This window comes from Mytilus trossulus, chromosome 5 (genome assembly GCF_036588685.1).
Source record: "Mytilus trossulus isolate FHL-02 chromosome 5, PNRI_Mtr1.1.1.hap1, whole genome shotgun sequence".
NCBI lineage: Eukaryota > Metazoa > Mollusca > Bivalvia > Mytilida > Mytilidae > Mytilus > Mytilus trossulus.
In genome coordinates, this window is record NC_086377.1 from 13,226,793 (window position 1) to 13,370,971 (window position 144,179).

Sequence of the window (144,179 nt, forward strand, 5' to 3'; positions counted from 1 at the left end):
CTTGATTAATAAATTATATAATAAATACATAAAATAATATGTCGTTTGTTTGTGAGATAAACGCTATCATTTACTACTCGTGTTGAACAGGTTACCGTATTATAAACATTTTAATTTCTTTTTTTTAATTATTGGTATAAACAAACAAGTGATTCTGACAGATAGGCAGTTAATAATGCAAACATCGATAAACAAAAACATAAAAAATATGTATGTTTAACTTTCATTTTACCTGTTCTTTACAATCCAGAAGTCTTTGCTTCCTTCAGTTCCGTATCCGACGGCTAGTACTCCGTGGTCAAGTCTTTTGGGACTACATTTCTTCTCGGAGTATACACCACTTTTGTACATCTGGAATGATGGATGACTAGCATCCATGGCAACAGAGATTGGACCAATGGTAGCAACAGCTTGTTGAAGGTCTTCTTCACTTCCGGTCTTGACATTGGTAAATCCAGTGTCGGTTCCACCAACATTAGCTTTCTTGAATTCACATTTGCCATTCTAAAAGGATGAACGTTCATTAAAATGAGATCCGTTTGACATGTATGCGTGACACAATTAAAACGTATTGAAAATGGATACATTAATTTTATACATATTAATCTATGCACTAAATTGCACTAAATTGTAAAAAGCTCGTTGCGCATGTTTCAACTTTCAATTAATTGACTATATCTCAAGGCTAATTTCCGCTTAATGTTGGGTTTAACCTTTTACTATTGATTCCTTGACCGGATTTTGTATTCAGATATAAATTGATAAACTCCTAAGATTATGCAACAATATTAAGAAATCTATTCCTGTGGTCGAACATATGACCATATCCTCGATAAGTCATGTAAACAAAGTAGTTCGTATCTGGGCTTGGGATATTCTTGTCGAGGAAACCTCCATCAGCAGTGAGATTGACTCAGTAGTAAAGTTTACCAAACGGTATGGATTTTCTCATTGCTGAAGGCCGTGCGGCTACCTATAATTGCTTACATCAAATTCATTTGAACTTTGGTGGAAAGTTGTCTTATTGACAATCATACCATATCTCCTTATTTCTATATTATGATTGTGTACGCGCCATTTCTTACCTTTCCTTTGTATGGGTATGACATTTCTTACCTTTCCTTTGTATGGGTATGACATTTCTTACCTTTCCTTTGTATGGGTATGACATTTCTTACCTTTCCTTTGTATGGGTATGACATTTCTTACCTTTCCTTTGTATGGGTATGACATTTCTTACCTTTCCTTTGTATGGGTATGACATTTCTTACCTTTCCTTTGTATGGGTATGACATTTCTTACCTTTCCTTTGTATGGGTATGACATTTCAGTATCGATACCATCGTTAACTTTAATGTAGGTGAATGCATTGTTCATTAATCCACCTTGGCAACCTTTGTTTCCTGAAATAAGAAAAAAATGATGTATTGCATCAGTTTATACGATCAATATGTAAAATATTTAGACTTGAACCTGGAAAAGCTTTAATTGTCGAAAAACAATTCATACTAGCTAAACATAATGTTGAAATAGACGTTTAAAATGGAATGACGACAATTGCATACTCAACAATATAATTTGGTTACTTCACAGAGAAATATCAAAATTGAGAATGGGAATGGGAAATGTTGCATTTCAACTGTAACGTTGCGCACGATATTCCTACAACACGACGTTGTGTACATCACCACGACGCCAAAGAGAGTTTTTCTGAAATTTTTGACGTACATGTATTCAATTTGTAAGTTTCATTTGCTTTTTTTATGTTTTTGATTGATCCTAAATCTGTCTCTATTAATTTTGTGATGTCTTTTTACCATGATTTTATTTACCTCAAGTTGTGGAAATCGATTAATTTTTTTTTATCCTTAATTCACCTTAGAATGTTGTGATTGTCGTCAGTAATCATAGGAGTTGTAGGAACAGCGTGCGTGACGTTAGTACTTTCAAGCATCTTGTTTTATTTATATGACGTATATGATGTTTTTAAGCTGTACATACCTTGTTTCTTGGAACAATCTACCAGATTTTGTTCTGATAAAGATGGAAGTTTCTGTGTTTTCTTGAATGATTGACCTTCGAGAGATCCAGTAGCGGAGAAAGCCCAACAAGATCCACATTGTTTCTGAAAACATTCAATAAGATGGAAATTACAAACGAAAAAAAAACCTGTGAAATTGATTCAGGTTTGTTTAACTTTTAAATGTCGGAGCAGGCAAATTTGTATGTTTTAATTAAGGAATGACTTTAATATTTTTTCTGTTTATGCAGAAATAACATAAAAAACGTGGTGCATACTGAATAACACGCGTAGCGGGTTATTTAACAGTGTGCACCACATTTATTATGTTATTTCGAATAGACAGAAAAAATATTACAGTCATTTCCTAAAAATTAATTGAATTTTAATGCAATTCCATTTTAAACCGTAGAAAACCATGAAAAAACGTTGATGACGTCACGGTCACATGACTAAATTATGTCTATAGGCTCATAACAAAATAACGTCAGCCAATCAGAAGACGCGTTGATCCAAACTTAAATTATTTCAGTTTAATAGATATATGAGCAATTTAGTTCTTGCATATTCAATTTTATGCCACGTAACATGAGTGTTTGTATTTCATAAACTACATGCAGTTACTTAAACTTTCATTGTTATCAGTTTTGAAAGATACAAGCAAATATTTCTTATGCTAGTATGTTAAAGTTTTGCCACGACACAGGATTGCTATTACATTTGAATTTCATAAATTATAGTTACTTAAACTTTCATTGTTATTTTTTGCCTAATATTTTTTTTGAATAAAATTGAGAATGGAAATGGGAAATGTGCCAAAGAGACAACAACACGACCATGGAAAAAACAACAGCAGAAGGTCACCAACAGGTTTTGAATGTAGCGAGAAATTCCCGCACCCGGAGGCTTCCTTCAGCTGGCCCCGAAACAAATTAATATATACTAGTTCAGTGTTCCCCATTTACACCATGCATGTTACTCATAGTGGTGCTCCTAAGAAAGGTTGATTATACAGAGCATTAATAAGTTACCTACCTGGTTTTTAACTTCAGTAACGTATCCTTTAGTTCTCCAGTCGACAGATGCTGGGGGATCAGTCAAACCTTCAGTTGAAAACAGGTTACCTCCAGTTGTGTTTTGCATAACGAAACCATTCATCAAAGCATTGAACTCAGCATTGGTCTGTAATCAAAATGACTGTTTGAAACACACTAAGAAATTATGAAATTCGTATTAAGAGTTCTCTTATATTAATTGACTGCTGGAAACTAGTTTCTAGATATAAAAATTATTGTGTGTTAACATACGTCCATAAAAAATACAAAATATAGTCAAAAGATAATGATTTAAAAAAAAAGTACACCAATAAATTTCAGTGGAAGAACCGGAAATTTGTAGGAGAGGGGCCTATTTATAAGGGGCCCAACCCAATATCATGCTTCAGTGATTTCCTAAATCATCAACCGAATTTCACCCACAAAAGGGAAAACCCTCTAAATCAGCATCTGTATTTTAAGCTGTCCTTACAATGTAACAACGTATTCTTCTTATGGTCATTTGTTAGGTTTTACGGGTATCTTAATATTGAGCAATTATCGAATTGTTCAATCGAACATTAGTCAAACCTTACCATATCACAGTATTCGTTTTCTCCAAGGATGTACGTGTGTTCTCCTCTATCGGCCTCGATGTTGTGTTTCTGGATGTATCTCAGATTGCTTTCCCAAATTATACGCCTGAAATTATTATAAACTGTTTTACAATATATGTATTTGAAAATAAAAAAAAAGATACAGATAACATGTAGGTAACTTATAATCTTTTGGTTGTTCGGTGCTAGGAATTGTCTTTGTTTGAAAACTGTATGTATACTTTTTTTAATTGTGTCAAGAGTTCATTTTTTAACATGACGAAAACTCAAATAATAAGACTTATATCTCGAGACAACATGATGAAAACTATACACATATGTCAATAGTTCATTATCTGGTTAACATACTATTTACTTATTTGTTTTGTGTTAAACACCATTTTTAAAGCACTTAAAGTTAGTTTTTGGTGGTTGGTTTTTTTTTATTGGTGGTGGTTGTATAAGAATGCATAAAAATCGAAACAGTCTGTGACCGAAAAGAAAATAAGAATGTTTCCCGCCAATATTTACCTCATGAGATGCTCCTCTTCTCCATATTGTTTGCCATACAAGTCCTTGAAGCTTTCCCATTGGTCATCGAGTTCCCTGGTTACCAGGGATGATGCCAGGGCAACTGCAAGAACGGTAGCTATGACAGATAATCGAAGCATCTGAAAGAAATATAAATAAACTCATCATAGATACTAGGACTAAATTTTGTACATGTGTATATTCGGCAAACGCGCGTTTCTTCTACTGAAAAAAAGACTCATAGTTGACGCTCGAATCAACTTGAAAAAATGTTTAAAATTAAGGCCAAATAGAGTACGAAGTTGAAGAGCATTGAGGACCGAAAATTCCTAAAAGTTTTGCCAAATACAGCTAAGGTCATCTATTCCTGAGGTAGAAAAGCCTTAGATTTTCCAAAATTAGAAATATAGCATAAGATACGTTTTTGCATCATGTGTTGAATTTTATTGAGATATTTTTATATGAGTATTTTTTAACACTATTTTAGTTTAGGTCTTTTACATAGAAACTCTTCATAAACTATGATGTCGGATATTTTTTTTCTTATAGTCTTTCTTTATTCAGAATCATGCTATATCATGATCAGCATAGACAAATGAAATATCGACCAGTTTATGTTATGATTATTAATATAAAAAGATAAAACATAAAATTCACTTCCGTGCTGAAAATATTAAGGGTCTTAAAAAAACTTTAAAAATCTACGACCAACTGATGAACCGTTTGAATGGTTTTACACTTTATGTCTAGTAATTTTGGGGCCCTTTAAAGCTTGTTGTTCGGTGTTAGCCAAGGCTCCTTGTTGAAGGCCGTACTTTAACCTATAATGGTTTAATTTTTAAATTGTTATTTGGATGGAGAGTTGTCTCATTGGCACTCACACCACATCTTCCTATATCTAATAAGTTCCTTTTAATTTGTAAATATTTTCGAGAAAAACATGCTAGTTATCTACTCTATGGTCTATGGTCTGGTAAAACACAATAAGCCTTTTCTGAGTTTTAAGATTGGCATCGCAAAAATCGGTCGGTATTTCTTTTTTGTTTACAAATACCTCTGTTTATAATGTCTGACCGGTTTGTCTGACATATTTGATTAATCAAATCATGAACAACAATTTAATAACAGATGTGTTTGATTAAGATGGCTCACTTGTCGAGTTGCTGTATCTCTTTGACATTTACCTTAAGCTTGCATTTGTATTACTTACGGTAAAAAGCGATTATGAATCTCATAAAAAATAATGCATTAAAACAACAATTAAAACATTATTTGTTTTCATCTATGCGAGCAAATAAATATATTGCCTTCAAATAGTGAATTAAGCGATGGAAGATGTCTCACTTAAAGCAACTAAAAAAACAAAATATGAACTTTCAACAGCATTGTATCTAAATGGACGCATTTAAAACTTATGCAAAACATAATCTTTTTTGTTATATGAAAATTAGCTATATACATATACATATTTAATGCATTGATCTTTGTAATCCATTTTATTCTGTTGATATATGGAATACGAATACCTTTACAAGAATAAAGCAAGCTGACCTACCTTTAGTTAAAGAAATCAAAGTAAACTATAAATTCCATCTGTACCCTTATATACAGTTGGCCAGATGGTCCCAAGATAAAGCACGTGCTTGTGGTATGTGTTCTCACATGATAAATTGTACCTCAAACAACACTAAATTTGATTAAACTATCAGAATTTATCTGATCAAATATTTGCATAGATGATATAGTATTATGTGTATTACAAAACTTTAAAAGTTTGGTCTTATAATGATAGTTACAAAGGCATTCGTAACATATTTGTTTGTCGTTCACTACTTTGAACATAAAAGTAGCAGCTAGTTTTCTCGTTTGAGTTGTCTAACATTTTTCATTTCCAAGGGCGGATTTAGGCAGGGGCGTGGCGGGCGTGCGCCCCCCCCCTAAAATTTGCAAAGCATGGGTTGTCTTCAACTTTTTTAAGTATCACACGAGACCATTCCATCTTTTTAACATTCAAAGTAAATAAAACAGTCAGTTTAACAGGATAAGCGTGATTACAAAACTTACCTACGATTTATTTAAGTTCTATCAATATTGTATACCATAATGCTGAGACTGCTATATAACACATATAATAAATCAAATGAAATATAGGGGGAGGCCCTGTGGGTCATCCCACCCCTCCTGTTTGAGAACTTTAAAACAGTCGAGATCCCCCACCCCTAAACCATATATATTCATATGGGACTATATAACAAATCATATGAAATAGTAGTCTCAGTTCAATGGAATGTGTCAAACGCGGAGTTGCGTTTTATGACAAATATAATGTTTGGCTTTACAACGTTTTTTTATCTGAGCGTCACTGATGAGTCTTAACTTATGTAGACACATTGACGATGTGCAAAACAAGTTTTTTTTTTGTGGTGATCCTGTATTTCTTTATGTTACAACTACCCGCACCTTGTCTTTCAGGGTTTACAAAAAATGTAGTTAAGATATTACCCGATATTGCTATATAGACAATTTTACAACAAGTGCTGGTGTCTTGGTTGTAGATTGGTGTGCATAGGAACACAGAATCAAAATAAAATGTTCACATGATCTTCAGCTTCTGTTTTTTGGGCTGCAGCTTTATAAACTCATATATGCAATATGAATTCCTTAGTGGGTTTTAGGAGATTGTTGTAGATTTTTCCAATTTGTAGGATACCTTGCCATCACTGACTACTGGGACATATTGTTGTACCTCTTACCGTCCATCCGCCAGTCAGTCACTTGATATTTGGTACGGAGGAACCAATTGGACGTATACAAACCTAATAAAATCGTTATTGTTTCCCCTCTGAAGACATTCGATTGATTAATATGAATGTAACACAAGTTTTCCCAGCAACCATTGACATAACATCGCTATATTTTAATATGGAGAGCCAGCTTGTGTACTCCGGACTGAGCTCAGTCTCTATCCTTATTGTCTTCAGTCCCGTTTGCTGGGAAATATATGGGGGTAGTCTCAATGAATGGAACCTAAAAGATTTCTTGTTAAATATGGCGATTGTAAGTTGTTGTTACGGGAGGATTTATGCGGTTTTAGCTTGAAACTTTCATTTCTTCCTTGTTTTACCACACAATAGTTCAAGATATCTACATTGCACCCTCCTTAGAAAAATATTTCAATAATTTTACATCTAAAATTTTTTCGCCTCGATCCGCTCGGCGAATATACAAAAATTCAGCCCCCCATAACTTGAAATCCTGGATCCACCCCTGACTATGTGGTAGGGGCTCTGCTTATTGTTGAAGACCGTACGGTGACTTATAGTTGTTAAATTCTGTGTCATTTTGGTCTCTTGTGGAATGTTTTCTCGGTTTATTCCCGATTGTCCCACTTTTTAAAATTTTAGAGTTCTGATTGTCCCACATGAAAAGTTCTGATTGTCCCACATTATTTTATGTAGTAAAATTTTTCTTAGATAAACAAGGCAACTGTTGTTTTTTTTGCTAAATAAACAAGAATTAATTATTGCACATTTAATATTAATCTTATAAAAGTATAAAACAAATGTTTTTAAACATTAGATTGATGCACTTTTGATTAAAAAAATGACTTCTGATTTATGAAATACATCTTTTAAGATCTTGAATTAACTTTTTTTCTTAACCTGATTTTTGTGTCTATATATGACTCGAGAAAAATAATTGGTGACGAAAAAATCTTATGGTGGTGCACTTATTTTTGCTACGGCCATTTGAATGTACCCAATTCTGATGATTTTCCCAGTTAAGTTCTTCAAATTTTATTCATTTTTTGGCTATTATCATGAAAAAAATCAGTTTTTAACAATTATACTTTTTTTCTCCATACTTTCAATAAAGATAGAGTGGACCAATCTGAATATACCTAACTAAAAAATAAATAGAAGTAGGTGTTTATACAAGAAAGTTTTATAAAATTTTATTGCTTTTTTGGGTCAAATTGACCATTCGGTCAATTTTGAAATTTTTTCTTTTTTTAAAACACAAATCTTATTATTTCAACTTCTTGGTTATAAATGATTAAAAAAATACATATTTGAGAAATTTGAGAAAGAAAAAAATATATGGGACGCACATGCTTCTGGTAAAATCATTTTTTCTATCCCCTACTATTTTCTCTAAATTTGCTACTGTCTAGAATTTTTCCAGATCAGCCTTTCGAAGAATTACTATCAAAGGTTGTTTTTCCAATTTTCCCATTGTTTTTGCAGTCAACAGGACTCTTCATCATTAATAAAGAAGAGCCAGACATCCATAAGAAATAAAAAGATGTGGTATGATTGCCTATGAGACAACTCTCCCAAAGAGACCAAAATGACACAGAAATTAACAACTATAGGTCACCATACGGCCTTCAATAATGAGCAAATCCCATACCACATAGCTACAAAAGGCCCCAAAATGAATGTAAAACAATTCAAACAAAAAAACTTCTGGCATAATGTATGTACAAAATAATGAATGAAAAACAAATATGATACACGGCAACCAACTACAACCACTGACTTACAGGCTCCTGGCTAGGGACATCACCGGGACATCACCACAACAAAGACACTAAGTAGAGATCTGAACAGTACTGACCGCTAGTTCAAAGTCAATAAAAAATAATTTAAAAAAAATATGCATCTTAGACTAAATTTTTTGAATTTTTGAAAAGACTTCATATTATATTATATTATACTTCAATTGTACCTTCTATGAGCAAAATAAAATATGTAAATATTATAATTTGTTCTTATTTTGTTCATATTTTATAAGTTACAATGATTAGTAACCTTTGATCATGTTGATTAACTGCAACACGCTATAAAAACAAATTGATCACTAGAAAAACAGTTCCCAATTGTCCCACATTTAAACTTCCCAATTGTCCCACAAACATATTCCCGATTGTCCCACAAAATTTCATTACCTTTTTACCTGTAATTTCAAAAAGTGGGACAATCGGGAAGACACCGTTTTCTCATTAGCAATCATACCACTGTGACACATCTCTTTTTTGTATATTTAAAAAGGTATATTTTTGTCACTATACTCTATCCCATCGAAAATGTTCTTGTTAAACTCTTTCCAAACCGGCCAGGTTGTGCAGAGATAAATAATAAAAGTGACCCACTTAGACATATGAGTTGACACTAAACGCTAAAACATCGTTTATCAATCTTGATTTTGTTTGTGAAGAGCTTTGAGTGTCAAACGTGTTCAATATTAAGAATTCTTTATCTTTCTAAAATAAAATTCGGTACATGCATACCTGAGATCAAAGTCCACATTTCTGTCTTCAATCTATAAAATTTCAATTATAATGTGTTAGTACATGTACCCTTGTCACATATGAGAAAAAAATATGTTCTAATTAATGCCACCACGTTTCCGTCATCTTTTGTGCGATTGTTACATTCCGAAATAAAACTAAGCACCGAATATGTACTCACAATTGAGAATCGAAATGGGGAAAGTATCAAATAGACATCAACCCGACTAATTACTAAAATAAGAAGAAAGCCATTAATGGGTCTTCAACACCAGAACGCATGAAAATGTAGTAACCGGAGGGAGACTTCAACTGGCCCCTCAATAAAAATTTAAACTAGTAAAAATGTACGTCATATTAAACTCCAAAACATATAAATGAACTATAATTGAATAAAAAGCTAGCATCAGTAACACTGCATGTGACACTAGTTTAACAGGATATGCTTACATTTCTGAAACCGAGCTGATGTCACATCTTGTATTGTTCGTGTTCATGTTGGTGTTAAGCTTTTTAACTAGAGTTTTGTGAACGGGATACTTAAGTATGAGAGACAAGATTTATATATTTTTTGCAATAGGCTTTGAACTATGTTTTAGTTTGTGTGAGTACAGTATTTGTGTCCATTGTGTTTATGTTAGGTTTTATTCTGTTTGTGCCTCGTACCGATATTTTTAGTTAAGCCTATCGCAAATGGATTTCACAATGTGTTGTGCGGTTCTCCCACTGTTCCATTATGGCGGAGGAATCTGTTATCATAAACATATTTAACCCCGCCGCATTTGTGATGCGCCTGTTCCACATCAAAAGCCTATATATGATGTTCTATCTGTCATAAATGTGCTCTTACATTTTTTTTATCAATTAGCGCGTAAGTTTATTAGTTTTAATTATCTTTCATTTTCATGTCGCTGCCTTTTGTTGCCGACTATACGGTATTGGTCTATCTCGTTGTTGAAGGCCTTACGGTGGCCGATAATTGCTTACTACCAGTTCATATTTGTCTAGTTGGCAATCATTCCAAATCTTCTCGTTTTTGGATCATTTGTCTAGTGCTTTGCATGCTTGCTGTTGTATAATAAAATATAAACACAATATATTAAAGGTGTATGTAAGTTACATTTTCCTCACTGTGGATTAAATCAACATTCAAAGGACGGAAACTATTTCCGGGACCAATTGAGGTGGGTTGTACATGCTTATTATTTGCAATTATCTGCAATGAAATTAGGAAAAAATGAACGAATTGACAGTGCCAAAACGAATAATCTGATAAAAACACCTGTTTCTGTAGCTATATTGATTTATACACAAAAAGTGTGACCTCTGTTTCGTTTCTTTTCTTTCATTCTTCCAGCTCAATGATTGTGTGCATGATAGAATTGAAAATAAGTTAGACTGGCCTTGTTTTGTTAGAATTTAAACATGTTAAGTGTAAATCAAGTCACATGCTTTATGATTCGATGTTGAATGTTTTCCATTAAAAAATATAAGTCAGGGTTTTATACTAGAGGTGTTTATTCCCACAGCACAATACATTTCCCACCCTTTAAAATTTTCTCACTACAGATTCAGTTGACAAGTAATCAAAACAAGAACTTCACAAAAGATAAATTAATTTCAAAAACAATGTGTGCTTTCGATTGACTGTTGTCCCTAGTACAAATAGTAATAATTACATTAGATGGATGTTTCAACATAATACTTTATTCTGATTGGCTTACTGCACATCACGTGTTATTCCTAAAGCAATTGCATCACTTAATCAAACTTTTCATTCATGATAACACGTGGTCCCACAATAAAGTGCACAGGTGAATTAAATAAAACTAATAAAATTCGTGTTTTCATGATCATAGCTAAAAAATGTATTTATAAGTATATAACCGTTGACCGTGCGCACATTTTTAGTAAGAAGCGCTTCTGCGCTTCATACAAAATGTACTTCGTTTAACGCTTTTACACCCCAATAATATACAAAAAGAAGCATTCAATTCTTATATAAAACTTCTCCCTATCGAAAGCAAGTCATTTTTTTTTTATTAATATTTGGTTTGAATGTATAGAAAATGCATACTTGGGTATAATAATATTAAGGCGTTGTTCTTGATGCGGAAATGTAAGCAAACAATCTAATTGTGTATTCATATAAAATACAAAAGGAGTTTATTGTTACTGTGTATGCTTAAGACTGTTATGCATACAATATGTAATAGAATTAGTTTGCAGAATCTAGGCTAAATGCAATATACACATTATTTTTTTCAAACATTAAGTTAAATATTAACATCGACTAGTTGAAGGGACGTCGGCAAAAGGTCAGTGTGTCGGTGAAAATAAATTGCTGTATCCCTCACCACCACACTGATATAAACTTCCTAATACAGTCTAGTGGATAGTGGTCTAATTGTCAATTATACCAAATATCTTCTTTTTTTATATGGTTTGTATTTCGAACATAACTCGAAAAAAATTTGTAATGACATTGTCATTTTATCTTTTATGATTTTTGAATGTCCTTTGATATCAACAGTTAGATTTACAACGCAATTGAGATATCGGTAGATCGGTATGATCAGTAAAAGTAACTCAATCCAGTTATGTTGGACTTTAGTCATTTAAATCTGTTTAAACGGTATGTATACTTCACTAGATCATTCATTTTCCAGTTACTCTTTAAAAATTGTTCTACAAAATGTGTATGCTTTCAGTCCAGATCTCGTGGAGCTAAACTTACCCCTAAAAGAGTACGATATAGTTCAGATCAGACAGATACGCTCGAGACCAACATAATATAGCACATACGTAGTGAACGAATTAAATTATTACGCACATGATCTGAATACTCATATGGTTAGGAACATAAACACTTTAATTATGAGATATGAAAGTCAAGTAGTTTATGCATTTTCCTGAGTAGTTATAAAAATATTCAAACAAATTTACTTCAATGAAGGTTATCATTCATTAGCAATCATTATCCTATTGAGTTACAACTGTTGGTTATCTTAATAATTTAGAATTTTCATTGATGCTGGAGCACGAAAGTTATGTTAAAAAAGTTATGTTAATTGATTCGATTGATGTGCTATTTATATTTTTTTACCGAAGCCCTTCAGCGCTATCAATTAAAAACATTTATAAAAAAAGAAGATGTGGTATGATTGCCAATGAGAAAACTATCCACAAAATACCAAAATGACACAAACATTAACAATTATAGGTCACCGTACGGCCTTAGTCAAAATTTAACACTAGTGTAGTATCCGGGGGTTAGTTTTAGGTCATCAGACAGACCATCGAGAGATGTCCGTTGAACTACCCAGAAAGCATCCTCTTCCGGTTGAAACGATTAATGGCTATACAGCAGACGAATTCACTAGAAGAGCAATCGGCCGTTCCTGACTGCAGGAACGACCATCCAAGGTATATATTGATCTTGTATATACTCGGGATCACAACATTGGCGCTGCGAGCAATAAGCGGGTAGTTTTATTGCTTTCAGGGATATTTTTTTATGTTTTTGCCGTGCCGGTAGTGTACGGCAAAAAATAGTAAGGTAGGAGGGGAAAGGTGATTTGGTTTATTCCAGCGCGGGAATAAGTCATTTCAGGCAGGAGGGGAAAGGTGATTTGGTTTATTCCAGCGCCGGAATAAGTCATTTCAGGCAGGAGGGGAAAGGTGATTTGGTTTATTCCAGCGCGGGAATAAGTCATTTCAGGCACTCGTGGTGTATTTTGGGAGGAATACTTCACGGTTGTTTAGGATTGTGCAAGTGGACGTCAGGTTATCTTGCTGATCCTGAAGGGACAGCTGGGTACCAGTCACCGGTAACTGCAGACCAGAAGGGCGGGTTACCAGTCGACAAGTTATTGTTTTGTTTACTTCTGTTAACCGCAGACCAGAAGGACGGGTTACCAGTCGTATTGTTATTGTATTGTTTTGTTTGCCTCTGATAACTGCAGACCAGAAGGACGGGTTACCAGTAGTATTATTGTTCTGTTCTGTTTGCTTCCGCTACTAACCGCAGACCAGAAGGACGGGTTACCCTAAGCGGAAGTTTTGTTATTCAATAAAAATAAAATAAATTAAAAACATCTGTATTATTAAAAGAGTTGGTTGTTGTTGTTTATTGATCAATAAATAAACTTGGTTCAAAAACAGTGTTGATTGTTTACAGTTACAATGTCCATCATAAACATAAACACATGTAGCTTTCAAGAGTTACTTCAGCTCCCAGGAATAGGAATAAAAACTGGGGAGCAAATTATGGACAAAAGGGAGGGTAAGGGTTTTGTGACTGAGTCAGACCTAGCCACAATTTCCCATCTACGAGTGACAATGGCCCTCTTGTCTAGGCTAGACTGCAATCAAAATTGGGGTGGCCAAAATAATGGGCCACCACCTCAGGCCCAAGGCAGGCATGGCGAGATGTTAAACACATTTCCCCACAGGGCACACCATCCCAAGTACAATGCCAATCTGCATTTAAGCAAGAAGCATGGCACCAGGGGCAAAGTCCCGGGCCCTTGGAAGGGCCCAGCCAGATGAACTCTGCCTTCCTTGAATATAGTCCATATCTTGGAGATGCTAATTCAAGACCTGAACCCACAGTGAATTGGGATGGGGGTTACAGAAAACAGAAACAGAAAAAAGAGTGGAGTCACCATGATATTGGTGACCCAAACCAAGGTAGTACCCCTCACCACATGTACAGGGGTAGTGTTGGGAACGAGACGTATTGGCCAGGTAAAGACAGTGCGTGGGAAAAACTTACACCGAACTATTGGGGCGCACCTTCACATCCCATGGGTAACGCTTGCCACTATGCAGGTCAGGGGTCAGCACCCTGTACCCAACCAGCTTACACTGGTGGAGGACAGTATGCGATGGCCTGTAGTAAGTATGGCAAGAGACAAGACAATAGGGGTGCATACACAAGGCAGACCCCATCTCATGACTATGGGGATAGGCAACCTAATAACCAGTATAATCAAGGGTATACAGCGATGCCCCCACAAGGGGTCACCGCAGGGGTGAGCTATGGACAACAGGCCTACCAAGTACCATATAATGAGGACAGGCCTATACAAATCCCAAGGGCACCTGACAACAGAGATGTGGCACAAGGAACTTTAGGTGGCGTCTCTAAAGTTACCAGTGCCCCAAAAAATATTAAGTATGACGGAAAGGGTAACTGGCAGGCCTTTTTCACAAAATTTGCAAGGTACGCAGAGGTTTGTGAATGGGGTCCTCAGGAATGCAAGGACCAACTTTGCTGGTGCCTTGAGGGAAAGGCCAGCGGATATTTTGCCCTTATAACAGAAAGAGACAGGGAGGTGAGTTATAAGGAACTTGTGGAGAAGCTTCACAAGCGCTTTGGCTTCAAGTTACTCCCTGAGACTGCCCAGGTCAAGTTTAACAATGCCCGGCAAGCCCCTCAGGAGTCTCCTGAGGACTGGGCTGATCGGGTGTTGTCCTTGGCCACCAGGGCATTTAGAAACCTCCCTGATGACTATGTGTATGAGCAAGCTGTAATGCGGCTGTGCCTGGGTATTGAAAACAAACAGTTGGGAGTGCAAGTCTCCAACCTTCAGCCCCAAAGCATAGAGGAGGTCGTTGATAAAATACGGCTATTCCAACATAATACACAGGCAATATATGGGAAGCCAAATAGGCGTGAGGTTAGGCAGGTAACTGATGGGCAGTATGAAGACCACCATGAGGCCATCTGTGAGTATCAGGGGCCCCTTGAGAAGGCCCCAGCCAGTACATGGTAAGTGGAGTTAAAAAAGTCTAATAAGAAGTTTGAAAACAAACTTGGTAAAGTCAACGAAAAATTAGACGACATGATGGACCAATTCAAACAACTCCTCACCAGCCCCATAGCAGGAAGCTGCTCACCTGGCAGACAAACAGGGACAGAAAGTTGCCACCACTGTGGGGAGAGGGGCCATTCCAAAATGGAATGCCCAAACTATGGAGGTAAGTCTGTCTCAGGGAGTCCCTCCACTGATAGAGGGCCTCCATGGGAGGAAGTGTGCTACCATTGTTTTAAGCCTAGACAGGATAAGAAGGACTGTCTGGATTTACAGGGGAGGGATAGAACTGTCACCTCCACAAATCAACCAAACAGAACAGCAACAGGACCATCAAACTTAAACGGGACTACTCAGGAGGCCGGAGTGAGTCCCCGCAAATGAAGTTAGGCCTCTCAATAGGTGAGTATGTACCCTAAGCCAGAGTAGGGAAGGCAGCTATAGTGGGCCCAGTGGTAGGGCCAGTGACAGAGAGGGGATCAGAGAACCCAGTGTGTTGGTTAAGAATAGAGCAGAGATTGAGTCAGAGCAATGCTCCAATTCTGACAAGGAGGCAGCTCCTTCGGGCAGATTGGACTGCTACTTATTAAAGTGTCTCGTGAACATATTGAAGCATGGTGCACCGGAGTTGGACCACAGCCTTCTTCCAGGTGGGTATTTGTTGGTTGAGGAAATCCTTAAAAGGGACCCAGGCTTTGCCGGGTACTCCTTACCTGATATTCACAAACTGATCAAGGACGATGTGGACAGGAGGTTTACTCTAATAAAGGACCCAGACAGTGGTCGTTGGAAAATCAGGGCCAACCAGGGGTATTCATTGATGGTGGATACCCCGGCATTACCATTAGTAGAGAAATGTAAGGTGCACCGAGGCAACGTTACTCCAGCATTGCTCACAGGCGACCAGGAGGGTCAAGTAGCCAATATTTTGAGGAAACCCAAAGGAGCTAGTTTGTCAATTGAGAATAACAGTGGCATTCAAAAGGTTGCTGCCCCAACAAAGACAACTTTGGCAAGTGATGAGGAGTCCCAAGAAAGTTGGGACTCCATCTCAGACGTTGAGGCACATACCACTTTGGTAGAAGAGGTCAGTGACGAGAAGAAAGTCACAGTTTTCTCTACTCCTGTTGTTGACAGAGGAATGACTGATAATACTGAAAACAGTCATACATCCATCACTTTTGAGGACCCTTCCACAACGGGAGAAGCTCACAGAAAATCCGCAACAGAAAGTTACAGTCCCCTCAACAATGAAAAAGGTATACCTTTAAAATCTTCTGTCAACCAGGAATCTGTAAATGTCAATCCATCAAGCCCCCATTTGGGATTGGGGCTACTTTTCAAAACAGATAATGTTGGCACTAGATATTTCAATCAACAGGATCCGCCACCAGTAGACAGTGGGACGTCAGTCTTTTGTGTGAGCACAGTTAGATCGGGTCCCAACAGGAGACAGTGGGACCCTGGAATTCCCTTCCTAAACAAAGGTTCTAGTTTGTATAAAGATAGGGAAGAGTTGGCACACGATCCAGACAAGAACAATTCACAGTTGTCTGGGTTCCCAATTTGTTGGGAACCCATTGTACTAGCTTTTAGTTAATCAGTAGACCCATGGATACAAAGGGTCCGTTTGGGGGGATATATTTCATTCTTTTAAAAATTGTCAGGGGGATAGGGTATATACTTTTTTAGATTGATGCATATTTTCTCTAATTTGGTATTATTTCAGTATTTTATTGATTTTGGGCGAAAATCACAGGGCCCCCATCAGTAGAGGGGGCCTTATTAATAAAACTGGGGGGAGTGTAGTATCCGGGGGTTAGTTTTAGGTCATCAGACAGACCATCGAGAGATGTCCGAAGAACTACCCAGAAAGCATCCTCTTCCGGTTGAAACGATTAATGGCTATACAGCAGACGAATTCACTAGAAGAGCAATCGGCCGTTCCTGACTGTAGGAACGACCATCCAAGGTATATATTGATCTTGTATATACTCGGGATCACAACACTAGTATAAAGGTTTATCATAACAAATTGGCAAATACGACCTTATTATCACCTAAAAAACTACTGGTACAGACTGACATGTGCGGTTTGGGAAGTTTTTATGTTTTTATACGACCGCAAAAACTGAAAAATTTTTGGTCGTATATTGGTATCACGTTGGCGTCGTCGTCGTCGGCGTCCGAATACTTTTAGTTTTCGCACTCTAACTTTAGTAAAAAAGAATAGAAATCTATGAAATTTTAACACAAGGTGTATGACCACAAAAGAAAGGTTGGGATTGATTTTGGAAGTTTTGGTTCTAACCAGTTTAGGAATTAGGAGGCAAAAAGGGGCACAAATAAGCTTTTTTTTTTGTTTTTGCACAATAACTTTAGTTTAAGTAAATAGAAACCAATGAAATTTTAACACAAGGTTTATGACCATAACAGAAAGATTGGTATTGATTTTGGGAGTTTTGGTCTCAACAGTTTAGGAATAAGGGACCCAAAGGGTCCAAAACTAAACTTGGTTTGATTTCATCAAAAATTGAATAATTGGGGTTCTTTGATATGCCGAATCTAACTGTGTATGTTAATTCCTAATTTTTGGTCCCGTTTACAAATTGGTCTACATTAAGGTCCAAAGGGTCCAAAATTAAACTTAGTAATGAGTTTGATTTTAACAAAAATTGAATTTTTGGGGTTCTTTGATATGCTGAATCCAAACATGTATTAAGATTTTTGATTTTGGGCCCAGTTTTCAAGTTGGTCTAAATCAGGATTCAAAATTATTATATTAAGTATTGTGCAATAGCGAGAAATTTTCAATTGCACAGTACTCAGCAATAACAATAACAATAAATCTTCAATTGCACAGTACTATGCAATAGCAAGAAATTTTCAATTGCACAGTATTGTGCAATAGCAAGTATTTTCAATTGCACAGTATTGCGCAAAAGCAAGAAATATCTAATTGCACAATATTGTGCAACAGCAAGAAATTTCAATTGAAGTTATCTTTCTTTGTCCAGAATCAACTTAAATCATTGTTTTATACAATATATATACAATATATATTCACTTTTACTATCAACTGATAAATTAAAACAATTTTTACCATTCAGTGATAACAAGCACTTTTTTTACATTTTAATACTTTATGATGTTTTTAAATGAGTAATTTTTGTTGCAAACTCCATTAGAAATTTGAATTGAGATCGGTTTTGGAATAAAGGAAAGGGGGATGTGAAAATAAAATGGGGGAGGGGTTCAATTTTTCTTATTTGAAATTTCATAAATAAAAAGAAAATTTCTTCAAACCTTTTTTTGAGAGGATAAATATTCAACATCATAGTGAATTGCTCAAAGGCAAAACAAAAATTTTAAGTTCATTATACCACATTCATTCTGTGTCAGAAAACTTTGCTGTGTCAACTATTTAATCACAATCCAAATTTAGAGCTGAATCCAGCTTGAATGTTGTGTCCATACTTGCCCCAACCCTTCAGGGTTCCACCTCTGCTGTCGTTTAAAGCTGCGCCCTGCGGAGCATCTGGTTAGATATATAACAGTTAAATTTATTTTGCATATCTGAAAGATAAAATCATTTTTGGATTCAAAATATTTTTTTTTTAACAGATTTTTTATTCATGAATTTGGGGGAAAATACCATAACCCCTCATGCCTTTTCAAGCTCAGTGTTTGTTCCCTAAAAATTTTCCATCTGAAATCATAATTTTATTTTAGACATAACCAAATACATTAATGTAGCCTAGGACATTCGTTCGGAACATGCATGAAATATTTGCCACCAGACGTTAAACAACCAACAAACTAATCAATATATAGGACATTGTCTTAGTATAAAGCTAGCATTTAAGGAAGCGCCTTCCTCATATTAAAAAAACCCCAAAACCTTCAAAACGATATGTACATAAACCGCGTGTAACGTCATACTACGAGGTCCCGATCTTCAGAGCGGAATATGATGTTTAGAGGGGGAATATGATACTTAGAGGGGAATATGAAGCTTCGTACGACGTCACGTGTGATAGTTTTAACCAATCAAATGTTTATTTCACTATCAAAATCAACTTGCAGTGGAATAATATGATTTGTTTTATGCCATTCAATATACATGCTAATGGTCTTCTCATGTAGACATTTAAAAGGATAGTACGCATTCAATCATAAAAAACTAAATCATAGGTCAAGACCTATGATTCGGTGGATGTTGTTTGCTACTGTATTTGTTTTTCGTTTATTTTATTCTGAAATAAAAAGGCCGTTAGTTTTCTCGTTTGAATTGTTTTTCATTTGTGAATTCTGGGCCTTATATAGCCGATGATGCGGTGTGGGCTTTGATTCAAGAATAGGTACTGACATCTCTATGTTGTAAGCCAACTACTAAACTTGAGTCGTAATTCATGCATTAACATTGTAGCATATTGTAAGTTGATAAGATGGCGATATACAGATGTATTCATTTTTTTAACTCCCCTTTTATCCGTGTTTTCATCATCATTCTAAAAAGTGGTAGTATTTTCTTAATGAAAAAGACCTTCTACGTTTATCAATTTAGCTTTTTGTCTGTTTTTAGCGTGTATGTTTGACATTTAACCTTTCTTTATTTGTTTTAAATACACCTTTAAATGACTAAACATTTTCTTTTTTAAAGTTTTCCTTTTGAATAAAACGCGGAAGTGGCAAATTAAATTAACACATCTTTAACTGAATCAATAGTTTGAGGGGCGGAATTTATTGTTCTGACGATTTCAGAATAAATAATTGACCAGTCGTTGTACTATTCCATCTAAGGTTAGTAATTTGCAACATTTTTATAAAGATTGGGTTTTAATTTTACATACAAACATATGCAATAAGTTGTAAAATGAAAGTGATTAAAACAGGAAATAAATGCTGTCTAATTTTTTACTACAAATATTTCCGAATATTGTAAATAACTATTTCTTTGAGAGGTGGAAGATACTAGGGGAGGAATAAATCTTATAGGTCTGTATTTAAAAGCAAACACATGGCGAAAGACGGATAAATAAAGGCAACAGTAGTATACTTCTGTTCACAACTTGTAAATCTATGGACAAAATAAAATCGGGGTAACAAACTAAAACTGAGGGAAACGCATTAAATATAAGACGAGAACAACGACACAACACACACAGAAACGGACTAAGCATTTGACAAAATTCTATCAGAATAACAAATGTAACATTATAACCAAATACATGAATTTGGGATATAAAAGTAGCGTGACACGTCCTATAGCAATGTGAATTCACACTCAAATATAAGAGGAAATAAACGATACACCGGAAATACAGTGAAGATCACTTCTAACCTGTCAGGAGAACTGTTCTAGAACAGTACGTAGAACTGTCAGCCTGATACCTTTTAGTCAGTTCTAGGTTACAATGTAGAACTGTTCTAGCTAGAACTGATTTGGTCTGTTCTAACTAGAACTGATTTGGACAGTTCTACCTAGAACTGATTCTGACAGTTCTACCCTAGAACAGATTCAGACAGTTCTAGCTAGAACTGACCGAATATTTGGTCAGGTCTACTTCTAGAACAGTTCTACTGTTAGAATTGATTTCTAATTCTACGGCTAGAATTGATTTTTATTAATTCTACGGCCAGAATTGATTTATTAATTCTTCGGCTAAAATTGATTTATAAGTTCTAAGGCTAAAATTGATTTATGAATTCTACGGCTATAACTGATTTTTATAAATTCTACGGCCAGAATTGATTTATAATTTCTACGGCTAGAGTTGATTTATAAGTTTTAAGAACACTCTGCCTTTATATAAATGTTTGGGTAAAAACGCGATTAAATTATATAGAGTTTTTCTATTTTGCCGGTTTTATTTCAGATTTATAGTTAGTATTAGGGGGGGGAGCATTATTATTTGAATTGTTTTATATTTGTTATTCCGGGAGTCAGGATGGCTCGTTATCACGTAACAATATTATCGGACCTCAATAACCAATATAATATTTGTTTACGAGTAGTTTGTATACCTCGGACGACCTGTTTAACAAAAATCTTTTGACCGCATCAGTCTAAACTGTCATTATTTGCTTTTTCTTTCTGCAAATCTATATAGCTGCACAGTATTTCAGTTTTAATTTTAGGTCTAGAGGGACTGATATATATACAAGTAACAGCAATTTTGAAAAAAATAAAAATTGTTCACATCAATTCATAGTGCAAGCATTCCGGGGCAGATCTAGGCGGGGGGTCCAACTATAAGCTCCCATTCAAATGCAATGATTTAAAAAAAAATAGTAGGGTTCCAACCCCTGGCTCCCCTCTCCTTGATCCTCCAATGAGCATGTCCTCGTTTTATTCAACATATTGAATCATAAACAAATATCAGTAGTTTTTATACTTCAGACTGAGTCGCGTAATAAAATCTTTAGACTGCATCAACCAAAAGTTACCATATTTGCTTTTTATTATGTAAATATATATAGCTGCACAGCAATCCAGTCATATTTTTAGTTCGAGAGGGACTGTAGTATATAAATAACTGCAATATTGTAAATCAATGACCACACATTTTTTTTCGCATTAATTCAAAATATCGCATCAGAAACAAATATCAGTAGTTTTCATACCTCAGACTGACTCATGTAACAAAATTATTTGTTTGAATCAATCAAAACTGACCATATGTAACCACATCAACCAAAAACTGACCATATTTGCTCTTTTTTGTACAACTCTTATAGTCGCATAGTAAATCTGTAATATTTTTATGTAAGGATGGAGTGTATAATCATTATAATACAACTGATCTAAATTATAAGGTTATAAGATATAGGAAGATGTGGTGTGAGTGCCAATGAGACAACTCTCCATCCAAGTAACAATTAAAAAGGTAAACAATTATAGGTTAAAGTACGGCCTTCAACACGGAGCCTTGGCTCACACCGTACAACAAGCTATAAAGGGCATGAATATTGGAGAATATTGTTCCGAGTAGAATTTTATATTGCGCGAGTTATATTTATTCAAAATATTGAAATGTAAACAAATTTCAGTAGTTTCGATATATATGTATTAGACTTGAGTCGTTTTAACAAAATTATTTAACCACATCAACCAAAACTGAACTTATTTACACTTATCATGTAAATATATATGGCCTCATTGTAAACCAATAATATTTCTATGTCAGGACGGATCGTATGATAAAAATGACACCAACTTTGGAACACAATACACCTTTATTGCTAATCCTGGCTGACCCGGCCTCTTGAACTTTTGAAGCATACAACAATCACTTTTCCATTTTTGCGTCAGATATTTTGTTTTATGACCTAACATTTTTACGGGAACCTGTGTAATATCCAGTAATGGCAGACAAATAGCGATAAGGTCGATTTATACCATATCTAAAAATTTAGCGCGTTGTTATTTCCTCTCTGTATCCATAATAATGAACCGTCACTAAAGTGACTTTTTAAGTCAGTTTAAAGTTTGTGATGGGTTTTTTTTTAAACAAAACTATTTTACGGCATCATCCAACACTCACATGCCTGATTCATATACTTTATTTTAAAATAAAAAGTACATGTATGAGAAGTTATCTTATTGGAATAGTATACTGTTAATAAAATTTGAAGAAGGCAAAAAAAAATGCATGATTTTTTTTTGTAGCCGAACGTATATGAGTATATTTTTCTGGGTTCCATACTCCCAGATATCATTTATAATCGTTATGAATAAGTCTGGCTTAATTGACGAGATGGTGCCTTAAATGTATATAGATTTTTTACGTTATAATACAACACATTTTTCATTAGAATCATATTCAAAACAGTGAAGTCCTGGTCATTGATTGACGACCTAAATTATCTCATTGACTGGGACATATTAGGTGAACGTTTGTCTGTAACGACCATTGCTCACTTCTTACTTATTATAGAATTTAAACTGTGGGGTCACCAAAGGTTCTTAACACCTTTAATAATAAAATAATTCGAAAAATTATTCAGGAATAACCTTTATGTTTTGATTTATATTATTGATATAAATCAACACATCGTATTATTCCGGATTCGTTTTTCGAATTGCTTTATTTAAGTGAACCTTTTGTGACCCCACAGATTCAGTGTCTTTAACAAGTACATAGTGAGCAGTGATTGTTACCAACAAACGTTCACCTAATCTGTCCCAGTCAATGGGATAATTTAGGTCGTCAATCAATGGCCAGGACCACACTGTTTTGAATATGATTCTAATATCCTATAATTCATTCACTGTACAATTTTTCAAAACAGAATCTTTAATAAATGTAAATCTAAGGCAAACAAGGTAATTTACGATTTAAATTCCATGAATTAAATGCAGAGTTATATTTATGGAGAGACTGTTAAAAACGGGGAACGAAGAAACGTAAACAATGATATTTCCATTGCAATCTTATAAAAATATTTCTCCGATGAAGTGGATAACCTACTATTTACTTCGATATTTTTACATGTAACGTTTTATCAGTAAAAAATATAGAAAATCTGCTATTATAAAGCTAAGTAATTGGAAGTGATTTATTTCTTCTAAATTCTAAAGTGCCCTTAATGCAGTGACGTCATTTAGAACTGTTTTACCGTTCTGACTGATTTAGTCAGTTCTGCTGACAGTTCTATGGTTAGAACAGATTTGAACAGTTCTACCTAGAACTGATTTAGACAGTTCTACCTAGAACTGATTTAGACAGTTCTACACTAGAACTGATCCTGACAGTTCTACTTAGAACTGATTTAGACAGTTCTACCTAGAACTGATTCTGACAGTTCTACCTAGAACTGATTCTGACAGTTCTACTTAGAACAGTTCTAGGGTAGAACTGTTCTAGGACAGGTTAGAACAGTTCTATGACAGATATTTTGACAGTTCTAATGAGAGATTAGAAGTGATGTCCACTGTACAACGTTAAAATGTAACATACACAGAAACGAAATATAATATAACAATGGCCATATTCCGGACTTGGTTAAGGGCATTTTAAAAAACCAGGTTTTGTGGCATGTCAAACCTCGCACTTTAATGGCAATGTTAAATATAACGTTAAAATGACAACATAACATCACAGTACTACAATACACATAAATAGGAGAACACGACGATTAAGGTAACTGTCTACAAACACTAAATACAAAACTTTACGTTACCAAACAGAAGTCAATGGTATTGTCAGGTACTCTGAAACGGTTTTTTGTCGAGGTAGGTTTTGATGAAGTTAAGGTCAAATCAACTTGAATCTTAGTACACATGTTTCTTATGATATGATCTTTTAATTTTAATACCAAATTAGAAATAATTCCCCATTTTCACGGTCCATTTAACATAGAAAATGATAGTGCAGATTCTTGTTAAGTTACAGATAATATTAAAATTATCCACATAATTTTATTATAATAACACCTTAATCCGTATTTGGTTTAAAAATATTGAAAATGCGAAATAGTTATACACCTAGGGATAGGTGTATCTGGATAAGAAACCCGTCGGCTGGAGGCCGGAGTTTTTTTTCCCAGTCACAAAGTATCCCAAGATGTACAACTAACTTACACCCGATGCTTAACACTATATATGTTAACATTGATTTTGAACTGCAAAAGGACGAAAAACATATGTATTGACAATATCTAACCATTTATTCATTTACATGAAACCCCACTAGTAACCTTATTGTGTCTATCTTCGTACACTTTGATAAGTTAATAGTTAAAATTTACGAATGTAAAAGTTGCCCTTTAGCACATTCCCGTAAAATCAATGTGCTTATATGGACCAGCACGACAAGGTTGACCGTTTTATGCATTGTCATTACAAAAAAAAACCATTCTCCTTGTATGCTGTTGTCAATTGGACGGGTGTAAGACGAACGACATTTTGTGTCAAGTGTTGAAAATACTAGTAGAAGAGACTAAAGATTAAGACAATAATACACCCAAAGTGTGTATCTTAAGCAGTTAAATGAAGGCAATCATAAATGCGTACTTTTTATGTTGCAGTTTTATAATAAAAAAAAGCCCATTCCCCCTCTTCTCAAGAACAAACAAACATTCATATTCGGACATACTGACACATAGGTGTGACTGGATCCGATTAGGAACCCGACGACTGGACACGCTCAGCATACAAAAATACAGATTGAATATTTAACAACTCCCTTTGGTGGGCGGGGGCAAATTTCTAGAGCGGATCCAGTCATTTTGAAAGGGAGGGGTGGGATTATTCTAACCATATGTCCCAATTCAAATGCATTGATCTTTAAAAAAAAAGGGGGGGTTACAATCCACGTACCCCCTCTTTGATCCGCCACTCCAGGAGAAAAAGGAGAGGTTCAAAACATTTGTCCCCATCAAATGCATTGCTCGTTCAAAAAAGGGGTTACAACCCACGGACCCGTCCCATTTCCTTTTTTACGCCACTCCAGGGGCTACGCCAGCTTTTTGAAAAGGGGGTTCAAAACCCAGTAGAAAAAGGTTCCAACTATTTGTCCCCATTCAAATGCATTGCTCGTTCAAATAAAAGACGGGTTCAAACTTCGGACCCCTGGATCTGCCACTAGTCAATCTAGCGTTAGAATCCCATCGTTTTTTATATCATTTCTTTAGAATAGAGACACATGACTGGTATGGATATTTTTTTATTCAATATAGGAGCTTCATAGATTTTCGCTATGCAAATTTCCTAATATATTTTTTATTAATATCTTGAAACAACTTGTAGTGAACACTTTTCTTAATTTCTTATGTTCGTTCTATTTAAAACATAATCAGTATCTATTGTTATGAATAACAATGGACTGGGATTTCGGGATGTAAGCAGGACTTTCCAGAAACCCCGCCCGTCAAACCCTGTTTTCAGAAATAGAAACAATGAAGTATAATAATAGAACTGGTGTTCAACTTTTGATATTTATAGAGAGCTGTTGTTGATGCAGAAAATTATCATAAGCAGTTGATTTTTGTGTTTAATGACACTCTAACTGGTCTTCACAAGGTAATTCTAAAGACTTTGAAAACTGCAATCTGTGTTTAAGTTTATCTGTAAAAGCTAATATTGATGCTATTTACATTTGTCACACAATACCTTACAAATGATATCAATGGTTCAATGGACGCAGGTAAAAGTTAGTATCTTAGGGGGAAACAAAGTTGATTTATCCTCCAGAACTGTTGAGGGCACAAAATACAGTTTCAGGAAAGGAAAGGATTTTGCTAACGGGAAATGTTATTTTGTAGCAACGTCAAACTGTGACATATTGACATATTGAGGACTGATGTTTTCATGCTTCATATATGGGCATTCTGTTTTCTGGTCTGTGCGTCCGTCTGTCTATTCGTTTGTCCGTCCGTTCGTCCTGTTCCAGGTTAAAGTTTTGGTTAAATGTTTTGGTCGAGTTAGTTTTTGATAAAGTTGAAGTTCGATCAACTTAGTAAAGATGTTTCCTATGATGTGATCTTTCTAATTGTAAAGCTAAATTAGAGATTTTATCCCATTTTCACGGTCCACTGAACATAGAAAATGATAATGCGGATTGGTCATCCATGTACTTGGGACACATTTTTGTTTTGAGTGATTGAAAAAAAGGTACACTCTCCTCTCTCTGTAAATGACTAATGGCATGATTATGCATGAATAGTATGTGTTCCAATATTTATAAAGAAATCAGTGATGATTTTTAAACCAGATAAGTATACATAAAAGTCCAGACTTTCCTCGGAGTTCAGTGTTTTTACTTTTTACACATTTAGAACTTGCTTTTTAAAAGATCTTAATCTGTTGATAAAAATCTGCATGTGTTCATCTTTTGACTAAACACGTTTAAGTATGTCTGTCTAAAAAATAGAAATGTCTAAGAAACTTATATTCTGAGAAATTTATAAAATGTTGTCGCCATGTATCTCAATACGCAACTTTTTGTTAACAAATCATCCTAGGATCAAAACTGTATCGTATATCCTTAAATCACTATAAACTGTTTGTTTGACGGTATTTGCTGTTTTTATTATTATTTGTATCATTGATGATCATCTTTAGAAAATATATCTTTCTGATACTTAAATCAATTAAATATACCTTATTATTTCTTTTAACAGATCTTATTTTAGATTAACCATATTGATATTCATTTCCACCAGGCAACTGTTGAACAAACCTTTGTATGATGAAGTTTGTATAAGTATACTGTTTTTCAATACCATTGTTTGTTGATTTTGATCAACCTTGTAGAGTAATTTCATTTTTGTAAACAATTTAAATAAATGGTTTCTAGAAATTAACGAAAACAAACAAAAAACTAAAACAAAAAAAACCTCCAGTACAGTTCTTTGGCAGAAATGGATTTACAGTATGAGACGGTTGATAAAATCAAGAAGAATGAACATTGGTATGATACATGTGATGTTGCAGTCGCAAAGGAAAAAAGGAATGATGCTCCACAGATCAGGAGGATCAGTCTTTCGTGGAAGTACCTGATAATACTATTTCTTGTTGTATTGATTTTGTCACTTTGTACTTCCCTAGCTGTTTCTGTACTAATGAATACACCTAACGGTAATTTTAAATGTTAATCATACTAATGGGTTAACAAATGAATAACGATTAATTGAAGTTTTAAGCATAAAGCAAACTTGTTAGAATTCATATCAAAAACTGGATATCACATTTAACTTTTTACGATGATTTTGTTTGCAGAGTCCACAAAGGAGTAGGACCGGTATAGGCCGATTTTGGCCTCAAATTTCAAGTCAATCTTACGCATGTTTTTGGACACTTTTCAATTGATTTGATTTGTTAATGTGACAGATTTTAACTGATTTTGTCATTAAAAACGCTCTGATTCAAGCTAAAATATGTAAAATCTATCAAAAATGATAGTGGCCGCATCCTTGTTCATATTTGTTCATCCTCAACCTTTATATATGTTTTGTATTATCATCAAATGCAACTTACATTTCAAAATTATGAAACCGTCTTGGAATAAACCAAAATGCGACATTTTTAGATTTCAGTAATTCAGCATGACTTATTAATACTAGAACGCGATATTTGTGCATAGTATTGTCAAAAATAGCTCAAATTTATGTAGCAGAAGGATTTTACTTTCTAAAATATAGCTTAATGGTTATATTTTCACAATTTTCTAAAACTGCTATATTTTGGAGCCAAAAGGGGATCTTTCTGAACCTACTCCTTTGGATACGATCTATTAAAGCTCATTGATCTTAAATATATAGGGGTCTCATTAGGAGTCATGCTGCATCTCTGTTTTTATAGAGTACATGTATAGTCCCTGGATGAATGTCATATATCACCAAAAAAAATCTAAAAGAACATTTGTATTCTTTGGTATGGTGTGTCATTGGAATTCTTTAGTACACTTTTAATATAATAAATTAAAATTTACCAAGAACGTTACCAAGTTATATAGTACATTATTAAACGAAATATATGTTAAATGCATAATTTTGCAGAAAAAAAAGAACGTTTTTTTCAGCTGCATCGACAAAATAGAAAGAAATTACTATATTTTTATATATGCAAAGTTTATTGAAAGATATGTGGGATATGTTAAGGTGATAGAAACTTCAAGACATATATAATCAGGTGAAGGCGCAGGCTTCAATAAGAGAAAGCAAAATCACTGTGATGGAAAAGTTAATTAAGGAGCAAACATATTAGGTGTTGGATGAAACAACCTTATAAAACACGTTCATGTAAAATTACAAAAATGATAGTGTATGAATAAAAAAATCACACCAATACCGAACTCCGAGCAAGTTTTAAAAGGAAAGTCATTATTCAAAAGCTAAAATGCATCAAACGAATGGACAAAAACTGTTATTTACTGACTTGGTACCTGAATTTTCTTATGTAAACATGCTAGATAAGACATTGTTTTCTACCTAGCCAAACATTCTCAATTGTATGCACGTCGCATGATATTCCATGATAATGCCAACAATGTTTGAAGAGAAACAAAACAGACAGATATGTAAAATGTAAAAATATGTGTACAACAGTCAACATTGTGTCATACATGTCATAATCTTAATCACCGCAAAAAAAATAATTTCAGATAATTTGCCGTTGTCAAAACCTAAAATCGCGACAGATGCAGAAAACACAATGCGTGATTGTTTAGCAATGAAAGAAAATGATAGTTTGAGCAGTGGGGTATACAGTTTAGTTCTTAACGACACAATGCTATTAGATGTATATTGTGATATGACCACACATAAAGGAGGTTGGATAGTATGTATTTTTAATGTGCGTATTGTTATGCGTTTACTTTTCTACATTGGCTAGAGGTATAGGGAGAGGGTTGAGATTTCATAAACATGTTTAACCACGTCGCAATTTTGCGCCTGTTCAAAGTCAGGAGCCTCTGACCTTTGTTAGTCTTGTATGATTTTTAATTTTAGTAACTTGTGTATTATTTGGAGTTTAGTATGACGTCCATTATCACTATACTAGTATATATATTTTTTATAATATATTATGATTATCAAATTTATTAAAGGATTCATGATTTAAGTATTTTCTGTGATGAACATTAATAATTAGATATAGACAAATAAGAATTCTTAGTTAGATCAATTTGTATATTGGTGGATTGTTTGATGTTGAACGTTTGAAATGAAAAAAAAAACAGAAATAAAATCTCTTCCGATTTAAAGATGTTAGAATATGGAAAATCAGTAAATCGATTTTATTTGAACCCGTAGGTGTTCCAGAAGCGATTTAACGGAAAGGAAAATTTTTACAGGGACTGGCATGCGTATGAGAACGGCTTTGGTGACCTTAACGGAGAGTTTTGGATAGGTACTATAAATTAGTTATGGATAATTGTTCTCAGAAATAAAGATGAAGGCACACATGTGTATGATTAACTTTATGTGAGTAAAACACAAAAGACAACCTTTATAAATGTTATGTATTTTCGTGAAATACAAAAAGTAAAAACACAAAAATACTGAACTTAGAGATAAATCAATTTGGAAAGTCCATAATCACATGGTAAAATTAAATAACAAAACGCACTTATTGTTAAATATTAAGGTAAAATCTTATATCTACACCATTTTGTCAAAATGCTATATATTTTGGCCAAAAAGGGGTATAACTGGGGCTACTCCATTGAGATATGAGAAAATCACTTATTTATGCGAAAACAGTTTTTTAGTTCCAAACAAGTTGCTTCTAGTAGAATTCATATCAGTGATGCATAACTTACCAAATAATTTAGACAACAGACCACAATAATAACAAAAACCGACTCCTACGAAGTATCAGAAAATTAAAAAAAGACAAGCTACAACGTAAAACAAAAGCTACAATAGTTTGTCGTAATATAGGTACAATATATGATTAGACTTAACAAAATGATACCTTTCCCAAACCCAAGTGTCGTTTTTATATCAATCTAAACGTGAATGTTTACACAAACGCTCAATATTAAGATCTGAACTGCGAAACAAGAATCATGCATATTTTTTTTTCTTCTTTCCTTTGCTTCAGGGAATAAATACCTACATATCTTAACACAAGTTCCTACAGAGCTGCGTATTGACGTAAAGGCTTGGGATTTCCAAATGAGGTATGCAGAGTACTCAACATTCGTTATTGGTGATGCCAAATCAAAGTACACTCTATCTATTGATGGATTCCATGGAGATGCTGGTAAATATTCTATTAAAATCTGAAGTACTTACACATATAATAACCATACATTGTCGCGAAATAAACAAACTGTATGCGTACAATGCTTACCAGGTAGTATCCAATTCTAATCTCATCATTTTTATAATAGTTCCAGTCGTCCTATTGTTTCTTTTTTGATCCTCAAAAGACATATTAAGAAGGGTTCCACAGTTGTTATATTTCCTCAAGATTTCATTTGATTTCAAAATTACCCAAATATTTTTCTTAATAATAAAATTACTGCCTTGCGTTATGACTGTTTAATAACTACTTTTTTATGTGACATCTCATTTTCTTAATTAGTGGTTCTATACCTACATAAGATATCAAATATGTTGTCCTTATTTCGCTTTGTAAACAGAGCTGTGTTTAGTAACATATATTTATCACATATTTTGTACTGATATGTACGTTTTTGCATGGCCAATAATAGCCGGAAGTCAAGGTTGGTTATCAGCCCTCGGGGCCGATATCGATATCAGCCCTCGAAATCCATATCAAGCCCCCGAGTTTAACTTCCGGTAAACTGTCAATCAAAGACTATTTGTAAACAAGTTGAACACAATGAACATGATGAAAAGAAATTTAAAAAGTAACGAATCTGCTGTAGAAGAAAAAAGTAGGAAAGTTGTTTAATATTTGCAATTCTTAAAATTAATATATTTATTGTTAATTATTTCTGAAACTTTTCACAAAACGTTGTTTACCTACTGTGTTACGATTTTTTTTTAACTCACAGTGCTACATTTTTCATTTTATTTTCGTTAAATATCTTTTTGATTTTTGATGAAATATCAAACATAATTTGGTGTAAGCTATTTGTTTTCTCTTGCTTAAAAATATGTGATAAATAGATTATTACATGTAATTTTTCATATGGTCCCTGGTATGAGCCCACGACCAATATCAAGCCCTCGGGCTAAAGCCCTCTGGCTTGATATGGGAGTGTAGGGCTGATACTAGGGCCATATGAAAAATGCCATGTAATAATCTATAAATAATTCAACATGCACATAAACCTATTGTTTACATTATTGTTATTTTTATTTGTTTCATAAAATATATACTTGATAGCTGCTTATATAATATTTATTATATGTTGTTATCAAACAACATACATTGTACATGCTTATTTACAATGTACCCTGCTGTTGGTTTTTAAACTTATGAAATATAAAAAGATAAATGTAATGTACTTACTTCATAAGGAGGAAACGGGAACAATTGAGTATATTAAGGTGCTGTTGTACACTTCAGCATAACACAGAGTTTATAATCGGAAAAAAATCCTTGATGTGAGGCTCTATGCTAATTTTTACATGTCTTGGCGTTATATGTTGCCATATTTTACACCTTAACAGCGGTAATGAGTGATGTTACGTTCCTTTAAAAACACATTTAAAGTTAAGAAGGTTGTTGAGATGAGTTGGTTCTCATCCCATACAGAATTTATTGGCTCCATATAGATCGCACTATAAGGAATGTTTTTGGGTTATCAAGTAATGCAACATGTCTTTCAGGAGATGGATTAGAATATCATGATGGACGGCAGTTCAGTACTTACGATCAAGATAATTCACACGAAGTCAGACACTGTGCGAAAAGAAACAGAGGTGCATGGTGGTACGGGTTTTGTAGCCACTCCTCTTTAAACGGAGTATATCTCAATGGAACCAATGGAACTGCAGATAAAAATGTTGGAGTAAACTGGGAAAAGTTCAAGGGAGACTACTACTCGTTGAAATCGGCCTCCATGATGCTTCGTAGAAAGATTAAAGAATGAAAATAAAGATATATTTACTTACTAATGAAATGAGTAATAGCAGTGTGTGTAAATTTTCGTGTCTTCAATAACTAATAATAAGATTTAAAAATATTTTGAGCTTTGTACGTGTGACTTAATTTTATTCCAAATTTTGTTTAGCATAAGCATTCATCCTACTGTCTTCAAGTATTTGTTTATTATTATCGTAATGTTACACATGCTTTTTTTCAAAATGAAAAATTTATTTTCTTAATATCACGAGAACATTGTAGCTTTCCTACGTTTAAAACATTTTGAAAATGTTATTATTAGCTATTTCCGAAATATATATGTATCCGTTGCGCCTGAATTATTAAATTTGAATTCATGAAGTCTGAAATTGGCAATATCAAGGCAGGTGATCACATTATGCATTTTCTAAACCAAAAGAATGTTCAAACGAGCACGATTTCCATACTGTTCTTATCAATATTGTTTAAAAGCTGACCGTTAGTGTTCTAGTCGACCTCATATAACATCAGCAGTCTTAGATCGTTACATTCGGGTACTTATCATGGGAAGCCAGACAGAAACAGAAACAGTATCAAATATCCCATAAAACATGTTAATCGACAAAAACAGTCCAAAATAAGCTTCCTGATGAACGCTTTAGCGCAAGACATCCTTTTGTGTTACTTTCAAGTAGTACTGAGTACCAACACCAATTTGCAAATAGATTACAATCAGATATTTCTTGAGATTCTAAACAAATAGCCAAATTCGTTTCATGGAAACTTTGCCTGAGGAAGTTGAAATCTTAGTTTATAATTTCTAAATTTATAAACGAACCATTTTAGAATGGATTGTGATAAATCATGTCATTATAGAAGTACATACTACTGAGCTGATGATACAATCGATGATGTAAATAATGAAAACATCACGGTATACCAATGTCATGCTTCCGAACTTGTCATTAATTATTGAACATCTTTCATTACAATTTGGTCAGATTATCTGATGTTTAAAACCCCATGTCTGCTTTGGAATCGTTGTTGTTGGAACTGCTCAAAACCGAAAGACGACAAGCGGTTTTTTTTTTTAACTTTAATATACAATTCACAGTCTTGTATGCTTTATTAAAAAAACTACAACAAAAATAGGAGACTTGTAGAACATGATTTTCCTGTTATTCTGCTTGAAAAGCAATACTATTGTTGATTTGTTTATTTTTGTTTATTTTTCCAAACAGAATAAGTATCAGATTCATGTAAGATATGATATTCTGTTCAATCACATCAAAATTCTTCAAGTCAAACAATAACTTATTTTCGAAACCAAATTTTAAAGTATTTCCAGTTTAAATCGACACATGTTTTGTTCAGTGAACCGGATATACGATAGTGATGTTATACAGTGATCCTATCAGTTGGGAAAATCAATTGTAAAATTATGGTTATTTAAATATAATTATGTATGTAAAACTATTGTCTAAACTCATTTGATATTTTCCCTGGTCAAGTCAGTGAGGATGTTAAAAAAACAGGGGCCCCTAAGTATGAAATCTGGGCTACTTAGATATTTATATAACAGGCAATGATTGAATAAAATATTTGTTATCCTTAAAAAAAAAAAGAAAGATATGATATGAGGGAATAACAAATCTATTATATATCAATGCGAAAACAAACATATTCTTCAATACGTGTGAAAATAAAGTTAGCTTCCGGGTTATTTTCAAGACTTTACTTGTTTATACATTGTGTAATGGTTTAAACAGTATGTATTCTATAACAATTATTTATAAACCTAAATTCAATACATAAGATTATAATGTTGATTATAAAATAAATTAGTTTTATCAAATTCGAAATCCGTCCTTTTACATTGTTTACAAAAAGTGAAATAACAAAAACACCGACGAATATTTTCAGAAGGGAAGCCTTTATCAGATGGCAAAGTCAAAAGCAATCAAAAACAACTGACATAGTCCTGAATTGGTACAATGTTTTCTATTTTTGTGATTTGATATTTGAAAACGATGAGATTATATGTACTCAACATGTTGCATTAAAAAAAGTACATTTCGCTAAAACATTGTATCCTTTCTAAAATGTTCGGTCTATTTTTGAAGAACAAAGCAAGAAGTTGAAGTGACGTAACTTTTCTTATAAGAATCATGACAATTACAGTTGAATTTTGTTTGATATATATATAACTAATATGATAAAGAATTTGAATTACTGCATATCTGATTTCTGTATGAGTAAACGTTAGAGAAAACAAAAAACTGAGCTCAATTCAAACAGAAACAGTCCAGTACAATAAATAAAATCAAATACTATCAATTAACGGAATATGTGACAATCAACTGCCTTGTATTTTACTTGGTACAGGCATTTCCAGTCGAAAGTGGTGGGTGTGAAGCCAGTCAAACCTCCCACTGGTATAACAGTTTATTTTCCGTAATGTTGACAATATTTGGTAAGCAAAATGATGACAATAAGATTTCCCCCCTACGATCGAAATGTGTTTAAAATAGAGTTAGTTTCTGATTTAGTTTCAGGACTGTCAATTTCCTTCCATGTAAGTTATCTTTTATATCTTGTTAAATCTGAACAAGAGGAAGAAGGTAACATTTAAACCTGACCTGTAAATTTTCCCTGTTCTCACAACTTATTTTCTTTACTTTTTTATAATTTATAACTATAAATACTGTATTTTATGGTTTTCACAGAAATGTATCAACTGAAATTGGTGAGTATATTTTACTCGCTAGAAAACCCGTAAATAACCAATGCATGCATGAAGGCCGTACGGTGACCTATAGTTGTTAATGTATGTGTCATTTTGGTCGTTTGTGCATAGTTGTCTCATTGGCAATCATACCACATCTTATTTTTTATATGTAATCTTCGATAGACATGTGACTTAATAAATTAGAAAATCATATATGGTTCTGCTTTGTTTAAAAGTAGAATAACCAATGTAGATATAAGTATCGTGTCCGAGGGAGACATAAACCGTACTTTGTAGAATATGAATTTGATAGTATCAAGATGTCTGATGTCTTAATTGACAATAACTCTGCTATGCTGACTTTATACAAGAGCTTCTACGGAATAATGGAAAGGGGCTTACACTGACCGTTAACTTATTGTTCCTCTATTGCCAACAACGCTTGGTCGAACTCTCTTCAATACTAGTATACCTTTGATCACTTTTTTTGTGTACGTTCCGTGTTGATAAGTCTAACGTTTTCTTTGTATTGTTTTTGAAGAATATTGTCGTTGTATTGTGTGTTTTGACAATGCCATTGTCAGTTTATATTTACTCAGACATGTAATGTCCTGATGGTATTTTCGTCTTTTATACATCAGCCACTCATTCTTTTTTAAATTTTATTCTGAATTTTAACTTTTATATGTAAAAAATTCTGACAAACACTGATTTCGTCATTTCTGAATGTGTCAGAAAAATATTCGTCTAGCTATTTTTTTTATCACAAATATATAAATAAAAACAAATAGATATACAGAAGGAAGGAAAGAACATCAGTTTAAAAAATCAAGCATGTAAAACATAGAATATTGGAGCTCTCATAGGCAAAGTATATTGAAAAATATATGTCAATGCCATGAAAGATAATTCAAATCGACCATATGATATGTGAGGGATAGTGTTCCATGTATAGGAGTTCTTGAAAGGAGTTCTTGTGTGAGTGAAATTTAAGATTTGAATTTTGAGAAATAACGTGCTTAATAAATACATGATTTGTATTATTCTTCTTCAAGTTAAAATTATTTAATATGAGCGAGATATTCTAGTGAAGGAGTAATACAATGATTGTGACATAACATGTCATTACAAAGACCGTAATTGTCAGCGTATATCAGGACGTAATCCAAACAAATTTACACTCCCTTTTTGTTTCGTACCAGCTTAAGTAACCATGTCGTCTGAAGTTTCCAAAATATTTCATAAAATCAGCGAACAAAAACAGGGTGATACGTTGAAACACAAAAGATACTGTTAATTCAGAAATTATTGGGTGACTTTTATTATTGCTAATACAACAACTATAATAAGAACTGTCATTTTGATATATGATAGAGATATCTCAATGTAGATCCGATATGTATGGCCCTCGATGAAAAAAAAAAATTGACTCCTCGGTCATTTTCAGTGTGCAATATGTCCATCAAGTTACAACGAAGTTCCAGAACAATATGAATCAAAATTAACATGAATGAAAAACAATTATAACCAGATTTAACCAATGGTATAGCACAGATCATGTACAAGGTTTAACTTACCTGTAAATCTAATTAGGTGCAAATATAAAATCGGCGCAAATGAAAAAATGAAATCGGCGCAAATGAAATAATGAAAATTTTCAAAATCGGCGCAAATGTCATACGCCCCTGTAGTTCACACATCATATGTATACATATGCAAAGTTTTCATGTTAATCATAATTATGGGTGAACAAGTTTTGCAAAGTTTATTAAAAGATATATTGGATAAATCAAGGTGATAGAAACTTCAAGATACATATTATCAGGTGAAGACGAAGGCTTCAATAAGAGAAAGCAAAATCACTGTGATGGAAACGTTAATTCAGGAGCAAACATAGTAACACTAATCGAATTACCTGTATTGAACAACAACACGAATTGTCATTGAAGATTGTGCTGAAAGTTTTTAGTTGATGTATATCAAATATAACAAAAAGAAATTAAAAGTTTAAGTAACAGATGCAAATTAATCATCCACAATTATCAGAATAACTTCTGATTTAAAAAAGGTTCTAATGTAATATGTTTTTCTATTCTATTAGTCCTATATTATACACTCAGTTATTGTGTATATCAGTGTGGTGACAATTTAATAATTATTAAAACGGCAATCATCCTTATCACACATCTTCAAACAGACTGTTCTTATGCAAGTTAAATGAAAGTTCCAACCGATAAGTTGAAATAGCATTGGTATACTACCAACCGAAGGCCTGTAATAATCAAGATATTATCTTCTGTTAAACACCAGACTCCTGTATCGTCTAAATAAGACTCGTAAGTGATGTTCGAATCCATAAAAGTTAAAAAGACCAAAACAATTACCAAGTTGAAGAGCATTGAGACCAAAACTCCTAAAAATGATGCCAAACAAAATAATCTATTCCTGAGGTATTACTCTTTAATTTCCTTAAATAATGCTTAATAAATTAGCTTAAGAGTAAAAACACTCAATAACTAATAATAAAATTTCAAAATATTTTGAGCTTTGTACTTGTGACTTAATTTTACTCCAAATTTTGTTTAGCATAAGCATTATCCTGTACTGTCTTCCAGTACTTGTGTAATCTTATCGTAATGTTACACATGCTTTATCAAAATGAAAAGTTGCTTTTCTCAATATTACGGGAACATTAGAGCTTTCCTAAAGAAATGTATCCGTTGCGACTGAATTATCAAAGTTGAATTCATGAAGTCTGAAATTGGCAATCTCAAGGCAGGTGATCACATAATGCATTTTTTTGTAGACCAAAACAATGTTCAAACGAGCACGATTTCCATACTGTTCGTATCAATATTGTTTAAAAGCTGACCGTTAGTGTTCTAGTCGATCTTACATAACATCAGCAGTCTTAGATCGTTACATTCGGGTTCTTATCATGGGAAGCCACACAAAAACAGAAACAGTATCAAATATCCCATAAAATATGTTAATCGACAAAAACAGTCCGAAATTAGCTTCCTGATGAACGTTTTAGCTCATAACACCCTTTTCTGTTACTTTCAACTAGTACTGAGACACCCACATCTAGTTGCAAATAGATAATAATCGGATATTTCTTGAGATTCTAATCAAATAGCCAAATCCGTCTCATGGCAACTTTGCCGGAGGAAGTTGAAACCTTAGTTTGTAATTTCAAAATTTATAAACGAACCATTTTAGAATGGATTGTTATAAATCATGTCATTACCGAAGTACATACTACCATGACTACTTAGCTGATGATACCATCGATGATGTAAATAATGAAAACATGACGGTATACCAATGTCATGCTTCCGAACTAGTATTTTATTAATGAACATCTATCATTACAATTTGGACTTGATTATCTGATGTCTAAAACCCCATGTCTGCTTTAGAAGCGTTGTTGTTGGCACTGCTCAAAACCGAAAGAAGACAAGCGTGTTTTTTTAACTAAAATATACAATTCACAGTCTTGTATGCTTTATCAGAAAACTACAACAAAAATAGGCGACTTGTACAACATGATTTTCTTGTTATTCTGCTTGAAAAGCAATACTGTTGTTGATATGTTTATTTCTGTTAAGTTAATGCAAAGAACATTTTTCCGAACAGCATATGTATCAGATACGTGTAAGAATTGATAGAGGGAATAACAAATCTATTATGTATCAATGCGAAAACAAACATATTCATCAATACCTGTGAAGTAAAGTTAGCTTCCAGGTTATATTCAAGACTTTACTCTTTTATACATTGTAAACAAGTGTTATGGTTTTCTATAATAATTATTTATAAACTTAAATTCAATATAAAGGATTTAAATGTAAATTATAAAATAAATTAGTTTAATGACATACAAAATCCGTCCTTGTACATTGTTTACAAAAAAATAAATATAAAAAACACCGAGGAATATTTAAAGAATGGACGCCGTTATCAAATGGCAAAATTTAAAGCAAAGGAACACAACTGCCATAGTCCTGCATTGGTACAATGTTTTGTTAATTTTGTGATTTCAAATTTGAAAACGATGAGATTATATGTACTCAACATGTTGCATTAAAAAAGTACATTACGTTAAACACTGAATCCTTTCTAAAATGTTCGGTCTATTTTTGTAGTAAGGAAGAAGTTGAAGTGACGTAAATTTTCTCTTAAGAACGCATGACAATCAAAGTTGAATTTTGTTTGATTGATATAATAATGAGGGGGAGGAGAGGGGGTTCCCTTCTCCCTTCTCCCACCCCTTTCTCCTTTCTCCTACCCCCTTTCTCCCTGTCTCCCTTACCCCTGTCCTCCCCCTCATTACTAAAATGATCAAGAATTTGAATAACTACATGTCTGATTTCTGTATGCGTAAACGTTAGAGAATACAAAAATAACATGTATCAAGAAAGTATATAAAAAATACTGAACTCAATTCAAACAGAAGCAGTCCAGTACAATTAATAAAATCAAATACTATCAATCAACGGAATATATGAAAATTAACTGCTTTGTTTTTGACTTGGTACAGGCATTTCCAGTCGAAAGTGGTCGGTGTATAGCAAGTCAAACCTCCCACTGGTATGAAAGTTTATTATCCGTAATATTGACACTATTTGGTAAGCAAAATGATGACAAGAAAATTTTTTCCCCTACGATCGTAATGTGTTTAAAATAGAGTTAGTATCTGATTTAGTTTCAGTACTGTTAATTTCCTTCCCCGTAAGTTATCTTTTATATCTTGTTAAAACTGAACAAGAGGAAGAAGGTAACATTTAAACCGGACCTGTAGATTTCCCCTGAAGTAACAACTTATTTTCTTTACTTTTGACATACTTGTTTACTATTAATACTGTATTTTATGGTTTTCACAGAAATGTATCAACTGAAACTGTATATATTACTCGCAAGAAAAACCGCGAATAACGTTAACGTATGCATGCATGTTATCTTCGGTAGACATGTGACTTAATATATTAAAAAACAAATATGGTTCTGCTTTGTTTAAAAGAAGAATAAACAATGTAGATACAAGTATCGTGTCCGAGGGAGACATAATCCGTTCTTTGTAAAACATGAATTTGATAGTATCAAGATGTCTGATGTCTTAATTGACAATAACTCTGTTATGATGACTTCATGCAAGAGCTTCTACAGAATAATGAAAAGGGGCTTACACTGACCGTTAACTTATTTTTCTTCTATTGCCAACAAAACTTGGTCGAACTCTCTTCAATACTGTGGATTCATTATTATTTGTTGGATACCAATTTTCGTGGATTTCGTGGGCACAGCGAAACCACGAAATTAAATATCCACGAATATGCAAGTTTTTTCTTAATCCACGAAAATTGATACCCACGAAAATAAATGAATCCATAGTATACCTTTGATGTCTTTTTTTTGTACGTTCCGTGTTGATAAGTCTTACGTTTTCTTTGTAGTGTTTTGGAGTATATTGTCGTTGTATTGTGTGTTTTGACAATGCCATTGTCAGTTTATATTTACTTATTTATATTTTATGTCCTGATGGTATTTTTGTCTTTTATACATCCGCCACTCATTCTTTTTTTAAATTTTATTCTGAATTTTAACTTTTATATGTAGAAAATTTTGACAAACACTGATTTCGTCATTTCTGAATGCGTCAGACAAATATTCGTCTAGCTATTTTTTTTATCACAAATATGTAAATAAAAATAAATAGATATACAGAAAGAAGGAAAGAACATCGGTTAAGGTGGCTCGGGCCTATTCGTAATTTCTATCAGAAGTGCCGTATTTTTGGTTATTTTATTCTTTAAAGAAAAAGAATCAAATTGGTCGCAAAAAAATAGGGGGTCACGGGCCATTTAAGCTAAAAAAAATTACTTTTAAACAGTTATGTAAAAGGGACCATTTTTCAATGAAATGATAGGGAAAATAGAGGTGTTGACATATTTTTATCGGAATATCAAAAAAACGTTCTATGACATTTGGTCCAAAACTATAATATGAAAAGCTTGAATATAGCTTCAAAGAATGAGTCAATAAAAAACATAGGTCACCGATAAGGAAAAAAAAATATTTTGCCTTAAAACCCAAATTTTTGCGCAAAAATGGTGAAAATGGGTGAAATGTCATTTTGACCCTTTAACAAGTACGGATAATAACGAAAATATTCTATTAGTCACATAACTACAATGATTTAACATTTCTAATCAATCAAAATATTTAAAAAAATTATATCGAATATACGACAAATACTTTTGTAATTCATGCGTGAAATTATGCGCAGTCGAATAGTCCCGAGCCACCTTAAAAAAATCAAGCATGTAAAACATAGAATATTGGAGCTCTCATAGGCAAAATATGTGTCATTGCCATGAAAGATAATTCAAATCGACCATATGATATGTAAGGGATAGTGTTCCATGTATAGGAATTCTTGAAAGGAGTTCTTGTGTGAGTGAAATTTAAGATTTGAATTTTAAGAAATAACATGCTTAATAAATACATGATTTTTATCATTCTTCATCAAGTTAAAATTATTTAATATGAGCGAGAAATTCTAGTGAAGGAGTAATACAATGATTGTGTTCTGTTGAAGTATTTGTGAAAATGTTAATTTTGTCCAGTACGACAGTGAAATTTTTACATAACATGTCATTTCAAAGACCTTAATTGTCAGCGTATATCAGGACGTAAACCAAACAAATTTACATCCCCTTTTTGTTTCGTACCAGCTTAAGTAACCATGTTGTCTGAATTTTCCAAAGTATTTCATAAAATGAACGAACAAAATCAGGGTGGTACGTTGAAACACAAAAGATACTGTTAATTCAGAAATTATTGGGTGACTTTTATTATTGCTAATAAAGCAACTGGTTGGTAACTATAATAAGAACTGTCATTTTGATATATGATAGAGATATCTCAATGTAGATTTTTTTTAAATCGTAATAATGAATATCGCTTTTTTTATTTTTCAAATATCGTAATAATCAATGTACGTAATAATTTCTCATTTGAGAGTATATCTGTATCAATCAGAAGATTGTTTTATCTAATGCTTCCTCAACTGGCAAATTCAAGGGAACATTCTTGTAGTGGGCAATTTTCCTTTGTATGAAACCGGATAGGACGTTCTTTGATTTGGTGGCATTACTACTAAAGAAGAAAATCTGTTTGTATGCATATCTGTTTAACTATTATTTATAGATAACTTTACACATTTGTGTGAGTAATGTGATATTAAATGAAAATTCGAGTATCCAAGCTGAAACAACTATTACTGACTCCATTTGTTTGATTGCAAATGAGAAAACTCTCCAAAAAGAGTACATATGACACATAAATTAACAGCCATAGTTCTTCGTACGGCATTCAATGAGCTTATCCTATACCGCATAGTCCGCTATTAAGGGCCCGAATAATGCATAATATGGCATTGAAAAAGCATCACACTTAAAAAATATTTGTCTATACATGTTTCAATGTGTATTTGTAACTTCTTTAACGAGGTGCATATCACCATTGCTTTTTCTCAATTAAGGTTTTTGTCAAATTGGCGTTTTAAAGTTATTGTTCAAAATTTATCTTTATTTTAAAAAAAGGCATTTTCATCCTGTCTAGTAATTCTAGGAAGATTTCACAACCAACACATTGCATAAAAGATCATAACCATCACCTTGAGTACACCAATCAATAAGCTATTTCAAATGTCTTCTTTTCTGAAACTATCGAATCAAACAATTTCATATGAACTGAAGCTGAATGATCCTTAGCGTATCTAGAAAAAAACATAGTGTTTAATTCATTTTCGGTCCAAACACGTGGTCACCATGGCTAAAATAGAAGTTGGTGTAATATGCTGTGTTTGGTTTGTATCTCAAAAACAACACCATTGAGAGCAAATCAGACACAAAGTGAAAGTATTCATTAGATCTACCTGCCCCGAATCATCGAAATCGGATTTTTAGGTGAGTGCCCCTTAAAAGGTGATTTTAATGAAAGTTTGCAGTTTTCGGTTATCAACATGACTATTATTATAGATTAGGATTACCTGTTAACAGCAAAAATGTTCAGAAAAGATCTACAAATAAGATTAATGACCAAAATTTTCATTTGACCCCTGAAGGCGGTATTGTCCTTTAGAGAACATTTTTTTCACACAATTTGTTCATCTAGTTTGCTTTCTTTTAAAATTCTTTCTTTTGTAACTGCTGAATAAGTTTGAGATTATTTAGTATAAATTTTGTAATGTATTTCCTTTTGCGTCAAGAAACATTGCCACTATAGCTAAAATAGAACATGGAGGTGACCAATTTAGGCTTTGGAAATACTTGTTTATTAATTTCTGTGTCATATATATTCATTGGTTGATTTCGTTTAAGAACATGGGAGTGGGTCTAGTACACGGAAAATAGTATGTTTAATTCCAACTATTAGATTGAACGAGAAGTTAAAAGTGTTATTTGAGTGCATAAGTGATTAGGGCAAGCCTCTCGCTCTATATGTCATAGTATATTCACTTGTATATACTAGCTATTTTTTTGACATGGAAACATCAAATACATGTAATTACGCATAAAAATCCGACTGCAGATGAATCATGAATTACGAATAAAAAAGATGTCATCCAACAGGGAATTTCCAAATTCATCCTATCGACCAAAGTACAATTGTTCACTTCAATATATGTTACAAAGTTAATTCGCACACTGCATAAATAAGTATATAATTATTTGGAAACTTAGTCTCGTGCTACTTAATAACAATTTAAAACTTGAGGTGAAATTTAAGTGTTTTGTAATATCTGTGGTTAATATCTAATCAAGCTTTGTGAATGCAATATCTTCAAAAATAGTGTGCACATTTAAACATGGTTTAGAATACATGTTTGTTTCAAACCATGGACAATCCGCTTTATAGAGAAAATATTGATTCTGAACTTGAGGAACCACATGGTAATAACACTGTAGAATCTATGACCATGTTCGACCGTGTGCTTAAAAAGGAATCATTCTGTTCTAAATATCGTTCGTTTCTGTGCGTTGTTGGTGGTTTGATAGTTGGTTGTTTTCTTACTGTTGGATTTTGTTATCTCTTCTTTAATCTAGGAAATAAACAAAACTGCAGTAATGTTCAATCAAGTGGTAAGTATTTTAGTACCTTACATAACATATATATCCATCCAATTACACATGTATTAATTATGACTGTATGGAAATTTCGAAAAGTCTCTTGAACATTGAAGTCACTGGCGTTTACTCCATTTTTTCTTGTATTCCCAATCTTGAATCTTTGGCAGAATATCGGTAAAAAACAGCAGCAACCGACAACAAGATTGCAGGATAAAAAAACAGATTTGACTTTTATCAGAAAATGAAACTTGACATTTGCTTAGGGACTGTAAATATAACCATTATCAAATTTACCACTTTATACCAGCTTATAATAACACACAATATATTTTGAACACACACATAGTTATAAGTGAACTCGGTGATTATCAACAAAATGTCAACCTCGTGTAAAATAGATTACTCCAGAGCTAAAACGGTAATGCAAATCTGGATTGATGTTAATTATATACATGTAATTTTATTTGTATATGTCATGGTTTGTACATTGTTTAAATGTCGTAAAATGTCACGATTTTAGTTTTATTTGACATGGATTAAATATAAAACTAAAGTAAGGTTTTCCCTTCGGTCAAAAGTACACTAAAGTAATCTTCGGTCATCACATTGAAAAACAGTGGACGATGATTGTTTTTATTATTATTATAAATTGTAAAAAAGGTTACGATTTTGAATTTTTAATGATATGGGATCTAATTATCAATTACCTACTATAATGATATATTTTGTCTCCTAAAGCCGTATATATTGTGGCATATAATATGTAAATAACATGTGAAAATAAACGTTTTTTACAATAACATTTTTTTTTTCTATAGTTGGTGCAAGTAAACAGGACGACAATCAAATTTCCCGAATGGTTGAAGACGTGAACAAGACTAAAGAAGGTAATGTTGACATAAAATCAACTAAAATACAATAAACCTTATATTTCATGTTGACCCTTTGGCTAAAATCGCTGCATTTTCACCTAAAAATTAACTTTTTAGTACAGACAAACCTGTGCATCTTGAAATATTTAGATGCATAACATGCTCTAGATAACTAGAATTCAAATGCATTGTTTGATTCAGAAAAATCATAACTTAACTGGATTGTGCTGTGCACTTTTTTTCGTCCCTGCTAAAATGATAAAATTAACAAACAGTTTTTCTTGATACGGCCCTTTAAACTTTTCAAGATGCATAGGTTTGACTGCAGTAAATTTTAAGGTGAAAATATGTCCATTTTAGCCAAAGGGTCCACATGAACCTTAACAATAACGTGCATTCAGGTGATTTTTTGTGTCATAGTACATTTAATAAAATCCGGCCCTTATGTTGTATAGATTAATTGACTACCAACATTTGCCTTTTTTCCCATTAATGATCCAAGGACAAGTTCTTTAATTAACATTTCTATTACACCTCCATGTATGCGGGTGCATTCGACTCCAATCTAAATTGACTAGGAATGTAATTTTTTCTATTGAAGGTCAGTAGTTTTCTCCGGGCACCCCGTCTTCCTCCACCAATAAAATCTGTCCGCCACAAAAAGCCAAAAATGCAGTGCATAAAAGTAACTTTGAAACACAAAAAATCAAAATCAAATCATCTACATGTATATTTCCATGTTTAAAAAAGCATATTTGAGGGTTCATAGTGCATGTTAATCATCAAAAAGCGCTTACAACGCATATCATTTTTTACTGTTTATTTCATTTATTTACCAAACAATGATGTCCCTAAAATATTTATTCTGATATCATGTATACATAGATATAAGAAATAAATGTGTTCTGATTGTTGTGACTTTGTTTGTTTGTTATACATTTTAATTGACATTAATTCACGTTCATGATTTGCTTTTCCTTCTAGATCTCATGGTTATTCACGATATGAGAAAAGAATTGGTAGACTATCTCAAGGATATTAAAAACACTACTCGTAAAGGTATTTTTATATAGTAGTACTCATATACAAGTTTTAAGTGTTTGAAAAGCCAGAAACCGAAATGAAAACTGATGATTGAAATCAGTTACCCCGGAAAGAGCAGAATTACATGTCACATTTTGCAACCATTGAATTTGACAGAATTTGTTCATTTGTTATACTAAGGTTTATCTACCTCAGGCATAGATTACCTTAGCTATATTTAGCAAACATGTTGGTCCTCAATGCTTTTCAACTTCGTACTTTGGACTTTTGACTTTGTATTATTCGAGCCTCATTGATGAGTCTTTTGTAGACGAAACGCGTATCTGGCGTATATACAAAATTTAGTCCTGGTTTCTATGATGAGTTTATTGATAACACATAATAGCATGACTATTCAACTGATGAGTGTGTATTGCAGAAAAAAAAATCATTTTTTTTTAAAAGGACATCTGAATATATTATTTAGGTAATTTGACGCTACAATTCGGTACAAAAACGTAATTACGTAAGTACTTGCACATCTAGATGAGGGGCATCAATTATCAAAGATATAAAGCAACCAAAAAAATCTCGAAACATTACTTTTTGTTTTATAATGCTCTTTTTTATCTCTTCACTTGTAGAACTTTTGATAGTGAAGACGTCTTTTGATTCGACTTTGGATCTACTTAATGAGATACGTCAGACAAGTGAACAGGGTAAGCTTTCATTCTGTGGTTTTATTCTGTATTTATACATCCCGTCATTGTGGTATTTTGCCCTGGGTAATGTTTGTTAGTATATTTGTTTGTTTTTAGAGTAATTCAGATAATAACACAATGATGACTGCTCTACATCTATTATCAACTTTTTCATCTATTATGTCTGTTGGTTTTGTTCACACGTTTTTATCAATATTATGGAATTTTATGCAAATGTCATACAAGTGAGGGGTTTGGCTAGCTACGCAACCAGGTTAAATTCACCATTTCCTAAATAAAAAAATTCCTTAGAAAGTCAGCAACTAGAAAGTTGTTTACCATTCGTTTAATATGTTTGCGCTTTTGATTTTGTCATTTGAGACTTTCCTTTTTGAATTTCCCTCGTATTCATTTTTTATGTATTTATAGTCACTACTTGATCTATTTTATGAACAATCAAATGAATATGGAACATATACTATAGCGTATAAACGATCTATAAATATACATGCAAGTAAAGTTGGAGACGAAAATCGTTGATACAAATTTCAGGCAATGTGTAGGTTATTAATAATAATAAAGGGCATTATGAGACAAGCTATAAATTTACATTACTTATTTTTCAGAGCTTTCAAAAATAAAGGAAACTAGAAACATAGCGTGGGAATTTTATGCAGAATTCCGAAATAAAAGTAAAAATGGTAAGTAAGTGTTGAAATGGATGTTTCATGACGTTTTAAAAAAAAATTAAATGAAGTTATACGGACCATAACTGATTGGGTATTTTATAGGGCATACACTAGTAAACAAAGGTAATTTTAAACATTATTTGCTTGCAATATGTCTAGTTTTTGAATGAGTTGTTGATATAAATATAACATTTTATTTTAACATTGATTGATCGATTTATTTATGTTTTAGAGCAATTAAGCAAGACACAATCAACAAACCAGTTGTTGGAATTTCGTACAGAAATGCGAAACATGAATTTTAATGGTAAGTAAAATTAACCTGTTCGGCAGTCTCCTGAAAGTTGACATGGTTAATTAAGCTACACTTGTTGTTGAAATGTGTTTAACCTTATCTGCATTATGTTATTATTATTATGTATTCAGTAATTGTAAATGTCAAAAGATATCGTGTAATGTTGGTGTATATTAATAAAACAAAATTTAAAATATTGTCCAAGCATACCACAATTATTTCTCCCTAAATCGATGCTATTTGCTACAGTATAATTTCATTTTATCAAATCTCATCAGCACGAACGTGTAATTTTAATTCTATATTTTTTTATCAAAGCTATTAAAGTATTACATGTAGTTGATTTTTTGTTTGATTTCTTTTTTAAAACACAAAATTGGGGAAAATATAAACAACAAATATGCCTATTACTATGAATATAGATTACAGGTACCATTCAAAACATATATTATTGCATAACAGTACGTATCAGTACAGAGGAGAATCAGACAATAAAGCATAGTATTGATGATGGAAATTAAAATGAATTATTCGCGTAATTGAATTTGAAAACACTATAAATGATGATCTTTTTAGAATTACATGTGTATGTAGCACACATAATTGAAAAATAGAAAAAAATTGTACGTAAACGTGTCGGACATGAAATAATTTTGGGGCTCTTTATAGCTTGTTGTTCGGTGTACATGGTGTAAGCTCCGCGTTGAAGCCCGTACATTGACCATAAATGGTTTACTTTTTTCAGTTGTTTTTTTGGATGGAGAGTTGTCTCGTTGGCACTCACACGACATCTTCCTATATCTATATATAGATTTAGCAAAACATTTGTTTATCAAATCGTATCTTTTTAATTATAATAGCCACATGTACATGTAACTGAAAGATATAGTTCTTCAAATATTTCGCTTATTTCTTTTCTTTAAAAAAATCTTTTTTTTTTGGCTTGTTTTCTGTTGTTGCTTTAGTTATAGAAATTTATTTATAATTTTAGTTTTGATACCACTTTATTTTGTCAACATTCCATTTTTACAGAAACAAGAATCCTACAAGAGTGGAGAAATGAAAGTAAGATACACTATCAAGAGTTTCGGAGAAAAAGTAAACAAGGTATTTAGACGTTTTATGAATATGAAATGTACATGTCAACTCTTTGATAACGATATTCAACAATTAAAATGATAGCAACTAACTATTCAAATGTTTTGCCGAACATTTTTTAATGAAAATTAAATTCAAATGACCTTGAAAGTAAACATCTGTTATAAATGATAAGCTGTTTCTGTATTGAACATGTTTAGATAAGATTTACATTTTTATGCCCCACCTACGATAGTAGAGGGGCATTATTTTTTCTGGTCTGTGCGTCCGTTCGTCCGTTCGTCTGTTCGTCCGTCTGTCCCGCCTCAGATTAGAGTTTTTGGTCAAGGTAGTTTTTGATGAAGTTGAAGTCCAATCACCTTGAAACTTAGTATATATGTGCCCTATGATAAGATATTTCTAATTTTAATGCCAAATTAGAGTTTTGACCCTAATTTCACGTTCCCTGAACATAGAAAATGATAGTGCAAATTTCAGGTTAAAGTTTTTGGTCAAAGTAGTTTTTGATAAAGTAGAAGTCCAATCAACTTACAACTTAGTATACTTGTTCCCTTTGATAAGATTATTCTAATTTTAATGCCAAATTAGAGATTTTACCCCAATTTCACGGTCCAATGAACATAGAAAATGATAGTGCGAGTGGGGCATTCGTGTACTGAGGACGCATTCTTGTTTAAATATATATAATCACTGACGTATGTATGTCCACAAAAACAAACAGTCACATTAAAAGACTTATAACATTTTTTTAACAAGTTTATTATGTACACTTGTAATTGTTGGAACCTTTAATATAGCTTGTTGTTCGGGTGAGCCAAGGTTCAATGTTGAAGGCCGTACCTTGACATATAATGGTTTACTTTTATGAATTGTTATTTGAATGGAGAGTTGTCTTATTGGCACTCATGTCACATCTTCCTATACCTATGCACTTAAACAGTATAGCAATGTTACATAAAATGTATGTTGATATATCAGTCAATGAGAGTAAGGAATACTTCGATTTGACAGCAGCCAATACAAAACCAAAGAACAATCACAAAAAAGACATGTATTTATCAACCTGATCAGGATCCACTACAAACATTACCTTCTCAAATACTTCAAAACATTCATATGTGACAAAAGACTATTACTGGGAGGGTTTATAGTCTTAAACATTCACATGACCATATTGTAGAGTTGAGCTATACGGTTTTATAGTCTTAAACATTCACATGACCATATTGTAGAGTAGAACTATACGGTTTTGTATTCTTAAACATTCACATGACCATAATGTAGAGTTGAGCTATACGGTTTTATATTCTTAAACATTCACATGACCATATTGTAGAGTTGAGCTATACGGTTATATATTCTTAAACATTCACATGACCATATTGTAGAGTAGAGCTATACGGTTTTGTATTCTTAAACATTCACATGACCATATTGTAGAGTTGAGCTATACGGTTTTATATTCTTAAACATTCACATGACCATATTGTAGAGTTGAGCTATACGGTTTTATATTCTTAAACATTCACATGACCATATTGTAGAGTAGAACTATACGGTTTTGTATTCTTAAACATTCACATGACCATATTGTAGAGTTGAGCTATACGGTTTTATATTCTTAAACATTCACATGACCATATTGTAGAGTTGAGCTATACGGTTTTATATTCTTAAACATTCACATGACCATATTGTAGAGTAGAGCTATACGGTTTTGTATTCTTAAACATTCACATGACAATATTGTAGAGTTGAGCTATACGGTTTTATAGTCTTAAACATTCACATGACCATATTGTAGAGTAGAGCTATACGGTTTTGTATTCTTAAACATTCACATGACCATATTGTAGAGTTGAGCTATACGGTTTTATATTCTTAAACATTAACATGACCATATTGTAGAGTTGAGCTATACGGTTTTATATTCTTAAACATTCACATGACCATATTGTAGAGTAGAGCTATACGGTTTTGTATTCTTAAATATTCACATGACCATATTGTAGAGTTGAGCTATACGGTTTTATATTCTTAAACATTCACATGACCATATTGTATAGTTGAGCTATACGGTTGTATATTTTAAGTTACAGTTAAACTATGAAAATATTTAGTGTCACCCCTTTATAAATCAATATTTTCCTTTCAGATCTTATGTCCTTTCAGAAAATGAGATACGAAATATTGAAAGTCCTAGCAGCTACTGACATGTGTGTGCGAAACGAAACTTTCAATATGACAGGTAATAACTATCGATTGTGTTTACCTCTTTATTGATACATAACTGTGTCTTTGAAGTGAGTAAAAAAAAGGGGCAACACCTTTTTGTCTAACTTTTTCTACAAATTTTGACTTGGATGGAAAGTTGTATCATGGACACTTTAAATCTACCTGAATTATGAAAAAGTCAAAACCTTAATATATCGTGGCATGCATGGTGGTAACACTGTCCCGTTTTCAGACTTTTTTTCTCATGTATCCATCTAGAAAATTTGTCATTTTCATATTTATTAAGCAGTCATTATGATTCCATACACAACACTAACCGTCTGCATGAAATATGTTCAATATTTCAAACGTTATATTTTGGTTATGTTGATTGATAATTTATGAGAAAATAATAGCAGACCCAAATGATTTGACCATTAATTTATACTTACTAGATCTTAACAATTGTCAAATTGTGTTATCACGGTTGAAGTTCCAGATAGATGACTTTTGTTAAAGAAAGCTAATTAAATATTATATTTCCTTACTTGTTGTGAATAAGAAACAATTTCAAAGAAAATGTAGCAATACACGCAATATTATCATCAGTTTGATCAATTGATTTCCAGAGCCAACACAACCAACAGATATTGTAAACACGCGGCGGGATTGTCTAGCATGGAAACAGAATGGTAGCCTGACCGATGGGGTATATAGTATTAGTCCTGATGATAATACGATACTAGATGTATACTGTGACATGACAACAGACGGCGGTGGTTGGGTTGTAAGTATAATAATTTACAAATATTTTTTTCAACATAGGATATTATTTTTGACAAATGTGTTATGGTTGGTAAGTTTTGATTTGATGATTTCTCGCGCTGTCCCACTTATAACTTTGTGTATGTACATAGACGAAAAGTTATTATGTATACCTAATGTTTGTTTTTTTAGTAAACTTTAAGAATGATTTTGCATATGCGTAATTTGGACCTTCGAAAATCTGATATATATTGGGTAACTACGTGACATTTTTGGTATAAGTGAAAAACAGTTAATGAAGATCACACACTCAATCTTCACCATAAGTTGTAAAAACAACACTCCCGATTATTATCATCAACTTGAAATACTTAAGAACGATTCTACAGGATCAAAGGTTTTACAATTAGAAATTATCTACAAGTATGTTGTACTTGAACTACATGTCACTGACATGTGAATTTTGTGAATTAAAGATTACAATCTGTACAGTATAAGTGATATCTATTTTTATCGGCATTAAACGAAAACAATGATAATGATTAAAATAAAATGGCAATGCAAACAACGACTCATCTTTATGCCCAATTTATGGGCATTATGTTTTCTGATCTGTGCGTCCTTTCGTCCGTTCATTCGTCGTGCCGTCCGTCTGTCCCGCTTCAGGTCCAGGTAGTTTCTTATGAAGTTGAAGTCCAATCAGCTTGAAAGTTATAAATATGTTCCCAATGATATTATCTTTTTGAATTTTAATGCCATATTGGATTTTATCTCATTTTCACGGTCCACTGAACATAGAAAACGATCGTGCGGATGGGGCATCCGTGTACTTGAGACACATCCTTGTTATTTTTATTTGTACAAATAGGTGTTCCAGAGGCGAATTGATGGCAGCGAAAATTTCTTCAGGAACTGGCAGGCGTATGAAGATGGTTTTGGAACCATCCACGGAGAATTGTGGATAGGTTATATTTGATTGATTTGTTTTAAATTCATAACTTAGTAATTCACTCGGATTGGACATGAATTAATTTTAGAAGACCATTTATCATGTTTGTATTTTTATATTTATCGAATTATTTTTACGAAGAACACTTATTGTAAGTACTAGCATATGGTGATGAAAATTTAATACTTTACATTCTAAGGACATCTATACATATTATTCAAAATAAGATTTGCAATAAAGTTAGAGCAGTCCCTGACATATTTAGCATATCTTGTGAACATGATTAATAAAACAGATGAAAATCTTAACCTTGCAACATCAACATAACGATAAGGTACAACACAATGATATATATTGTTCAATATAGGGACTGGGTAACTACCCCTCAAAGAGGATGTTTTACCCTCGTTTGTTGTGAGCAAAAATTAAAGAAGAGAGAAACTTAACAGACTTAATTTTGGGCACTAAATTGCTCCGAATCGATAAAAAAAAAAGTTGAGTATATTTAACATACAGGTATCAAGTGAAATAATTTTTCGGTTATATTTTGCAAACATAAAAGCAATACTTGTTACAGATCAGTAAAATATCTTCTTTTTGTCTCAAATTTCAGGGAATAAATACCTGCATATCTTAACACAAGTTGATACAGAGCTGCGCATCGACTTAGAGGCATGGGATGGCCAGAAGAGATATGCAAAGTACCCCTCATTCGAAATAGGTGATGCTGAATCAAAGTATACTCTATCTGTTGGTGTATGCCGTGGAAATGCTGGTAACTACAACTATATTACTGTAACTGTTACAATTTTATTTTATGGTCCTATGATAGTTGAGGAGCGTAATGATTTTCTTGTATGTGCGTTCAATCGTTCGTCTCTCCGTCCGTTCGTCTGTCCCGCTTCAGGTTTCAGTTTTTGGTCTAGGTATTTTTTTGATTAAATGAGTCTTATGGAATGTTCTTCCTCATATTAATGCCAAATTAGATTTCTGATCCCCAATTTCACGGTCCAATTATGAGAGTAAGGCATCCGTGTACTGGGGAAACAAACTTATTTACAAATCAATCGCCAGTACAATGATTGGATATTAAGTAATTAATTTTCGCCATCTTTGATAAAACCAAGGTTACCTTTTCGACGATTTCTTTTTCACGACTCGGATCATTTCGAGGGCTTGCATATTTCTTAAATGGTGGATTAAATGTATGATCACATAAGCAACACGACGGTTGCCACATGTGGAGTAGGATCTGCTTACCCTTCCGGATCACTTGATATAACCCCTATTGTTTTGTGGGTTCGTGTTGCTAATTCTTTAGTTTTCTATGTTGTGTCATGTGTACTTTTAATTGTCTGTTTGTCTTTTTTAATTTTTAGCCATGTCGTTGTCAGTTTATTTTCGATTAATGAGTTTGACTGTCCCTCTAGTATCTTATGCCCCCTTTTAAAGATGTTTGAAATAAGCATTCGCTCAACTGTTTTATGCTTTACTTAAAAGAGCCAATCTTTAAATGGGGAATTTTTTTCTATATGACGGGAGAAATTTTGAGTAATTCGTATTTTTATGGCCCCGAAACGAAGCTGTCAGTGTCATAAAATTTTACCTTTGTCCGAAATTCCGAAATTTCTAAATTCCGAAGTTCCGTACTTCTGTCATTCCACAACAAACCATTTTACGTAATTTTATCTAAACGCCTTCAGATATTAGGCTGCTTTTTGGTATGTGAGTTAACCATGATGAGTTACAGATCAGGTTTGAGTTTCGTTCCGCTTCGCTGATTTTTGCCGAAAAAAAGGGCTTTGGACTTAGATTAATTGTTGAAAATCGCAGTTATATGGATTTTTTTCTAAACGCGTTCAGATATTGGGATGATTTTTGGCATGTGAATAACCATGATGAGTTAGAGATCAGGGATAAGTTTTGTTTCGCTCGGCTCATTTATGCAGAAATTACGAGCTATGGACTTGGATAGATTGTTGAAAATCACAGTTATACAGAGGTTTTTTTTCTAAACGCTTTCAGACATTGGGCCGATTGTGGTATTGAAGGCCGTACTTTAACCTATAATGGTTTAATTTTTAAATTGTTATTTGGATGGAGAGTTGTCTCATTGGCACTCACACCACATCTTCCTATATCTATATGTTAGTTATTCATGATGAGTTAAAGATCAAGTTAAAGTTTCGTTCCGCTCCGCTAATTATAGCAAAAATTAAGGCTTTACAACTTTGAAACTTGTTGAAAATCACAGTTATACGGACCTATTTGCTATACGCATCCATATTTTGAGCTGATATTTTTTATAAGTGAGACTACCATCCTGTTTGTGTTCGCATGTGTTATTCGAATTGCAGATTTTTGAACTTTTCGGTAGGGGGCCAGTCGTGTCGATTTGACACATCTAGTTTATGAACAAAAATCTGCATTCGCTATGTTTTGCACTCTAAAGGCCTGGCCTATTATATCTTTTGATTTGTCTAAATAATACAAATCTTTTAACGCTAAGAAATGTTAAAAAACAATCATCAGAACAAATTTAAAAAGAAGGCGTTGTCAGTTTTATACGAAAGTAGCTCGAATGTAGGATATGCTTTCATTTATTTTGACAATTTTGTTTCAGGTGATGGTTTAGCTTATCATCATGGACTCAAGTTCAGTACATTTGATCAGGATAATACACGAACAGGCAGCACATGCGCTAACAGAAACAAGGGAGCATGGTGGTATAAATCTTGTAGTCACTCATCTCTGAATGGGGAATATCTCAAGACCAATGGTGTAGCAGATCAAAATATGGGAATCAACTGGGAAAAATTCAAAGGAGACCACTACTCATTAAAAGGAAGCTCTATGATGCTTCGTAGGAAGACATAAAAGGCGATATTTGACCTTGAGGTCCTGCAGTCATGCAAACTGTGTGTGTGATTAAATTAATTACATTGTTTCAATCTTGTAAACCTATATTGTTCCTTTTACAATGTTTTATAACGTTATAAGTTATGCAATAAAAAATCGTCATTTTCATACCCATTGTTTAAACATAGTTAGAGCAGTGCAACATATGTAGAGGACTATACATTTATTTACATAACTTTTGATTACACATTGGTGCTTTTGAAATAATATACAATTTACCCTGGTGGATCCACATGTTTGTTTATGTTCCGGGCCATATGAGTATTTTGACCATACGCGAATGGTCATGACCATATGGGTATATACGCATATGGTCGGGGTAACAAACACTCTGTTTCACGGATGTGGCTATACTTTTTGGACCTTTTGGATTATAGCTCTTCGTCTTTTATATAAGCTTTGAATTTCAAATATATTTTGGCCACGAGCATCACTGAAGAGACATGTATTGTCGAAATGCGCATCTGGTGCAAGTAAATTGGTACTGCTGTTTTTTTTTACAGTTTACTTTTAATACTTCTTAACTCTTCATAAGGTATGACCGTTCATTAAAATACGCTATCATATAGGTAATTGTATTATTATATTATAATAACAAGATCAGCTAAATAAAAATTAGAAGTTTCACATTGTTAATTTTTCAGTTTGTCATGTGGTTTGTTTTCATTTTTTTTTGTCATGGCGTTGGCACTTTTTTCAAATCTGCTCAGTCTTCGTCGTCTTCACTTAAAAGCAAACATCAGAAGAAAAGGCTGCGTCAATGAAGAATGGAAATGGGGAGTGGCAAAGAGACAACAACCCGACCATAGAGCAGACAACAGAAAAAGGTCACCAATAGGTCTTCAATGCAACGAGAAATTCCCGCACCCGGAGGCGTCCTTCAGCTGTCCTTACTTATGTAAAAGACCGCTGCGGTAGTAACTGGTTTTAAATAAAGTTTCTTTGATTATAGTTGATGTTTTGTTGACTCTATGCAATAAATGTATACCTTGCATATGTTTCAAAGTAATTATAAGATACATGTATGATATAAATCAAAAGTTTACACATGCGTGAACATTCTTGGATAATTTTGTTTATATTAATCGTTCATTTCACATTGTTTCTTTTTTTTTTAGGTTATATCTTGAAACAAACGAAAAAGATAAAAGGCATTTGTTTGTTCCTCAGCGCTCTTCAACTTAATATTTTATTCGGCTATTTTTAATTGTTGAAAAGTATATAATATCATACTTGGTATATAATTCAGTTTATAGACAAATTAATATAATTAAACAAAAGTAGAAAAAAAGGATAACACAGACCATACAACGCTAACAGTATCGTATTTTCAGTTTTATAACTATTTATACAGTAGGAAAACTCGCCGTCGTTGCAATTCCACATGTGTTGTTGTTGTTTCTCACCATATTGAAATATCCTTCCATCCCCCATGATGTTCCCCAGCTGAAATAGTCAAATAATATATTCATAATAAACTCATCATAGATACCAGGACTACATTTTGTATATACGCCAGACGCGCGTTTCGTCTACAAAAGACTAATCAGTGACGCTCGAACCCCAACAAGTTGAAAAGGCCAAAATAAAGTACGAAGTTGAAGAGCATTAAGGACTTAAATTCCCAAAAGTTTTGCCGAATACAGCTAAGGTAATCTATGCCTGAGGTAGAAAAGCCTTAGTTTTTCAAAAAAAAAAAAAATTTTGTAAACAGAAAATTTATAAATATAACCATATCAATAATAATTCACGACAGCACAAAAAGTGCTGACTATTTGGCTGGCGATACCCTCGTGAAAATAAATATCTTACAGCAGTGGCATCGACCCAGTAGTTGTAAATAGCAAGATCTGTCTTACTCAATACATGTTTCCAGCAGGTTTAATTATCTGACTGTTTTTTTCATATTATGAGAAAAATATCTTAAGATAACAGCATCCCAAAAGCTTTTTGCTTGGGCTGTTGTTTCTCTGGTGTATAGCACCTTTTCTATTCTCAGTTTTATATATTGATTATATCTAAATCGCAAACTTATTCGTAGACAGCCTTGGTTTTAAACTTTTGGTGTTTTGTTGGTAAAACGTATAACTTTTGGGTAACAGGAATAACATTTAATTTGTGTTAATTGTCCAACAACACCCCGTTTATCGGAGTTTAAAAATATATTTCTTTTTTCTGTCGTATATATTTGAAAATGCCATTGTGGGAAAACATACAGCAATCGTATATAGAACACATGTTATAAAATCGGAACGGTAAATATTTCTACAATGACTTTAATGTTTTTTACTAAACAAAAGACCGACAATATAGATTGAATAATGGGTGTGAAAAGGAATATAAACAGAATATATCTCAAGTTATCATTGACGTGTTCTTATATTTATACCAACCTGTTTTTAATAATCCAGTAGTTATCTGCCCCACTTGCGCCATATCCAACGGTAAGTACTGCATGATCTAATTCCGTTGAACTGCAATCTTTATAGTTGTATATGCCACTTTTGTAATGTTGAAATTGCGGACCAGTTGCATCAATTGCCACTGATATTGGCCCAACTGAAGCAACAGCCATTTGCAATTCTTCCTCGCTTTGTGCTGTTAGATCGACATATCCGGTAATGGTGGCGCGTATATTATCTCGATTGAATTTACAAAACCATTGCTGTAATAACATTGAAAATTACCATTAACTATCAATATCATATAACAGTTCTCTATTAAATAGTAGCTCTTACTAGAGTAAATCAAGATCTATTTTTAATTAAGGCAATCGACCCATGATTAGCAAATAAACAACATGCACAATTATTTACATGTGTATCAAGGATTGTGAGTAGAAGGGTCTAAGAGTTACTATGAAATAAAAATCTGAAAATATTTGAGGTTAACAACAGAATTTGGTTACAGTGCCCCTCCCAAGATTTTTAAAGGAGTAAAGTATAAAATCTGTCAGTTTTATATTTTCACCAGTTCAAAAAAATAATATTTTTTAGCGAAGCAGTCATCATTGACACTTAAATTAACTTGACATATTGTTCCACCCTAAAAAAAGTTTTTGGAAACTTTTACCGTACCGATTTTGAGAAATTTGATTTCAAGGTCAAGGTCATAGTTACTAAATAGAGACTTGATATCACAATTCTGATGTGTTAAGGTATAGTTCATGTAAATCTTCACAATACTTCATATAAACTTTTCGAAATGTTTAAAAATCTATAGCAAAATTAAACATTTAATCAAAATATGTATTATACGTAAGTATATACTGCATACCAATTTATGGATAATACTGTGTGGTTTGTTTTTGTTAATATTTTTTTAGTAATTGTGTTTTCCTATTTTTTTTTATTTAAATCGAAGATATTAAGTAAACAGTGTTGATGCGTGCCAATTTTCGGATAATTCTGCGTAGTTTGTTTTTGTTCATGTTTAGAAATTGTGTGTACCTATTATTTAAACCGAAGACATTACGTAATCAGGGTGTACTGCATACTAATTTTCGGACAATACTGTGTGGTTTTTGTTTATATATCGAAATGGTGTGATCTTATTTTTTTACTTAAAACGAAGAAATACGTAAACATTATCATACTGTAAAAATAAAATTGAGAATGGAAATGGGGAATGTGTCAAAGAGACAACAACCCGACCAAATAAAAAAACAACAGCAGAAGGTCACCAACAGGTCTTCAAAGTAGCGAGAAATTTCCGCAACCCGGAGGCGTCCTTCAACTGGCCCCTAAACAAATATAAACTAGTGTAGTGATAATGAACACCATACTAATTTCCAAATTGTACACAAGAAACTAAAACTAAAATAATACAAGACTAACAAAGGCCAGAGGCTCCTGACTTGGGACAGGCGCAAAAATGTGGCGGAGTTAAACATGTTTGTGAGATCTCAACCCTCCCCCTATACATCTAACAAATGTAGAAAAGTAAACGCATAACAATAAGTACATTAAAATTCAATTCAGTAACAGTATTAAACTCTTACGTGGTCTCTGTATGGATACGACTCTTCAGAATCGATTCCACTGTTATTTTTTATATACTGAAATGCATTATCGATCCATCCACCAATACAACTACCAATTTGACCTATCAAACAATAAAAAGGAGTTGTAACTATCCCTTCATAAAGATAAATGTCCTACTCTTCTTTTTAAGTTAAATAGGGATGAAAGATACTAATTGGGCTTTGGTTAAACTTACAAGTCGAAAACACACTGAAAATGGCATAACGACTGTACACTTAAGATTAATACAACAAAGAAACTATACTTAGTGCTACAAAACCCATCTTAACGTGGGAAGATCTCGGATGTTTCGGAAGTTTGATTTTCCCTGTGTTATCTTTCACATTCATTGTATCTGTGTTGTATTGAGGTTATTCTATCTGATATCAACTTGGAGGGTAAATATTTGATGAGATTAGTCTTTAATTATACGAAATATCGCAATTGTTAACTTATTGATCGTTTCTGTGTGTGTTGCATTGCCGTTTTTTCTTTTGCTGCACTTCAGTGTTTTTATGGTTTCTTCGTTTTCCTCTATTAGTAAATGTGTTTCCTTCGGTTTTCGTTTGTAACAAGATTGGTATTCTTTCAATCAATTTATGACTTTCGATCAGCGGTATACAACTGTTGTTGCCTTTATTGATTTAAGTGTTTATCATATAAGCTACTATACCATAACAATCAAGAATGTTCTGTTCAGAGAGTGATACTAATGTTTGTGTCTTCTTGAACCATTGTCCCTCTACTGATCCAACTGCTGAAAATGCCCAACATGATCCACAGGCTTTCTTTAAAAATATAAAATAACATGACTGACTGTTACATGAAAGTTCAAAACATGTACAAAATCACGATCATAGCAACTTACAACTAATATATCTTGATATGATATTATCTATTAGATGTAATACGGTGAACATTACAAAAACATACAGTTATACAAAAAGTGCAATGACTTATTAAAATCAGTCAAGTAATAGCAGCATAATCAGGAATCTATAGTTAATTTGGAACCAAATAACATACAAGCATGTAGTGTTTCCGCACAAACACAAACGAAATGGTTATAAGCTGTGTGAAAACTAGACAATTAATGGTATCAATTGTTATAAAGAATTGTCTCATTGGCAATAATACTATGTTTTGTTTTATATTGTACAAAATGAAAAACCTCGGGCTAATGTTATGATTGCTTAATATTGGGTCAGGTTCTTTATCAACTGGTATACAAACTAACAAATATCAAGTATCAAGAATATAAAAAGGAAAACGTGCCAATGATATAAAAAAGAAGATGTGGTATTGTTTCCAACGAGACAACTATCCACAAAAGACCAAAATGACACAAACATGAGACAATTATATCCACTAAAGTTAATGACGTGTATGTACATGTAAGCAATTATGTCAAACAGCAACTAAAGTTTGATCTCATGTTAAAAATATTAGAATAATTCTGATTTTACAGCTAACTTTACATCTCACTTGTATAAAACTCGCATAGAATTACAAATATATCAGGATGTTAATCTCACTAAGTGTTAGATATAATCAGATTTTATTAACATTTGTAGAAACACATTATGGCATGATCACATGCATTCACCAGGACAAGATAAGATCATAAACCCACTTTGAAGTTATAAATAATACAAACCTGATTTTTTATATTAGTCACGTAGCCCTTTGTTCTCCAATCTACAGTAGGTGGCAGACTGTTAACGGTTAGACCATCTGGTGCTATAAAAGTCCTGCCTTCTCGTCTAGTATGACGCATTCTAAATCCATTCATCACTGATACAAACTCCTTGTTGGTCTGTAGATAAAATTATGCGAATTTTCATTTAATAATTTGATTGAAAATTATTTTTAAAGTACATCAAAGCAATCTTTGTGAATTTGATATTGAAACTACTGTAAACCAACTTATTTCGCGATCAATTTATTTTCGCGACTTCAACGAGTAGTAAAAAAACGCGAATATAAATCGTCGCGAATATGTAAAATCTTAGATCTTTCCTTATTAAACTATATCCAGAAATTAGAAAATCGCGAAATTAAGTAGCCTCAAACGGGATAGAAAGGGTAAAACGCGAAATATAGTATCCGCGAAAATAAGTTGGTTTACAGTATACATATTGTAAACTGTATCTTGTTGCATTTCTTGTATTTATCTGAATAATAATGATAACTACTAATTAATCGTGAATAAATGTGGAATCCTATGTGAATTGCATTCAGTACGTAAACAGTTGAATTTAATAAATCAAAAAACCTTTGTTGTGTAGAATATTTATTTACATTTATTTTTATCTAGTTCATAAATAATGATTATATACCAGGCCCTCATCTTATGTCTATAGTTATTAAGAAACAAAAACTTATCAATTTATAAATACTTATAATATCGTTAACGCTATTTACCATATCAGAGTATTCATTCTCGCCAAGAATATATGTGTGCAGTCCTTTTTCAGCATCAATGTTATGTTTCCTGATGTATCGTAGGTTGCTCTCCCATATTATACGTCTGAATAGAAAAAAATGGATTTACGAAAAAGAAAACAGTCATATACTTTTTCATGTAATATCATTTCTACCTCTCACTATAACAGCAAATACCTTGAATAGACCTTCTTTCTTTTGATTCAAATCAGCTAAACAGATTTTTTTCATGACGTCACAAATAAAAATGCTACCCTATTTCAACTATTATTGTGCACAAAACTTGCAAATATATGCAAAGAGGCATGTTTTTATTGCTTTTTAAACTGGTTAATAAACCATTTTTTTTATTTCAAAATGATTGTTTTTTTTTAAATTATCTTTCCTTAGCTCATCATTGATGACCTTTGATTTTGCGACACTTGATACCGACAGAATGTTTAAGGTGGTACCTAACACTACAGGGAGATATAGGAGTTTGAATTACGTTGTGTTGTAAAATTAATATTAAGCTTCTCAACGATCAAAATTGGTGTTTGTCAAATTGCTATATAACCAGTGTAATTTTTCTGACCAACGGTTGGTTAAAAAAAAAATTAAATCTTTAGATTTTTGTTAATTTACTTTTACTTATGAAAATTAAACGAGCCAAATCAATTTTAGTGAAAGTGTTGGATACCACCTTAAGTGCATAGGTTTTATATTTCTCCAATCGGATTAATTTGGGATAAAGTGTGTTAGGGTATATTTTTTTACGCAACATGATTAAATCAAACGGTAATGAAATAATCATTTAAAAGACGAAATATAATCTTAGATGAAGGGTGTAAGATGTGACATTGAAAATGCATTACTTTTTAGCAAAAAACAAATTAGAACAAGTTAAGTTTTGAAAGTAAGCTAAACAAAAATGTATTGTATTTCAACATTAAAATAAATTTGTATATTTAATTCCACCACTTCTATTTGGATTTATATGTTTTATGGATGATATCTTACAACCAGGAAATGACAAACAATACAGTAGGGAAAAATTAAACACAATTTGACCGTTCTGTTCTGCAAAACTAAACAAATACGTAACACGAACTATTTTGGCATGTATACTAATTCAGTTAAAAATACAGGTCTTGATTTTTTGAATTTTTTTTAATAAAGATATGAAGTAAGTTTTAAATATTAGTGCTCCATCTCCTTGAAGCGTACTAGTAGCTCGAATTCCTTAATACGAAATTGTGTTTTGGAGTGTTTTGTTTCTGGTTTAATCATACCTTAAAAGTTGGAAGATCTAGATAAGAATTTTCAAATTGTTTTGCTTAATATTAATTCAGGAATGACTGTAATTCTTTTTCTGTCTATGAAGAAATAACATAAAAAAATTGGTGCGCACTAAATAACGCGCGTAGCGAGTTATTTGACAGTGTGCACCACATTTGTTATGTTATTTCGAATAGACAGAAAAAATATAACAGTCATTTCTTTTAATTTGATTCTAAATTCAACTTTAACAATGTTTAAACCGTAGAAAGCCATGAAAAAACGTTGACGACGTCACGGTCACATGAGTAAATTATGTCTATGGGCTGATAACAAAATAACGTCAGCCAATCAGAAGACGCGTTACATTCAAAATTAAGTTATTGGTTTATCAACTTTAAAAGTTTAAATAAGGTTGCGTACTTTCGAATATGTGGTCATATGTCAACGTTGGAGTTATATAAATATTGTTAATTGTGGAAATACTTTTTGATGAGTAAAGTTGGTATCGCTTTACTAATTAGAAATATACCGTGCTATAATAATAAAAAAAAAGATAATCACATGTAACCGGAATTTTGGAATGTATACATGTATTGCAATTTATAAAAAAAATGTTGTACTGGGTAATGTTAAATAGGAAGCCAAATTAATAGTGTTTCAAATGATATGTACAGAGTTATATGAATTAAAGAGTGTTAAATTATCTCATTTACATAACTTATAACTATGGTAGAATCATTGGTTGTTGTTTTTAAAAACCAAACAAACCGAAATATAATCGTTTTGATAAATCTGGGAAAATACCTCTGCTGATGTTCCGACAGACTATAAGTTTTCTTGTACGTCAATTTGTACTCTTCCCACCGATCATCTAGCTCTGGTGTGATCAGAGAAGACGCCAGAGCTGTAACAAGAATTGCTACCAATATAAACAAACGAAACATCTACAAAATAAAACAAAAATAGCTAAATCCTTTAAAGGTTATCATTTATTTCAAAGGAAAATTTAGGACAGTTGTTGTCGGTTCGTTGGATGTATTTTATCATTTGATTTTGTCGTATGATTAGGGTCTTTCTGTTTATAGTTTTCTCGAAGTTCAGAGTTTGTGCTTTCACTTTATTTGTAACTGCATAAACAATTTGAGTTGTAGCTTTATACCATGAATTCATTAAAACAATTTCAAATGTACTACTTAAGAAAATTATCTCAAAAGATTTAAGTATTTATCTGAACTAGTACATGTAGTATTTGTGTTGATATATGAATTTAATAGGAAGAATGGAAGCCATAACTACAATGTTACGTGTGTACATGGTGTGCTGTTTATTCCTGTAGATTAATTGGTTAGTCTAGTTTTGATATATATAAACAACTTATGACCATTGGTCTAATATTTTATGTATCTATTTATTTTTATTGCAACCTTCAAAGTAGTGTTTTAAAAGAATCTGCTGTCCTAGTTGATTACTTAATTTAAATAATCTTAAAACTGGAAGGTATGTGATGTCGAAATGTCTCTATGTATATACATCATACCATGTGATAAAATCCTAATCTGTGTGTGAATTTATTAGTGTTTTTTTGGTTGCCTTTTCAATGAAGTATACACCTATTATATATTCCTATATATTTTGTTCATGATGGAAGTATATGTTTAAAGAGATTATCAAAACCGTTTTCTATCTTTAATAATTGCATATTTTATACACTTAGACACAGAACTGTTTAGCAGGAAAGGTTTCTTACTTCATTGTTATAACACGAAAACAACAAACATTAAAACATATGTTCCGTTACATTTTCCGTTTATTAGAACAAATTTTTGGAACGTCAATAAATGATATACATCTAACTTTAGGTTATAACGAATGACAAAACGATATTTCATTCAGATTTAAATATACTTTTCACTTAAAATTGTATTCTTCTTTCATAAAGTAAAATTTAAAAAATCAGAACTCCTCCGAAAATTCAAAATGGAGAGTCCGTAATCAAATGGCAAAATCACAAACTCAAACACATCAAACAAATGGATAGCAACTGTCATACAATGTATTCCTGACTTGGTACAGGCATTAAATTTTATCAATTTTAGATCAAACATACACATGATATGCTTACCTTCGTACTAAAGATAAATTGGTTTGTCAGATCTAGTTTGACGTCTATTTTTACTACAGGTATACAATATGAAGTGTTAAAAACGTCGTTCTACATAGTTGTAACATTGAAATGATTTAAAGTGCAACATGCATGTACATGTATATGTTTCGTGAGACAAAGTTTTTCAAGTTTGTCAAGGCTTGTTTACTTAGATATAAAAGATCAAATACCAGTAAGTCTTAGGTTAGTAATGTTATGTCGCTTAAGGACAGACGGTACATATACATGGGAGATAATGACATTGCGTATTAAATTATAATCCTGGTACCTTTGATAACTATTGCTAACGTAAAACTGTATTTTTCGCGACGTCAAACTATTACCTATTGGGAAAAGATTTTCAATTTTTCAAATGGTTTTTACAATCGGATTGATCGAAAACAAGTAAAGGGAACCCTCTTATTGACAAAAAAATGTATTTGGCCTGGTTAATTACTAGTGATTTTATTTTATCAATGTATAGAACCACACTATATATGATTGTGTTTCTTAATTGGATAAATATACAGTACTAATTTTTCTAACATTTAATATTAATTAATTATTTTCGAAGAGTTGTAACACAGACTTCAACCATAATAAGATTAGCGTGTAGGTTGATTCCTCTTAAAACTTTAAAACCCGAAGCATTTGTTTGCACCTGTCCTAAGTCAGGAACCCGATGTTTAATTGTTGTCGTTTGTTGTCGTTTGTGATTCATACGTGTTTCTTGTAATTAGTTCTTTGTATAGATTAGACCGTTGTTTTTCACGTTTGAATTGTTTTACACTAGTAATTTTGTGGGCGTTTTAACCTTTTTGTTCAGTGTGAATCTTTTACTGCATCAGATGCGCGTATTGACAATCAATGTCTCTTCAGCGCTGAAAGCAATAAAAGTAAGAATGAAAATGGGGAACGTGTCAAAAAGACAACAAACCGACCAAAAAGCATAATACAGACGAAGGCCATCAATGGGTCTTCAACAGGGCGAAAAATCCCCCACCTGGAGTCGAGCTCGAGCTGGCCCCTAAACAAAAGTGTATACTAGGACTGAGATATAGTTTATGCCATATTTAACTCCAAATTAGATAAACTAAACGCTAAACTTTTAATCATACAAGACTCACAAAGAGGCCAGAATATCAAGTACAATTTCAGTCGTCAGGGGTTTAGTATCATACGATCATAAACTACATGAGAAGAACATAACTCGTAACATGTCAACAACTGGTTTTAGCTGAAATGTGTTTATATCCGACGCAAAGATCATATTAGTGAATCAATTTTAAAACAAAAATATGCCATCTTTAATGACATGAGGAAAACAATGTCTTGACTCGAAATGATTTCAAAAAGTGTTACAGCAATATCTAAATGATACCCTCGATGATAAGCAACACATTTACAGAGAAACACAAATGTCAGCATTTGAATGTAATAATAAGTCTTAATAAATCCTGAAACTAAGATAACTTTTAAAAATACACTGCAAATACATTTTGTGACAGGACAGGAACAGTTAGTTTGTGTAGTGGAAAAAGGGTTCGTACTAATGGTAAGTTATGTTTATCAATGTGAGCATTTACGTCCATTATAATTTTATAGTTGATTTCGATAATCAACTATAACTATGCCTGTCCTAAGTCAGTAGCCTGTAATTCAGAGGTTGTCGTTTGTTTATGTGTTATATTTTTTCATATAAATAAGGCCGTTAGTTTTCTCGTTTGAATTGTTTTACATTGTCTTAACGGGGCCTTTTATAGCTGACTATGCGGTATGGACTTTGCTCATTGTTGAAGGCCATACGGTGACCTATAACTGTAAATGTCTGTGTCATTTTGGTTTCTTGATGACAGTTATCTCATTGGCAATTATACCACATCTTCTTTTTTAAATATAACTGCTGGCATCCACTTTATTTCAAATTGGGGTATAGTTGTCGCATTGGCAATAATATCTCATAATTCTTATTCTGATATTGATGTAAAGCAAGGCGAACCCTCACCTCCCTGATTTTTCTTATTTATCGTAAATTATTTTATCCGATTCATGTCAATAGACGTCAACCATGATGCCGTATTTCTAAATGGACTTAAATCCCATAATAGACGATACCGTTTTATTTGGAAAATATCGACTTTGACAATAATGGATTCATTTGTTTATTCATATGTGCAGTACCTTGTTGTATTAAGGTGGTACCCAACACTTTCACTAAAATTATTTTTGCTCGTTTAATTTTATCAAAGCAATTTGACAAACACCAACTTTGACAATTGAGAAGATTAATAGACCTTCTACAACACAAGGTAATTAAAATGTTTAACTGGCATTACATAGTTATCTCCTTGTAGTGTTAGGTACCACCTTAGTACACTACAACTTAAAAGTTTTTGTATACTCCAAAAAGTTAAAAACAACAAGAATCTATGAGCCATGTCATCTTTAATAAATTCACCTCAGAAACTTACAAAACCTTTGACATGTTTGAATAGACTTATCAAGAAGGGATATAATTACGATACTGTTGTCAAGTCATTAAAGATTGCATATGTTGGCGTTAATATTGAGTCACTGATAAGCTCTTTGCTTCGGAACTAAACACATTTATTCTAAAAACAGTTGTTGGCATGACACGGGTTATGTTCTTCTCATATTTGTTATGATGGTATGATACTAAACCCTTAACGGGAAGGATTGTGCCTGATGTTCATATGATGAAATCATAATCTTTCAGTCAGTTTAATTGAAGTCTGGAGCTGGCATGTCTGTTAACTGCTAGTAGTCTGTTGTTATTTATGTATTATTGTCATTTTGTTTATTTTCTTTGGTTACATCTTCTGACATCAGACTCGGACTTCTCTTGAACTGAATTTGAATGTGCGTTTTGTTATGCGTTTACTTTTCTGCATTGGTTGGAGGTGTAGGGGGAGAGTTGAGATCTCACGGACATGTTTGGCCCCGCCGCATTTTTGCGCCTGTCCCAAGTCAGGAGCCTCTGGCCTTTGTTAGTCTTGTATTATTTTAATTTTAGTTTCTTGTGTACAATTTGGAAATAAGTATGGCGTTCATTATCACTGTACTAGTATATATTTCTTTAGGGGCCAGCTGAAGGACGCCTCCGGGTGCGGGAATTTCTTGCTACATTTAAGACCTGTTTGTGACCTTCTGCTGTTGTTTTTTTTATTTGGTCGGGTTGTTGTCTCTGTGACACAATCCCCATTTCCATTCTCAATTTTACTAAACAATTATGTGTTTTAGCAGCAGAACACGTGTTTCACTTCGATAGTATTTTTGGATCCGTTTTAAAGCTTTCAATCGAAATATAAAATTTCCATCGTGCTTGATCAAATTATGCATTATTACTTAATTTGTAGATGTGTATTAAATTTAGATAAACCTGATTAACAAATGTCACCTTATTTGTCAAAGCCGATGTCTGTGTTCCTATTGGTCCTTTCGGTTTTTTTTTTATCGGAATAAGTAAAAGTGTGTGTCTTTCTTTTCGGTAGAAGTTTGATGTGTTCGAGCTTTTGATTTTGACATTTTATTACGAACTTTCGTTTTGCATTTTCTTCGAAATAACTTTTTAGAGCATGTAGTACAACTTAGCATAAAATATGACAAAATCACAGGGATCATCGAACATAAAACATGACAAAATCTCAGGGAACATAGAACATAAAATATGACAAAATCTCAGGGAACATGGAACAAAATTAAAATAGTTGTGTTTAATAAAGAGATACGTTTAAATTTAATATATATATATATATTATAGAAGCCCAGGTTGTCATGTGGTCTATCACGCCGGTTATAGTGCAGGCGATTTGGTGTCACGATATCTCAGTAGCATGGGTTCGAATCCCGGTGAGGAAAGGACAAAAGATTTGAGAAATTGTTCACAGCCATGTATCACTATAACTGCTGGTGATCCGATTGATAAATCTGTTGTAGAGTTGTCAGTGACTGACTCACTAACTCAGACGTACTTATATTATAAAGGCTATACACACATTTGAAAATATACTTTATTCAAAAGGTTAAAACTAATAATTAATTATCAAAGGTACCAGGTATAATTTAGTACGCCAGATGCGCGTTTCGTCTACATAAGATTCATCAGAGACGTTCATATCAAAATATTTATAAAACCAAACAAGTACAAAGTTGAAGAGCATTGAGGATCCCAAATTCCAAAACGTTGTGCCAAATACAGCTAAGCTAGGTAATTATCTATGCCTTAGAATCGTTTTCAATGAATTAAGACAAGACAAACAGAATTCATCGTACCTTAAGAACCACTCATTAGATTATGTTTCCTCTAGTAGTATCTGCATTTTACTTAAACTACTAAAGATCTGTCTACTTGTTTTTTACTCGAATTGTTAGATTGCAAGTGACAGAAATATTGTTTCCACTTTTTTAATTCAAATTAAATAAACAAACAACATTTCATTTCATTTCAATAAATTTTATTTCTTCGTCATATATTAATATATAAAAATATGTTCGTTTGATCCTTTTCAAGATAACACTATTTGTTCCTGCTCTAAACAGAATGGCACTTATATTCGTCCTATTGATATGTATGCCGTTGTGTATCGCACTAACTAGTCCTCTATACTTTAGGATAACTGGCTTGGGTGGCAATTCCACACATGTTTTCTTTATTTCTGGACATTTCAAAATATCCCTTCATACCCCATGTTGTTCCCCAACTGTGAAGTAAATAATAACATAAAATTATTTTTGCCTAAAACAACTATGTAGATAGTAAAAACAAAATATATCTAAGAAGAAAAATAGAACAGCAGTTAAACAAGTCAAACGTTTCGATATAACTAAAACATATACCTGGGGGAAAAAAGCACTAGTTTTCTTTCCCCGAAATGAAAACATAACCGGAACATGTACATACATGCATCATGTGACTTAAATGATTTCTTTACGAAACAAAACAAAAACAAGAAAAGAGAAAAGAGAAAAAGAAACATATAGTAAGAATTACAATTATACAAAAGAAAGATGTAAGGCACTTTATAAAAGAGGGACGAAAGATACCAAAGGGACAGTCAAACTCGTAAATCTAAAACAAACTGACAACGCCATGGCTAAAAATGAAAAAGACAAACAGAAAAACAATAGTACACATGACCCAACATAGAAAACTAACGAACCCCACCAAAAACTAGGGGTGATCTCAGGTGCTCCGGAAGGGTAAGCAGATCCTGCTCCACATGCGGCACCCGTCGTGTTGCTTATGTGATTACAAATCCGGTAAATAGTCTAATTCGGTAGGTCAAATTCATGAAAGGGAAGGGGATTGTAGTTACGACGTAAGGAACATATCCGATATCATTTGTGAAAGGGTTATTCCATAACGGTCAACCAACTCGTGATGGCGTCCGTAAAATTTACGAAGGGATGATTTCAACTTCACCATTTGGAACTCTTGGATTAATAGCTTCCTTGTGAGCAGTAACCCTCTATCAAGAAAATCATGATAGGAAACGCATATCTTATTACAAAGACATTTACCAACGTACTGATATCTTATTTATCGGTACTGAAATTTTATTTATCGGTACATGTACTGAAATCTTATTTATCGGTACTGAAATCTTATCTATCGGTACTGAAATTTTATTTATCGGTACTGAAATCTGATTTATCGGTACTGAAATCTGATTTATCGGTACTGAAATCTGATTTATCGGTTACCTGTTTTTAACAATCCAGTAATCTTCGCTTGAATCACTGCTTCCATAACCTACAGCCAAAACACCATGATCCAGTTGTGATGAACTACATTTGGCTTCACTGTAAACTCCAGTTTTATAATGTTGGAATGATGGGTGACCAGCATCCATAGCAACGGAAATGGGTCCAACTGTGGCAACCGCCATTTGTAATTCATCTTCACTTCCTCTCTTGATATCAACGTATCCGGTATCTGTGGCACCTATGTCAGCTTTTTTGAATCTACAGAACAATCCTGTCTGAAAGTGACAATAAATTGTATTAAGGACAGAATCTACAGAACAATCATGTCTGAAAATGACACTAAATTGTATTACGGACGATGATTCAGTTTCCAAAACTACATTGAATTGTTCTTTGAACCTATTAATATTGTCGTCGTAAGTAATTAGATAGCCCACTATATTATAAAAAATCAACATAATTAAAAACAAAATACCTATTTACAAAACGTATGGCGACATTTGTCGTTCTTAGTACATTTCCAGGTTTTTAACAGCAGCGCTGTCCCTTTATCTTAGGGTATTTTTGTGGTGATCTCAATATCCTTCTTTTGATTATCATAAATCTCTTACTTTCAAATGTGGCATTTTGTACTTGACAAAAGAAAAAAAAATCGACAAAATGCCATTATTATATAAATTCTCACAAAAGAGCAAGATAAAAGAAAAAATAGAAAGGATAGGTCTCCAAAAACATCTTTAGTACTTGTCGTGTAAATTTCTAACAATGAGAAAAAAATTGGAATGTTGTATAAGAACTTATATCATATGACTGAGAACTACGATGAAAGGAAACGGTAGACTGTATAAATTATTGTACCCTGGCTTTGTATGGATATGACTGCTCAGTATCAATGCCATTGTTAACTTTAATGTATGTAAATCCATTGTCCATTAATCCTCCCTGACATCCCTTGTTACCTGAAATCAAATGTCGATATGTTTTAAAATATATAGGACAAGCAATCTTTTATTTTGTATTTGATTTAGCAGACTCAAGACTAAACACTTTAACTATCAAGAGTTTTAAATATTATTTCAACGGATTTGTTTGATACTATCTACTAAAATTGAGAAAGGAAATGGGGAGTGTGTCAAAGAGACAACAACCCGACCATAGAAAAGACAACCGCAGAAGGTCACCTAAAGGTCTTCCATGTAACGAGAAATTCCCGCACCCGGAGGCTTCCTTCAGCTGGCCCCTAAACAAAGATATACTAGTTCAGTGATAATGAACGCCATAGTCATTTCCAAATTGTACACAAGAAACTAAAATAAAAAAAATACAATACTAACAGAGGCCAGAGGCTCCTGAATTGGGACAGGCGCAAAAATGCAGCGATTTTAAACTTGTTTGTGAGATCTCAACAACAACCCCCCTCCCCCTCCCTTATACCCCTAGCCAATGTAGAAAGGTAAACGCATAACAATACGCACATTTAAAATTCAATTCAAGAGAAAACTATTTATCTTCAGGAATGATATAATTTTACAAAATTCGTTTCAGATATGGTTAAAAACACGATGCGAGAGTTTCTATTTATTTCGATCTTATGCCTAAGGTAGGTTCCAATTTCTCTAAACTCGTTATTTTTAATCTATGTAACGCACATGAACAAGGTTAACTTGGATAAGATGCGTTTATTTTTCCTTTGTATGCAGCCCAACCAAACTACAAGGTTTACTAATTGTTCTGTGCTTGACACGCATTGCCAGATGTATCAATATAATGAATACATGTACATTCAGGAAGAAACGAAAGTTTAAATAATAAAAATACCGAGCTACAATGAAAATTCATAATGAAAAGTTTTTGAAAATTGGCGAAAACGAAAGCTTACACCTATGCCACGAATAAAAAAATAGTTGTCATATTTCGTACAAAGTACACGCGTTTCCTGAAGAAGAAAAATGTGAATTAATCTTTGGTTGTATTGCTAGATAAACATCTCACTTGTATGGCATTGGCATACAATTGCAATATATTAACATCAATGTGTGAACAAACAAAAAAGTTATTATTACAATAGGCAGTTTCAGACATTTACAAGGATCTGTAGGATAATACACTGTCACAGTTACAGAACAGATGGCAACTAAAGTAGACAAAATGTTGCCACATGTGGACCAGGATCTGCTTACCCTTCCTTAGCACCTGAGATCACCCCAGTGTATGGTGGGATTCGTGTTGCTAATTCTTTAGTTTTCTATGTTGTGTCATGTGTGCTATTGTTTGTCTCTTTGTCTTTTTCCTTTTTAGCTATGGCGTTGTCAGTTTATTTTCGATTTATGAGTTTGACTGTCCATCTGGTATCTTTCGTCCCTCTTTTGTTGGATACACAATAATAAAATGGCTAACCTTCTCTTGATGAGCAATCAACTAAGTTCTGTTCAGAAAGTGACACGAGTTTCTGTGTTTTCTTGAACGTCTGGCCTTCCAGAGAACCGGTTGTGGAAAAGGCCCAACATGATCCACATTGTCCCTGTGGTAAAAGAAACCAATCTTTAAAGGTCGTGTGAGAGGATAACAAACACACGAAAACTAACGTATTCAAAATATTCATATCCATTTAAAGAAGAATCCCACAGGGTTAACTGATTGATTGTTGGTTGCATAACGTCTAGTGGTAAATATCTATTGCATGTTTAGGACAAGTAATTTACAGGACAAACAGTTTAAGATGCAGTTAAACGTGTGTCTTGAACTGCTAATATTTTATCTACGGCGTTTGTTAGCTTTGAGGTGAATTGCTTATTATTCCGGGAATATATTGAGTAAACGCTAACGTTTCATAGAAAAGATCATATATGTTCTAATTGAAGTTATTTATACTTTCTGTCATTGCAAGGACATAAACATTTTTTTTGTTTTTCAATAGTGCCATATCATTTAATATATACTGAAAGAAAAAATGAAGTCAAACCGGTTCGAAAAACTAGAAATGTCAGTGTTCGGGAAATGATTAATCATGTTCTTAAATAATTTTAAAAATTACAACAGTCCCAGATATTATTCTCTAGAAATGCTACTCAATATACAACATTATTTTTATCCATTTGAAGAAGAACACATACCTGGTTTTTGACCTCAGTGACGTAACCTTTTGTTCTCCAATCAACAGATGTAGGGACATCCTTCAATTCTACTCCAATTGGTGCCATGAATGTGTCTCCTTTCTTGCTACCATTTGGCATGATATATCCATTCATTACTGATACAAATTCTTTGTGTGTCTGTAAAAATAGAAATACAAGTTAATGCTACAAACTAATCTGTTGTTGTTTTTTATTTGGGGGAAGGTGAATTTAACTCGTCTATGATCTTATAATACAATTTTAACAGTTGTGATTATACGGAAACATCGTTTTTAGTACAGTAGAAAATTTATAGAAGGTTTGGAATTTCATTTATCTTTAAGCATCGCACTTTTTTAACCTTCTATCCTGCAATTTGATCTTTAAGCAAATGATATAAATCGGTTAGACAACAAACACTGGCTTTAACCCAGAAGAGAAACTACATTTCTTATTGGGGTTTTTTGTTTTTGTTTGCAGTTACGTAGGATAATTGAATGTTCCCCATTTTGCTGTTCACATCAATACTAAAATGATGGTGAAAATAATGCTTTATTTTCGTCAGTACCGTTTATAACTGTAAAGTCTTTTCAATTTGAATGTTTTATATTCTATCTCATATCAAACATACAATGTACATTGTATATATAACTAACCATATCAGAATATTCATTGTATATAATACTTACCATATCAGAATATTCATTTTCTCCAAGAATATATGAATGAAGACCTTTGTCTGCATCTAGGTTGTGTTTTTGTATGTATCTCAAGTTGCTCTCCCAAATTAAACGTCTGAAAATATATCACAAATGGGTTCAAATATTGTTGAAAATAATTTACAGCATTTTATAGATATATTTAAAAGGAGAAATCGTATAATTGTCAGTGAAATAACAACTCTATTGTGGCAAAAAGATGACAATGCATAAACAACAATTAATAGGTCGTGCGATATCATTCTTGAACAAATTTTGTATTAACCTTTAAATGCGGCCATTAACACAGAGCAACATTTTTAACATATATAGATAGCTATAGCAGACAACAGCATTTATAACAAAATATTTAGAAATTCGAAATAGAAAAAAAGGAAGTGTTAAACAAAGGCGAAATAGAGCAAAACATTTTTATAAAAATTGAGTTCAATATCATCCTTTGACATAATTTTAACTATTATATTTGACCTTATGTAACAATTTATGCATTCCATATAAAGAATAAATTAACGTATATTGACCTCATTAAATGTTCCTGGTCGCCATATTGTTTGTTGTACAAGTCCTTGAAGCTCTCCCATTGGTCATCTAGTTCTGGTGTTACCAGTGTAGAGGCCAGGGCAGCTATAATGACAGAGGCAATTATCATCAAACGGAACATCTAGAATAAAAAGCAAATCTTACTTACATGTATATAAAACGTTGCTTCAAGTTGTGAGGGGTAACACGGTGTTTTTATTTCTAATATCCCAACATTTTTCCCTTTATTTGAATTCCGCTTGTTCAACCCCGTATATCACACATCCCAAATGGATTGTATCTAAGCCCCCTCCCCCTGCTATCTCATATTAAAAAAAGTGTCATCCCCCTCTATTGTGTGTATATATTCCAATAGCGATATATGTATGTACCACGTCTTTTGTCAGGCATTACAAGGAGCATGTTTAAATATAGGATCTTTGTTTTACAACCGACATGCCCTATGTATTATTTAAACTCCATATGTACTCTTTGAAAGTAATTTGTTTTACCCAGCAGGCTTCATAAAAATAACCATGGAAGAATCAAATATAGACCTTGATTATTATTTTATGATAATGATGAAATTCAAGGTCATCATTTGACAAATGCAAACGTTCGTTTTAAGTAAACATAACTTCAGAAAACAACTTTTTTTTTTAAAGCGGCATTACATGTTGCAATAATAAATAGTCAAATAAAACAATTTAACATGCAAAATAAATCCTGTATTTTCACTGCTTTGATATCTTATGTCCTGTATGTATATTCAATCGTCAATTTAATGAAAAGAATAACTTATCTGAAAATTGAAAAATCGAAACTGCACGACAAAACAACATTGTTTTAACAAAATGCTAAATGTGCTACGTGTATTTACAAAATAATTTGTTTTCAGTCACAGGTCTTATATTTTTTTACTATTTCTTTAAATATTTTGAAAACTATGTTTGGAGCATAGTTGGAAAATTGACAAAATCAGAGAAAAAATATAATAAGAAAAACTGCTGAATTGCAAAACTAAATATTAAACATAAAAACTACATGTATCTAACATTTTAGTTAACCTTAACTAAAGTTGAACCACTCACCTTGGTTGTTTGGAGATACAGTAATGTCAGATAACTTTGTTTATCTTTTTATATCATAGGCTATAGGTGGTGAATCCCGAGGTATTCCACGTGGTTCAAAAATTCGATTACTAGTAGTTAATATTGTCATAGATTATGGACAATGTTATGTAATGTTTAAACAATGGTTTGAGTAGATGATAATTTGAACTGTACTATCAGAAAGGCTATATAAAACTGAAGTCTGTGCTGGCATTCAAAGGTGGTGTTTAATAAATCAAATGCAAATACGCATACAAAATATAAATATGCAAACACGCATAAAGAAACAATGTTATTTCACCAATTGTCATATAAAAAATGAACACCACAATTACCTATAAAGGTAAAATAATTTTAAATTTATACAACAAAAAAATAATACAAAAAAAAATATTGCAAACAACATTTCACTAAAGTTGCAAGCTAAATCATGTCGAGAAAAAAAATTTCAACATAATGCATATGAAATAAGACAATAATTCTGATAGGGTGGGCGGGAGGGATAAAAACGTGGTTTCAAATTGGATCGATAATTGATGTGCTAAACATATCTCTTTTAGGAAAGAGCTATATTGGTGAATCTAAAACATGGAGTACGCCCCGACAAATTAAACAAAATGACTAGCCATTTTTAACCAATTTGAACTGTACTATCAGAAAGGCTATATAAAACTGAAGTCTGTGCTGGCATTCAAAGGTGGTGTTTAATAAATCAAATGCAAATACGCATACAAAATATAAATATGCAAACACGCATAAAGAAACAATGTTATTTCACCAATTGTCATATAAAAAATGAACACCACAATTACCAAGGCAACGCAATGCCAAGCACAGAAATCAGAGGGAAGGACAAAATAATTATCATGGATGTTTATCAGTTGGAAAGTTTGCAAAAAAGTCCCATCTTGCTTGAAATGTAATAAAGTTTGTCAGTAGAGTGTTTGATGTAGCCCTTGTAGCAAGAGGAAGTCCAATTGCCTATTGTACAAATTTCTGAGTCTGAGCATCCAGCAGCTGATGCACAAGTTGCACCGCCTCTACGCAAGCTGTGAAACGAGTATTGTGAAGTGTCTATTCCACAACGCACTAAGAGTTTGTGAAGAATTTTGTCTATGTCTGACTTTGAAAAGGCACAAATCTTTCCCTTACTATCACTAAGACCAAAAGCGGGTTCTCCTGGTAGTGCAGGCAACATTGTTACCATTCTAGAATAAGCCAGTACCGGGCATAGAGTACAATCCTCGACTCTTTTAAGAGGAATCTGGTGAATATTTTTATGTTTTTGACTAGTTTTTGACCACTGTATATCGATAATTAATCCTTCCTCAGTAATTTGAATATCACCTCTGGTTAACTGCTCCTTAGGGTTAAACGTTGTCCTTGAATTGTTAGCGAATTGTGATTTTCTAAGCATAGCATAAAAGCTTATCATAATAACAGCCCACATCACAGCATCCTGTACACTTGTCATATCTAGGACTTCAAACATGCGGTTCAAATGATATGGTTCAAATGGTAATTTTATATTTGGAATATTAGTATTAAGCTTGTCAATACCTGACAAGGTTAGCCTGAGCGACGGTGAATTAAACTCCTCAGTATCAAAATTTAACAGAATGGCCCACGTTTTAACACCTGATAAGTAATTTCTAACGGATCCACTATTCTTAAAGTTATCTGACAAAAAACACACATATCCGCAGAGTGTCTCTTGATCAACAGGAAATGCTGATCTACAAAATTTTTCACAAAACAAAAGGTATGTATTTAGCTGAGTCCTCAAATTTTTAAAAGTTCCCGGTCTGAAGGCTGCTTTTAAAACTGTTCTTGCTTTCCGACGAAGTGATAGCCATTCGTCTGATCTGGTTTCTGAAATTAAATTGAAAAGTCTAACTTAAATAATTTGTCCAGCACTTCAATATCTAACATACAATTGTCATCTAAAGCAGTTGACAGTTTTGCATAAGGGTTTTCAATTGATGTCCAACGCGACAAAATATCTGCTGCTCGATTGTTTATTCCTTGAATATGTATCGCTTTGATTTGAATGTTATATTGCGCACAAATTAACCAAATGTTTCTTGCTATGCTAAGCATGATTTTATCACGACATCTACCTGTATTAAGTAGACTGACTGAAGATGAATTGTCACATTGCAACACAATACGTTTATTTTGCAGTTTTTTACCCCACACTTTAAAACTGATCAGGACAGCCAAAAGTTCATAAACACTAATATGGTGGCCTGACCAAGATGTATGTATATCACTATGAAAGTACTCAGTGATGCCACTATTATAAAAAATACCACCTATTCCTGATAAAGACGCATCAGTTTGTATTAATTGGTCCGGTGTGGTCCAGATATGCTCTGGAATTGTGGTTTTTCCATTGAACCTTGTCATGAATTTTAAAAACCATTTCAAGTCTTTTTTGGCTTCGCCATTCAAATTAATATGATGACCTTTGCGTGATACAGTTCTGAGTAGAGCAAGCAAGCGTGCAATGAATAACCTTGCAGATCTAATACAATCAGCTATGTAGGACAACTTTCCAATAATTGATTCAAGCTTTTTTCTTGTGATAGTTTTCTTAGTCAATAATTTCTCAATAACTCCTTTTATTTCACATAATTTGTCCATGGGAATAGAAATTGTCATATTTACAGTGTCAAATTGTTTTCCAAGAAATACCATATTTGTGTTGGGTGCACAACATTTTTGCTCTGCAACTTTAAAACCAAGATCATCAATTAAATTTTTGAGAATGTGAAAACCATTCCCCGCAAATTCTGTCGTTTCAGCTGAACCTATATCATCAATATAGTTAACACCATTGTAACCCATGTTTCTGTACATGTACATTATAGCATTTGTGGTCCTTTGTGCTGCCATAGCCCCTGTACGCAAACCGAAGGGAATTTTAGTGTCAAAGTATAACTGGTCATTCCAGACTAGTCCTAATAAATGATAATCATAGGGATCAACCGGTAACCAACGGTAACATCTCTTTATGTCCACTTTGTACAATAGACAGTTGGGACCCTTTTCGTTTATAAGCTGTACTAAGTGATCAGTGGCAGGGTAGTGTAATGTGAATGGGTCACCCATGTAAGTATGTTTTGGTATGCCATCATTGACTGAAGTACCTATGGGAAAGGACAAGTCCATGATAGTTCTTCTCTCTATTGTATCTTTTTTGGGAACAGAAGACAAAGGTGAGGTAGCTAAAGGAACTTGAAAAGGGTTGACCTTAAAAGGGCCAACTAAAGCATTATATGATAATTCTTTGTTTATGTATTCGTCTATGTGCTCACTAAAAAACAATGCTGACTTGTGATTTCTAACAATAGTCTCTGGAAATTCATGTTTGCTATAGCCAACAGGCCAACCAAATTCTAAAAAATCAACAATTTTATAGTCATGATAACCATCTAACAATTTTCTCCATATAGGAATGTTCATTGTTGAAGGAACATGTATTTGTGATCCAATATAATTTGGAACCCCTGATTTAAAAACAATATCATGAAGAACAACAGGATTTTGACACACCTGATTAATATCATCATTAACATTATTATCTACCAGTGTAAAGTCATTTACAATTTTTCTACATGTACGATCTACACAAGTACCAATAACAGTACTTTTAAAAAATTTATCTACATTTGATCTGCTTTGAAATTTTGAAGGCATAATAAATGGTTTTGATTTTACATTGATTTCATTATGTGTGTAAGAATTGTCAGTTTGTGTTGATACATCAATAGTTATAGCTGAATTACCACATACTTTTCCTAGTCATCTGTGTGCAGGAAAGTCATGTTGCCAATTTTGGACATAGTCTGAACCTCGACCTCGACCTGCATTACCCTGGAACTGTTTTTGACTTTGACAGTCTTTAGCAGCATGATTCATTATAGTTTTTCGTTTAATCCAGCATGAACTACAGAAATGTTCCTCCAATAAACCCAGAGTATTTTTGTGTAATTCTTTTTTGTTGCATGAACCTTTGTTGTAAGCTGAACAATAAAACCTAGGGTGAGACTGATGCAAGCGACGTGCTTTGCAAAATTCAAAATTGTCATTCCATGAAGCACGACCAGTTTCTATTTCTCGTAGTACATCTTTGTGAAATGCAAGCACATCAGACCATATAAATTGTTCACTATAAAACATAAGCTGTGTCAGATGTTCAGCACGTTTGTCTCTATATTCTGCGGGTTCAATATTATGTATAATGTAATTTTCTCCTCTGACAAGAGCAGGCATACTTAAGGACATGAATTCGATATCGTCACTCCCGGCAAACTCATGAGGCCATGCGATATGAAAAATTGCCTTATCACTAGATTTTCTAGATGAACCAGATTTTGAAAGGTTTTTATTCTTTTTGAGTTTGAATTTAGGATAGTTAAGTGTTTTGAATGTTTGTGTGAAATGAATCTCACCTTCTGATTCTGTATCACTATCGGAATCATCAGATATGAATAATTTGCTCACTAATCCTTTCTGTTTTTCTGTTATTTTCTGTTTCAAGTCTTCGTCTTTTCTCAAGGATTTTAAATCAATTTTGTTAGTTTGGTCCTGTTTTTGTTTCACGTTAAAGTCCGTTTGCTTAAGTTTCTTTTTCAGAGTTTTGTTCTTTTCGACAAGTTCACGCAATTTAATTTCTTCTAAAAGTTTTTCATTCTCTTGCTCTAGAGCTGACAAAGTCTCGTCAAGGCTTTGTTTCGGGGTTTTGGGTACATTACCCGCCATGGTTTCCAGCGCGCCATTTTCACTTTTATCGGGGGTGGAAGAAAGATTTTCTACAGACATAGCATTAGCACCCTGTCCCTGATTACGTGTATCAAAAGAAAAGTCATAAGATATGTTCTTTGGACATCTGATCCCCGTTGGTCCTCTATGATCAACAACTTTGGTCCCACAAAAGCTACAAATCCTTTGGGACATAAAAACGTGGTTTCAAATTGGATCGATAATTGATGTGCTAAACATATCTCTTTTAGGAAAGAGCTATATTGGTGAATCTAAAACATGGAGTACGCCCCGACAAATTAAACAAAATGACTAGCCATTTTTAACCAATTCACTTTTTTTCGTTCGAAAATTAGAGTGTACTATATTGTACTTATTTGTTGTACTGTGGTTTTATATTTGTTTATGCCCGATTTTTTCACCAGTACCGTATACTATCTTGTCAATCCATTGTTCTGGAAGATCATATAGTCATTACATATATAAAAAAAGAAGATGTGGTATGATTGCCAATGAGACAACTATCCACAAAAGACCAAAATGAAACAAACATCAAACCATATAGGTCACCGTACGGCCTTCAACAATGAGCAAAGCCCATACCGCATAGTCAGCTATAAAAGGCCCGATAAGACAATGTAAAACAGTTCAAACAAGAGAACTAACGGCCTTCCCAGATAGCAATACTTTGTTTGGCCAACATTGGTGATTAGTTGGCACAGTTGGTAAACAGTTGGCGTTGGAAGGACAACAAGAGACCAGCGTTGGTCCAACAACATTGAGCCAACAGTTATTTTGACACTGTTGGCCCCTCGTTGGCCCAACAACTTAGCAGTTGGTGCGCACCAACTGTCATTTTTGTATGGTTGGCCAAATGTTGGCCCAACATTTTCTTACCAACTGTTATTTAAGTAGTTGGTCCAATGATATTTGACTTATGTCGTCCATTGGTTCAGTGTAAGATCTTCTGACTGAACCCACTGAACCAATTTTAAACAAACTCTATTTGAATGCTCATTCTTAGGATATATTGCATGACAATATTGAAATATAAGCCAACATTGTGCCAACAATATGCCAACGTATTAAGTACTTATCTCCCCATTTTATACCACAGATTTTTTTAATTTTTTTTAAATATTATTCCAAAGTGCAAACAAAAAGATGTGCTCTTCGTTCTCTTTATCATATATTTTCAAATCTGTGTAGTCATCTAAATGTATTTATCTTAATGTTTGAATATTTTTTTGCGCAAATAAAAAATATTTAAAACCAGCCCAAACAAATAAATTAAATTTGAATATAGTTTCATTGGAAAAATAACCTATATATTCTTCTGATGAATTGACACGAGTGGATTTCTCACTTTTCAAATGATAGGCGGTTGTATATTCTATATCAATATACAATACAGTATAGACCATAAAATACTGATTACTAAAATTATAATAAGGGAAGCTTATAAAACGTTGGCAAACTGTAGTACAACCAACAATGGCCCAACATAATTCCAAAACTAGACTACGTTGGTAGACTGTTGGCAAACAGTTAACATTGTTGGCAGATTGTTGGCAAATAGTTAACTTTGTTGGCATACTGATGTTGGCCCAACAAAGACCCAACATGTTGGGCCAACGAAGGGCCGATGAGCAAAATGACGGTGGCCCAACATAGTTTTCCAACGTTGGCCCAACAATGTTGCCAACAAAATGCCAACGTGGGCCCAACACATGTTTGCTATCTGGGTTATTTATGTAAAAAAATGAACGAAAAACAAATATGTAACACATAAACAAACGACAACCACTGAATTACAGGCTTCTGACTTGACTTGACATACATAAATAATGTGGCGGGGTGAAACATGTTAGCGGGATTTCAACCCTCCCCCTAACCTAGATCACCAGTATATATTTTTTGAGACAGATTTTTTTTATAATTTGCCAAAATGAAGATTTAACTATGCTCTTTTCAAAAATTTAATAAAAGTATGGGTCACCGTGCTATTTTTCAAGCAATGAGACGTTGAAAATTGCAAAAATTTGGTTAGTTTGTTCATGAAAAAACCGATTAGTGTGCATGAAAAAAATTCTATGAGATAGAATTTTGAAATAAATTGTGAGAAGAAAGGTTTCATAATATGTTTAAGACAATAAAAAGAAAACATGGTGTCATCGAACTTGTTTTCCTGTTACAAGTAAAAATAAAAAAATTCCCAATTAGCCCAGTATAAATTTTGTATTGAAAGAGTTATCTCCCCTTAAATGGCTTATTTGAAAAAAATAGTTTAAAACCAAAAAAAATGATATTTGTTAAAATATTTTGTATAGTACGATTAATAAACAGGTTTTCTTCAAATAGAAGAAACAGTTTATCTATTGAATTGCAACTCCGTCTCTAAATTTGCAGATTTAGGCAAATAACTAGACCGATTTTGTACTGTGATTGTACAATTCAAGATGGCGGTATACCATTAATCTACGACATAAGAACGAACTATAAAAATCAGTTGAAAAAGCCTTAACTCATCAGATAGACAAAAAATATGTATTTAATCTGTCCACATTCCAACATATCTTAGATATTCACCTTACATAAGCGTTTGTTTATAAACTAAGTTATGTCTTATTTTAAAGTTCCACCAGAGACAATACTGTTCTGCTTTTGTATAATGGTAAAGAGTGCTTAGATAGGGATCACTCACTTGCTCTTGATTGGTAATATAACTTAATCTGTATCTTATGCCATTATTCTCTTTTTTTTTTTCCCCCAAAGTTATTCTTTATTCTTTTTATTACAGCATAGTTTATTCTTTATTCTGGACATTTTATGTTTATAAATCTTCAACGTTTTCAGTTCTTAAAATGTATACATATTTGGCTTTCTGATAGTTGGCTTTAAGTGTTCAAGATGAAGGTAAATCCAGAAAAGCTCATTGAACACATGAAACCAATAACGAGTTGTTTTCAATATTGTTTTTGCCCAATAATCTGTGTTCTGTAAACCCCTTCCAGACCTTCGTTTATTACTGGAAAAGACTTATCGGCGGATGTCACTATAGCTAGTGGAGAAAGAACTGCTTACCTGTCCGGAGCACCTGTTTCAAACTCTTGCTCTTGATTGGTAATATAACTTAATCTGTATTTTAAAGTGTAGATTTTTGCGGATTGCAGTATGTCTCTGCACCGTTTTTCATTAATTTGATCATAGATCTTTTTAATTCCGCTTATGGCCTCCTTTATGATGCTTCAGTTTTTTGGTTTTTTTTTTTCAATTCTCACGCGACCATACCATACCATTCAATCCTATATATTTGCATGAATGAAACTCTAACTATCTTAAATTGTTAATTCTACAATAATGTAGTTATCGTTTATTATAAATGGCCTTGATCCCCTCCTATACTTTTATAATCATTCAATTTAAAAATATTTTATATTCAAAAATAACATTCAAATACTACACTGAAAAGTGTATTTGACATTTAGGAAGGGCAAAGTTATTTCTACGAGGCGAAATATACATAAATAATTTAATTTGCTCTCCCCTGATTTAGTCGGTCAATCCATTTCTGACGTACATTAGTTCTAGTTGGTATTTGGAAATAGGCTTCTCAAATAAATTAGAAAATTTACAATTAGAGGCCGCAAGAATAGTAACAGGTCTACCAATATTTACAAAAACTGAAACTTTTTATTCTGAGGTTGGCTGGGAATCTCTTTTTGAAAGAAGAAGGAGAAGAAAATTACAGATGTTTTATAACATGAACCAAAAGCATGCACCAGAATATTTATGTAATCTTGTACCTCCTTGTGTACAAAGTACAACCAACTACCCGTTGCGAAATGGTCATGATATTATTGTTCCATTTTGTAGACTTTCTCTTACTACTGAATCGTTCATTCCCTCTACCATACGTGAATGGAATAAACTTGATCCAAAAATTCGCAGTGTCGACTCTATTTCTAAATTTAAGAAAGAATTAAAAAACGATAGTCAAGTATGTAAAATTGAAACGTTTTATTTGTACGGCCCAAGGAAATTAAATATTATCTTAACGCAATTGCGATGTTCCGCTTCATCCTTAAACAATGACCTATTTAGAGCTAACATTATAAATGATCCTTCTTGTCATTGTGGGTCCAATATTGAGGATGTCTACCATTACTTCTTCGTTTGCCCAAAATACACATTATGTAGGAAAAACTTATTCGATAACCTTAACTGGCTATCTGAAAACTTTGTTTTAGATACAAAACTATTAATTTGCGGACACTTGGAACTTTCGAACGAACAAAATATTCAAATTTTCAAACATGTTCAGAATTACATAAAAAGGTCAAACAGATTTCTTATGCCTTGATAGAGCGTTATTATTGCTGACACAGGACGTCATCGTTGTCATCAATCCACAAGTCATCATCACAGAAGTATACGATTTTTCAAACTTTCTTTTTCCTTTTTTCCTTTGTCTCCTCTTTGTTCACCTATGAAAGCTAGTATTATATTGTATAAACTGTTTGTTTTATATGCATGTCCATTATATTATACTGTTATTGTAACTTTATATTGTATTATGGAGAAGACTTCATAAGTATGATTTACTTGTGTCTAATCCATTTTGCCTTAATTCAGCAAATAAAATATGTTTAAACTAATCTGTATTTTAAAGTGTAGATTTTTGCGGATTGCAGTATGTCTCTTCACCGTTTTTCATTAATTTGATCATAGATCTTTTTAATTCCGCTTATGGTCTCCTTTATGATGCTTCAGTTTTTTGGGTTTTTTTTCAATTCTCACGCGACCATACCATACCATTCAATCCTATATATTTGCATGAATGAAACTCTAACTATCTTAAATTGTTAATTCTACAATAATGTAGTTATCGTTTATTATAAATGGCCTTGATCCCCTCCTATACTTTTATAATCATTCAATTTAAAAATATTTTATATTCAAAAATAACATTCAAGTACTACACTGAAAAGTGTAGTTGACATTTAGGAAGGGCAAAGTTATTTCTACGAGGCGAAATTTACATAAATAATTTAATTTGCTCTCCCCTGATTTAGTCGGTCAATCCATTTCTGACGTACATTAGTTCTAGTTGGTATTTGGAAATAGGACTGAAGTGTGGTGTTATCTTGAAGTACCAACTTTCAGAACATTCGTGAAACAAACAATATATAATGTAACTTAAATGGCTGATATATACAAAATGTACATGGGAAAGGAATTTTTAATATGTCTTACAAGTTTAGGAAAAACCCGAAAATATGTGACCTAGGTGTTTGCAAATGTCCAATTTGATTCAAAACTATTTCGATAACATATACACGAATTCTCTATGAAATGATTTACTCAATCCATTTGTTTATATCTTCACTTACTTATTGCTAATATTACGTCACGTGTAAAAAGTATAAGTCGAACGCTGCATTTGTTCAATTTGACTTTGCTTAAATCATAGTTTGTATTAATGGACTATTTTTAAATGTTCATATATTTTACATGCACCAAACATATATGGTCTTTATAATTTACACACAGCGATGCACATTCGTACTTATATCGAGACTATATGAAAAAAGAAGTTGTGGTATGATTGACAATGAGACAACTATCCATAAAAGACCAAAATGTCACACATTAACAACTATATGTCACCGTACTGCCTTCAACAATGAACAAAGGCCATACCGCATAGCCAGCTATAAAAAGCCCCGATAAGACAATGTAAAAAAATTCTAACAAGAAAAATAACGGATCTCGAATCAATAAAACTTTGGACTCTTTTGAAACGTGTTTGTCCGCGTAGTAATATGTTTGACTTTGTTAAATTGCCGTATTTACAATCTTGAAAAGAAATATCACATTAACAAAAAGATACTAAAATCAACACTCGTTATCATTAAATGCTGAGGGTTATCAATTTGTTTGTATATGTCGTCTCAATAACTCATCTTATTCATGAAAATTGATCCCAAAGCCTTTTGAATTAAACAAATAAAGGGTTCGTATAGTTAAATATCCTTAACCAAGAAACGTACAACGTGCAAGTATCTACCCTGTAGTACACGTGCACTAACATAAAGCAAAATCCTCTTTATTAACTAAATACTTGGGACCCCCTCCTTTTCCATCGGGCACCTACCCCTCCATCGCCCCACCAATATTAAAAACAAAAACGAATCGAATACCCCTTCAAAATGAATTAGACCGTTGGTTTTCCCGTTTTAATGGTTTTACACTAGTAATTGAGAGGCCCTTTATAGCTTGTTCTTCGGTGTGAGCCAAGGCTCCGTGTTGAAGGCCGTACTTTAACCTGTAATGGTTTACTTTTTAAATTGTTACTTGGATGGAGAGTTGTCTCATTGGCACTCACACCACATCTTCCTATATCTATTCTCATAAAATCAAATATGAATAAAGACAATTCAAGTAAAAACAAACAACTAGAGAACCCTTTTTTATTAATCAAACACATCAATTTCTAAACATAACAAAAAATCTTATTAAACACTTACCTGACAACTAAAACTTAAGAATCCTCAAACAATAACGAAACCCGAAAACATTTTAAACGCATCAGTAATAAAATCCATGAAATGTTTTACAAAACACAACACTATCGAAATCAAAGAAACTTTATCCTACAGTACAAAAAAAACAAAAAAAAACAAAAAAACGAATACAAAAAAAAAATATAAAAAAATATAAAAAAAAACAAAATATAAAAATTTGTGGAATTGCTTAATAAAAACATTACAAAATAGATACATAGGAACTTTTATAAAACGTACACAGCTACTTTTGAATAGGTACTATTTCTGTACCAAAAATCTGTAATACTGGAAATCTACTTTTAATATTCAGTACTATTTTGTTACTAAAGAATTATTGTAATATTTAGGTACTTGTATTTTACAGTACTTTGGTCCCGATATCCCGAGCTTAAAAACATGAAATCCAGAGGTTCCAAGTTTAAAGAAATTTAAATCCCGACAAACCGATATTCGAAAAAAGAATTCTCGGATCCCGAAAGGATCAATTCCGAAAGGATCAATCCCGAAATCTCGAGCTTACAAACACCAGATCCCAACGTTCAGAAAAAAAGTCCTTCCCCCTCAATAAGGCCATTAACCAGGAAGTCAAATGACAAAACAATTGCCACTTCAAACCAATGTGTTGGGTAATTGACTATCCCCAATAAACGTGACCTTCACAATCCACAATAATTGACCTTTACAATTCACACAATTCTGCATATCGAATATACTTATCAGATCTAGACTTAATAATACAGAAAATTGTGGGCATTAAAAGTAATTTTATTTACTACATGTAACCTTTAACCTGGTATTTAAGTAGTATGATGAAGTCAATTTTAGTATATTTTATGGGGTGAACTGTAACGAATAGGAATGAATGTGGTATTATAGAAGCTAAGTTGACAGGAAACAAGCGATAGCGGAGAGCGTGTAGCTGGTATAAATAGAAGCTAAGTTGAAAGGGGACAAAAGAGAGTGGAAAGCGTGTAGCTGGTAAATAGGCCGTTGTTTAAACAAGACATAAAACATATATATAATGGAGAGAATATACATGTTTATCTGCGTATACCTCCTTTTGGGTAAGACTTATTTTTTTTTAATTCTTTTTGCATATAATATGACAAAAATATTATACTGTAGGACGTGGTATTATTGCCAATGAGACAATTATCAATGTATATGTTACCTCCAACAATGAGACAAGCAGATACAGTATTGCATAGTACTCTATAAAAAGCCTTGCATTTGTCCTAAGTCAGGAATCTGATGTACAGTAGTTGTCGTTTGTTTATGTAATATAATGTATATACGTGTTTCTCGTTGATCGTTTTTGTATTAGATTGTTGGTTTTCCCGTTTGAATGGTTTTACACTAGTCTAATAGTTTTGGGGCCCTTTATAGCTTGTTGTTCGGTCTGAGCCAAGGCTCCGTGTTGAAGGCCGTACATTGACCTATTATAATGGTTTACTTTTTTTAAATTGTTATTTGGATGGAGGGTTGTCCCATTGGCACTCACACCACATCTTCCTATATCTAATGATATGATACATTGTGAAACATGTGTTGGCTTCATCGGACGACTAATCCTTTTCTGAAGGATTACAGAAGTTAAAAGGACACAGACTGGCTGTTAACAGTTAAAATTCATTCAATATATCAATTAATGCCAACAACATGCATACAAAAAAAATCATTGATGTTCTTCATCTCAAAAATCACAGTGATGCCTTCAACCTAAGTATACTTCTACAACTTTGGAAGCATGACGAAATAATTTACTAATAATCCAAAGACTCTAAACAACAACAACAACAACATTTGCATGTTTACCGATCAGATTTCGTACAAGTGTCAGTAGTTTTAAAAGATTTCGTACAAGTGTCAGTAGTTTTAAAAGAAATATGAATAGCCTACATATATTATTTTCTTTATTGTACTATTTATGTTGTAGTTTTCTCTGATAGTGTTTGCTCAGTTCAGATTATTTTCTTTATTGTATTATTTATGTTGTAGTTTTCTCTGATAGTGTTTGCTCAGTTCAGTGGGTAGATGTTTCACAGCGTATTTCACAAAGACTCTCTGTTTCTATGAATCTACGAGATAGACGATCCTTACATCTGTTGTCACCACGTGATCTTGTTGGATTGAAACCGTCTGAAGAACTCGAACAGGTTGATAAAGAAGTTACTTCCGAAGGGACTATCATAGTAAAGTACCGAGAAAAATTTAACGGAATCCCTGTTTATGATGCTTACGCTTCGATTGAAACAGATAAAACTACCAACGAATATACAGGACAGGCAGACGGCAAATTACTCCACGAGATTCCGGATGATATAACGAAGAATAAAATAGTTTCTGAAAGTCAGGCATTAAAAATAGCAGTGGAAAATGCTACCCGTTTTCATAAAGAGGCTGTAGTTGATAGCGAGAAAATTCGAATATTTATTTACACTTTAGATAAAAGGGCAATGTTAGTCTACGATGTTTCCTTTCGTTTGAAAATAAACAATCATGCGTCACTTCCGGGATTTTTTATTTCAGCAGAAACAGGACAAATAATTAAACAAATACCCAAACTAAAATCCTACAATCTTAAATCAGTCGGAGGTAATATAAAGACTGGAAAACATAAATACGGAGAGGATATGCCATTTCTTCACGTTCAGAAAAACGGAAACCAGTGTTCACTCCAGAACGAGGATGTGCGTGTGTTTCATTTACATAACAAACTAGACAAGCCAGATTTACCCTTTACATTTCAATGTTCTGATGGATTTCATGATGAAGTAAACGATGCTTATTCTCCACTGAGTGATGTTTTCTACTATAGTACAAGGATATTTCAAATGTTTAGAGACTGGATACATATGCCCCCAGTAGCGAAAACACCAGTCAAAGTGTATGTACACTATGGAAAAAATGAAACTGCGCACTTTGACCCGAATAACGAAGCTGTTGAAATCGGTGACGGAATACCATTTATCCTTTATCCGTACGCCGTTATTGACGTCATAGGACATGAAATTGGTCACGCGTTTACGGATGAGCATACAAATCTGGAATACAGTGGACAATCAGGAGCCATATGTGAATCAATATCTGACATTATTGGCGAGGCAGCAGAATGGTATATAACAAAAACTACAGACTATAAGGCAGGTGACGGAACCGTAGCACACGAACAACAATGGGTTTCAAGAGATTTGTGTGACCAAGATAAAGATGGCCTTTCAATTGTTCATGTCAAAGACTTCACTGAAGATTTAAATGTTCACTATTCTAGTGGTATTTTTAACAGAGTTGCTTGTGTTTTGATGGACAATTTAGAATGGAAAGATATTTTTATATTATTTACATATGCTAGTAGATTTTTCTGGCATGAAACCTCGGATTTTATTGATGCTGGTTGTGGCCTTATGAAGGCCGCCTACGATCTTAGTTATCAATTAATTCATATCGTTCATGCTCTTTCAGATGTTGGAATAGAAATCTGTAGTGTAGAAGACCATGTCCGTATGATCAGTGAATATATGGAGATAAAAGACCTTAAAGTGAATGCAGCAAATAACGTTCTATTATTTCGGTTAAATTTCGAGAAATTACATAAATTATCTGGTACCGATGTCGAAAGGATCCAAGTAACGACGAGCTGGGGAGAAGGGGACGTTGATATGTATGTCAGTTATTATCAAACACTATCAAAGAAGGACTATGTGTATCGTTCAATTAGAAAAGGCAACACTGAAGTCCTGTATATAGACAAAAAAAACATACAATATGCATATCTTCATTTGGTTCCCAAGCATTCATCATTTTCTGGGGTTACATTAACAACAACTGCGCTCTGATGTTGGCCTTACATTGTTTGTAAACAACAAACATGCAGAATTGAAATGTGACACGATGATTTAGATAATATATGCATTTGTGCATCCGGCAATTTTGGTGTAAGTTTTGTAATTATGTGAATATAAATATAATTGTAACAACATTTTTTTAAATTTATTTCATTTCGGCCGAAGTAATTTTGTTAGTACTTATGCCTTATATTTTGTAGTCCCTAAGACATATTTTCAGGGTGTGCATTACAACTACTTATATGACCAACAAGCTGATGAAAGTAGTTGGACTATCTCCTACACATCAGATGTCATGAATGTTAGTAACTAATGTAACGATTTGGTCTTTAACAATGAGCAAAATGCAGAACGTATTGTAAGCTTTAAAGAACGGAAAAGAAGAAATGTAAAAAAAAAATCACCAGCGAACCATCGGCTTGAATTTTAACAAAACAATAAATGATACCAAAATGAAAGATATCATCCTACACGACCTAACTTACAAACTCTTGACTTTGCCCAGGCACACACAGAATGTCGTGGTTTGATATGATGTTTTAAGCGCATAACCCTACTTTTTCCTGGGATAGTTGTGTACACGTACAACATATGAACAAACTGTAAAATCAGTTGACACATCAGATTGACTTGAAGTGTCGAACTGGAATACCGTATCGTGAAATCATTAAAACAATATGCAGTATCGTCATTCCATTATACGAAATACTTAATCGATAATGCATTCTGTGAATATACATTATAAAAAAGAAGATGTGGTATGATTGCTAATGAAACAACTATCCACAAATGACCAAAATGACACAAACATTAACAATTATAGGTCACCGTACGGCCTTCAACAATCAGCAAAGCCCATACCGCATAGTCAGCTATAAAAGGCACCGATAGGACAATGTAAAACATTACTTAAAGTATCAATTCATAATTCTAGATTGTTTTATTTCATCGAAACACCATTGTAAAAAAAGCAATGAAACGGAAGATACCAAGAGACAAGTTAAAATTCATCAAAACTTTAACGCCATTGCAAACGGGCAAGATAGTTGAATAACAATTGTTTTTTTGATACAATGTAGATGCTCGTTCGTTTTCTTGCTCTATTTTCTTCGCCGATTATTCGCATATAATAGTGACATGCATGTATGTGTAGAAGCACAATTTCTTACTTAAGGAGGAGATTTTCATGTTAAATAACCACCACAGACAGTTATTTATACAGATGTTCATTTTTCATATTTTTCAATTTCAATCAAAAGTTAGTGCAAATATGATTAGTATCTTTGTGTGCTTACTGTGTCTTTTAAGATTGATTGATTGGTGTTTAATGCCACTTTCAAGACTGGTGTTCTATTTCTTGGTATAGAGTGTTTAATTTGCGGCTTCTGTCGTTGACAGGCTAGTGATACAATAGTTCTCTGAACACTCTTTACAAAATATTGATATTTCTCTTTAGATATGTTAGAGTAAATATTTATCAAAATGTGTTTGTGTAATTTATTTGTTTTGTATAGTTGCTTGCTGTTTCATTGTCATATAGTCCACATCTAATTTTATTAACAAACTTACGCCACATTTAAACAAAAAAGTCATGCTAAAATGACAGACAAAATTCAATATCATAGGTGCATTTATTTAGATAAGGTCATATGTTCTAGATTGGACCACATGACAGTCACATTACACATCAAAGGAAGATAAAAACGACAGACTGGAATAAAGAGTGTTATCATAGCGGACCGCTGTACATATTTCCTTTACAGGTAGATCGGAAAGGTAGGTTTTAGTCTGCTCTCTCTAAATAGATATTTTTGACGGCGCAAATTTTTGCGGAATTTTGAAAAAGGAGTATTTTGATGGTGCAAATTTTTGCTTTACTTTAAAAAGGAGTATTTTTTTTGGCGCAATTTTTTTTATTTGAAAAGGAGTATAAACGCTGTCGCAGATATTGATTTTTTAATTCATTAGTTGTTTGCTGAAAGCCCAGTGGCAAATGTTTCATGCAAATTCCGGGCGAGATGTTGCATTGCGAATCTGTTATAATAATATATATCCTCATTCCTATCAACAATGCATCATTCCTTGCATTTGTTTAGACAAAAAGGAAAAAATGTTCTGCGTTTTTAAATATCAAATTCTATTTGAAGAGTACATATTCTGTTTCGCTGAAGACGATTTTGCAAGACTAGTCTAAGTGTACACTAATGCATAGTGATTACTTGGAAGCACCACTTATTGTTTTCGTTACATCAATTGTCGTTTTATTTCGATTGAAACCTTTCGGAAATCCAGTCAACTGTGATAGCATTCAATTTGCAGTATTTTTGTTTTATTTTACTTCTAGTTACTTGTTTTATTGAAACATTTTGGGATATGTTTTTGTTTATGTATGTAATTTCGGGTTTTTTGGGTTTTTTTTTTGCTAGTTTCTTGGGTTTTTTTTATGTGGGCGGGGAGAGGGGGGTTACTACATTGATTTGTTTATTTTCATAAATATATATATGGCGATTTCAATGCAAACGTTCAACGTAGGTTTAACTACTGGTACCTCTAAATAGGGTGTTCTTGTCTATATAAGTATATATTTAAATCAGTAGTTCTGGTCAACTTTATCTGGAAAGGTGACATAAAACTCGATAGCCATTGGCAAAAATCATCAATATTCATTGATAGAAGAAATAGGATAGCTTACTACTAAAACACATCGTAACTTTTGAATCCGATATGAATTAGATAGACCTAGGTTAAGGAAGTAGACCCTTAAACATCATGCAGAGTAAATCTTTGGTTAAGCTTGATTCCTTGCTTGCTTTGTTTACAATCAAATTTCAGACAGTATACATGTTTAACTATGCCTATCTATATTGTTTGCAGATGCAGATGGCAATTTTAATTATACGTTTATAAAAACAAATCGAGCAAGCCAACCACAGATTTACCCTAAATGTACATGCATTATGAAATTGGCTTTAATTCATTCTTATGATAGCATTCGAAGCTTATAAACATGATAAATGCAAAGTTTCTGTAAATATGCTTGTAGAAATTTAAGACTTTTTGTCCTCTTTCAGTCTTAAATTCAGAAATGCTTTACAAAGTAAAATCACAAAAATACTGAACTCCAAGGAAAATACAATCGGAAAGTCCCTAATCACATGGCAAAATCAAATGACAAATCACGTCAAACGTATGGACAACACCTGTCATATTCCTGACTTGGTACAGGCATTTATAAAATGTATAAAATGGTGGATTGAACCTGGTTTTATAGTGCTAAACCTCTCACTTTTACAACAGTGTCTTAAATGATTGATTACAGCGGTTTAAATCCAGGTCAAGTTCAAGTTTACCCTTAAATCAAAATATCTTGGACCACCACGACGTGATTATTTACTGATAAAAGAATAACCACCTGCTAATACACACAAGATAAATTGTTGTGAAACGACCTTAAAATAAGGAATCTAGGTTAAGATTTGTTTGTTGTGATAAATGGATGATAGGTTAACATCAAGTGAACAATCTTCAAAGATAATGTATTATTTTGATTAAAACAAGAAAACAGTTAATCTTTGTACTTGTTCGACTGTGATCCGGATTTTGGACGTGGTAGCTATCACAATATAGGCTTCACTGAGACATATTTTGCTTGCTTTGCGCGTTATTTCCTTTACTCACATGTATGCCCCTTGCGAGGCGAAAATTAGCGAATACATGTTGGAAAGGTTTAGGTTCCACTTTTCCCTTTGTGTTTATTATAAGCAGCATGCCACAGTGAATCATATTTTTTTTAGTATATCCTTCCAAAGCCCCTGGTATCAACTTCAGTATTTGTCAAATTTGGTGGGGTTAGATTTTCTCAGTCTTAAATGTTTCCTCATGAAGTGTTTTGTGGACTTTATTATTCTCTCATCATATTTAGTTTTCCATTGTGTTGTCAGTTTTCTTTCGACTTATGAGTTTTATATGTCACCTTGGTATCTTTTGACCCTTTTGCTAGACAGCCATGAGTACTGGCGCCGGTCATAACTTTCAAACTCATACATTTTTGTTAAAAGAAGCGCAGATTTTAACTGTAAGGGAAGAATGGACGACATAGAATAGATTTAAACATAGAATGAATATAAGTCAGTATAGAAGTCATTTTCTTTTATCAAATTAAATGTTAACTTTGCATAGAAACACGAGTAGGCATACTACAAGCAATTAGTTGGTCCCTGAAATGGCAAATTTAAAAAGATTTTCATTTCCATGATTTTGTACATAATATTTTTGAATTGAAGTGTTGACTTTAATCCAAATACGAGTGAGTCAGATCTTATTCATTAAAATCTACATCAAATGTTTCGTTTTTTTGCAGATGATGAAACTATTATTGGTAGCCGTTTTGGTTGCAGTTGCAACTGCACGTTTGACTCAACCAGAACTGGACCAAGAATGGGAGGCTTATAAACAACAACATAAAAAGACATACGAAGGCGAGGAAGAGGCCAGAAGGTACACGTACATTTGTATAGAATAGAAATGTGTAATTCGTCTGATAAAAGTTCTTATATTCAAGCCCTTCGATGAAGGCTGTTTGTTTTTTTGTGTTAATTGTATGATTTTGTTATAATGGTGCCTTTGTACTGACACTTTTCATGTTCAAACAAAGATAATTATACAAAATCTAAAGATATATTATACTTTATTGATTGCAGTAATTATCTTATACTCTATTATAAAATTGAGAATGGAAATGGGGAATGTGTTAATGATGCAAAAACCCGACAAAGAAGTATCATGAGTATAACATAGGAAAAGACCGCCTATGGATCTTTAACACAGCCAGAAAATCGCACACCTCGAGGCGAGCTTAAGCTGACCCTCTTAATAAATGTATACTAGTTCAACATGTTCGATGAAAATGGTCTCCGCACAAAATTAAAAAACATACAAATGAACAAAAAAAAATTTAAAAACATACAAGATTCGCAAAGGCAAGATGCTCCTGACTTGGGAAAATCGCAAACATGCGGTTGGGTTTAACATGTTTTGTGAGATCGCAACCGTTCCCATATACCTCTAGCCAATATGGAATAACACAACAAACAACAGCAATACACTATAAAACACAGTTTTGTAAATTTTTAATTATATTTTTCTAATAGTGCACTTTATATACAAGTATAGCGGATGTACTATGCATGTTGTACTGAACTGTTTTGAAAGGGTTTATGTATACTTTCAGACGTGTTACCTGGGAACAGCATCTAAACTTTATCGAGAAACATAACTTGGAGGCTGACCGAGGACAACATACCTTCTGGGTTGGAATGAACGAATATGGAGATATGGTAAGTAAATTTGTATTAAAGTTTAAAGTTACAATTATGTTTTCAATATTTTTAACCTACGTGTTGTGCTTCGCATTCTATTACCAAAAAGGTCTTAACCAACACATGTGATTTTCTTTTTTGTCATACCAGATAGCGCAATTGCTTGAAAAATCAAGTACATTTGACAAAGTCATGCAGTTCTATTTTTTTATTTTCTTTAGTCACAACTGTTTGAATGTGTACCGGAAGCTTGTACAAATCGTAGATGCTTTCTAAAATGCGATAAAAAGTAAAAACAAATATATGGAAGTGAACATTGATTCATATTGATGTATATGTTCATTAAAGTTTAATCCATATGGAAATAGCAGTGGCGGATTTAGAGGGGGCGTAGAGCTTCAAAAACTTCGCCCCTTCCCCTTTTCCAAAATCCTGGATCCGCCCCTGAATAGAGCTATATGTTACCGTATTAAGTAGAGTGTCATTTAAAGTGTCAACAATTCAAGAAGCAATGTTAAATTTTATATCTTTTCATTCATAGGACAACGCAGAATTCAACAGAGTAATGAATGGTTACAAATTGAGCGAGAAGAAGACAAGTGGATCCACCTATTTACCTCCATCTAATGTCGGTGATCCTCCAGCATCTGTGGATTGGAGAACCAAAGGTTTCGTCACAGGAATCAAAAACCAGGTAAGGAAAGTTTCTCAAGATAGAAATCGTTATAATTCTGTAATTTGAAATAATGTTTGGTTCTTTTTTTTTCTTTTTTTTTATCGAGTAATGTTTTGAGTTTGAATTTTGTTGATGTAATCTTTAGTTGAATCTAGTTGTGTTTGTCATTTTGACATTTTTAGTTGATCGTATGGCATTTCTATTGTAACGGTTATATTTCAAAATAAGATAATCAAATTAATAGAATTTTGACCCTAACCTGAAATCCTTATATTGAAGAGCGCGAAAAACTTTAAAATCAGATGAGAGAAAGAATACTCCTTATTTTACGAATATAGTACCTTTACCTCATTGTTTGAATATTTTAATAATGAATTCATATTTATAAAGGAAACACGTTTTTTAATGTGACCATAAAATATCTGTTTACAGGGACAATGCGGTTCCTGTTGGTCTTTCAGTGCCACTGGATCTCTAGAGGGACAATGGTTCAAGAAAACAGGAACATTGACATCTCTCTCTGAACAAAACTTGGTCGACTGTTCAACAAAACAGGGTATGTGCAATGCATTATGACATACCAAATATTTATAAGGTGGAAAAAGTATACTAGTACTCTTTACAAATGGTTACAATTACAATTAAAAGGATCAGGATTTCTAACTCCTCATACCAAGCTCTGATAAATAAATGTAGTTATCCGTCAGTAAAACCCATTTTGAATATTGTTGTGATAAGGTACGACTTCAAAAAACCAATGAAGGATATCAAAAAACTTAATTTAGATAGTTTGGGGTGGGGGGTAAAAATTGCTGCAAGTTTTGTTTAATTGACATCGGTTTTATATGTATCCTTATAAGTCAATCAATTATTCCCAAATCAAGTTAAGAAGGGGGTAATGGGGTAAGTGAAAAAAACTATATGAATTAAGTTTTCTAATTCTACATTGAACTTTTGATGTCGTCCCTAAGTTTTCGCGTAAATAATTGTTTCAAATGTGATACTAGATGAGCATTGTGTTCCATAAAGTAATATGCACCAAAGTCTCAAATTAGTATGTTTTAACCAGGTTACGCATTAGGTTATACCTGTACTGAAGCAAAGTGGATTCCGTTAGTTCGAAACTTTTACGTCGTATTCGTTATATTTTGTTAATACCACAAAGATTTTTTAACACCACGTGAGGACGCACGTAGGCATGCAAATTACACTATTTAATCAATCGTTTATCAACTTCTTAAGTAATGCAGCTTTCTTTTATGAAACACGGACCAATGGCTAATACCGAACAGCAAGCTATAAAGATTTCTTTTATGCACAATGTTATGTCTGACATTTAATATGTTTTTGCAGGTAACCATGGATGTGAAGGAGGATTGATGGATCTGGCTTTCACCTACATTAAGACAAACAACGGAATCGATACCGAGGCTTCATACCCATATACTGCTAAGGTAAATTTATGTTGAGTACTAAATTGGTTCTTATTTTTTTTTTTAAATCTAAACCCGATGCTTACTAAAGTTAGGTGTCCATTTGACACGCAGCATGTTTAGTTACTCATTCACTTCTGGACGTAAAAGAAACGTTTGATCCGATTCATTATGTAGCTCTTTGTCTTTGAAACTTCTGTAAGGAGTATTTTGTGCTTTTTCTGTCTCTATCCAATATGTCTCTTAGGTGGCATTCCAATGAAACAGCCCTTCACAATCCAGTATATTCTACTTTTCATGTGCCACACATTGTATAAATTGTCAATGTGCATGAAACATTAGCGACTGGAAGTTAAGCAAGCAATATTCAATCATTTAATCTAAACCGATACCTTGTGTAAATTTTAAATTACAATCTTTTTTGTTTCAGAATGGAAAATGTAACTTCAACGCAGCCAATGTTGGCGCCAACGATACTGGCTTTGTTGACATCAAATCAAAAAGTGAGGAAGATTTAATGTCCGCTGTCGCTACACAGGGTCCAATCGCCGTAGCCATTGACGCTAGCCATACTAGCTTCCAGCTTTACAAGACTGGTGTATACCATGAATGGTTCTGTAGCCAGACCAGACTTGATCACGGTGTGTTAGCTGTAGGTTATGGTACAGATAGCGGAAAGGACTTCTGGATTGTAAAGAACAGGTGAGTTACGTGTACATGAATGGTTCTGTAGACAGACCAGACTTGATCACGGTGTTTTAGCTGTAGGTTATGGTACAGATAGTGGAAAGGATTTCTGGATTGTAAAGAACAGGTGAGTAACACGTGGGTCTGGATAGGGCTAATAGTATTGACCACATTGAACATCAAGTGCAAAACAAATGGCAAATAACATAAAGAATTAATATTATATAAACAAACCCTTTAAGAAGAAAATACTGGATCGAGATAAGAATAGAAAATAGTGGGTCAACAAAATAGAGAAAAAAGACCCGGAGAAACAACTAACATCATAATTAATACTTTTTGTCTGTGTAATATATCTGATCATGGAAGTAATATTGGAAATTACTTCCATGATCTGATCAGATTAAGATTTAGAAATATCATATACTGAAGACATCCGAGGATGGTGGAGAATATGACGAGGTTAGAAGTTTTAACAGGGTATCCGAGCTTTGTTGAGGGTATCAAAAGTTTGTCAAGGATATCCAAATCTTTTAAATGATACCCGAATTTTGTTTCCAATTACACAGCCAATTTTTCGTAGGTACTATTTTTGAACTTAAAATCTGTAGTACTGAAAATTTACTTTTGATTTTTAGTACTACACTGTATTTCTTTACTTTAAAATTATTGTACTATTTGCGTACCTGTATTTAACAGTACTTGATTTGCACTTAATTTTGGTACAGAAGTAATACCAAAAGAGATCACAATATTCCATGTTTAAAAATTATAATATTAAAACATTTGAAGTAGACATACTATCAAACTGCTTAAAATGTAACGTTGTAACCAAAATTATGTAGTTTTCAAGTACAAATCAAGTACTGTAAAACACAGGTACCTAAAGGTTACAATAAATTTAGAGTAACAAAATAGTACTGAATATGAAAAGTAGATTTCCAGTACTACAGATGTTTGGAACAGATATAGTACCTATGCAAAATTGGCTGTGTAGGTTTTAACTTTTAAGTTAAACATCGTACGAATTCCTCATTAGAATAAAATGAAATTCATCACTTTTCAATTGAGTTCGCGGACAGTTATGACGTAACTTTATTTCTATATGTATTTGTTATTTTTTAATCAATCTCTCTATTTTCAGTTGGGGAGAATCATGGGGACAGAAAGGTTATATCCAAATGTCCAGGAATAGAAAGAACAACTGTGGAATCTCAACATCTGCCAGTTATCCCACTGTCTAGTGTATGAACTGTCTTACTATGTAATCAATAATATCAGTTTGTTATAAAATACTTTGAAGTAGTATATCGTTATAATATATAAAAAAAAATATAAGCAAACTAAACATGAACCCGTTATTGTAAATGGAATGTTATGCGACTGTCAAACAAGTGAGAGGTTTATCTAGCTATAAAACCAGATTTAATTCACCATTTTCTACATAAGAAAATGCCTGTACCAAGTCAAGCATGTGACAGTTGTTATCCATTCGTTTGATATGTTTGAGCTTTGATTTTGTTATTTGACTCCTGGTTATTTTCTTAAAAGACCAGTTGTTTTGAAGAATTTATATTGCACCTGTACTTTATGTATGCTAATGTTGACCTATAATGGTGTACTTTTTTTAAATTGTTGTTTGTCATTGGCACTGACACCACATCTTCCTATATCTATTTATACAATATACCATGCAAATATGTGTTACTTTAACGAATACTAGTAAACTCATCATAGATACTAGGACTAAATTTTGTAAATACGCCAGACGCGCGTTTCGTCTTAAAAAGACTCATCAGTGACGCTCGAATGCATTGTCATGACTGTGAAGTTGATGGATATGAAACTAAAAGATGCATGTCTTTCGCTTGCAGGCTAGTAGTTATCTCCTTTGAATTGTTTCACATTTGTCATTTCGGGGTCTTCCATAGCTGTGTTATTTGATCTCTCTATGAGAGTTGTCTCATTGGCAATTGTGTATCACATCTTCTTAACTTAAGCTCACCTGGCCCAAATGAGCTTTTCTCATCACTTGGCGTGTCGTCCGGCGTCAGTCGTCTGTAAACTTTTACAAAAATCTTCTCCTCTGAAACTACTGGGCCAAATTTAACCAAATAGTTATCAAAGGTACCAGGATTATAATTTAGTACGCCAGACGCGCGTTTCGTCTACACAAGACTCATCAGTGACGCTCATATTAAAATATTTATAAACCCAAACAAGTACGAAGTTGAAGAGCATTGAGGATCCAAAATTGCAAAAAGTTGTGCCAAAAACGGCTAAGGTAATCTATCCCTGGGATAAGAAAATCCTTAGTTTTTCGAAAATTCAAAGTTTTATATTCAGGAAATTTATTAAAATGACCATATAATTGATATTCATGTCAACACCGAAGTGCTGACTACTGGGCTGGTGATACCCTCGGGGACGAAACGTCAACCAGCAGTGGCATCGACCCAGTGGTGTAAATAGTTATCAAAGGTACAAGGATTATAATTTAGTACGCCAGATGCGGGTTTCGTCTACATAAGACTCATCAGTGACGCTCATATCAAAATAGTTATAAAGCCAAACAAGTACGATTTTGAAGAGCATTGAGGATCCAAAATTGCAAAAAAGTTGTGCCAAATACGGGTAAGGTAATCTATTCCTGGGATAAGAAAATTCTTAGTTGTTCGAAAATTCAAAGTTTTATATTCAGGAAATTTATTAAAATGACCGTACAATTGATATTCATGTCAACAACGAAGTGCTGACTACTTGGCTGGTGATACACTCGGGGGCGAAACGTCCACCAGCAGTGCATCGACCCAGTGGTGTAAATAGTTATCAAAGGTACCAGGATTATAATTTAGTACACCAGACGCGTGTTTCGTCTACATAAGACTAATCAGTGACACTCATATCAAAATATCTATAAAGCCAAACAAGTACGAAGTTGAAGAGCATTAAGGATCCAAAATTCTAAAAAGTTGTGTCAAATACGGCTAAGGTTATCTATTCCTGGGATAAGAAAATCCTTAGTTTTTATGGTCTGTAAAATTTTACAAAAATCTTCTCCTCTGAAACTACTTGTCCAAATTTAACCAAACATGACCAATCACTATTAGGGAATCTAGTTGAAAATTTTGTCCGGAGACCCGGCCAACCAACCAAGATGGTTGCAATGGCTAAAAATAGAACATATGGGTCAAATGCAGTTTTTGGCTTATAACTTAAAAACCACAGCATTAAGAAAAATCTGACATGGGGGTAAAATTGTTTATCAGGTCAAGATCTATCTGCCCTGAATTTTCAGATGAATCGAACAAACCGTTGTTTATTGCTGCCCCTAAATTGGTAATTTTTATGGAAATTTTGCTGTTTTTGGCTATTATCTTGAATATTATTATAGATAGAGATAAACTGTAAAAGTAATAATGTTCAGCAAAGTAAGATTTACAAATAAGTCAGAATAAACGAAATGCTCATTTGACCCCTTTAGGAGTTATTGCCCTTTATAGTCAATTTTTAACCATTTTTCGTAATTAAATCTTAGTAATCTTTTACAAAAAAAATATCCTCTAAAACTACTGGGTCAAATTAATCAAACCTTCGCCACAATCATCTTTTGGATATCTAGTTTAAACAATGTGTCTGGGGGTCCTGGCCATCCAACCAAGATGGCAACCACTGCTAAAAATAGAACACAGGGGCGAACGGCAGTATTTGGCTTACAAATCAAAAACCAAAGCATTTAGATCAAATCAGTTAAGGTGGTATGGGTGTCTTCCTCCATCTTGGATTGTAAAAAACAGAGAACAAAAGGTCCAGATTTTCTAACAAGTTAGCAAAATTTGATGCAGGAATGGAGTTTTTAAATTGATTGTTCTTTTAAAAGAACCGACTTATAAGAATATAACTTATAATTATTAATATCTCTGCAAATGTTGATTATTTTTGGTGTTTTTTTTTTTTTTTAAATTAACAATTTAAGGGGAAGTAACTCTTAAACAGTGCATTTTCTGTAGTATTCTACATGGAATTTTCCTATTTTGTATTTTAGCCGGAAAAAACGTACAATGATCCTATCTTTTCTTTTGATATTCTCAAAGCATTGTCTGAAAGCTATCTTTCCCTTAAGTATTTAACAATTCTATCATTTTGTTTAGTTTCTAGTAACAAAATAGTGGTTTTCCCTGTATAATCCATACAAAATGTGTCATTTTGTCACGTCCTGTAGCTTGAAAAAATGCGCGGTGACCTATCATTTTTTTTTATATTTTTCAACATATATGAATAGACCCTACGTTTTGGCAAAGTATGAACAAATTCTATCATTTTTTTTTAGACTCCCATACCACCTTAAGTATGATGTACCAACACATCACCATCATCAAAACACAATTTTGTCATAAATCTATCTGCGTCCTTTGTTTAATTTTCACATAGACAAAGTTGAGAGACACAGGCTCTTTAGAGCCTCTAGTTTTATTTCTTTTCAATGAAAATAGTTTATTCAAAATGTAACAAAAACTGTGCAGAGCAGTCTATACAACAGATTTCAAAACATAATGTGAATGTAATTTAAGACAGAGGAGGTTTAGCTTGATGTAAAGCCAGGTTTAATCCACCATTTTGTATATTAGAAAATGACTTTACCAAGTCTGGAATATTACAGTTGGCATCCATTCGATTGAAGTGTTAAAGCTTTTAATTTTGTCATTTTACTAGGGACTATCCGTTTAGAATTTTATTCGGAGTTCGGTAATTTTGTTGTTATACTCTTTTTTTCACCTAAGATAGTCGTTTTGAATGACCAGCAAAGAATAAGATTTTTTTTTAATTTAAGGTTTAAACTTCATCGGACAAAGATGAAGTTAGACGGATTTGTTTACTTTTAGGTCTTTTTAGTAATATAGCTTTTCAATAGTTTCGGTTTCTCATACATCCTACGCTTTCAAATATTTGGCATTGAGCGTTACTGATGGAGGTAAACCCAGAAATGCGCTTCTGAAGAACGAAATTATTACGTGTTGTTTCTCATTTGTCGTTGTTTTGAAGAGTTGCTTATAAGTTTGATGTGTTTGAGCTTTTAAATTTGCCATTTCATAAGGGACTTTCCGTTTTTGTGATTTTACCTTTTAGTATCAATCAATACATAACATTTTGAAATTGCGATATTTTATATTGATATTAATATATACTTTCCAAGAAAAAACATGAGATTGATTACATTATTTTTTTTCTAAAAAGTCAATATTGTTAACACGCGATATCTAATTCGAACCATATTTCATCCTCATTGAATGTGAAAATGATTTTTTTAATTCTGTTACCAATTTTGTTTGCGTCTTTGGTATTATCGGAAGAGAATAATAGATTAAGTAGATCACTTGATGCAGGAAAGACCGACCCACTGACATGGATGATATTAAATCAACTTCAAGCTTCACAGACAACATTGTCTAAACTAGACAATAAGCTAGACACTAAACTTAGTAAACTAAGCCAAAGGTTGACGGATGTGGAAAAAATGACAGGTTACAAGAAACAGTTCGATACACTGACGAACCAATTGAATGACGTAGAAACAAAGTTACATGCATATAGTGGGAAAATGTCCGATTTGCAGAATGATATTAACAAAATTAACCAAGGTAGGCTTTCAAGTTAAAAAAATATACTATTGTGGTTTTGAAGCCGAAAAGGTATTTCAACTAATTTTAGTGAATTGCGATAAACCTTTAATGCTTCAACAATGATTGGAAAAATACCTCTGGGAGCTTATTCACAAACGTTTCCGTAAACATTGTGATAACGGGTGCGCTATTTGCGGGTGCGTTAGTATGCACATTAGATGTTATTGTTTTTTCGGGTGTTTTCATTGGTTTATAAATCTACTCAACACCACAATAGTCAGAGAGTTTGTTTACATTTTTATGATAATAGTGTAAACATTTTCCAGCGGTTGTAAATCCTAGACAATATGCTACAATAGGTCGAAAACCTCACTCGAAAACAAACAATCAAACTATCAAGACTACATCTTGTTAAGGTTTAATTTTTTATTTAACTATTTATTTATATATTTTTATTTGATGTTATAAGCTTGTGATGGTAGCGTACACACCCTGCACACAATAGGTATGAACATTGTCTATTACAAAAACAAATGTCTCCTCCTATCCACATTCGCTATTTTTTTTAGGAAGTTACATAACCAAAATCAAACCTAATATTGTGGATTCACGATTGTTCGTTAGATAGCAATTTCGATGTTTTTGTAGGTACAGGTGAAACAGAAATTAAAATGAACAACAAATTTTCTATTAGGTTGTATGCAGACTTTAGCATAACTACGAAACCAAATTTTAATATTGCAAGATTTCCGCAATCCACAAAATTTGGGTTCGACGAAAAAATAATGAATTCATGTATGTCAGTATGTCGGTCGAAAGTATAGTTAATACATTAAAAGAGGGACGAAAGATACCAAAGTCAATTTCATAAATCTAAAACAAACTGACCATGCCATTGCTAAAAATGAAAAAAACAAACAGAAAAACAATAGTACACATGACACAACATAGAAAACTAAAGAATAAACAATTAACATGCTCGAATACAAAAGGATGTTCCTTGAGGCGAATTGAACATGGCTTGATAAATACATCTTCTCAATGCTGATATAGCCATCGGGTTCTTGTTATATGTAAACAATCATGCACATATTTCAATGAAATAATAGTAGTTGTTCAGTTGAACTTCATTTTTTTTTTTTACTTTTCAAATTTTGATTTGTGATATTTTAATATATCTTTAAAACAGGAAATTTCTGCTGAATGTATATGTACAAATGAAAGCATTCTAATAACAACAGCAACACGTTAAAAATAGAAAATCATAACAAAAAAATACATTTATGACTTGCATTATGCAATTCTTAATTTACAGGTATAAAAAACAAGTGTAATGCTGGATGGAAAAAGTTCAACAACTGCTGTTACATGTTTCGATATGACAGACTTAGTTGGCAACAGGCGAAGGTAAATATACACGTATATTCTTGTTTGCGAACGACAAACGGTATATAGTTTCTTAAACTTAAAACGTAAAAACATAGCAACGATAAAGATATCAACAAAATAAAAATATAATCCGACTTTTTCTTTGTAGCATGATCAGAAGGGTTAGTATTTTCTGGTTTATTCATTGAAAGAAATTATCGTATTTAGCGGGTTTCTTTTTTGTTTAGCTGTACCTGTTCTCAGAATGAAATTTGCTAACAGGTAATGTTTTATGTTTGCCTACCTTTGAAATCAATGGGGAACACCAAAGGGTAATAGATACCCAAAAATGTTTTAACTTTTTCTACAGAGAGAATGCGAGAACAACAATTCATATTTAGTGAAAATAGAATCATCCACAGAAAACAGATGGATTAGTAGTGAAATAACTGTCAGCGCAAGTAAGTTATTACATTCTATACATTTCACCTACTACAATGTATTTAAACCATATAACCATTCTGTTGAAATATCTATTGATGAATTATCTAAGTTATTACAGGTTAGATTTTATACTATTCTAATACAATTATCCATGCGACTTTACTCAATATTTGTATTGTCTTGTTGAACATTCCTTCCTTTTATTACTTTGTTGAATATGCTTTACTTGTGTAACCGGATAGCATGATTCTTCTGGCGAAATCGCATGTCTCCGCCGGAACAAGTACCCGGGACCTTTCTGTGTTACAAGGAGTGTTAACCAACTGACCTAAAGAAGTTCATCCTTAGCTCAATTTCTTACGGTTGACAAAGTATCTACCGTTTATTCTAAGGGAAGCAATCCCTTAACACTTCCCCACCTCTCGCACAACATGCCCTAGCTAGAATTCCTCTCTAACCACCGTGGTGTTTTAAGTTGGGTAGCAATGTAACCGGAGAACATGATCTTCTTGCAAGACTCATCGTGAACCTGGGATCTATGTGTATCAAGGCCGCAAATTAACCGATTGAGCTAAAGAAGCCCAGACGGGTAACGCTCTCCCTTGTAACACAGTGGTCCCTGGTTCGTTTTCTGGTGGAGAAAATATGATTTTGAAAGATTAATCATGCTCTCCGGTTACACTAGGAAACATTTCCTGTGATATTGGTTTTATAGTAGTCTTCAATCTGTCTAGTTGGTTATCGGTTAAAAGTATCTGTATATATATATATAAGAGCTTAGTAGGTGATCGAGTTTTCTAGCGCGTTGATCACAGTGCAATGCGATTTGGTGCAACGATATCACTAGCAAGACTTCAAATCTTTGCGAGGAAAGAACGGAAAATTTGCCTTGGCAAGTTTACAGATCTAACATTTGTTGGGCTGATGTTTAGACGAATTACATATACATAATTTATTTTTAGCCTTATATCACAATCACTGCTGGTGATCCGATTGACAAAGTCTGCTGTAGAGTCGTTAATGGTACAGACGTGTATTTATCTATTTATTATCGCACATGCCTTTATTTATACTTTGAGTTTTAGAACATGGCTAGGAAAGAAAATTAATACTTACATAAATTTGAGAAAAACAAAAGTCCAGCTTTTGTCTTAAAATAGAAGGGGGGTTATAAAGAGACAAAACCGAATGCTCGGCAAATAGACAAACAAATATATACATATATCTATAAACAACATAGTTTGGTATTTGATGTAGTATAAAAACATTAAATAAAGTCATCATAGATACCAGGACTTAATTTTGTATATACGCCAGACGCTCGTTTCGTCTACAAAAGACTCATCAGTGACGCTCGAATGCAAAAAAGTTAAAAAGGCCAAATAAATTACGAAGTTGAAGAGCATTGAGGACCAAAATTCCTAAAAGTCTTGCCAAATACAGATAAGGTTATATATGCCTAACTTTGACTAAAAAAAACATTACTAATAGCTGCACTTAAATACCTATGGTTTATTCTAAAGAAGCAACACATGGTCAGATATGGACTGGATTGAATGACTTAATAAGAGAAGGACATTTTACATGGGTAAATGATCATAGTTCAGTTGGTTATTCGAATTGGGCAAATCATGAACCATCCAATTATGGAGGGAGTGAACACTGTGTTACCATGCATACGAATGGTCTTTCTACTTGGAATGATCAGACTTGTTCCTACAAAACTGGGTATATTTGCGAGAAATAAAGGTAAGTATGATATTAATGGCTTTCAAGGTTAAACATCTTAATCATCTTTAATGTATAATATCAAGATGTGTAATGGATTAAGGCATATTTAAAACAATCACTTATTTGTAAGACATTTCATAGAAGAAAATTAAATTATTTTTTCTGCATATGATTTGATTTGGTCTTAAAGATTGAACACGAGTCTACCAAATTCTTATATCACATATAGAACGTTAGTTGTTGTTTCTTCTTAGTGGAAATAATATAATTAATAAGTTTTTTGTTTTGTTATTTTCAGATCGAAATTTTAGCGGAAAGCGGACTTAAATGTAGGACGAAGTCATACACACAGAATGCTAAGTCGAACAAAAAACGGATATTGCTGTGAACTAATAAATTTAAACACTCAATTTTATCTTATTTTTACAGTTCTTTTGATGCTGAGATTACTGCTTTAACGTCGACTGATCTAAAGTTATGATTCATTGATTTGTATACGGAAATCGCCTGTCCAAAGAAATTGCAATATAATGCAATAAGTTTGTTGCTTCAGCCTAAACCCTTACCTGCTTACTGAATAACATTTTATTTGGCGGCATTTTCTGAGAGGTTATGGTCTTTCTGATATTTTTAAACATCTCACTGGTTCACTGTTTGTTTTAATGTGTCTTTAGATTGTGATTTAAGCCATTTCAATTGATATTTTATAGTGTTTCTTTGTATGTTGGAATGTTACATTATAAGGGTGAAGGTTGTGACCTAATATTTAAACGTTTATACCGCTGCATTATTTTTACCCTATCCTAAGTCAGAAACATAATGTTCAGTGATTGTTGTTTGTTAATGTGGTTCATAAGAATTTCTCGTTTCTTGATTTTTTTTATATAGATAAGACTATTATTTTCCCTGTTTAATTTTTTTTTCGCTAGTTATTTTTTTAATCCTTTATATAGCTGACTGTTCAATGTTAGCCATGGCCAATGCTACGTGTTTAACCCGAACCGATCCGTGTTGAACCGATCCTAAATGGTCTTCAACTTTGTACTTGTTTGGTTTTATAACTTTTTTTACATGAGCGTCACTGATGCTTCTTATGTAGACGAAATGATGGTCGTACTCAATTATAATCCTGGTACCTTTGACAACTATTTGACTCTTAATGATTTACTTTTACAAATTCCGACTTGAATGGAGAGTTGTCTCACTGGCACTCATATCACATCTTCTTATATTGATTTACGGTATACTTATGTTGTCGAAAAAAATAATCTAGCGGAACTTTGAACAAATACATTAATAAATGGCAGGCTAAAAAGGTTAAAAGAAAACAAAATGGCTTATTTTCCAAATGCTCAGTTCTTTGTTAAACATATTAGTATGGACATAGACTAAAGAATTATTAACCTGTAGTAAATCATTCTGTCTGTCCATAAAAGCACCTCTCGCGAATATTCAAGATTCATTTATCTTCTCAAACTTCTAACGAATGTTAACGTTGCAACATGTGCTGATTAATAACAAACTAGTAATATGAAATAAGAAAATGTGATATGATTGCAAAGAAGACAACTCTCCATAAGAGACGAAATGATGACATTCAACAATGATCCAGACTCATATTTTACAGGAAACTGTAAGAGGCACTGACATAACAAAATGTAATACATTTTGAATGAGAAAACCAATTGTATAAATGAATGAAGATCAAATAAGATGACAATAACAAATCCCAAACACAGAATTACAACCTCCAAAAAAACCCAACAACACAGGAAGACAGAGGGTTTAAAATTGATTGCAGTTGTGTAAAATCACACGTTTGGAACAAACTATAAAAAAACCGTTGTAGAGGACTAAGTTCCCAAAACTAGATCCAATAAAACAAGAACGATCGAATTGAAAGTGAACTCAAGTTTGCTGATACATACATGTACTTTTTAGCCGTAATAGACTGAAATTAAACAGATGAATTTAAAAATCTTATCACGACTTCTCAATTTTTGTGTACTACATGTGTTATACAGTCTGTACAAAGTTTTAACATACCGTTTAGGTGATCAAAACCAACAGTTTGTGTTTACCTTTGAATTGACATTCCAGATTATTACTTTTTGGTTTTTTTAAAACAAGTTAAAATATTTGAAGTAGGATTTGAATTTAGACAGATACTGTTTTTTTTATTGACTGGAAGACGAATCATTTTATTCTGTCATTTGTACCTAAATGTTTTTTAAGCAACCAGAGAATATATGTTTGCGTCGATTTACTCGTTTTAAATTTTCATGGTTGCGGTTGATTATCTTTTCCGCAAGTTTATGGTTTTCTGTTTGGTAGTAAATTAATATAAGATCTGGTTATCATTATTTAGGCAAACGCCAATGACAGTCAGCAGGGTATCTGCTAATCGACATATAAGTCGAATGCGTTTTGTAAAAATATACTTTTGCACTTTTGTAGAATGTTGTTTGTGCTTTTTAAATACCCCTGTATCAAGATAATATTTTATAAAGACTGCGCTTTTTATTCATGACAATCATAGGTGTGATCATTGTAGTCAATTTCCATTTTGTAAATACAAATGTAAATTTCTTTACGGTTTATCTTTTACGACTCCTTAAAATATTTGAGTCAGACAAAATTTCCCAAAGGGTCATCGGAACTTATACTATAGAATTGATACAACGTTTGGTGAACTGTCTTAACAACACTAGACAATTTCAGCATAAAAAGTACTCTCAGATTCATAAACATCTGTTAATTTAAAACATCTGTAAATATAAGAATTGTATACTGTTCTCAAGTGCTATCGAAATGAGAGAATTTACATTCACATTTACAAATTAATGTAGTATCACGCGCTAAAGAATTCAATTCTAAAATGAACTAACTTACGGACTCTAATTTAACCTACATTTTTAAACTTTCAAATGTTAACGTTAATTCCATGTGTCGATAAGAATGACTTTCTTCTTAGTAGTAAATGGAGTGGAATAATTCCTATCTCGTCTCTCATAAACCTTCATATATAATGCATTAGGAATCACGATAAAAAATATATCATTATCTAAATCATAGTTTAGTAAGTATGTTTAACTCTGGAGTACAATAAATGATCAAGGAAAGTCACAAAATGTAGTAATTTCTAATGAATTGACAACAAAGAAAATAGTTGCTTTAGCAATTTCTCTGTTTACACAATTCAATAGTGCCACATAATGATATTATCGATTTTGATATATTCAATATTTTCCACGAAACATATGATATTAGTTACCTAATTTTTTAAAAAGTCAATATGTAACCATCACGCGATATCATATACGTGTATACTCTAAACAGCGTTATATACATTGAATTCCAAATGAAGTTTTTAATTTTATTACCGATTTTGTTTGCGTCTATTTTACCCTCTGAGGAATTTAAGAGATTTGTTGGATCATCTGATGCCGGAAAGACAGATCCAATGTTATGGATGATTATAAATCAACTTCAAACTTTTCAGACAAAGTTCACAAACCTTGAACATAAGATCGAGACTAAAATGAGTAAACTAGACGATAAATTAGAGACAAAAATGAATAAACTTAGTGACAAAGATGACAAGGTTACTAAGAGAATTACAGATATAGAAAAAAATATTGGTGGCACCAAACAGTTGGATAAACTAGGAAAACAATTGAGGGACTTGGAGATAAAACTAATGACAAATAACAAGACAATTACTGATTTGAAGAATGACATCAACATAATTAAAAAAGGTCAGTTGTGACATTAATTAAAGAAAAGTGGGGTGATTTTGTGTTTACAATGTTTTATATATATCGGATATCCTTAGTTAAAAACAAAATACACAGAAACTGGAAACGAATTTGTATTTATTCAAACGAAATGTTTATTTATATTTCTAAACTCAGTTGTTACACTGTTAGTTACAATCTTTTGTCGAAATTTTCTGTTAAGCGTATTTGATAACATTATCACAATATCATTATGAACATGTCAAAATCTGAGCATCTGAATTTTGAAGTAATACACCAAAAAAATTATATGGAGGAACGTGTATGAATTATCTATTATATAATATATAATTGTTTGGTCACAGGTATGCAGGAAAGGTGCAGTCCTGGGTGGAAACAGTTCAACAAACACTGTTACATGTTTCGATACGATAGACTTACTTGGCAACAAGCAAAGGTGATAATTTTCTCAAACATATTATTATAAAATGGTGTATGTTATTTGAACTCTAAAAGGGGGGACTTGTCACATAATTCAACTCGTGTGTGTTGTAAATACCAATATAGTAAATCATTTTCGTCACTTGCTGTTAATCAAGTTTAATCATTCTGTTCAAACCAAACAAAATATATATATATTTTTTTCCATTCAATATATTAGTTTTTATTTTAGTCTAATGTTGAGTTGATAGTAAAAAATCCTAAACCCAAGAGTTGGAATTACATGTCTAGTGCATGTTTCTGTATAGTTGACATAGAATGATTGCCGATTGGACAATGATAATTGATTAGATACCAAAAGACGAAGATGTTAAGAATTTTCTCTTAATCTATGGAAAAATATCCCTTTCCAAACATATTGTAACCAAAAATGTAATCAATGTGTGGTTGCCGGTGATCGCAGAAGATGATTGGCTGTGTCAAAGGGTCATAACCTTTCTCAGCTCCCTGAAATGATCAAAATGATCAAACAGTTGATAATGAAATTGACAACTTAGTGGAAAGTGGAAGGCACTCGAAGGTGATTTTGGTTTAGAAAAAAAAGGAAATATGACTTTTAATCATTAGAGAAACAGATTATTACATAGTAACGCGTGGAATATCGGATTTATCCAATCTCGAGGCTCGGACTTTAAAATTGATAATTTAACTATCTCGATTGAATAAATTCGATAATCCAATTGTATCAATGTAATAATCTATAAATAGTTAACTATTTGTTGTTTGATAATAAGCAACTGCATACCATTATATAATTACACTATGAGGGATACCGGATTGACAAAATGAGAAACAAATTTAATGAGAAAACAAACGGTCGTGTTTATATTACAGCAATACACGAATAATATACATTACAGACAGCAACAAACAAACAAAAACAGCCAATATAGGGACTTCTTTCTTAGGACCGGCTCTTAGATAATGGTGCAGGGTTAAACATGTATGGCACAATCACCCACGTATGACATGATATAGTTATATAACAAAACAAGAACATACAATAAAAATACGTAAGAACAGACTTACTAGGAACTCATCAAATCAAGTCACATTTACTGTTAATAAAAACACTATCTATTTAACTAACAATGTTTTACTTTTACGTCTACAGCATGAATGTGAGAACTACAAAGCACATTTAGTTAAAATAGAAACATCAAAAGAAAACAGATGGATTGGCAACGAAATAACCATCAGTGCAAGTAAGTGAATCAAATTGAGAGTCCGCCCGGTTCACAACTTTCATTCAGTCAAACGTTTATGAACAAAACCTGGTAATCAGTTGAAATCTAGGCTTGGGTTATATCACGTTGAGTCAGGTCTTCTTACTTTTAACTTTATCCTCAATGATATAGTCAAACCTTGTTCAATTCAGTAAAACTTAAGAAAACAACTTAGTATGCACTTGCAATATGGACTGAGGCAGTTGTATAACAGGGTTGTATGATAAAAAAGAGACAACTATCCAAAAGAGACAAAATGACACTGAAATTAACTAATATAGGTCACTGTACTGCTTTTAAAAATGAGCAAAGCTCATATCGCACAGTTAGTTATAAAAGGCCCCGAAATCAAAACAATTCAAACGAGATAAATAGTGGCTTTTTCGTGTAAATCATATAAATATGATTTTGACCTTCAATCCCTATAAGGTGTCAGACCATTAAGTACTCCCTTTAGTTAAGAGCGTAAAATAATCATACTCTGATACCACATAGTGCTTTTGATGTAGTTGTTCACTTGAGGTTGGTCGACTGTCTTCTTCCATATTGGTTTTTGAAGAAGCAGTTTACTTTGATAAAGATATTTGAGAATTTTAAGAGTTGTATGTAAATTATGTAAAAGACTTTTGATATAAATGAAGAAAATCGTGTATCATAATTACAGCTGTTATTTCTAAACAAGAGGCTCTCAAGAGCCTGAATCGCTCACCTGAATTTTTTTGGTTTAATCTCTCATCAATGATTATTTTGGCTTTTCAATTTATTTAAATGTTCTTTGAATCGTCCCTTTTTCTTCAAAAGCAAAAAAAAAAATTTCTCCTATGTTCTATTTTAGCCATAGGAGCTATGTTTCTTGACATACAAGGAAATGAAATATAAATTTATACTAGATACTCTGACGGTTTTCTTTTTTCTCTTTCCATAAAGAGATTGTTTTAACACTATAATAAATAACCTCATCATAGATACCAGGATACATTTTGTATTTACGCCAGACACGCATTTCGTCAACAAAAGATTCACCAGTAACACTAGTGATGCTCGAATCTAAAAAAGTGAAAAAGCCAAATAAAATACGATATTGCAGAGCATTGATGACCAAAATTCCGAAAAGTTTTGTCAAAAACAGCTAGGTTATTTATTCCTCAGGTAGAAAATCCTTAGTTTTTCAAAAATTCAAAGTATTGTAAACAATTTATTTAGAAATATGATCATATAATTGATAATTCATTTCAGCACTGAATTGCTGACTTTATACCCTAGCAAACGACAAATAGGATTATTATCATGTATTATTATTATCATGTATTATTTCATAGGTTCAAGCCATGGTCAGCTATGGACAGGATTAAATGATCTGTCTAGTGAAGGGCATTTTACCTGGGTGCTTGATAAAAGCTCATTTGGTTTTTCCAATTGGAAAAGAGGTGAACCTAACAATGGGAGTGGAGTTGAGGACTGTGGAAGCATCCATACCAATTGTCAATCTACTTGGAATGATGCGCCATGTGCTTACAAAACCGGATACATATGCGAGAAGTAATGGTAATTATCTCATGGTGTTTTGACGAATGTCTTCCGTCATGCTTTCGAACACGTGGCATTGTTTGATTGTCTAATATGTATGCAGGTTTTTCAATACTATGACAATACAAAAGCCTTTTGTCTAAAAAGTTTGATGATGATTTACAATCCTCCATAATATCGGATCTGTCTTTCCTGCATCAGATGATCCAACAAATCTCTTAAATTCCTCAGAGGGCGAAACAAAATCGTTAATAAAATTAAATACTTCATTTTGAATTCAATAAAATTGAGAATGGAAATGGGGAATGTGTCAAAGAGGCAACAACCCGACCACAGAAAAGACACCCGCAGAAGGTCACCAACAGGTCTTCAATGTAGCGAGAAATTCCCACACCCGGAGGCGTCCTTCAACTGACCCCTAAACAAAGATATTCTAATAATATCGGATCTGTCTTGTTACATTGAAGACCTGTTGGTGACCTTCTGCCGTTGTTTTTTTTTCTTTGGTCGGGTTGTTGTCTCTTTGACACATTCCCCATTTCCATTCTCAAGTTTAGTTCAGTGATAATGAACGCCATACTAAACTCCAAATTGTACTTAAGAAACTAAAATTAAAAATAATACAAGACTAACAAAGGCCAGAGGCTCTTGGCTTGGTACAGCCGCAAACATGCGACGGGGTTAAACATGTTTATTAGATCTCAGTCCTCCCCGAATACATCTAGCCAATGTAGAAAAGTAAATGCATGACAATACGCAATGTATACAATGCTGTTTAGAGTATGCACGAATTCGATATTGCATGTTGGTAACATATTTACTTAGAAAAAAAGTAAGTAATGTCATCGAAAATATTACCATGTGGCACTATGAAAATTGTGTAAACAGACTACTTACTAAAACAATAATTTTCTTTGATATCAATTTATAAATATCATAGTGTATTAAGTATTTGAAAGTCCGGACTGCAATCAACAATGATAAAGGAAAGTCACGAAATGTACTTAATATATGTATGTAGTTAATATTGATATATATGTGAACTTATGGTATTATTTTAAAAAAAGTAAATATGCAGACGTGTATTTTGGTGTACAAAATGATATAGATTGTGAAAAATTGTCTTGATCAATTTTTTTTGGTTTTTCGTTTGAGTTGCTTCTTGCAATCTAAAGATTAAAAAAGAACACTCATTCGGGCTCAGTCGAAAACATACGAGAAAGAAGTAGATATCTGAATCAATTAGTTACGTATAATGTATCCTTGTCAATAGGTAAAATATTTGGGTAGTTTTGATATCAAAAGAAAGCTAGGGGACTTGGGATCGCTATAGAATACTTGTTGATTCTTTTGAATAATAAAAAAGAATATACAATTTTAATTGGAGGGATCATTTATTAAATTAGAAAAACATCTGAGAATATCGGAAGGACAAATACAGAGGAAAGTTCATGACGGTTCATTTAAATTCTAATAAAATTATCATAGATACCAGGATTGAAATTTTATATTTACGCAAGACGGGCGTTTCGTCCACAAAAGACTCATCAGTGACCCTCGAATCATTAAATGTTAAAAAGGTCAAATAAATTACAAAGGTTAAAAGCATTAAGGACCAAATATTCCTAAATGTTTTGCCAAATACTGCTAAGGTATCCATTCCTGAGGTAATACACCGAAATATTTGGTATAGCTACTCGTGTTTATGTAAACTTTAAAACCAAAATTCGTGTTACCCCTGTTACACCAAAGTTATTTGCGTGTGTCTCCCTTTTGATAGGTTTCGTATGACCTGCGATATAAAATCATTTGTGTTGTGATTTATGTTTTAAAATAGGAGAAAGATATATTTTTTCTTAAAACATTTTGGTTTCATTTGATGCCGTATGTCATAATGATTGGTTTATGATAAAAGCACAATATACTGATGTGTAGGTCTATTGCTAACAAAATTTACATGAATATAAGAAGATTTGTTATGAGTAATTCCATCACAGTCTCAATTTGTAAAAGTTAACCATTATATATGCATTTTGTTAAGTATGGGTTTCCTTGAATTTTTTTGAGTGTTTCTTGCCTACTTGTTGATTGGTTTCAAATAAATGACTTAGTGCCAAAGCACACAGATATAAATAGTATAATTCTGATAGAAATAATTCTGTAAAATTTACATTAATATAGAAATATTTTATTTCAGAACGATAGAGTGTGAATGGAAGACTTGTTCATCGATTGCGTTGCAAGAAATCATTCGTTTAAACTTGCAATTGAAATAAAACTATAAAATGTTTCTGTTTTTCTTCCTATTATATCTTTTATCCTTTTTCTAATTGTTTGGCGCATAATTGATATGGCACCTCTTATATGATATACCTTTAATATTTTATTTTTTTCATATTATTTTTGTAGTTTACCAAAAATGTATATGATGCTTTGCTAATTTGCCTTATCATTCAAATTTTTTTTTAGTTTTCCGAATTAAAGCACATATTTGTATTTTTCTCACAAAGAAGTGAAGTTGTTATTTCAGGAATGTTATATTCAGTGCGCTTATACGTGAAAAAGGTTGTATTTCATTTTTAAGTTAACTTTTCAATGCATATTGCAAAGCAAACGGATGGGGGAATTCATACCGCATGTATCCCGTTGATTGGACACCCTCGCGGGTTAGCTGACCGTTTATGAAATATATGCTTAACAGATGAGGATGCATATATGCCTTTTGTCGTCACCACAATGCCGTCCTTTTTTCCTCCAATATGACCTACCAAACAAGACTTGTCTACTGGCATTTATTACACAAGCAACAAGATGAGTGCCATATGTGAAGCAGGAACTGGTTGATCTTTTTATCATAAAATGTATTAATATATGTACACAATTTTAATATCTTCATTGCAATCGCGTCAATCACACAATACCTTTCGTTTTTATCGGGTTTGATCCTATTTATTTTCAAAATCAGTCTTTTCCTATTGTATCATACAGTTACACCAAAACAATTGCACCTAAAGTATTTAATTACAAACAAGCATTGCAGGACCTTGACTTAGAACGATACCTAAAATACCCTCCGACATGTGACTGTTCCCACTTGCCTTATAATAACAGCCTCTTTGGCCATGTTATAACTGGGGATCTAAACATAATTCAACTAGAAAATCTCCGAAAGGGGATTTCTCATGGTCCTAAGAGAACCCCAACACATCAATAAGAACCATAACTTAAAATTATGTATTCCATTGAGGACTACGCCAGAGCATGGGCTTAACGAGAAGAAGTTGAACTGGACACTTTGTCAAAGTGGATCCAAACTATCAGGTCTCTGATAAAAAGTCGCATTCATAAGTTGTAAAAATGTGTGAATTATCGACCAAAGTCCGTTTGCAGGGACAAAGATGCCGTGTGATGTCTATCATCTCTTCATGAGAAGAATGTTGTTGTTTCTGCGGACAAAGCTTCAAATAATATTGTCTTTGTATGTAAATCGTATAACTACAAATGTTTTGTAAAAGAATAAGGAATAAATGAGCACTCAGGTCATCCCACATACAAAGACACATCATTTGACAAGGATGAGATTTTATCAAATCATAAGTCTTTCTTGGCTTCAATGAATAGTATCATATGACACCAGATCGGAGGACTTACCTTGTTTGTATCGAATACTTCAGTTTCAAACAACGGTACATAGCCGGCTCATCTTCATGTTCAACTAAAGAATTGTCCATTAAATCGACTAAAATTCTGTAACCACAGTTAAAGAGAAATACTGTGAAACTGTTTACTCGCGTAGTGGTATTAACCATATGTGGCATTTGAAATATTCTAAAGAACGTTAAGACATTTTTTTCTGAAATTAGTTCTGTCATTTTTTTTGATTTTTCAACCCTGTATACCACCATTCCTCGTGTGAAATTGACAAATCGCCTGAAAGAAATAATCCACAATGTATTTCAACACAAAAATGGTAGTATACGCTATAAATGTATTACTTTGGGATATAATAAGGCATAGTTTGTTAACAGTAAAAAAACAAAAGGGTATAACATGCTACACAGAAGAACAAAAGATCAGTATGTTGGAGTTTCTTATCGACAACACAGTTTTTGACATTGAAAGTAGACGTTTCAACAAATTGTCGGCGTTCCTATGGGAACGAATTGTGCGCCTCTCCATGCCGACCTCTATTTATTTTCATATGCATCAGAGTTCCTTCAGACATTTGTTAAAAACAAAATGATCAAAGAAGCCAGATTATTTAATTTCACTTTGAGGTGAATCCATCAACAATCTTAACTATTCTGATTGGATTTCCATTCATATATCCCCCAGAACTAGAAACCGACACGGCTTCCTCCGCCTCATTTTTAGACTTATATTTCGAATTTGACATGCACACTCATTTCGGAATCAGATTCCATGACAAACGAGACGATTTTATTTTAAAAGTATAATTTTTTCCCGACTTAGTAGCAATATATTAATCGGAAGGTACCAAATCTTGTTCATAAATATCCCATATTAAATTCACAATAATACATGATGAACTTGATGTATAGATTCTTCGTACTGACGTTTTTTTATCATCTTAACAACGTGTTATATAGTTCTTTCATTTGTCTGTGTTCTACTAATAATATTACTTTTACTGTATGGATTGTTTTCTGTGATATTCAATTGACGTTGGTCGGTACCGAATGTGTTTGTATAATCTTTCATTTTTGCTTGTGTGTTTTGTATAAAAATTATGTGGCTGTTTGTGTTTCTTTGATTGTTATAACGTAACTCTGTTTGTACTTTAAAAGTATTCCGTCATTATTTTATGGTTCTATAATGTTATAGTTCTATTATAGATTAGAAATACTTTGAACGACAAACGACAAAATTATTTTAATAGCGTAGAGATATTTTGTGGATTCTATGAAATTCTAAATGACTTCTGAACAATTTCAAATCTCGGTATATTTCTAAAATAAATTCTAACATACATTAGATTGAAACACAGTGATTACTGCTGTACCCATATTTTGACTATTTTATTTATTATGTCTGTTTTGTTCAGGCATCGTTGTGAATATAACGGAATTTGATGAGACTGTCGTAAAAGTGAACGGTTTAGCGATTTAAAACCAGGTTCAATCCACCTTTTTCTATATTTGAAATTTGTCTGTACCAAGTCGGGATATGACAGTTGTTGTCCATTCGTTTGATGTGTTTTGTCATTTGATTTTGTCATGTGATAATGGACTTCCCGATTGAGTTTTTTCTTCGGAATTCAGTATTTTTGTTATTTTACTTTTTGTTTGTTGCTCATGATTTATATACAAATGAGATCTAATATGATTGACACTTTCGAATATTTACAGAATAATATCGGTGTTGTCATGATCACACAACTGTACAATCTATCAGGCATTGTTCTTCAGCAATGACAAGTCTGTTACTTGGAGTTATTTACAAACAAATGCAGTAGATTAATTGGGGAATGTTCTGTCGTTCAAGTTTCACCAAACAAGTATTTTCTTCTAGCACATAAACGGCATTTTTACGGCAATTATTTTTAAATTATTTCAAAACAATTGCTGGGCGTTATGAAATAATTTGTTAATTTCATGGACAAGACAGAGTAATGTAATATTTTACAGAAACATGCATTTTGACAAGGTAAAATATTAGCAGTTGAAAATATTGAATTACGGTTATCAAAAATATTTTACCTAAAAAATTAGAATAATTTGTTAACTTTTCATGATTATTTTTTTTACAAAATGATGTGAATTGTATCACCTTTAGTGTAACGGTGATATGAAACTGTTTCCGTCCTTGCCCTTTAGTCGTTTTTGGCAAACATATACTACTCCTCCTGATGTGTATGTTGTCTAAATTATACCAATGTTTAACTGTTTAATTAAATTTTATAGAGGCAGTCAATGTTGAACATGGCACATTTTCTATTGAAGCTGTTGAAGCTAGAATGTATTAGTCCCATGTATTCTGTTATATTCAGTCCCAGGAAATTAAAATCTTTGCTGATCATGAATACGGCAAGTTATCTTGTTTGAACGATATTTTCAAAACAAAATCGAATAATACAATGCTTAGCAAGTTCCAAAGTAAATTTTCTTTCTGCGCCCGTGACAAATATTACATTTTTTACAGATATAGCAAGTATTTTTTTAATTGTAATATAATTATATATTAACTTACAACAAACCTAAACTGTTAGCCGTAAACGAGAGATAACAGGGGAAAAACCATGATAGGAATTCAATTCTTTATAAATGATACGGGTGGAAGCCGTCTTAAGTAGTTTTTTATACAGAAATATGCAGATGAAGCCTCAAAATCTGCAACACGGAAAACTAGGGAGAGATATTTGAGGAAACAGAGCACTGAAAACGACTGCTTTTGCTTACAAGAAATAGCTAATGTTTCAGTCCCGTCCGTGCAATACATTATATGGTTCTAAGAATTATAAAACAAGAATTGTTGATACTTTAAATAAACTCATCATAGATACAAGGACTAAATTTTGTATATACGCCAGACACGCGTTTCGTCTACAAAAGCTCATCAGTGACGCTCAAATCCAAAAAAGTTAAAAATGTCAAATAAAGTAAGAAGTTGAGAAGCATTGAGGATCAAAATTCCTAAAATTTTGGCCAAATCCAGCTAAGGTAATGTATGTCTGAGGTAGAACATCCTTAGTATTTCAAAAAATTGAACACGAAAAGGGGAGACTCTACCGTTTAAAAGGACTAATTGTCAGTTTAATTTCGTTTAATCGGAGCGTAGCTGATTAGTTTGAAGTAGCTCAACCATATTTTTTAGATAAATTAGATGACCACAAGGAAATATATTCGACAGGTATTAAAATTATTTGAAATGTACTTACAGAAATAGTTTTTTTTTATATAAATATAACTTATTTTTTTAACCTTACGAAGTCTAAATTTTCTTGTTGTAAAGGTGAAGTAAACCCTTTGTCTGTATTATATCAAACAATTTAGTACCACTTTGTATTTTAACAATCCCGTTTTCCACTCTAATAAAGAACATCAGGAGATAAAAGTTTATGCAGCTCTCTAGTAATATGATAAACAGGGCAACATAAGGGATGACCCTACCTTTCAGAGGTACATGATTGCATCCAAGGTTTGAACATAGCGGTTAAATAGAAATGTTGTCTCTTCTCTTGAATAATAATATAGATAGAGAGAAAGTATAAATATTGAACACAAAAAATATCATCATTCGTCTCCTTGTTGGTTATATTGATCTTTAATGACGACATTTGTCGTTATTGCTAATTTATTCGGCGCGGGACGTCTGCACATTTTCATAAGACATTTGCGCTATAATTCATGGTACATTTGCTAGTTTAAATATAGACATATGCACTTTTATTTGTGCTTTTACAATATTTTTGTATGTAGGACAACTCAGACCCTTGAATCAGACTAGATACATCATAAATTTACAGTATAAATAGCTCAATCTTTATTTAATTCTGAGCAATTAACAATTATACATAACTATCTTCTATGTTGTCTTAAATTATTTTATTCAGTGTGATTTTCAACAACAAATACACTTGGTGATATACCTTGAAGTAAACGTATGCTAGAGACATCATAGTAACTAAAAGATTTCGATTGATATCTGAACCCTAAGGTATGAACAATTTTGTTCTTATAATCTGTACTACTTGGTATTTTGTTTTCTTTTTTTTTCAAATACATACATGTATATTAGTCTTTATTTTTTAATTCCTGGCAGAGATATCGATGCCTGTTCGTCAATATAACGAATTTAATGTTATTCACCGACTGTTATTTCATTATAAGATTCAATCGTAACTTTTACATTTTTACCAGTTCTTGTCTCTATAACTTTATATTCTTATATTTAAGACTGCGGCATTTTGAACTACCTAACGACAAAACAAGTTTATTTTCGTAACTCATTAGAATTACAAGTTGACGAGTAAAGCTAAAAGGCAAAAATGTCCGGTCAATTTACAACATGTGTATAAACATTTAAAGCGCAAATGTTCATAGTACCAGGTCCTATTCTGTTACAGGTTTAAAAAAATAAGCGCGAACGTCCTGTGTCCATTTTTTTTATATATGAATAATCTTTAGAAGTATAATTTAGAATTTTAAAAGAAGGAAAAGATATAAAAATAAGTCAACATAACCGATTTCGATAGCTAGCTATAATATTAAGTTTTAATCCACCATGTTCTACGTATAAAAAAGTCTGTAGCATGTCAGAAATATGACATTTGTTTTCCAATTCAATTTTGAGAAAATTAAAAATGTTCAGGGGAAATGATTTACGTATTGTTTTATAAATTAGCAGCAAGTATTGGTATTGCAAGCAAAAGGTCTGAATACAACAGTGTCCCATAGTGATATTTGATTTTTTCCATTTCGATGTGTTCAATATTATCCACGAATTATATGATATTAGTTACTTAGTACTTTATTTATTGAAAAATTCAATATGTTACCAACATGCAATATTTTATTCCATCACACTTTAAACAGCATAGAATTTAAAATGAAGTATTTGATTATACTCCCAATTTTGTGTGCGTCTGGTTTGCACTCTGAGGAACTTAAGAGGTTTGTCGGATCAAGTGAGGCAGGAAAGACTGATCCAATGCTATGGATGATTATAAATCAACTTCAAGCTTCTTAGAAAAAATGTTCAACCTTGAGCAAAAAATCGAGACTAAAATGAGCAAACTTGGTGACAAACTAGATGCAACAATGAATAAACTTACGAGACAAAGACGACAAATTGGGTGAGAAAATAACAGATATGGCAAAGATGATCTGGAGCAACAAAAAGTTGGAGAAACTTGGAAAACAGTTTAGTGACGTCGAGACAAAACTAAATGCACACAGCGGTAACATTACTGATTTAAAGAATGATATAATGATAATTAAGAAAGGTAAACTTTGTTCATATTCAAATGTGTTCGTAATTTACATGAACATATCAGTTGTATTCATTTTGAAATCAGATCTTACATATTATTTGCAACCTTTGTTAATTACAATACTACTTAATGCCTACAACAATTTCGAAAATATGTGTTTTATGATAGGCAAATATACCGAAAATAAAATAAGAAAAGAAGTTGATTGGTGCAATCTGTTTATGCTTTACTGATAGACAAATTTAAGATGCGATATGTTTTAAAAGTATGCAGAAAAACACGTAAAAATATTAGATCTGTATGAAGTTTCTTGTGCAGCATCACGAATATACTATTGTAGAAATACCGGTATTCACTGTCTTCACTTGATAGCAACTTGTAAGTGCTTTAATAATATAAATTGATATATCACCAAGCTGAATAGACAGAAATAAAGTATAAATCACAATTCCATACTGGTAGAAATTTTAAAATTCAGATTTGTACATATACCAGTAGGATCCTGGATTGTACATAAAAAACATAGGAGATATCGGAACAAAAATAAAGATTTGATTAACTTCATTAAGAAATAACATAATCAAATCTTACATTCACTTCATTTGAACTTAGGTGGATAGTTGTATCACTGGTCATACCTCCTTACTTTTATAGTGTACGAATCAAAAGATTAAGAGGCCAGTTTCCCTTCAATTTATTTCAAACACTATATATATGAACATTGAATTTGTCCAATTCTAGATACCTGAAAATTTGTATATATTATATGATTTTAAAATTCTAATTTCTAGCTAGATGTAACCAGAATAACTCAAAATTGCAATCTGTATGTATAATATATATATAATACGTAACAAGATTGTGTAAGGCAATTCGATGTTTGCCAAACCACAGTTAAATTGAACGTAATTCATGACAATACCACGAAACCAATAAGAATGATTTGTTCTGGTGTTTTAAGAACTGCCATTTCTCCCTACCTTGTTTCCTCCTATTACTTATTATGATGAGACCCATCATTGTTAATGAATCTTACGCAATTTAATTGGATTAAGTTATATTTAGTTCACCTTCAATATGTTATATAGAGAAGACAGAGTATTTTTGAATAGCGTATTCAAGAGCAAAAAAAAGTTTTACGAATCAGGCGTTGCATTCCATTACACAAGTCATTTTTGGAAGAGAAATGCGGAAATATATTTTACACACGGCTATGTCATGTTAATTTATTGGTTATCTTAATTATTTTTGAACATCAAAATCCAAAAGATCGTTTTAATAGTCAATTTCGTATACCTCACAAAATGTAGGAAGGCATTTATACGGGAATATGGAACCTACCTTTTGCAATGTTGTACGTTACAACTACATTAGATATTTACAAGTTTATAATTATGTATATACAGATATGAACAAAAGGTGTATTCACGGATGGAATTGGTTCAACTACCACTGTTACATGTTTCGATATGATAAACTAACCTGGCAGCAGGCAAAAGTATGTATACATGTAGTTATACATCAAGTATAAATTTGTAACAGGGTTTAACAAATAAGCTTAAACCTGTATGTTTAAGTATTGTTGTTGACTGTAATGCATTTGTTATGTTGTATAGTTAATTGCCTTTGAATAAAATGAAAACCTGAAACAGTTCTTTTCTATTATAAAATCTAGTAGCAGTTTATTTCGGTAATCACTTTATTCTTTTTGAAAAACTCCCAAAATGTGTAATTTATAATGCACGTTATATATCTTCGTCTACAGAAAGAATGTGAAAACAACCTGGCATATTTAGTTAAGATAGAAACATCAACAGAAAACAGGTGGATTCAGAAAACAATGACTGCCCCTGAAAGTAAGTATATAGGCGAATTTCTTGAAACAATGAACGTAAATCAAATGGTTTTTCAGCAACAAACGACAACGGCTGACATATAGGATACTGACTAGGAACAGGTACATACTTAATGTGGCAGGGTTTGTAGGCACCAAACTTTTCCCCAACAGGGAAAAGTTGTATATCAGTGCAGTACAGACAAAACATATGAAAACCAGTTGAAAGAGACTATCTAATCTGATCGATTAAAAGCCGAAATACATCGAACCAAAACACAGACCAGACCTTGCAAATGCAAAGTAGTTGTACATCCCACAACAAAAATGAAAATAAATACAAGTTAGGAAAGTTACCTTTCTTATTACTTATATTCACTCGAACAAAAAAGTTGATGTTTTACTTGTTTACTTCCGTGGGAGTTTAATTTCTGATATGCAATAAAACTGTGTGTGTATTGTTAGTGTAATACTGTAGAGGACACTGTTGTACTCCAAATCGCTATCATTCCATCATATCCCGGATAAATGGCAACATTGACACAAGCTGTCTTTACCTATATTTGCTTTCATTGTTTTTGTAATTGACGTTATAATAATCGTAAGGTAAAGGACATACCCAGCTCTGGACAGGATTGAATGACAGATCAAGAGAAGGACATTATGTATGGGTAAATGATAAAAGTTCAGTTGGTTATTCAAATTGGAGCAGTGGTGAACCAAACAATAACGGTGAGCCGGAAAACTGTGGAAGCATTTATTTTTATGGTTATTGGAATGACAGTCCCTGTTCACAACGTTATGGATATATATGCGAAAAGTAACGGTAATCATATTATTTACAGTTTTTCTAAAAGCTTACTTATAGGTTGACACGTGTAATTGATGTGTGAGAAAAATTATAAACCATCAATTATTTCAATAAAATTGAGAATGGAAATGGGCATGCGTTAAAGAGGCAGCAAACCGTTTAAAGTGCAGAAAAAAGTCAAATCACAAAGATGTTGATCTTCGAGGAAAATTCTGACTTGGTACAGGCATTTTCAAATGTGCAATATTGTGTATTGAACCTGGCAAAACAGCCTGATGTAATTAGATTGTATGTGCTTCCATGATTACATGTTATTATTTTGAACAATAATGAGATGCTCTTGATAATATGCATGTTGGGATGATATCTAATTCCAACTGTGGAGACATCTATAGTGCATGCAATATTCCACAGTAAAACAGGGTCGACTACTATCAGTGGAATTGGCACCGTTCATGCAAAACAAATGAAAACAACACGTTAAATAATTTCTTGTGGCCGAAGCGCTTTTCTGGATTTACCTTCATCAGGAACGCTCAAAGCCAAACATTTGAAATTTGAAGATGGATAAGTAGCTAAACCGTTGAAGAGCTGTATGTCAAAAATACCTAAAATAAATAGCCAAATGCATCAAAAGCCAATTTTGCCTGAGGGAGTTGAAATCTTAGTTTCTTGAAAATTTCAAAATTTATAAACGGACAATTTTAGTAAAGTTTGTTAGATCATGTCAGCACCGAAGTACTGACTATACTGAGCAGATGATACCCTCGGGGACTGATAATCCACCAGCAGAAGTATCGACCCAGTGATGTAAAAAATTGAAAACAACACGTTAAACAATTTCTTGTCAAAAATATCTAAAATAAATAGCCAAACGGATACAATTTATTATGAACAGTAGTTGTGTCTTTGTGTAAGTAAATGATTTGGGGGGTCAATAGCTTTTTTTTATTAACACGATTACTTTTTAGACACATGCATTTTAGATTAATCTAATATTTTTGTAATGTATTTGATAAACCATAACATGCAGACATGCAGTGTAAATGTTTCTTAAACAAAATGAGCCTGTGAAAAAAAGTAAGGAAAGCTCAAGTTTTAATTTTCGGAAGCCAAAATACTTAAATACTTTAAGGTTAATTTTGTCTGAGAGAGGTCTTAACTTAACAATAAGTAATATTTTATGAGGATGTAATAGTAATACATGTCTAGATGTACAGTTTGAACCATATAAACTCATATACACTGGTACCAGGTATTCGTTTAAAAATTAACATTAAAAGACAGTTCGTTGTCCTACTGTTAGACAATAGAAAAGTGTATACTTTACTTTGATTTTGAAAATGTAGTCTGCTAGATAGAGATTTGAAACAAAGTCATGTCGATGTTTTTCTTCCTAGTTGGCTGGAATGTTTTGAAAAATTTAACTTGACGCATACATAACTAAACCATATTTACCCTGCCTAAATGTGTTATATATTTTTCAAAATATTTACTATTTCAGATTGATATTACAGTAAGGACAACCAGAATCAAAGTCGTAGAACAAAATCATACGTCGAATAAATGCAAATATGAACAAAAGTACACATTTATAATTACCATCTTTTCGCAAATTTAAATGCAATCAAAGCTAAACTATCCTATTTAGCTATATAACTTTGCAGGTACTTTATGGTGATTAATTTACAAATTCAGAACTTACAGGACTATTGAGAGTTTCATTGTTCCTAAAACAAAAGTTGCTTCATCGTTAAACTCCAAATGTTTGTAATGTTTTAAATCTATCATAACATTTTGCACACAATATTAACCATGATGCATAAGATTATGAAATTCTGATTCTGCCAATTTTGATTACTGTTATATCTGAAACTTCTTCCACTGGAATATCAAGGAACTATGACTTGATTTGTTAAAATTTGCAATCCAATGGGTAAAAGAGAACATACATTTACTTAGTTCGTTCTTGTGTTGTTTTGGTATGTCACTGTCCCAGGTTGGAGAGGGTTGGGATCCCGCTGTCATGTTTGGCCCCGCCACATTGTGTGTGTGTGTGTCTGCAATTCGGGAGCCTTTGGTTCAGTGGTTGTCGTTTGTTTGTATGTTACATGTTTGTTTTTCGTTCATTTGTTTTTGTATAAATAAGGTCGTGTGAATTGTTTTAAATTGTCCTTTCGGGGCCTTTTGTAGCTGACTATGTGGTATGCTTTGCTCATTGTTGAAGGTCGTACGGTTACCTATATATAGTTGTTCATTTCTGTGTCATTTTGGTCTCTTGTGGACAGTTTTCTCATTGGCAAGCATACCACATCTTCTTTTATATATTTACACGTTTTGTTTTTATTTGATTTTTAACGTATCAATGAGTATATGAATACGTGTAACCGAAACGGCAATCGAAGCCCAAGTCACCCTTATTCGAAATAATGAAATTATAAGCAGAGAAAACTATCAATCTAGTTTCGTCCCCGTCTGTGTCACTACAGTCACATATATTATCAACATTTGTTGCATTTATAGACTTTCGCAAAGCATATAGATATAGGAAGATGTGGTGTGAGTGCCAATGAGACAACTCTCCATCCAAATAACAATTTAAAAAGTAAAGCATATGACTGTATTGATTGTACCATTTTATTTCGGTAACTTCAAAGTATTGATATTCAAGGGAATATATATAACGCTATTCAGTCCTTGTATAAAAGTGTGGAATGCTGTGTGAGAATAAATTGCTGCAAAACAGACTGTTTAATGTGAATTGTGGCCTAAAACAAGGCTGTATATTATCGCCATTACCCTTCATTTTTTACATTAATGACCTTGCGATATATTTAACATATTTAAATTTAGGAATTGATATTCGAGGTGAAAAAGTTTCGGTGTTATTATATGCGGACGACCTAGTGTAATTTGCCAACTCTGAAAACGAACTGGACACGTTATTGGATTCAATGAATATATGGTGCGTGACGTCAACAATAAAATGACAGTGAACGGAAACAAGCCAAATGTCTTACATTTCAGTCCGAATTCTGCACCAAATTTTAAATATGGAAATATAACTTTGAAAACAGTCGATAAGTATACATATCTTGGAATCGTATTGACAGAACATTCGGACTACCAATTTAAATTTGTAAATTAAACGTCATTTCTTCGACACGAAAACACAATAGGCTACCTTTTAAGATAATAGTCAGTAAAAAGACTTGTCAACCGATAAAGACGCATCATTCTGAATTAAACCTTGACATTCTTTTCTTTTATTACTACGCGTAGAAGAAGTTAGTTTGGTCCTGCCAAGTTTCGAACCAATGAATGCATTCGCGCACACGATGTTACTTCTATTTTCAAACAGATACTGCACATCTTATTACTTTAGCTATGTGCTTTAAGACTGTAACATTTATACTTCAAGGTTAATACTTTACATATCTTATAATTATCTGTTGGCGTTACCAACTCTTCTCTCTATTTTTTTTCTTTGATAATCTTATTGACAAGATCTAAGATGCCATATATTTGGTCTCTGTTTAGCCGTCGAAATACTTTACAAATTGTATTCTAAGATAGAGATACTAGGTAAAAAGGGCATTGAAACTTATAAAGTATCAAGTTTTGAAAATACCAGAAACTATATATCGATCTGTCCTGGTAGTGTCATTACCAAATATCAATTTCATGTTAGAACATTGCAACAGATGGCAGTATACGTATCTTGTCACAGAATGCGAAAGTTTGTGGCAAGTTAAACAAAAATACATTCGAATTGGTATATGGTGCATTTTTTGCTTGTCATGTGTAATCAATGAGAAAGAGCTTTGGCAGTTCGGAGTCAAAATAGTGTGTCCGGATAGGTTGACGTATCTTCCTGTGTACTGTTACCTTGTGTCCTAGCACGTTTGAGACCCGGTGCAGTGTGTCGGTCTATTTACAAAGCAGGTTTAATATTTATATTAAATTAATATGCTCTCGTCCTGAATACTACCAGAACTGCCAAAGAGAAGTAATGGCCTATCAATATGCATTTGTCACAGATAAAATCAAACTATGTAAATAGTTTGTTTCTATTCGTTGTAAGACATATTTAATTGTATTTAAATTGCACAGTGTAATTCGGTACTTGTATGCCAGTTGGTAAAAAAAACTAAAATGTTGATATCGTTTTTCGAATATTTAATGAACTACCATTAAGGGGGATACATTGAATTAAAACGACCTGGTGTATCAGATCATATGTATGTAACACGAATTAAAAAGACGAAATCTTGTACGCGAAACAATCATTATTTTTTTGGGACATTTAAGTTAATTTCAAATATTCGATTCTCCAACTTCTGCTTGAATCAAAACATTTTATGCAATTGATTGTACTATAATGGCATTGAACATGTTGAAGCAAAAATACTTCACAAAGTGCAATTGTGTGGTCAATCATTTTTTCCTTTAATATAAATAAGAAATTGAATAGAGTTGTCTCTCTTTACGTAATCGTTCTAATACCATTGACACCGGCACGCAACAGAGCAATGAATGACATACAAACTCAAGTTAATCCATTCAAGCTTTTGTTTCTCTCTCCCACAGTTACTCTTAATCGATGTAACATATGTTATATAATTACTGTATGCCCAGCGTCTGATTATCTGGATCTCCATCTTCAACTTTATTGTTATTCTGTGTGTTGATCTTCGACTTCATTTATTATTTAAAAGATCAGGGAGTTTTCCATTGATTGTGTATTGACCTCCGTTATAACAATAGAAACTTAAAAGAGATTACAGAGAAGCACTGACGGTTCTGTTGTCAGATACAGATTTGTTTTGGAATTGCTGTTTTGAGGTAAGTGTTATATGTTTGAATGAATTTCAAGAAAACAGTAGGAGAGAGGTTCTGCTTATGTAAATACTAACTAAAAATCAAACAAATTTATAGAGAATAACTTTTGACTCCGTTGTCAAATCATGCAGATACACTTTGCAATTATTGAAAGCTCCTTTGAGGTGTGTACATTGAGCAACAGAAAGAAGCCTTTGTACATTTCACTAAAGTCAAACATATATTGTTAAAGGCCGTACGGTGACCTATAGTTGTTAATGTCTGTGTCGTTTTGGTCTCATGAGGACAGTTGTCTCATTGGCAATCATACCACATTTTCTTTTTTATATGTTCACATTTGAATGAATTTCCAGTAGAGAGTTAGACAGGGGCTCTTTCTATAAAACTTTAGCCAAACAAGTCTACAGAAAAGCAATGTTAGTCTAGTTGTGAGATACAGATTTATTTGGCAATTATTGAATACTATTTTGAGGTATTTACATTCAGCTAGAAATAAGCCTTTGGTATTTCACTAAACAGGTCCTACTCAACATGAATTAACTGATTATTGTGTTTTCTTTCTTGTATTGACTCAATAATTGAGTTAAAGTAAATATGATTAAATATGTCTGCAAATGACAGCTCGTAAAGTGATCTCTTAATTTAACGCAATTGTCTCAATTTGATATCATTTGCAATTGATTACGCCTTTTTATAGTATTGTGACCCTTGTAAATGGACAATACAAAAAATTGATGTGGTATGATTGCCAATGAGACAACTGTTTAAGTTATAGATGTCAAGAAAAACGTTGACCACAGACGGAACCTATAAATGTTGACACAGATAACGAAACGTAGGACCGCTATGCAGTCTCGATCTCGCGCGCAAATCACCGGCGAAACAATGTCGCAGAATCGGCGTCTGAAAACAAAATTAAAAAAAAACACTATTATACAAAAAAATCTTTAACTAGCCTGGTGATACAAGATCGTAACATATATACAAAGTGCATACAAAGTGCTAGTTCTGCTTTGTATTTATTTTGATTGCAAAGATTTTGTTCAATTGTTTCTTCCAGTAAAAATGGATTTTTTTATTTTTTTTAACTCATTTTTTTAAGAAATGTCAATACCCCGAGAGCTGGACGTCATCTGGGTAACACATATATTCAATGGGAATTAAGAATCCGTATGTGTAACGTATCAAGGAGTTGTATATTACATCTGAGACTAAAATACACACGAAATGAAGCTATATATTATCGAGCCCATGCCCGATATATTGTTTATTTCAGACTTATTTATAATTTGGATACTAGTATATGTTTTAGATTGTTATATATAAAATATCGAAACTTAGGTTAAATCGGGTTGAACATGAGTTTGACAGTTAGTGCCCCTTTAACACACACGTTACAGTAGTCTTAAATTTAAAAATATTATACAATTTTTTCAGCATATTCAAACTCTTTATTTCGGTATTAAAAAACGTAAAAATACAGTTATACTTAAGCAGGTGTGGTGACAACCCTCCTCGGTGCAAATGACTTATTAATGAATGGAACGGTATGATGTATAATATTAAACAGTGATGATAGAAGTTTAATAGTGACTTACTTTAATTTGCGGATATTGTGCTAGATTCATGCGGCCATATCAAATTAAAAGAATATTTTAAAAAAAAATCTTATTGTTAATGTTAATTCAATATTAACCTGTGTATTCTATTCGTCTTGAGGTTTTATAAGTTTTTTTCATGAACTTAATAGTTTCAATATTAAAAAATAATATTTTTTTAAGAGTACCAAGGATATGATAGTTCTATACTAGCTGTGACTACTATAACAGTGTTAATTAGTTCTCAGTTCTATACAAATCCTTGAGAGTACTGAGTAGAAATACATGTATATTGCGCTGTAAATGTTATTCTATATTTAATTTTATATAAATTTGTTACAAATATTATATATGTTTAACCTTTTCATTGTTTAATCATAGCCCTTGAATTTAAACAATTTACAAAACCAAGTAACAAGTTGACCCCACATGGGCCCCAATCAGTTTCATTCAATAAAGAAAATGGGCGGAGCTTAAATGTAATCTCGGAAGGTGTACGACACGAGAATTTGACTGTAAACAAATTCACATGTGTATCGGCGCGTTACTGCCGCGTGCCGATAGATGCTTTTGAAAGATGACAGTCGTATAGACACAAAAAATAAGAAATATGATCTTTGTTGGTAAAGTTAATTACACTGAGACGGCTCATAAACATTGAATGCCGGTTAAAAAGAAGGATGTATAATTGGTTTTAAAGTTTTGTAAAAGTTTAGACACTTTGAAAACAAATATGTTTCAAATGAAAGCCAAAAACAAAGAAAATAAAAATTCACGGGACCGTGTGAAGAAACACCTTGTATTAACTAAACGTTTATGGATATTTCTTGTTCTTGGAGCAGTTGTGTCAATTCTTGGATTAATTGTTGGTGGGATTTATTTCAACATTCAGTCGGTCACAACATCATCAGATTTGACAGAAATTTTACCTACTTACATACTTTGTTTATTGGTAAGTTTACCGTTTAAAAACCTTGCAATTAATTTCGTTCATTTATTTATTTTTTACCAAATTTAAGGGGGAGGGGGTCGTTTGCGCCAAGGGAGATGGAACGAGAAGCGTAGGTAGAAGTATACATGTAAGAACCCAATATATAATTGCATCTACAAGTACACAGGTATAATTTCATGCAATTATGTTTTGCAACAGTGGGTAGACTAATTGGTTAATATTTTAGATGGCTTTTAAAGTTCATTTAATTTACTTTTCTGTGATATTTTTTTCAACATGCAATGGCATACATTAGCCTGATTTGATAATAAATACTATTCAACTGCTTTTCTTTGTTGCAGTTTTCTCCAACATCCAATATTTTGATGACCAAATGCATTGACCTGTTAGTTAACTTTTCAGTTTACATGGATCAATGATTTTGTAAGAATATCTGTCTGTGACTGTCATTAATTACTCCACCTGTCAGGTAATCTTGTTATCTCTGAGTTAATTACATCAGGTTATTGTCAGTTTAAATCAGTTATTGTCAGGTTAAATCACTTTAGTGTATATATGTTTATCCATTGGCTTCTTGTAAAGAATTAAGATTTAAACTTAAACCAGATTTTATAGATTTGATATTGTTTGTTGACATTTCTTTGTCTTATCTTATGAAAGTCTGTTTGTTTTGTAAACAAATAAAAGTTTCTTTATACAAAGAACAGTTTATTAGTACTGATATTTTCTACAGTATACATGCAGTTTTACATAAAAGATTCTTTATTGAAACGTTGACTCATTTAAGAACACATATATGTGTGTATATAGAATAGAATCGAAAAGAACCAAACATATATTTTATTGTTCATTTATTATATTATATAAACCTATATATATACAAACATGTAAAGGAGAATAAATATATATAGATGAGAGAGGTGATAGATCTGTGGTCATCAGGAAACAGTTTTCCCCAATTCACTGCCCAAATATAAAAAAAATCACAATATCAATTTCCTCATGAGCCAGCCAGGCTTATTAAATTTGAGATGGATTTATTTAAATTCCTGCACATATTAAATTCAAATAGAATTTGCATAATAATACCACCACCTGTCAGTGTGTCCCAGGTAAATGTATGTTTCATTCAGGTATGACAGATTTATGTGTGTCATTCAGACTCTAAAAGTCTGCTTGTTTATCTCAAGAAATAGTATACTTTATTGACAGCCTTAAATATACAGTATAATATTTAGGGCTCTCTTATCCTATAATATAACATGAGTACTTAGCACTCTTATGTCATGTTTTTTAAGATGTATATCTTTAGATATGATGTAACCAGGTAAATGTAAGTTAAAGGGTGTCAAGATTACGGTAATGGGGTAAATGTCTTTGGGAAAAGTTAGTCAAGATGAATGTAATGGCATGAGTAGGGATATAAATATGGGGAACAAGAGGAATGGTATTTAAACGCAGTAGCGAATCAAGAAATATTTATGAGGGTTAGGGTTTTCATTGACTATTAAAGAGGGAGCCCTCTCCAGTCACCAGGTCACTCTCCAGTGTGTCCCTTATGATAGACTCATCCAAATTGATCCAACAAAAGGGGGACACAGGCTTCCTCTAAATTTGCCTTTGTTTAGATGTATCGATGACAGACAGTTTGTTTTGGTGGTCCAAACTCCAAACCTAAGTACGTATACTGAGGAACATATCCAAATACCTTTAAAAATGTAGCTTCAACATGAAAAAAAATAAAGATATTTACAACCCACATGACCCATTATAAAAGTCATGTACCCTGCATACATGAAGAGAACAAACATGACAAAAGGACCTTGAATTCTTTAAAAAAAAAAAGAGTATGATACATGTATATTTTTTTTTGCAATTGGTTTAAACAAAATAATATAGTTACAAAATTATTGTACAATTTGTACCTTTTTAAAATTCTCTAATCTGTAAAACCTAAAATTTATGTTGAACAGTACAAAAATGTACAGTTGCAGCATTAATTTATATGATTGAAATATAAATAGTACAATTAATTAGACTGCAATGAACTGTAGTGTTGGTTTTTAATTTTCCCATTTGAAGTTTATATTTGTATTGTTTTGATATATTTCTCAGCCTCTCTCATTACACCAGGGTCATTAACAATGATATTTATAATCTATTATCAGTATTGATATATAAATAGATTAAATAACTCCCATTAGCTGTTTAGAGATCATTTAACACAAACTTTATTGTTTTTTAAACCTATAAATCTGTATGCCTTACACAAGTCAAACAAAATTAATAAATATTTCCTTTGTATAAATAAAGCCTTCCTTACTAATAAATTGTTTTTACATACTACCACTCAAAAGATCTAATAAATCTGGCTTGTTTTAAATTCGTGGGAAAATTTCTCATTTTGTCACAGTGATTTAGAAAGCATGCTAAAGTATGTATTTACTGTAAAAACTTGATTAACTCAATCGTGTGGGTGGGTAAGTGGTTGCTGGGATGATGATCAAGAGCAAATTGGTATTAAAACTTGATTCCTCTATTTTTGTAAAGGCCCCTCCCAACACATTAAGGTGGGATATAGAAATACTGTGGGTCTGTCTCCTGTCTGTCAACTGGAACATCCGTCCGTCCAGTTATAAATGCTCTCATGTGTACAATTCTCTTGATTCTTCTATTGTTTTACCCTTGCAGCTTGTTAGGGTGGGACATAGACATATTGTGTGTCTGTCCTTTTGTCTGTCCTTCCCGAAAATTTGTCAGTCGAGTTTTGCTAGCGATCTTGTGACACAATTTTTGCCAGATTTTTATCAAACTTTATAATATTTATATCAGCAATGTCTATAGACTTGTTACATAATGTACTGTTTGGAAAATCTGTGCCGATCAATTATTTTTAAAAGAGTTATGCCCCTTTAAAATATTAATTTTATATACATGTATAGCCCTTCAATTCGTACTATTTTTTGCTAAACTTATATATCATAGGTGTATATCAGCAATGTCTTGTACAATTTTGAAAAATCTAGCAGTATTTAATTATTTTTAATGAGTTATGCCCCTTGGAAACATTAAATTTTGTATGGAAAATGCATCCTTAACACATTCTTTTGAACAATTCTTGGCTGATTTTATGAAAATTATATGTGTATTAAAATTTTATATTAGCACTGTCTGATAAGTTTAAAAATCAGTGCTAATTGATTAACTTCAAAAGAATTGTTGCCCATTCAGGAAACAATAATTATTAACGGAACATTGTATTGTTAGCACTGTTGAATAATTCTTGTTATTTTTCTATGAAACTTATATTATTCATGTAAGTTTACAACATCAATGTCTCAACCTAATTTTAAAATCTGACCCTGTCAATGATTATTCATAAAAGAGTTTTGTCCCTTGGTCATATTGATTATATGGAAAACAGCATTGTAAGCGCTCTTGTGTGTACAATATTAATTCTTCTTGCAGAATTTTATGAAAAGTTAGGTTTTATATCAGCAATGTCTTAGAGTGGACACTTTCAAAAATTAGTGCTGTTTGCACTTGAAAAAGTAATCATAACAAAAATCACATTACAATTGCTCTGAAGCCTTTGTTTCTCTTCAGATATATTTATAAATGGTTTTGAAGAAGAAGAAAGTTTTTTTTTTTTCAATAATTATTGCCCTTGTACCTTTGATAGATATGTGCAACACTGGGAACCTAATTTTCAATATTTTGTTGAAAAATTGGGTGTACAGTCAGACAGTAAAATTTACCTATATATTAATAAAATAATTTTTGTAAAGAAGGGGGATGCACCTCTCATCAGTGGTGGATCCAGAACTTTTTCTATGGGGGGGGGGCCTGCTGTCTGACCTATGGGGGGCTCCAGTCATACTCCAATGATTCCCTATATAATCAACCAATTTTTTCCCAGGAAAGGGGGGACCGGGCCCCCCAAAGCCCCCCTGGATCCGCATATGCTCATCCCTGTATTAGTTTGCACATGCCTACTCTTGAATCTGCCACTGATTTTTTCATCTAAAACTTCATCAGGAAACAAGTTAAGTGGCCATCAATTGAATGCCTAGAATAATTTAATTTAAGAAAAAAACATAAAGCTTAAAAAGTATTTACTTATAATGTTATAGCCTGGAGTTTGATTTTACAGTAGTTAACTTTTAACACAAACCAGATGTTACTATTGACAGGTGCTTGGTCTTGAGTCATCATGTTACTTTTTATTACAACTTCAGTAGAGTGTAATTTTATCTCTATTTTATATACTCTGTATTATGACAAAGTACAGACTTATTGATAGGATCAGCATAATCTCATGTCCTTTGACAAGGGGAAAATATAAAATAAAAATTAGATGAAATTTACATTTGATTTGTTTATAATGTTGATCGTGTTTTGAGGGGGATAGTACCTTTATTGGGACTCTTGGATCAGGTGTTGTTAAGCTCAGGATTTCAGGATTGACCCTTTCAGGATCCAGGAATTCATTTTTCGAATTTCGAGATGTGGGGATTTAATTTTTTTTAAAATTCGGGACCTCTGAGGATTTCGTGTATTTGAGACTGGATTTCAGGATCAGGACCCCACCTACTTGACCTACTCATGTTTATATTAGGATGGAGGTGACTGAGAGATCTGTTTTTTATTGCAAATGAAAACAAATAGGTTCAGGGGTTCAACTTTAGTGAAGGCCTGAGGACTGTGGACTGTTAAGGAACTTACAGCAGTATTTATGCATAACCATAAGTCCTACGGCATGGGCTTGTTAAATTGCTTTCTGGCTAGCAAAATTCTTCTATACAATCCAACAGAATCTAACTAAAATTTTCTAAAATTGAGCTTCTGGCTTGTGGACTCAAAATCAGTTATTGATTCGAGATGTTGATTTAGGGATATAGGGCAGGCAGTGTTAAACAGTGTCTGTACATTAACAGGAAAACGCTTTAAACTTCTTGATGAATATACATGTATCTAAACAAGACTAACAAAGTAACACCAAAAGGCTTGTAATTACTAATGTCATTTTAAATTATTTGATTTTACACAAAAGTTTTTGCCAGTTTAAACACTTTTAAACCTGATCGAATTACTGACATTAAAAACACTTTTTAAATCTGAGTCTGAATCACTGATAATTGTCATATAATAGTTATATGGCAGACAGGAGAGCATTATTATAAAAGGAGATCAGAAAAAGTTAATTGGACCTTATTACAAAAAAATATACTTGCATGTATTTATAGATATATAATATGGTAAATTATGCAAACTATCTATCTATATATATATGTTTATGTATATTTGACATAAGCATGATCAATCTTCAATCTTGTTAATCATGTATATGTTGGAAGTTATTATCTAGATTACTTTAAACATGTTAAAAGTATAAATAAGACCTAGAAATCTATGATAATAATAAAAATAATGATATTATTGGTGGGGCAAGTTTGTTCATTAAGATTCTGAAAAAATTAACTCCTTTCTTTTTTTCAGTGGGCAAGTCAGTGGTGGATCCAGGGTGTTCTGGGGGGTTGGAACCCCCTTTTTTTTAACGATCAATGCATTTGAATGGGGACATGTGGTTTAAACTCCCCTTTATCCTGGGTTGGGAACACCCCCCCCCCCCCCCCCCCCCCCCTCCCCCTTTTTAAAATGACTGGATCCGCCCCTGCATTAGTTCATTATATAGTCATGATAGTTGATTCTTAGTTCCTACCAGAAACCATTAATAACCATTAATAAAGTAGGTAAAACAAAATAGTTTTGTGAAGTATATTTTGACTTATTTTATGCCTCGTTCACACAGACAAATGACAGACATTTAATTCGAATCGAATGCGAATTGAATTTGCTAATGGCGTTCACACACTCTTCCTTTTTAATTTGAATTTATTCGAATTAACTAATTCAAATTAGCCAATTCACATTAGAAATACGTTTTTGTTAATACAAATTAAAAGTTAACGTCATTTGGACAGTAAAGCGAATTTGACACACATTTCAATTCGAATTAGAATCGACGTTCAGACGTATAACATTTCAAATGCAAATTAAACTAATTCGAATTAGTTAATGAGAATCGAATTCAAATTACGTGTGAACTCAGCATTAATCTAAAAAAACTTACAAATGTATATGACATGTATGATGCATTAGACAATGTTAGAACACAAGTTTGGATCCTATTTTTGAGCCTCAAGATGTCGGCATTAAAGTTTGTGTTTGCACTTATTTAATTAGCAGTGAATTCAGACAAGATTGCAGGTCAATTTTAAAATTAAACCTAATTTTCTTTTAAAGTAAGCCAGTTTCTGAAAAATCTCATCTTAGTGTGAAACTTTTGCTGAAAGCCTGATCGATTTTTTTTCTTTAATGGTCATTTTTAAAGATGCTTTGTGATAAAAATTGCTAAATTTGTAAAGAAAAATTAACAGTTTGAATCAATTATCTAGAAATAAATTTGAGTGAAACATCTTTGTGTGAGCTTAACTACAGTAACAAGATGAAAAGTTCAACCTTTAAACGTTCACAATGAGCTATTTCCCTAATTTATACTTTATAAGGGATTCTATAGAAATCTGTATTGTGTTTGAATGTTTGATTTATTGAGAATTAAAGAATACCTTTACACTTTGTATTAAAGACCAATTTCCCCTACACCCAATAGTCTGGAGTAATTTGATTTTTATAGTCTGTTTCAGATAACTTGGTGATTTTAAAAAAGAATCGAAGTAAATTTTATAGGGGGGCATTCAAGATTTTTAACAGGTGTTATTCCAGAAAACGTATATAAAAACTGAGGTGATTATTTTTTGGGATTGTTTGATGTTAAAGAATAATATAAGTGTTTTAAATTCAAGATTTTGGTATTTTTTGTGAACAAACTTTAAGGGAGATGGGGATGTATACCCTCAACACCTTATCCTGGGTCAGCCAAGAGATTAAAGAGAGTGGAGGTTGGAATTTAAAAAAACCCAGTAAAACCTTAAAAGAATGTATATAACCAACTAATCTAAGTATGATCACAGGCACTTGTCTTAAAAAAAATTTTCTATATACCTTAATATAACACAAGGTACTTAACTTTTTTTTTTAATAATTACACCCAGTCCCAAATTCCCGTTATTTTTTTTATTTCTCGGTTGTCAAACCTACTTAAACTTAATATGCCTTAAATCTAAATTGATTTATCTACACAATGGTATATGACACGACTATCATTGTTGTTGGGATCATTAGTAGCAGGCCTGTGAAATAAGAAGCCAAGGCCTGGTTTATGACTAAACAATAAGTTCAGACTCAAAGTGGTCTAGAGACTTGCACTTACATAATATGATGGCTGTGGTTGCAACATTTCCATGCACCCGGCTATCTACTAAATTAAGAAACAAGGATTAGTATATAGAGTTACTACCCTTTGATGAATAAAATCCTCATACTTGATAAAAGGACATACAGAGGGAAAAAAATGTTTTCAGAATTGCATTTAAATGTTTAAATTTAAGTATGTTATAAATCTGATAAATGTCAATCCTAAATCTTAAGGATAATTTTATCATCAGAAATACATTAAATTTTGTAAAATAGACTATAGAATGTATTAACTTTCCATCCATATTTGGATGAAATACAAGTAAAAAAATGTATCCACGCGAGGAGCATCACTTCGTCAGAGCAACCATGCGTAGAAACATACCTCAGGCAACGGGAACGAGTACAATAAATTTAAAACCTGTTAAGTGTTATTAAGCCCTTAAATAGCTGTGTTAATGGCTTTAAAATTTATAAATATTGGTGAATTTAGAGAAACATTTAAGTTTGTGGTTGAAATGTCTTTAGTTTGAAATGTAAACAGTGTTCTATAATCATTATAATTTGTATGTTATTCAAGTTTAAAGGTAATCAAATTACTGAAGTGAAATGAATTTATTTTGACCTCTCTAGTTAATAGTAAATGGGGAACATCTGTCGTGTTTAAGCTTTCTTTGTGATGTGTGTGTTTTCCTCAAATATTTCACATAACTCTGGAATCCTGTTTTATTTAGTTTTTGCATAATTTGTTTAGCCAGAGAAATATAATACAATATATGTCTAGATTACTTTCATTTGATTTACATTATTTAGTTTCCATACATATATTTACATGTATATTACATTTCTTTTTGAAAAAGGAAGTTTAAATAACATTGGGTTTATCATAATTTATGCTGCAATTAATTGCACTCAATTTGTATCATATGAAAAGGGTCAAATTTAGAAGAAGATCAAATAGTGTTTGTGTCAAGATTTATTTCATATTTAATTGAAAAATATGCTAGACTATTGTATATTTAGCTGAACTATAGCTATATGAAAAAGAAGATATGGTTTGATTGCCAATGAGACAAATATCAACAAAAGACCAAAATGACACAGACATTAACAACTTTAGGTCACTGTACGGCCTTTAACAATGAGTCATACCGCATAGTCAGTATACATTAGTTTTCTCGTTTGAGTTGT

The 144,179-nt window shown here is 32.7% G+C and overlaps 11 protein-coding genes and 1 pseudogene across 12 annotated transcripts in view; 8 read left to right on the top strand and 4 right to left on the bottom strand.

Annotated features, from left to right (window-relative positions):
• Nucleotides 1-4,325, bottom strand: part of LOC134718540 (procathepsin L-like) — a 5,016-nt gene extending 691 nt beyond the window's left edge. Inside the window, exons 1-6 of the mRNA XM_063581141.1 lie at nt 4,182-4,325; nt 3,651-3,756; nt 3,056-3,202; nt 2,002-2,125; nt 1,303-1,403; nt 233-504 (exon numbers count right to left, since the gene is read on the bottom strand). Coding sequence (XP_063437211.1) covers nt 233-504; nt 1,303-1,403; nt 2,002-2,125; nt 3,056-3,202; nt 3,651-3,756; nt 4,182-4,321 — 890 coding nt within the window. The 5' untranslated portion in view covers nt 4,322-4,325. The remainder of the gene's footprint in view (nt 1-232; nt 505-1,302; nt 1,404-2,001; nt 2,126-3,055; nt 3,203-3,650; nt 3,757-4,181) is intronic.
• A 25,090-nt stretch (nt 4,326-29,415) lies between these two features.
• LOC134718541 (angiopoietin-related protein 7-like) lies at nt 29,416-32,853 on the top strand. The gene is made up of 4 exons (XM_063581142.1): nt 29,416-29,577; nt 30,051-30,147; nt 30,844-31,005; nt 32,547-32,853. The coding sequence occupies exons 1-4, from the start codon at nt 29,452-29,454 to the stop codon at nt 32,807-32,809; spliced, it is 648 nt and encodes a 215-aa protein (XP_063437212.1). The 5' UTR covers nt 29,416-29,451; the 3' UTR covers nt 32,810-32,853.
• Nucleotides 32,854-44,147: 11,294 nt separating this feature from the next.
• Nucleotides 44,148-56,279, top strand: LOC134718538 (techylectin-5B-like). The gene is made up of 12 exons (XM_063581139.1): nt 44,148-44,658; nt 45,465-45,533; nt 46,503-46,577; nt 47,186-47,260; nt 47,869-47,943; nt 48,164-48,238; nt 49,259-49,333; nt 51,480-51,572; nt 52,168-52,325; nt 53,172-53,268; nt 53,866-54,027; nt 55,876-56,279. Exons 1-12 carry the CDS (start codon nt 44,415-44,417, stop codon nt 56,127-56,129), a joined length of 1,452 nt encoding a protein of 483 aa, XP_063437209.1. The 5' UTR covers nt 44,148-44,414; the 3' UTR covers nt 56,130-56,279.
• Nucleotides 56,280-57,230: 951 nt separating this feature from the next.
• On the bottom strand, nt 57,231-66,199 carry LOC134718539 (procathepsin L-like). Its single transcript, XM_063581140.1, has 8 exons — nt 66,021-66,199; nt 64,703-64,842; nt 62,618-62,723; nt 61,851-62,009; nt 60,867-60,981; nt 60,172-60,275; nt 58,565-58,836; nt 57,231-57,617 (listed from the first exon to the last, which is right to left on the bottom strand). Exons 2-8 carry the CDS (start codon nt 64,840-64,842, stop codon nt 57,518-57,520), a joined length of 996 nt encoding a protein of 331 aa, XP_063437210.1. The 5' UTR covers nt 66,021-66,199; the 3' UTR covers nt 57,231-57,517.
• Nucleotides 66,200-70,494: 4,295 nt separating this feature from the next.
• LOC134718542 (procathepsin L-like) lies at nt 70,495-76,261 on the bottom strand. Of its 2 annotated transcripts, XM_063581143.1 has the most exons (7): nt 76,122-76,261; nt 75,571-75,676; nt 74,882-75,040; nt 74,166-74,289; nt 72,627-72,727; nt 71,766-72,043; nt 70,495-70,762 (listed from the first exon to the last, which is right to left on the bottom strand). In XM_063581143.1, exons 1-7 carry the CDS (start codon nt 76,259-76,261, stop codon nt 70,663-70,665), a joined length of 1,008 nt encoding a protein of 335 aa, XP_063437213.1. In that variant the 3' UTR covers nt 70,495-70,662. The 2 variants fall into 2 exon arrangements, with proteins under 2 accessions (XP_063437213.1, XP_063437214.1); XM_063581144.1 differs by lacking the exons at nt 75,571-75,676; nt 76,122-76,261 and adding an exon at nt 75,538-75,551.
• Nucleotides 76,262-78,103: 1,842 nt separating this feature from the next.
• LOC134718544 (uncharacterized) lies at nt 78,104-82,129 on the bottom strand. The gene is made up of 2 exons (XM_063581145.1): nt 81,030-82,129; nt 78,104-79,103 (listed from the first exon to the last, which is right to left on the bottom strand). The coding sequence occupies exon 1, from the start codon at nt 82,056-82,058 to the stop codon at nt 81,039-81,041; it is 1,020 nt and encodes a 339-aa protein (XP_063437215.1). The 5' UTR covers nt 82,059-82,129; the 3' UTR covers nt 78,104-79,103; nt 81,030-81,038.
• Nucleotides 82,130-90,609: 8,480 nt separating this feature from the next.
• Nucleotides 90,610-92,501, top strand: LOC134718545 (neutral protease-like). The gene has a single exon (XM_063581146.1). The coding sequence runs from the start codon at nt 90,640-90,642 to the stop codon at nt 92,401-92,403; it is 1,764 nt and encodes a 587-aa protein (XP_063437216.1). The 5' UTR covers nt 90,610-90,639; the 3' UTR covers nt 92,404-92,501.
• A 1,544-nt stretch (nt 92,502-94,045) lies between these two features.
• On the top strand, nt 94,046-101,832 carry LOC134718546 (procathepsin L-like). Its single transcript, XM_063581147.1, has 8 exons — nt 94,046-94,188; nt 96,773-96,909; nt 97,643-97,748; nt 98,272-98,424; nt 98,839-98,962; nt 99,760-99,860; nt 100,270-100,541; nt 101,671-101,832. Exons 2-8 carry the CDS (start codon nt 96,773-96,775, stop codon nt 101,768-101,770), a joined length of 993 nt encoding a protein of 330 aa, XP_063437217.1. The 5' UTR covers nt 94,046-94,188; the 3' UTR covers nt 101,771-101,832.
• Nucleotides 101,833-105,822: 3,990 nt separating this feature from the next.
• LOC134719425 (perlucin-like protein) lies at nt 105,823-109,706 on the top strand. Its single transcript, XM_063582425.1, has 4 exons — nt 105,823-106,165; nt 107,463-107,554; nt 107,886-107,976; nt 109,483-109,706. Exons 1-4 carry the CDS (start codon nt 105,823-105,825, stop codon nt 109,704-109,706), a joined length of 750 nt encoding a protein of 249 aa, XP_063438495.1.
• Nucleotides 109,707-113,051: 3,345 nt separating this feature from the next.
• LOC134719427 (perlucin-like protein) lies at nt 113,052-116,697 on the top strand. The gene is made up of 5 exons (XM_063582426.1): nt 113,052-113,232; nt 113,335-113,448; nt 113,793-113,884; nt 115,043-115,133; nt 116,474-116,697. The coding sequence occupies exons 1-5, from the start codon at nt 113,052-113,054 to the stop codon at nt 116,695-116,697; spliced, it is 702 nt and encodes a 233-aa protein (XP_063438496.1).
• An 8,542-nt stretch (nt 116,698-125,239) lies between these two features.
• On the top strand, nt 125,240-128,292 carry LOC134717612 (perlucin-like protein; annotated as a pseudogene).
• Nucleotides 128,293-135,222: 6,930 nt separating this feature from the next.
• LOC134718547 (uncharacterized) overlaps nt 135,223-144,179 on the top strand; it is a 22,573-nt gene continuing 13,616 nt past the window's right edge. Inside the window, exon 1 of the mRNA XM_063581149.1 lies at nt 135,223-135,671. Within this exon, the coding sequence (XP_063437219.1) occupies nt 135,453-135,671 (219 nt within the window). The 5' untranslated portion in view covers nt 135,223-135,452. The remainder of the gene's footprint in view (nt 135,672-144,179) is intronic.

Coding starts and splice junctions, on each gene's coding strand:
- LOC134719427 (XM_063582426.1), top strand. CDS start 113,052: ATGAAGTTTTTAATTTTATTACCGATTTTGTTTGCGTCTATTTTACCC. Junction 113,233..113,334: donor ACATAAGATCGAGACTAAAA/TGAGTAAACTAG, acceptor AAAATATTGGTG/GCACCAAACAGTTGGATAAA. Junction 113,885..115,042: donor TTACTTGGCAACAAGCAAAG/GTGATAATTTTC, acceptor TTACGTCTACAG/CATGAATGTGAGAACTACAA.
- LOC134718538 (XM_063581139.1), top strand. CDS start 44,415: ATGGACAATCCGCTTTATAGAGAAAATATTGATTCTGAACTTGAGGAA. Junction 44,659..45,464: donor CAGTAATGTTCAATCAAGTG/GTAAGTATTTTA, acceptor TTTTTTCTATAG/TTGGTGCAAGTAAACAGGAC. Junction 46,578..47,185: donor TAAAAACACTACTCGTAAAG/GTATTTTTATAT, acceptor CTTCACTTGTAG/AACTTTTGATAGTGAAGACG.
- LOC134718541 (XM_063581142.1), top strand. CDS start 29,452: ATGCGTGATTGTTTAGCAATGAAAGAAAATGATAGTTTGAGCAGTGGG. Junction 29,578..30,050: donor CACATAAAGGAGGTTGGATA/GTATGTATTTTT, acceptor TTGAACCCGTAG/GTGTTCCAGAAGCGATTTAA. Junction 30,148..30,843: donor TAACGGAGAGTTTTGGATAG/GTACTATAAATT, acceptor CCTTTGCTTCAG/GGAATAAATACCTACATATC.
- LOC134718542 (XM_063581143.1), bottom strand. CDS start 76,261: ATGTTCCGTTTGATGATAATTGCCTCTGTCATTATAGCTGCCCTGGCC. Junction 75,041..75,570: donor AAAATGAATATTCTGATATG/GTAAGTATTATA, acceptor CTATTTTTACAG/ACACACAAAGAATTTGTATC. Junction 70,763..71,765: donor TACTGGATTGTTAAAAACAG/GTAACCGATAAA, acceptor TTTACTTCACAG/TTGGGGAACAACATGGGGTA.
- LOC134718546 (XM_063581147.1), top strand. CDS start 96,773: ATGATGAAACTATTATTGGTAGCCGTTTTGGTTGCAGTTGCAACTGCA. Junction 97,749..98,271: donor TGAACGAATATGGAGATATG/GTAAGTAAATTT, acceptor TTTCATTCATAG/GACAACGCAGAATTCAACAG. Junction 100,542..101,670: donor TTCTGGATTGTAAAGAACAG/GTGAGTTACGTG, acceptor CTCTATTTTCAG/TTGGGGAGAATCATGGGGAC.
- LOC134719425 (XM_063582425.1), top strand. CDS start 105,823: ATGATTTTTTTAATTCTGTTACCAATTTTGTTTGCGTCTTTGGTATTA. Junction 107,555..107,885: donor TTAGTTGGCAACAGGCGAAG/GTAAATATACAC, acceptor CTTTTTCTACAG/AGAGAATGCGAGAACAACAA. Junction 107,977..109,482: donor TGAAATAACTGTCAGCGCAA/GTAAGTTATTAC, acceptor TTTATTCTAAAG/AAGCAACACATGGTCAGATA.
- LOC134718544 (XM_063581145.1), bottom strand. CDS start 82,058: ATGTCTGTAGAAAATCTTTCTTCCACCCCCGATAAAAGTGAAAATGGC.
- LOC134718539 (XM_063581140.1), bottom strand. CDS start 64,842: ATGTTTCGTTTGTTTATATTGGTAGCAATTCTTGTTACAGCTCTGGCG. Junction 60,982..61,850: donor TGACTAATATAAAAAATCAG/GTTTGTATTATT, acceptor ATATTTTTAAAG/AAAGCCTGTGGATCATGTTG. Junction 60,276..60,866: donor GAACATTCTTGATTGTTATG/GTATAGTAGCTT, acceptor ATTGTTTGATAG/GTCAAATTGGTAGTTGTATT.
- LOC134718545 (XM_063581146.1), top strand. CDS start 90,640: ATGAATCTACGAGATAGACGATCCTTACATCTGTTGTCACCACGTGAT.